We start from the raw sequence: 133,740 nt of genomic DNA, 5'->3' as shown, positions 1-133,740 counted from the left end.
TGCTGTACTTTGAGCCAAAGCAGTTGTTAAATGCTCTGTCATGAGATCAGGTTGGCGATTGGCTGCGTTTATGCAGGATGTTTCGTTCATATTCATATATACTCTGTAACTTTATCCAAGCAACTGGACTGAAAGCAGCGCACATGTTGGTAAACAGCGCCCTCTGGTGTTGAAAGAAGGCACAGCAGCTGAGTTGCATTAAACTGCATCATGGCATCATTCAGTCTGACAAAAGCAGCAGAAAATTACACCTTTTTTTCTTTAAACATGATATAATACAACCTTTGGCACTGAAATTAGAGAAACAAAAGCCAAAACATCTAAAGTGTGGTCGTTATTCTTCTTTTTTCTTCAGTTTTCAGCAGGAAACAGGAGAACTGGAGGATTTATTAGCCTATATTGTGAAACTGTGCTGTACTTTGAGCCAAAGCAGTTGTTAAATGCTCTGTAATGAGATCAGGTTGGCGATTGGCTGCGTTTATGCAGGATATTTCATTCATATTCATACATACTCTGTAACTTTATCCATATTCTGTGGGAAAATCTAAATAAAGTTGTTTTTAAAGAATCAAAATACATTAAAACCTTTTACTTTTGGGAGAAGAGGAAGAGTTAATGAACTGATTAAAGGTAATTCGAAGCCGAAGTTTATTTAAGGAATAATGAAACAGGGCTGGAAGCTCTCCTCTTCCAAAGCTCATGGTTGAAATACCAGTTGTGAAACTCATTCTTGTTACTTAACATCTTGAAGGAGTCAATACAAAATACAGAAATACAAAGAAGAATCAGAAGCTGTGAGAGAAAAGCAACTCAAAGTGCTGCAGCAACTGGACTGAAAGCGGCGCACATGTTGGTAAACAGCGCCCTCTGGTGTCGAAAGAAGGAACAGCAGCTGAGTTACATTAAACTGCATCATGGCATCATTCAGTCTGACAAAAGCAGCAGAAAATTACACCTTTTTTCCTTTAAACATGATATAATACAACATGTGGCACTTAAATTCAAGAAACAAAAGCCAAAACATCTAAAGTATGGTCGTTCTTCTTCTTTTTTCTTCAGTTTTCAGCAGGAAACAGGAGAACTGCAGGATTTATTAGCCTATATTGTGAAACTGTGCTGTACTTTGAGCCAAAGCAGTTGTTAAATGCTCTGTCATGAGATCACGTTGGCGATTGGCTGCGTTTATGCAGGATATTTCATTCATATTCATACATACTCTGTAACTTTATCCAAGCAACTGGACTGAAAGCGGCGCACATGTCGGTAAACAGCGCCCTCTGGTGTTGAAAGAAGGCACTGCAGCTGAGTTGCATTAAACTGCATCATGGCATCATTCAGTCTGACAAAAGCAGCAGAAAATTACACTTTTTTTCTTTAAACATGATATAATACAACCTTTGGCACTGAAATTAAAGAAACAAAAGCCAAAACATCTAAAGTGTGGTCGTTATTCTTGTTTTTTCTTCAGTTTTCAGCCACTCGGTGTGAAGACAAACTCTTATGAAGTGTTCGGGCCGGGTCCAGACGCAGCATCGTGTGCAGGAAATATGCACGATTCACCCTCCTCCTCCTGTCTCTGGATCTCAGCTGAACGATAGTAACCTCTCCCCTGCTCCACACTTGGTAATTGAGGGAAGGCGTGTGTTTGTGTTGCTGCCAAACGGTCTGAAAAGGAGAATTCTGCTTCTCCCAGATGTTGCTCTCTCCCACAGTTTGAGGCGTTGCTATGCATCAAACCAAATATTCCTCCTGACAACTGCCGCCTCTCCTCCCTCTCAGCTCCTCTGAGTTTTCACATCAGCTCAAACTGACAGAGGATGAGCAGCTCGGTGTGTATCGCACACTCACACGATGAGAAAGTGAATGTCTTTATCAGTTTTATTAAAGCAAACGTGTCGTAAATCTTTTTTATTTGCTTGTATTAACCGCAGTGAACTGACCTCCCCTGTATGCATCTCCACATTTACAGAATCTTAAATCTCTCATGGAGCAAAAACATTTCCAGTTATATTACGCAACCGGAGGAGCTGTATGAAAGCAGAGAATTACAGCCATCAATCTCATTTTTATACCCGCTAAATCCATTTCAGAGCTGCTGGAGCCTATTACAGGCGGGGTTCACCCTGGACGGGTCGCCAGTCCCTCCCAGAGACACATGAGACACACTCCCTGACTCCCAGGGACAGTGCAGAGGCACGAATTAACCCAAAATGCTTGTTTTTGGACGGTGGGGGGAAGCCGGATGTTGTAAAGTGAGAAATTCAGGGGCCCAAAAGCATCAAGCTGATCAGGAGGTGTACAGAGTACAAGTTGATTTTTATTAACTCAACAAACGTAGCCTTTTAACAAAGGGAAAATGGGTTGTTGCTCTTCCCATAGCACATAAAAACATGCCCCCTTCCAACCCAACAGACATATATACTCTGATTGGCCTCCTCTCCAGTTCAAATGAGCCAATCAGAGCAGATCTGGGGACATCATTAACAATAAAATCACACAGATCTTAATTTGTTTCTGCCAACAAATACAAATTAATAAAGAAAATATAGTAGATTCAGAACTAATCCACAAAATGTACAACATAAATAATCCAACTTAATTAAGTGAAAATATTTCCACCAATCACAGCAATCCCCGCCTCTTTCTGGTCTCCATAAAGCAGGGGATTCAATGAGAGCCATATAATATATTTTAAAAGTGAATTCAACTAAATGTCAGTATAATAAGCCTCTGAATTTATTAGCATATTATATTAGCATAAATTAGCCTATCATTTATTAGCATATTATATTAGCACACATTAGCATATTATTTATTAGCATACTCGCCATCTGTGAATGGTTTTCCCGTTTCTCACTATTGCTAAAGATCCAGCTAAGCTAGCAGAATTATAGCCACCTTGCCGGGTCCATACGCGGAGTTGTTGCTGGCTGCTTGTACCCTGCTCAGTAGCTTTAGCTTGTACCCTGCTCAGTAGCTCTAGCTTGTACCCTGCTCAGTAGATCTAGCTTGTACCCTGCTCAGTAGCTTTAGCTTGTACCCTGCTCTGTAGCTCTAGCTTGTACCCTGCTCAGTAGCTCTAGCTTGTACCCTGCTCAGTAGCTCTAGCTTGTACCCTGCTCAGTAGCTCTCGGCACGCTTTCTTTCTGCTGTCTCCTGCCGGGTATTTTGATGCAAAGGTAGCATGGCGCGTGTCGAAGTGCCGCTTTACATCCGACCGTTTCATCGATGTAATTTTGTCTTTGCAAATTAGACACACCGCAGAATTTGGCGAATTCTTCAGTCCATTCGAAGAGGAAGAAAGGGTCCAGTTGGCCTGATTAGACTTAAACATAAAGGGAGACCTATAGAGGCTCCCTCTTTGGGCCCAGATGCAGAAGGTCAGCACTTCCTCACACTGGAGAACCTGGACAGAACCCACAGGTCAGAGGTCAGCAGAACCAGCCGGGATTCAAACCAGGAGCCCTGCTGCTGTGAGGAGACGGTTCTGACCGCCACACCGCCCTGCAGCCCAGGAAAGGACGAGCAAAATCCAGTCATTTTCACCGAGAAAGTTTAAAACTGAAGGTTTTTCTTCCAGCCGTGAACTGAAACTTATCTTCAGCCCATGTCTGTGTTCTTTAAAGCTTTAAAGACTGGACTCTGAAAGAGCTTCATTACACAGCTGAGAGTTAAAAAAAGACTTTGCTTTCACAGCAAGAACAAACTTTGCTGCTTGAGTTGGTGCCTTATAAACCAGAACCTTTATGCTGTGAGTCAGACTGAATATGTTGCCTTTTCCATTCCATTTTCTACAGGATCAGAGGACAAACCTCCTCCTTTTTTGGGGCTAATTCACTCGAAGAAGCTGCCTGGATCAGCAGCTGGGTTAAAAACACTGCTCTGGTTCCTTTTTACCAGCTGATCCGAGTCTCCTCGGACACATATTCAGTCAGACTGCAGCCAGGAAATACATCTGAATTCATTATTGCATCAGTGAGAGAGCATCATCCATCTAAATGTCGACTAATCCGATAAAAATCAAACAAAAACCTGATGATTGGTCATTTCTTTAAGGAGCAGACCTCCAAAGTTGCCATATTGGCAGAGAAAACAGCTTTTCTGAAGGATTCTCCAATCAGCTGATTAACTGGTGCCCGGTGGGGGTGTCAGGGTTGGGTGTAACAGGAGCCTCCACCAAAGGCTTTGTCTACCAAACCAAAGATGGATCATGGCTCTCCACTTTGTGTCAAACGCCTCCAGAGAACCTTCAGAGAACAAATCTCACATTTCTCAGTGCAAAATTGTAAAGAACTTTGGTCTTTCAGCATCTACAGAGCAGAATCTGGGGAAAAAGTCTGGGGAAATCTCAGCTTCTAAAACCCAAGGACAGAAACCTTCGAGCCTTCAGTTATCAGGCCCCTAAAAGCAGAATGGGAGGCAGAGCCTTCAGTTATCAGGCCCCTAAAAGCAGAATGGGAGGCAGAGCCTTCAGTTATCAGGCCCCTAAAAGCAGAATGGGAGGCAGAGCCTTCAGTTATCAGGCCCCTAAAAGCAGAATGGGAGGCAGAGCCTTCAGTTATCAGGCCCCTAAAAGCAGAATGGGAGGCAGAGCCTTCGGTTATCAGGCCCCTAAAAGCAGAATGGGAGGCAGAGCCTTCAGTTATCAGGCCCCTAAAAGCAGAATGGGAGGCAGAGCCTTCAGTTATCAGGCCCCTAAAAGCAGAATGGGAGGCAGAGCCTTCAGTTATCAGGCCCCTAAAAGCAGAATGGGAGGCAGAGCCTTCAGTTATCAGGCCCCTAAAAGCAGAATGGGAGGCAGAGCCTTCAGTTATCAGGCCCCTAAAAGCAGAATGGGAGGCAGAGCCTTCAGTTATCAGGCCCCTAAAAGCAGAATGGGAGGCAGAGCCTTCAGTTATCAGGCCCCTAAAAGCAGAATGGGAGGCAGAGCCTTCAGTTATCAGGCCCCTAAAAGCAGAATGGGAGGCAGAGCCTTCAGTTATCAGGCCCCTAAAAGCAGAATGGGAGGCAGAGCCTTCAGTTATCAGGCCCCTAAAAGCAGAATGGGAGGCAGAGCCTTCAGTTATCAGGCCCCTAAAAGCAGAATGGGAGGCAGAGCCTTCAGTTATCAGGCCCCTAAAAGCAGAATGGGAGGCAGAGCCTTCAGTTATCAGGCCCCTAAAAGCAGAATGGGAGGCAGAGCCTTCAGTTATCAGGCCCCTAAAAGCAGAATGGGAGGAGAGCCTTCAGTTATCAGGCCCCTAAAAGCAGAATGGGAGGCAGAGCCTTCAGTTATCAGGCCCCTAAAAGCAGAATGGGAGGCAGAGCCTTCAGTTATCAGGCCCCTAAAAGCAGAATGGGAGGCAGAGCCTTCAGTTATCAGGCCCCTAAAAGCAGAATGGGAGGCAGAGCCTTCAGTTATCAGGCCCCTAAAAGCAGAATGGGAGGCAGAGCCTTCAGTTATCAGGCCCCTAAAAGCAGAATGGGAGGAGAGCCTTCAGTTATCAGGCCCCTAAAAGCAGAATGGGAGGAGAGCCTTCAGTTATCAGGCCCCTAAAAGCAGAATGGGAGGCAGAGCCTTCAGTTATCAGGCCCCTAAAAGCAGAATGGGAGGCAGAGCCTTCAGTTATCAGGCCCCTAAAAGCAGAATGGGAGGCAGAGCCTTCAGTTATCAGGCCCCTAAAAGCAGAATGGGAGGCAGAGCCTTCAGTTATCAGGCCCCTAAAAGCAGAATGGGAGGCAGAGCCTTCAGTTATCAGGCCCCTCTCTGTGGAACCAGCTGCCAGTAAATGTCTGGGAACCCTTTCCACTTTTAAGATTAGGCTTTAGAGGTTTCTTCCTGGTTCTGGTTCTGCCAGAGGTTTCTTCCTGGTTCTGGTTCTGCCAGAGGTTTCTTCCTGGTTCTGGTTCTGCCAGAGGTTTCTTCCTGAGTCTGGTTCTGCCAGAGGTTTCTTCCTGTTAAAGGGAGTCGTTCCTTTCCACAGTCCCTCAGGCTCAGGACGGGAGATTGGACTGAAGACAAGTTTCGGTCCAATCTGTTGGTTTCCTTAGCTCGGATATTATTTTTGAATTGGCTCCATATGAATTAATTGGATTATAATTACAATGAATTGAATTCCAATTGGCTTGAATTGGACTTTATTATTTAAGTGCCTTGAGATGATAATTGTTGTAATCTGGCGCTTTATAAATAAAGTTGAATTGAAACCACTGCAGGAGGAACCTTCTGATGAGAAAGAGCATCCAGCTGTTCTCAGAGGAAGGTTTAAAGCCAGCGTCTGTGATGGTCTGGGGCTGCAGCAGAGTCCATGGCATGGAGGGCTTCATCTGGGTGAAGGTACCACTGATGCACAGCTGGATGTTGGAGTTCTGGAGAGACAGATGCTGCCATCAAGGTGCCGTCTTTTCCCGGGAGGTCCGTGGTTATTTCAGCAGGACGATGCCAGACCTCATTCTGCAGGACTTCCAGCAGCTTCAGACACACAGAGTGTGTGAGCTCGGCTGCCTGCCTGCAGTCCACATCTGTCTGCTGCTGCAGATGTTGGAGCATCATGAAGAGGAGGACCAGACAACCAGGGATGAACTGGACCCTGGGAAAGGCAGGAACTGGAACTGCTTGACCCTGAATTGGCTCAATCAGGTCCAGGAAATGGAACGATGGGTTAATGGATAAAGATAAAAGTTTAGAAACTGCAGATAATCTTCTCTGGGTTGTTTTTTTTTTTTTTGCAGAATATCTGCCTCTGACACATTAATGTTCAGCCAGAGGTCAGAGGTCAGCCGCTTTGCTCCAGAGCATCTGGATGAGATAAGTCTGAAGAATGAAAATAAACTTATTTATTCACGTATTTATTTACCCGCCTCCTCCCTGATGGGCTCGTGTTGCTGCTCGCCGTGAGGCGGATCCAGGATGTTATTCCAGAAGAAGTCCACAGCCCATAAATCCAGCCACAAATCATCTGCTCTTATATAATGCTTCAGTTGATGTGAAAGTACCTTCATTCTGCAGATGGAAACGATGAACTTGCAGGTTTGAAATGAAACCAGTGGCTCCTTTGCACCAGAATTTTCCAGCGTGGTTTCGTTCGCCACAAATCACAAACGAAGGCGCCTGGCAGGTTGTGTGTTGCTGTATCAGGTGGATGAAGCTGCAGTGAGCATGGAGTGAATATCTGAAGCCCACAAGCCGTAAAAGCTCGGGACAGATGTCAAACACATCTGGAGTTACAGCAGCAGTGTGTGTCTGCAGCTGAGTGGAGCTCCAAAAACAAACAGCTCAATCTGACCGCACCGAACCGTCCAGGAGCTGCACAACTGGACCAAAGCAAGAAAAGAGCCACCGTAGAATGCCAGTTCGGAGTGAGTGTGAGCGTGCACGTGAGCGTGCACGTGATGGACCGGCGATCTGTCCAGAAGGTCCGCGGCCAGCCAGTGGGCTCCACCCGCCGCAGGTCCCATGCCGTGACCAGCCTCCACCCCCCAGCTCCTTTCGCTCTTTGGTCCGAAGCGCGCGGCGCCATTAAAGCGGCGGCCGTTAAAGCGGCGGCCGTTAAAGCGGCGGCCGTTAAAGCGGCGGCCGTTAAAGCGACGGCCATGGATGGAAGGGAATGTGATTGGTCCGGACAATTTACTGAAGTAGTAAAAAAAACAACCTATTGAAGTCGTTTTCGTGGTTCTTCGTAGGAAACAAAGAAATCCAGCATTATCTTTCCAAAGGGACTTCACCCCCGAGCACATCTGGTTCTTATGAAATGGGATAGAAATGTAGTTTGTAATAAAGTTGGAGTTTCTATTAAATAACCTCATATTGGCAAAAAATACTTAATTCATAAAATGTGAATAGTAAACCCACTACTTTATGTTTTCTTAGCTGTTTTTTTGTGAGTTTTATAGAAATGCTGACATGATTAGCTCAGTTTCCAAATACATTTTGTATTTTTACGAGTGGCAGATCTGGTACCTACACCGGACCAATCACATTCCCTTACGTCATCGTGCCAACGTCCAGCCAATCATAGAATCTGACGTCACCAACAGGCGCCCCGAGCAGATCTGGTACCTACGCCGTCACAGAGCCTGGCTGCTGAAAACAGGCTGGATGCTCCCTTCGCTCTTTGGTCCGAAGCGCGCGGCCATTAAAGCGGCGGCCGTTAAAGCGGCGGCCGTTAAAGCGGCGGCCGTTAAAGCGGCGGCCGTTAAAGCGGCGGCCGTTAAAGCGGCGGCCGTTAAAGCGGCGGCCGTTAAAGCGGCGGCCGTTAAAGCGGCGGCCGTTAAAGCGGCGGCCGTTAAAGCGGCGGCCGTTAAAGCGGCGGCCGTTAAAGCGGCGGCCGTTAAAGCGGCGGCCGTTAAAGCGGCGGCCGTTAAAGCGGCGGCCGTTAAAGCGGCGGCCGTTAAAGCGGCGGCCGTTAAAGCGGCGGCCATGGATGGATGAACTTGTCCACGTGCCCAAAATGTCTCACAAACAGTGTTTTGTGCCATCACATCCTGGGACTGTGGCACGGTTCGTGGCTTTTTGTGGTTTGTTATTTCTTCTTCACGGTTTCTTTGTCACACCAACGAATATGAGGCTTTTATTTTCCTAACCCTTACCAGCAGAGTTTAACTTCTAAACAGAACCATTAGTGTGTGTGAAAAGCAGGTAATCATGGAAGCAGATGAGTGAACAGTAAGGAAAAGATCTGACTCACTGACTGTGGCTCTAAGCTCAGAGACTCCAGTGGTCCCAGTAGAGTGCCTGTGTAGAAATCCCTCCGTTAGCTCTCCTATAGCTGCAAGTAGCCACATAACAGCAGCTATGAGCTAACAGAGCTATAGCACACGTTCATTCATTCATTCTTCTTAAAGTATTGGTGAAATAAAGACAGATAATGCCTTATTTAGAGGCTGCATCCTCTAAGCCCCGTTCACTCCGTTATATGGATCTCCAGTTATCTAAATATCTTCAGAAGGACGCAGACTTTCACCAAACTGTTCTCAGTGAGCAGATGAACGTATTTCATGCCAGAAATAAGGCTTAAAAATACCGGAGTTCCCCTTTAACGTGACAGGGGAAAAGAAATAAACCTGAAAACAAGACAAAACATAATCAAAACGGGACAATTTTTTGATGCCACATTGTTTATTTCATGTCGATCTCTTGTATCAATATGAAAAATCCTGCTTAGAAATAAATAAATGAGTAATTTCAAAGTCTTAAACCATGTAAAAATGTGCTATTTCTCCTCCTCCAAATGATTTCAGGTGAGGAAAGTGTGTGAATCTGTGGGTTTTTTAGCTTCACGGGTTCTTTGTCACACCAACGAATATAAGGCTTTTATTTTCCTAACCCTTACCAGCAGAGTTTAACGGAGGGATTTCTACACAGGCACTCTACTGGGACCACTTCATCCACACGCCCCCCTGCAGCACAGCTTATTCACTCCGGTAAGAACGTCCATCTTACTCAAAGTTGTCGTCCACGTTGTCAAAATCTGATAAATATCCTGCCATGTTGCACAAAACTATCAGCAGCAAACTCTGTGTGAAGTTAGCCGACTGTCACAGAGCACGGAGTGAATAAACTGTGCTGCAGGGGGGCGTGTGGATGAAGTGGTCCCAGTAGAGTGCCTGTGTAGAAATCCCTCCGTTAGCTCTCCTATAGCTGCAAGTAGCCACATAACAGCAGCTATGAGCTAACAGAGCTATAGCACACGTTCATTCATTCATTCTTCTTAAAGTGTTGGTGAAATAAAGACAGATAATGCCTTATTTAGATATTTAGAGGCTGCAGAAGGACAGTAGATGAACGTATTTCATGCCAGAAATAAGGTCTAGCTTTAAAAATACCGGAGTTCCCCTTTAACAGAGTGTATTAACTGTTAATCTGCATGTGAGGGCTGTCATTTTTACAGCAATTTGTTCCCCTGTTTGACTAAATGTGAGCGAGCCCTTCCAGTATAATTCAAAGGCCCCAAACATCCATTAAGACAGGACTAAATGCAAAGCTGTGATGCTAAACTGGTTTGAGCTACAACCTTTGAAACTGAAGGCCTCGTATAAACAGAATCAAACACACACCCTGTAATCAGCACCAGACAGACTGAAGCAACTCTTACATACATGGAAGAGTTGTTCCACTTTATATCGGCCTGGAAATATAAGTGAACAGAGAATAAATGATGTGAAAACGTGTTCCAGGCTCCAGAAACACTGGAGCTGTTTTTAGGAACCCAGACGGAGAGTCCAGATGATCCCAAAGCTGCAGAGAAACCACACACACACACATAGCTGCAACATCAGGAGCGATTCGGTTTCTTTATGTTCAGGGAGACTTGGCCCGCAGCCCAGATCCTGTTTCTCACTAATTATGGTTAGAAGTTCAATTGTAGCCGTGACGCAGAGTCTGCAGCTCCACAGTAAAGACGGGAGGAGTCACAGCGTCTCACTTCCTGCCGCAACTGTCAAAAGAAAGCTTCTTTTCAGAAGGAAATCCCTTCCTGTGGCAGAAAGTGTCATTTCAGCAGGTTTCAAATGGAGCCGAGGGATTAAAAAGAACAAAAAATAGATGTTTAAAATGAAAAATAAAGCCTGGAAAATGAAAACTGTTCATTTATCCACCTTCAGAGACACTAACCAGACAGAAGAAAGTTTCATAGATACTCTTATCTGAAGGTTTTTACATTAAATTATGTTTATGAAACATTTGTGAGTAACTCTAACATTTACAGTTCTGTGCAAATTCTTCATCCAGCCCTCATTTCTTCATATTTTCTTTCCAAGCAGCCACACTTTGTTGTAATCTGGTGGTCTTGTGTAAATGTTCTCCAGCTCTGGCTGCTTTGTCACTCATTTCCAGTCCTTGTATCTGAGCATTTTAAGAGGAATGTGGGTTTTTTCTTTGTTCAGCCACTAAACTCTGACCCATTCAGGCAGAAAAAAGGCTCCTAACTCAAGGGATGAACCAGTGTTGTGTCGACACAGAACAGACAACTTAGCAAAGAAGCCATTTTAAACTGGATCTTTAGGCTCTTTGTCACAAAGACACATCATTTGTTCCCATTTCTTTAGCTGCATCTATGAAAAACAGCAAAGAAAACACAGTTTGACAGACAGAAAATAGGATTTCTGCAGCAACAAGGTGATTCCCAAAGAGCTATTAGCTGAAAACTTGGCATATCTCAGCATGGTGTGCAGTGTGTCCTTAAAACATTTGAGGAAACTGGACAAGTGGAGGACAAAAGAAGAAGTGTCAGGCCTAAAAAACTATCTCCAGCAGATGAACAGGATCTGAAAGTGATGTCCTTAAGAAAGAGGAAAAAATCCAGCTGTGACCTGACAGGACCTGAGAGATGCATCTGGACCTTCAGCTGATCCATCTACTGTTGGCCCAAGCCTCATCAGAAATGGTCTCCATGGAAGGGTGGCTGTCAAGAAGCCGTTCTTAAGGAAGGGAAACAGGGAGAAAAGGCTGAGCTGTGCCAAATGACACAAGAAGTGGACTGAAAATCAGTGGCAACAGGTCTTATGGAGGGATGAATCCTCCCCAGAGCCCGGACCTCAACATTATTGAAGCAGTGTGGGATCATCTGACAGAGAACGGAACAAAAGGCAGCCCACATCCAAAGAAGAGCTTTGGGATGTCCTTCAAGAAGCCTGGAGAACTATTCCTGAAGACTCCTTAAAGAAATGACAGAAAGCTGGTCTCAGAGGGTTCAGGCTGTGTTGGAGAATAAAGGAGCTCAGACCAGAGATTCACTTTAAAGCTGCTGAGAACTGAGAAAAACTCTGTTTCTGCCTCAGATTCTGATTTATATCCATGTTTGAACATGTTTCAGTGAATAACTGCAGCTGCTTCCTGTTTTCCTTAAAATTTACAAAGAAATGAGTATTTTATATGATAGAAAGTAAATATTTTAAAAAAGAAATTGAAAATTACAAGACAGCAATTTAAATATCAATATCTCTAACAAGAATATAATTCTTAATAATAGATTTTTTATTAGATAGTTCTTATTTTGTTACTTATGAATAAGACATTTATCAGGCTCCATGCTGTGTTGAAGCTTCTCTTATTTTAATTCATATCTGGGTCCATGTTTACAGTTTAGTTGTTTCTCTACAGATGCTTCAACATCTAAAATTACACCCTTTTATTTTGAATCTAAAGCTCTTGTTTCCCGTTATCCCCCCCCCCTCTCTGTGCGCGTGCACGTGTGTGTGTGACGCTCCTGTGTCCAAGCTCCGCCGCTCTCCAGGCGCCTCCTTCTCCTCCTCCTCCTTCTCCAAACATGGCGCCGGCCCGCAGCTGTGCTGCCTCCGCGAAAGACGACGCAGAGCAGCAGAGAAACAGGCAAAGAAGAAGCGGGTAGAAAGTCGCCCCGAACGCGTTTTAAAACCGACACAACTCCGCGCTCTTTAACGGCTTCTGACGGAGACTTTACGCGCAGCCTTTGGAGACGTTTGCGCGTCAGGCTGTGTGCGTAACGGAGAGCCCACCTGTCCGACGAAGGTAGATTTCACTCAATTTCGAGGATGTGAATCTCCCTGATTTATGCCAAACAACGGAGCAGAGCGAGCAGAAAATCGGGTAACTGAGGGTCAGAGCTGGCGCGGGTGAAAACATGTGCAGCCCCCTGAGAAGCAGAACCACAGAGGCTGCAGAGGAGTGAGTCTTTCCGGGGAGAAAAGAACTTTTCCACGCTGAGAGGATGGATGGAGAACATTCTGCACTGTCAGGAGTTGAGAGGGAAAGAGAGAGACTTCCACCGATTTACAACAGCTCCTCTCCAGCTGTAAGCAAACCGACTTTTCTCCTGTTTCTAACCAGATGATTGACTGTTTATTTGTTTGATGTCTCATGCATGGTGTCTGTAATGCAAACTTTGAATTAGCTGCGTAAAGGAGGCAGTTTACGGCACTTTTACACCCTGGTTTCTGCCATATTGCTGTGTAATAAGAAGCCGAAGCACCAGCCACGGCTCATTTAAAAAGGAGAATAAATCTGTGCAGTCCCTGAATGATTATTGTGTCTTCTGTGAGAAAAAAGCCACGTTATCTGTTCTGTTTCTGCAGCCAAAGTCTTTCAGCAACACGGTTTTATTTATTCTTTATTCAGTTTTCAGCCGGGCATCCATGCAGAATGATCAATACTGTTAAAAACAGCATTATGCAACACAAACGTGATAATTAGAGTGAGGCTCAACCACATGATTATCTGCTTGTGCATCTAATTCCATTTAAACAGTTTTTCCAGCTTTCAAAGCTCTTGTTTCACTTAAAGCTTTTTATTTAAAGCTTCAGAAGTACGATTCTTACTCATTTGATCCAGTTTTAACCATAAAAAGTGAAAGAGCTGAACGTTTCCCTGCTGTTTGGAAAAAGCGATGCCCCTGCTTTACGTAATGTCTCCTGACATCACCTCTTCAGGAGTATCCGATGATGTAACCGTTGAGCTGCAATGTTTTTGCTTTGGTTCTCAGTGTCACTTTGGTGGAGAACAGTGTGGTTGCAGGCTGGCTGGTTGATGTCATCTCCATTGTGTCAGGAGGCAGGAATGTGCACATCGGATGGTTTTGACCAATAAATAGTCTGTCACTGCTCAGACTCACTCTGCTTGTGTCTGGAAATGCCATAAAGTGGCTGAATGCCTTCTCTTTCCGAGGGTTCAGGCAGGCAGACCTTCTGCAGAAGTCCTCTGGCTGCTGGAGAAGACGCAGATCTGTGGAAGTTCAGACTGAAAGGCTTGATGAAAACGTCTTTGAGACAGTAGGCTGTGTTACTGACTCTATAAAAATAGAAGAATTGGAGACAGCTGGGGCTCTCTGTGGAGGAACGTTCATGTTTTTTACTTCAGCAAACCACTATCGGAGCCTCCTGGGATGTTATAAATGACCTCACTCCCTCCTGAATTCTCAATGAGATTTTCTTTCGGCCTCCGAGACTTTGATGGTCTGGTAGCAGATAAATTTTACTCTATGGTTCCAGCCTTAAAAAGGACGTTCACGCAGCTTTTCTCTCTTTTATTTAGTCTCACATCGAACATATTTAACCATCTGTTTCCACCAGTTCTAGTAGTTTGTAAGAGATCCCGTCAGTTTATCTAAAAAGGACCAATTCACAGCAGCCGTCTCGCTTTTCTTCATTTGCTCACCGCACGTTTTAGGACTGATTCGTGTTTTATTACTTTGATAGGTGAAGGTCTTTGTATGTTTCTGGCCTCTTGCCTTCTGGATCGCTCACATCTACTGACCTCCTGACCGGGCCTTAGCTGCTGTGGCCCTAAAATGATGGAACTAACTGCCCCTAAACGTCCGGCAGCCTTCAACACTTCCTGCTTTTAAGTTGTTTTTATTACAGCTTATTTTATAGAAAGATAAGTCAAATCTTCAGTTTGAGGTCGTCCCTCATCCTGGGGATTTAAGGAGTGAAAGGCAACAGTGGAGCGGGAGAACAGCCTCGACTTAGCCTAAGCTAAGCTATCGAAAGATGCATGCATGGAGAGAAAGGTTCTCAGTCTTATCGAGATCTTACAGGTGACCAGCTGATCTGTCCTGGTCGTTCCCATCAGAACTCCTGCTGCAGCATTTGGGCGTCTGAATAATAAGCAATGAGAGCAATCCAGTTGTTCCAGATTTCAACACCATGCAGGTGAAAAAGTGGTCAGAGAAACTTGTTTTATGTGTGAATCCTGGTCACAGATAACTCAAAGGTTCCCCACAGGAGGCCAAGCTCGTGCCATCCAGACTAACCACATGATTAGACTCAGGAGCTTTCCGAGGAGTTTCGTGTCCAAACACAATATCTCCAGTTTCCTCTGATTTTAGAACCTTTAATGTCAACGTGATCCTTCACAAACTCGGTAAGTTTGGCTCAGAAACCTGCCAGCCTGTTTCACGGCATCAAAATGTAATCTTATCAGTCTTTGTCTCGACCTCAGACTCCTCTCTCTGGTTGCTTCCTGTCTTTTCTTACATTTTCACATGCAGCCAGATGAAAGAACCAACCTTGGCCTGAATCTGTCACAACCGGTACCGGGCTCATTTCAGACTTTGTGGTGAATGAGTCAGGAGAATGAGCTCAGACCCACTTAGACTGATTCGATGAGCCATTTCTGACCAAAACCTGTCCAATTTTCCTCAAACTAGAACTGATTTGACAGCCTAACACAACCCAAATCTGGAGAGCCAAACCCTGTTCTCTTAAGGCATGAGCCAGAGTCGACTCACATCTGCTCCTCTGGTGCCAGAACTCAACAAGACGTGGCAACGCTCAGCTGTACCGACTTAAACCTGATGAGCAACAGTGGCTCCAGATTTGACACAGTTTTCAGCTATTTTCTCTGTTCATACAAAGCTGCACATCAGCTGCAGGTGTGTCTGCTGCAGCTTGTAGGATTCCATCACCAGGCAATGTTTAGGTATGAAACAGCAACACTTAGAGGCCATAACATGCAGAAAACTGGCCAGAGAAGATTAAAATCGCTTCTCTGACAAAGTAAATGTGTCTTTCAGTGAAATCAGATGTCACTACAGATCAAAAGCTGACAGAGGAGTCGAGGCTGAGCGAAATGTGTGCATAAGAGAGAGAGTGAAACAATCGGATGTCTGGCTTTTCTCTGTGTGGTTTATGTCTGGATGGCTGCTCAGAGCTGGACAGTTCTGATCTTAATGACAGAAAAACACCCACTAAAACAGTTAATTGTTGTCAGATGTGAAGCAGGACAAATAAAGTGCAGCCAGAGATGTGTGTCGATAACCTGCCTGTCTGATTCTGATAGATTTTTGCTGTTTTTTGCTGTTTTTGTTGCATTTTAAGCTCCGCATTTCAGTCATCACACCTAAACAAGAGGTGTGATGGTTTGTGATGGTACAGCACCTTCCTATGTAGCGCTAAATGCTAAATGCTAAATGTAAGAATGGCAGCTAGCTGACGTTTAGCATCCCAGTTTAGCATGTTAGCATGCTAGCTTGTCTCCAGTTGTTGTAATTAAGACTCACTGTTACACAGTTTTACACAAATCACCTAAACAAGAGGTGTGATGGTTTGTGAAGGTACAGCACCTTCCTATGTAGCGCTAAATGCTAAATGTAAGAATGGCAGCTAGCTGACGTTTAGCATGCTAGCTTGTCTCCAGCCGTTATAATTCCCCTAAGAACGTATCTGTGGTCCTTAAAATTGTATATTTCAGTTTTTGTCTTGTGAAAAAAACCCAAACACACTGTTAACAGGAGCTTAAACCATGCTAATCTAGCTAATCACTTCGCCTGTCAGCAGATGACACTAGCTGCCCTGTTGACTGTGTTTAGCCCTTCAAATACTGGGCTAATTCAGACAGAGATGTTCAAACCGCAGCATGAGTCACTTTCTACCACTTTCTACTATATTAATTATTATTAGATTAGCCAGTTTCCCGCTTGTTCAGCCCAGCTGTGGCTCTCGTGGTTTTCTCAGCTTGCAGGCTGTGCTAACTTCTTTTCTAGCTTGCACTAGATTTTTGCTGTTTTTGTTGCATTTTAAGCTCCACATTTCAGTCGTCTGCTGTGGTGGTGGGGGGTGTTGATAATGACAGAGTGAAGAGAGTGATATGGCTTCACAGAGAAAGGATGTTACACAGTTTTACACAAATCACCTAAACAAGAGGTGTGATGCTTTGTGATGGTACAGCACCTTCCTATGTAGCGCTAAATGCTAAATGTAAGAATGGCAGCTAGCTGACGTTTAGCATACCAGTTTAGCATGTTAGCATGCTAGCTTGTCTCCAGCCGTTATAATTCCCCTAAGAACGTATCTGTGTTCCTTTAAAATTGTATATTTCAGTTTTTGTCTTGTGAAAAAAACCCAAACACACTGTTAACAGGAGCTTAAAACATGCTAATCTAGCTAATCACTTCGCCTGTCAGCAGATGACACTAGCTGCCCTGTTTACTGTGTTTAGCCCTTCAAATACTGGGCTAATTCAGACAGAGATGTTCAAACCGCAGCATGAGTCACTTTCTACCACTTTATACTATATTAATTATTATTAGATTAACCAGCTTCCCGCTTGTTCAGCCCAGCTGTGGCTCTCGTGGTTTTCTCAGCTTGCAGGCTGTGCTAACTTCTTTTCTAGCTTGCGCTAGCTTCTCATTTCATCAGTTCCTCAGAGTGAGTTAGAAGCCTCACCCAGCAAGTTGTCCTAATATTTAGTTGAATATTTCACTTTAAACATACAGGCCATCTGGCCTAACCTTTCTTGGACTGCAGGTGGTTCTCTGCAGATTCATGGTGGGCAACCTCAGCCACAGCATTGATGACTGATTTTAAAGTGTTAACAAAAAGTAAAACTTTATCAGCACTTTGCAAGCTCACGCTTCAGAAGAGCCAAACTAAACCGCCTTGGGAGTTCACGAGTTTAGGTTTTAAACTAAATGAACCGTCAAATAAAGGTCACGTTGATTTCTCCTGTTATTTCAAATGAGCTGTGAACTGTTCCTGCCATCTTATAACGAACGACTCTCATGGGTATGATTTTAACACAGGAAACAAAACTTGGAGAGATAAATCACTGAAAATGGATTTGAAATAATTAGTTAAACAAATGTCCATCATTATTACATCACCAAACTTTTTAGATGAAGTCAAGAAACAGCTAGAATCAGTAGAGTTACCATTAAAACCGAAAATGCTGCAAGAACAGTGAATATTTGATTCATTTTATGCAGAAAATTATAAGTACTGTTGAAGAAAGACTATTTAATTATTATTTTATAAAGACATCATGTAATATTTTAGGTTGCAGCGACAAAATAACAAATTATTCTATCATTTGAGTTACTAAACCTTTTGAAACAGATGATTTGGAACACTTATTCACATTATGTGCTGTTGGACCTGCTGATTCTGGGGTTTGTTCTTACAGGTTCTGCACATTGGACTGTAAATACACAGATTTTTTTCAAACAATCGTGATCAAGAAACACATTACCGTACAAGCAGTTAAAAGCCAAGGAAAATAATGTATGTTTTCCAGCTCATAAAACAGAAGAATACAAAAGGGATCAGTTTAGAAATGTCATTCAGCTCCGTTGGCCCTTGAGTTCTGTTGGATTTTCCAATCCTGAGAGAAACATTGACATTCAACTGTCATGGCAGCCCATCTAATAGCTGTTTAAACATTTTACTTTAGATTAAAAACGTGTCAAAAATAGGTGTGCGATTAGGACAAGAAATAATATCTTGCTAATTAGACCATATTCTTTTAAATGTGTGTTTCTAACAGCCTGATTTACATTTCTTTAATGGACACAAAGTTTAAATCCTGTTTGAATGGTTTTATATGTCAGGTCCGAGCTGTTTAAAGCCTTCTCTCCACCACCTCCATCGGAACCATTTCTTTTGCTGTATAATTGATAATTGAGCATTTGTGACGTCTCGGTTGCTTTTTTGAGAGACACGCAGCAGAGGCCAACACTTCGCCACCTGTCCGGCTGCTTTTTACGGCTTTTTTCCACAAACTTTGCAGCTTTAATCTTTCAGGTAACATCAGTCTTTTCAACGCTTCCATGCAGCTGAAGTCGATCCACGTCTTGGATCCGCGGGTGCGTCCGTGTTGCCTTTCATTTGTTTATGTTTGGAGGCACGCGCACCTGCCGGGAACGTGCCCGTGAGAGACCACGTGACCACATGTGCACGCTGCGGCGTGCTGCTGCACAAGTTGTCTGTCTCTGGTCCAGTGAAAGTGTGGAGTTTCAACCTGGTTTCAGTTGTTTTAGTGAAGTATTTTGATTAATCGATGACGTAAATTGCGTAAAAACAACGATGACGTCATTATTTCAAACGATATATATCGCTCAGTCCCGGTCAAAAACAATTACCAGCCAACCCGACCACATTGCATTGTGTTCCTGATGAGAACTTATCACTTATTCCAAGTCCTTTTAAGCTGTGCAGCACAGATGATGCTCATCTTATTACAGCTTATGAGTTACAGCAGTAATAAGAGCTTATTACCGCTAATATGAGTTGTTGTTTGTGTTTATTTCAACTTGACTCTCAGTTTGGGCTTAATAAACCTACCCGGAGCAGTGGCTGTAATGTCTGCACAGAGTGCTAATAATCTTCTGTGATTTCTGTTGAAATGAGCGGCTCTTTGGGTTTGAGCTTCTGCTGAATGATGGCGTCCAGATGAGCCGTTGGTGCTGATTTCATGGAAGTGATTTACTGCGTTTACATTCACGTGTCTGCGCTGCATGCACATCTTTCACCGCCACCGCAGCTTGTTTGATGTGATCTGAATGAAGTCACGTCTCATTAACACCTCCGTGCAAACGGGACCAGGTGAAAGTGCACGTGTGCCGCAGCGGAGTCTTTCTTTGCTGTGTCAGGGTTCATGTCTCTGTGCTGCAGTGCAAAGACGAGGAAGTGATTTAATGGGGTTTGAAAATGAGATGGAATTAGATTTCTTTTGAGTCTGATCCATTTTAAACAGCAGATTAGTCGTGGTGTCACTCCTGTTTCCGTGCACACGGGAGCCGCCGTGCATCTTTTGGCCTCTTTTTCCTTTTTGTTCTCACGATTCACTTTAATTTCCACTTCTTCTGCCTCTCCCCGGCTTCTCTTTCATATCCTTTTGCCCTCTTTTTCCCATCTTATCTGTATTACTCTCCTTTGTCTCATATCCCTCTCTTCCTGGACTTCTCCCTTCTTTCATCCTTACTGCCTTCATCTTATCCTCCTGCCATTTTTCTTTCATTTTCCCCTCCTCTCGTCTTCCTCCGGCTGGATTTGTGGCTCCTCTGTTGCTTACTGAGACCTGAACTCATCTGAAATAAAGAAGCGGTGGGTGATTAATCACAGCAGATTTACTAAACGTTGTGCTCGACTGCTTAGATTCGGTTATGTTGTCATTGTCTGTTCATGCAGCAGAGTCTGGATTTGTTTAAGAAGTTCCCATTCTGGTGAAAAACCTCAATATCCGAGAATGCGGACAGTCAGTTTGGAGACTTAGAAGAGGATCAGTTCGTTCAGGAACTGGGAGATGGTAGCTTTTCACTCATCTTCTCACAGCTTTAAGTTTGCTTTGGTTAGATTTGAGTCAGATGTGAATAATACTGATCAGATAGAGTGAAAAAATGGGAAAGATGTGCAGTTTAAAAGGTTTAAAAGCTGCATTTTCAGATTTCTTTATTCAGTTTTCGTCTTGTTTGTTGTTTTCTGTATTGAAAGATATTTCTGTGGCAGGTTTTGGGGCGAGGAGCCAAGCAGCCATTTCCATCTCTGGGCACCTTCATCTCCACGCTGAGCCAGAGGCGGGAAGCAGGGGGGCGGGGCTTCGCTGGCGGCATCACGGGCACGTTGACCAGCACCGTGGGGCTCAGGCACGGTGAGTTTACATCCAGTTCTGCTGTTCTGTGGCCACGCAGGTGACATCATTATGACATCATCATCAGGGGACAAATGTCTGCATCATTCACCAGAGATTTTCTCTTATTTTATAGTTAAGACATTTTACATCTTTTCCACACATTGGAAACATTACATCTTTGTGGTTATCGGCTTTAACTTTAATCAATGAAGCACTTGTTTCTTCACCAAAATGTGTGGTTCAGTGTTGGTCTGATGTGAAGCTCGAGTCTTTTTGCCTCCATCTTTGCGCTTCTGTTTCACTTTTGCTGGAAGCGTCCAGGTCAAAGGTCAAAATACAAGTTCCTGTCCTTTATAGAATTGATTTTAAACTTTTAAAGTTTGGTTTTAAAGCTCTTAACGGCCTCACCCCATCGTATTTATCTGAGCTTTTAACTGTAACCCTGGCAGAGCTCTGAGGTCAACAAATCAACTTTTGCTGGAAGTGTTCAGGTTAAAATACAAGCCCTGGGGTGCCCCCAGGCTCTGGAATAAGCTCCCCACCTGGGCCTCTTTAAATCAGGTCTAAAAACCTACTTATTTCAGATGGCTTTTAATACATAGTAGAATGGTGACACTTTTATATTATCTTATTCAATTTTACTGTTATTTTATTGTTTTTTTACTGTTATCTTATTGTTTTTTACTGTTATTTTATTGTTTTTTACTGTTATCTTATTGTTTTTTACTGTTATTTTATTGTTTTTTACTGTTATTTTATTGTTTTTTACTGTTATTTTATTGTTTTTTACTGTTATCCTATTGTTTTTTACTGTTATCCTATTGTTTTTTACTGTTATTTTATTGTTTTTTACTGTTATTTTATTGTTTTTTACTGTTATTTTATTGTTTTTTACTGTTATCCTATTGTTTTTTACTGTTATTTTATTGTTTTTTACTGTTATTTTATTGTTTTTTACTGTTATTTTATTGTTTTTTACTTATTCTTTTCCTTATTTATCTGCTGTAAAGCAGATAAATGGACTGTTATAAAGGGCTGTAGAAATAAATCACATTTCTGCTGTAACGGAAACAGAAAGGATCATTTTCAGCAAACAGCTGATTGGATGATGAAGAAAACGGACTATGGACAGATTCTAAATGTGTGGCTTTTATTCCTGACTCTTAATGGAGGCACAAATGGTCACCTGAGCTCATCCTACCCCTGTTACTTCATGGCAGCAGCCAGCTTTCTGTCCAGATGTCAGCAGGAAAGCAGCCTGCCTTTGTTCCCCTTGAATCCCCGAGGTCTCTGTCTGGTCTGGGCTGTGATGGCGTGTTACTTCCTCTGTTTACAGAAGGCTGGACGTATGTAGGACTGCGTTTACGCTGAGCTGCGGGTGACAGCGATGCAGCCTGCTGCTGCCGCAGTGAAGGAGAAGCTTTTTAAGGAAGAAAATCAGCAATTAAACAGTTAAACGCATTTTTATTTAGGTCTCAGCTGACTTGCAGCTTTAAGCCATCTGTTGCTTTGATTCGAGAGCAAACATTGTTTCTGAAGCGTTGATGTCTGTGTTGGACGCCGTTTTTTCCCCCCTCCCTTCATCAATCTGTAACACAAGGCTCTTGTTGATGCTGATTGTTCACTTTCGGTGTTTTGACCTTAAGGGAAATGCTGTTTCTTGTAAAAGGCGAGGTTATTTCTGCCATGAGAACAGAAATAAGCGCTCACCAGCCCGCTTTGTCACCACTGCTACTGATGCCAGAATAATTATGCAAACCTCCACTCCAAATGAAAACCATATGAAAGGGAAAAAGACACTGCAGCCTCCCTCCAGCCTGTCGCAGTCTCCCAGCCTGCTGGATAATCACCACAATTTGCTTTTTCATCTGTAAAGCATTACAGGAGGTTTGCGTTTCCTTTTTAATTTAGTCAAATATGGTTTTGAGTTGTGAGGCTGAGCTGTGCACAGATCTGCCTTGAGTTGCACTTCTGGGTTTTATTTAGAGGAAGTGCCATTAAAGAGCAGCTTGTCATGGAAAAAGATGGAAAACTTTATCGATTTCAGCAGTAAAACGCTTTTTTTTTACATTTGAAAGTCATTCATCATCACTTTGGTTTGTTTTCCCAACAACATCCTGATATTTTAAATGAATATGACAGGATGTACTGAGAGTTTTACGTCTATCTTTTGGGTTAAAAGATGCAAACCTGTGTTTTATTTAGAGGAAGTGCCGTTAAAGAGCGGCTTGTCATGGAAAAAGATGGAAAACTTTATCGATTTCAGCAGTAAAACGCTTTTTTTTTACATTTGAAAGTCATTCATCATCACTTTGGTTTGTTTTCCCAACAACATCCTGATATTTTAAATGAATATGATAGGATGTACTGAGAGTTTTACGTCTATCTTTTGGGTTAAAAGATGCAAACCTGTGTTTTATTTAGAGGAAGTGCCATTAAAGAGCAGCTTGTCATGGAAAAAGAGAGAAAACTTTATCGATTTCAGCAGTAAAACGCTTTTTTTTTACATTTGAAAGTCAGTTTGTTTTCCCAACAACATCCTGATATTTTAAATGAATCTGACAGGATGTACTGAGAGTTTTACGTCTATCTTTTGGGTTAAAAGATGCAAACCTCAGTTTTATTTAGAGGAAGTGCCGTTAAAGAGCGGCTTGTCATGGAAAAAGAGAGAAATCTTTATCGATTTTAGCAGTAAAACGCTTTTTTTTTACATTTGAAAGTCATTCATCATCACTTTGGTTTGTTTTCCCAACAACATCCTGATATTTTAAATGAATATGACAGGATGTACTGAGAGTTTTACGTCTATCTTTTGGGTTAAAAGATGCAAACCTGTGTTTTATTTAGAGGAAGTGCCGTTAAAGAGCGGCTTGTCATGGAAAAAGATGAAAATCTTTATTGATTTCAGCAGTAAAACGCTTTTTTTTTTACATTTGAAAGTCAGTTTGTTTTCCCAACAACATCCTGATATTTTAAATGAATCTGATAGGATGTACTGAGAGTTTTACGTCTATCTTTTGGGTTAAAAGATGCAAACCTGTGTTTTATTTAGAGGAAGTGCCGTTAAAGAGCAGCTTGTCATGGAAAAAGATGGAAATCTTTATCGATTTCAGCAGTAAAACGCTTTTTTTTTACATTTGAAAGTCATTCATCATCACTTTGGTTTGTTTTCCCAACAACATCCTGATATTTTAATGAATATTATAGGATGTACTGAGAGTTTTACGTCTATCTTTTGGGTTAAAAGATGCAAACCTCTGTTTTATTTAGAGGAAGTGCCATTAAAGAGCGGCTTGTCATGGAAAAAGAGAGAAATCTTTATCGATTTCAGCAGTAAAACGCTTTTTTTTTACATTTGAAAGTCATTCATCATCACTTTGGTTTGTTTTCCCAACAACATCCTGATATTTTAAATGAATCTGACAGGATGTACTGAGAGTTTTACGTCTATCTTTTGGGTTAAAAGATGCAAACCTGTGTTTTATTTAGAGGAAGTGCCGTTAAAGAGCGGCTTGTCATGGAAAAAGATGGAAATCTTTATCGATTTCAGCAGTAAAACGCTTTTTTTTTACATTTTAAAGTCAATTATCATCACTTTGGTTTGTTTTCCCAACAACATCCTGATATTTTAAATGAATATGACAGGATGTACTGAGAGTTTTACGTCTATCTTTTGGGTTAAAAGATGCAAACCTCTGTTTTATTTAGAGGAAGTGCCATTAAAGAGCGGCTTGTCATGGAAAAAGATGGAAAACTTTATCGATTTCAGCAGTAAAACGCTTTTTTTTTACATTTGAAAGTCAGTTTGTTTTCCCAACAACATCCTGATATTTTAAATGAATCTGATAGGATGTACTGAGAGTTTTACGTCTATCTTTTGGGTTAAAAGATGCAAACCTCTGTTTTATTTAGAGGAAGTGCCATTAAAGAGCGGCTTGTCATGGAAAAAGATGGAAAACTTTATCGATTTCAGCAGTAAAACGCTTTTTTTTTACATTTGAAAGTCAGTTTGTTTTCCCAACAACATCCTGATATTTTAAATGAATCTGACAGGATGTACTGAGAGTTTTACGTCTATCTTTTGGGTTAAAAGATGCAAACCTCTGTTTTATTTAGAGGAAGTGCCATTAAAGAGCGGCTTGTCATGGAAAAAGATGGAAATCTTTATCGATTTCAGCAGTAAAACGCTTTTTTTTACATTTGAAAGTCAGTTTGTTTTCCCAACAACATCCTGATATTTTAAATGAATCTGATAGGATGTACTGAGAGTTTTACGTCTATCTTTTGGGTTAAAAGATGCAAACCTGTGTTTTATTTAGAGGAAGTGCCGTTAAAGAGCAGCTTGTCCTGGAAAAAGATGGAAATCTTTATCGATTTCAGCAGTAAAACGCTTTTTTTTACATTTGAAAGTCATTCATCATCACTTTGGTTTGTTTTCCCAACAACATCCTGATATTTTAATGAATCTGATAGGATGTACTGAGAGTTTTACGTCTATCTTTTGGGTTAAAAGATGCAAACCTCTGCAGGTCCTCTGAGAAAAGCTAAAACAAACAGCCAGATTTTTGCTAAAAACATCCAATCCAGTGCATGTGAGATAAAGAAATCATGCAGCAGCTAATGATCGGCAGCCAAGAGACGAATGATTGTGGCTTGGGATGGAAGCTCAGCTTCCTGTGGCCACGTCGGGCTGCTCATGTCTGGCAGGACGAGCCTCTCCCCGTCATCTGGAGCGCTTCCTCCTTAAAGTGGCCGACTGCAGACGCCTAAAATAGTGGCGAGCTTGAAGTTTGGTACTAAGTGCTCCTGTTTTAAAAAGATCTAACTGTTGGTGATGATAACCAAGAAGAACAGACTCAGGAGCAGCAAATTATATTAAGAAGGACTGATGACGTCCAGCAGAATGTGTGAAAAAGAAGCTGCTGGATCAGGGGTTCACTTACTTTTAGACTCACTGCTGCTGAAGCTGCTGGATCAGGGGTTCACTTAGTTTTACACTCACTGCTGCTGGATCAGGGGTTCACTTAGTTTTACACTCACTGCTGCTGAAGCTGCTGGATCAGGGGTTCACTTAGTTTTACACACTGCTGCTGAAGCTGCTGGATCAGGGGTTCACTTAGTTTTACACACTGCTGCTGAAGCTGCTGGATCAGGGGTTCACTTAGTTTTACACTCACTGCTGCTGAAGCTGCTGGATCAGGGGTTCACTTAGTTTTACACACACTGCTGCTGAAGCTGCTGGATCAGGGGTTCACTTAGTTTTACACTCACTGCTGTTGAAGCTGCTGGATCAGGGGTTCACTTAGTTTTACACTCACTGCTGTTGAAGCTGCTGGATCAGGGGTTCACTTAGTTTTCACTCACTGCTGCTGAAGCTGCTGGATCAGGGGTTCACTTAGTTTTCACTCACTGCTGCTGAAGCTGCTGGATCAGGGGTTCACTTAGTTTTACTCACTGCTGCTGAAGCTGCTGGATCAGGGGTTCACTTAGTTTTACACTCACTGCTGCTGAAGCTGCTGGATCAGGGTTCACTTAGTTTTACTCACTGCTGCTGAAGCTGCTGCTGAAGCTGCTGGATCAGGGGTTCACTTAGTTTCCCACCCACTGCTGCTGTGTCTCAGTTTATGCCACAGTTTGATATATCCTGTGCTGTTGTTCATCTGAGGTTGGATTCACCTGCTTATTAGCAGACTTTAGCTGCTTTTCCACCACTGAGAGGATCATTTTCTCCACATGAACGGTGCACTTTTATCACAAATTCATTAAAAAAAAGCAGTTATTCAGCCTCTGATGTGAGTAAAGCTGGTGAAAGATGATTTGAAAGATAATTCCTGCCTCGGCTGAACGGGGATCCCTGTTTACATCAGAGTTACTCAGTGACTAGTTGTGCGTTTCAGCGTCTGCTGTTTGCTCCGTTCATTAAACTCAGGAATTAATGAGGAGGAAGCAAAGTCGTCCTCTTCATCTCCATCAGAAAGCATCAAAGCCTCTGCTGAAATAAACTGTGGTGGAAAAAAGAGACGTGCCCTTCAGGATCTGGAGGACAACTTTTTGATTAAAAGGCGTCATGGCAACCAGGGACTGTTGCTGTCAGGACTCAAGTGGATGATGCATAACCGACCCAAGGCCGACTCCACCCTGCTGCATCATCACTGAAGGGAAGGGAAGGAAAGGAAGGAAGGAAAGGGAAGGAAAGGAAAGGAAAGCAAAGGAAAGGAAAGGAAAGGAAAGGAAAGGAAAGGAAAGGAGGAAAGGAAGGGAAAGGAAGGAAAGGAAAGGAAAGGAAAGGAAAGGGAGGAAAAGGAAAGAAGGGAAGGGAAGGGAAGGGAAGGGAAGGGAAGGGAAGGGAAGGGAAGGGAAGGGAAGGGAAGGGAAGGGAAGGAAAGGAAGGGAGGAAAGGAAAGAAAAGGAAAGGAAAGGAAAGGAAAAGAAGGGAAGGAAAGGAAGGGAAGGGAAGGAAAGGAAAGGAAGGAAGGAAAGGAAAGGAAAGGAAGTTAAAGGAAAAGAAGGGAAGGGAAGGAAAGGAAAGGAAAGGAAGGGAAGGAAAGGAAAGGAAAGGAAAGGAAAAGAAGGGAAGGGAAGGAAAGGAAAGGAAGGAAAGGGAAGGAAAGGAAAGGAAAGCAAAGGAAAGGAAAGGAGGAAAGGAAGGGAAAGGAAGGAAAGGAAAGGAAAGGAAAGGAAAGGGAGGAAAAGGAAAGAAGGGAAGGGAAGGGAAGGGAAGGGAAGGGAAGGGAAGGAAAGGAAGGGAGGAAAGGAAAGAAAAGGAAAGGAAAGGAAAGGAAAAGAAGGGAAGGAAAGGAAGGGAAGGGAAGGAAAGGAAGGAAGGAAAGGAAAGGAAAGGAAGGGAAGGAAAGGAAAGGAAAGGAAAGGAAAAGAAGGGAAGGGAAGGAAAGGAAAGGAAGGGAAGGGAAGGAAAGGAAGGAAGGAAAGGAAAGGAAAGGAAGTTAAAGGAAAAGAAGGGAAGGGAAGGAAAGGAAAGGAAGGGAAGGAGGAAAGGAAAGGAAGGAAAGGAAGGGAAGGAAAGAAAAGGAAAGCAAAGGAAAGGAAAGGAAGGGAAAGGAAAGAAGGGAAGGGAAGGGAAGGAAGGGAGGAAAGGAAGGAAAGAAAAGGAAAGGAAAGGAAAGGAAAGGAAGTTAAAGGAAAGGAAAAGAAGGGAAGGGAAGGAAAGGAAAGGAAGGGAAGGAAAGGAAGGAAGGAAAGGGAAGGGAAGGAAGGAAAGGAAAGGAAAGGAAGTTAAAGGAAAAGAAGGGAAGGGAAGGAAAGGAAGGAAAGGAAAGGAAGGAAGGAAAGGAAAGGAAAGGAAAAGAAGGGAAGGGAAGGAAAGGAAAGGAAGGGAAGGGAAGGAAAGGAAGGAAGGAAAGGAAAGGAAAGGAAGTTAAAGGAAAAGAAGGGAAGGGAAGGAAAGGAAAGGAAGGGAAGGAGGAAAGGAAAGGAAGGAAAGGAAGGGAAGGGAAAGGAAAAGAAAGGAAGGAAAGGAAGGAAAGGAAAGGAAGGAAAGGAAAGGAAAGGAAGGGAAAGGAAAAGAAAGGAAGGAAAGGAAGGAAAGGAAAGGAAGGAAAGGAAAGGAAATTAAAGGAAGAAAGGAAAGGAAAGGAAGGGAAAGGAAGAAAGGAAAGGAAAGGAAGAAAGGAAAGGAAAGGAAGGGAAAGGAAGAAAGGAAAGGAAAGGAAAGGAAAAGAAGGGAAGGAAAGGAAAAGAAGGGAAGGAAAGAAAAGGAAAGCAAAGCAAAGGAAAGGAAAGGAAGGGAAAGGAAAAGAAAGGAAGGAAAGGAAAGGAAGAAAAGGAAGAAAGGAAAGGAAATTAAAGGAAGAAAGGAAAGGAAAGGAAATTAAAGGAAGAAAGGAAAGGAAATTAAAGGAAAGGAAAGGAAGGGAAGAAAGGAAAGGAAATTAAAGGGAAGGGAAGGGAAGGGAAGGAAATTAAAGGAAGAAAGGAAAGGAAATTAAAGGAAAGGAAGAAAGGAAAGGAAAGGAAGGGAAGAAAGGAAAGGAAGGGAAAGGAAGAAAGGAAAGGAAAGGAAATTAAAGGAAGAAAGGAAAGGAAAGGAAAGGAAAAGAAGGGAAGGGAAGGAAAGAAAAGGAAAGCAAAGCAAAGGAAAGGAAAGGAAGGGAAAGGAAAAGAAAAGAAAGGAAGGAAAGGAAAGGAAGAAAGGAAAGGAAATTAAAGGAAGGGAAAGGAAGAAAGGAAAGGAAAGGAAATTAAAGGAAGAAAGGAAAGGAAATTAAAGGAAAGGAAAGGAAGGGAAGAAAGGAAAGGAAATTAAAGGGAAGGGAAGGGAAGGGAAGGAAATTAAAGGAAGAAAGGAAAGGAAATTAAAGGGAAGGGAAGGGAAGGGAAAGGAGGAAAGGAAAGAAAAGAAAAGGAAAGGAAAGGAAAGGAAGAAAGGAAAGGAAAGGAAGGGAAAGGAAAGGAAAGGAAAGGAAGAAAGGAAAGGAAAGGAGGAAAGGAAAAGAAAAGAAAAGGAAAGGAAAGGAAAGGAAAGGAAAGGAAAATCAGCTGACAAACATGAAGAAAATTAGCAGGGTGTCGTGGAAATCCTCAGAGATGAATGCATGGACGTGTTGTTTTTGTTGCTTGGCAACAGATGAACTGATGAGGACAGACAGCATCAGCAGGATTTCACCTTCTGTCCTCCTCTACCTTCACTTTTACCTGTTTCTGTCCAAATAACCTTAAAACTGAGCACTTTTACCTGTTTCTGTCCAAATGACCTTAAAACTGAGCACTTTTACCTGTTTCTGTCCAAATGACCTTAAAACTGAGCACTTTTACCTGTTTCTGTCCAAATAACCTTAAAACTGAGCACTTTTACCTGTTTCTGTCCAAATGACCTTAAAACTGAGCACTTTTACCTGTTTCTGTCCAAATAACCTTAAAACTGAGCACTTTTACCTGTTTCTGTCCAAATAACCTTAAAACTGAGCACTTTTACCTGTTTCTGTCCAAATAACCTTAAAACTGAGCACTTTTACCTGTTTCTGTCCAAATAACCTTAAAACTGAGCACTTTTACCTTTAAGGTTATTTGGACAGAAACAGGTAAAAGTGCTCAGTTTTAAGGTCATTTGAAATTACTTGGGCTTTGAAAGGCTCCCATGGCTGTTCCCACATGCAAATAAGGAGCTGAAAGATAAGAAAGATTCAGAAACAAGGTGATTAACAAGTGTTTTACGTAGAAAACAAAGGCATTAAACCAAAATGAACAAAAGTTAAACAGAGAGAGTTACAATGAGTCCTTTGATTTGATTAAATCAATCAGTTATGGACACAGGATAGAAAGCAAACCTGCTCCTGAGGATCTGAGAGGTCCTGAAGGTTCTTAACGTACCAGAAGATCTGAGAAGCATTTAGCCCCAAATCATCTGAGGCTTTATAAAACAACAGCTGGGTTTAAAATCACTTCTGGAGCAGCAGCTGCAGCTGTCCGGTCCATCTTTTAAGCAGACCAGGAAATACACTGTTACAGCAATCAGGTTTTAGACGTATCCCTGCAGGTTTTAGACGTTTCCCTGCAAGTTTTAGACGTTTCCCTGCAGGTTTTAGACGTTTCCCTGCAGGTTTTAGACGTTTCTCTGCAGGTTTTAGACGTTTCCCTGCAGGTTTTAGACGTTTCCCTGCAGGTTTTAGACGTTTCCCTGCAGGTTTTAGACGTTTCCCTGCAGGTTTTAGACGTTTCTCTGCAGGTTTTAGACGTTTCCCTGCAAGTTTTAGACGTTTCCCTGCAGGTTTTAGACGTTTCCCTGCAGGTTTTAGACGTTTCCCTGCAGGTTTTAGACGTTTCCCTGCAGGTTTTAGACGTTTCCCTGCAGGTTTTAGACGTTTCCCTGCAGGTTTTAAACGTTTCCCTGCTGGTTTTAGACGTTTCCCTGCAGGTTTTAGACGTTTCCCTCCAGGTTTTAAACGTTTCTCTGCAGGTTTTAGACATTTCCCTGCAGGTTTTAGACGTATCCCTGCAGGTTTTAGACGTTTCCCTGCAGGTTTTAGACGTTTCCCTGCAGGTTTTAGACGTTTCCCTGCAGGTTTTAGACGTTTCCCTGCAGGTTTTAGACGTTTCCCTGCAGGTTTTAGACGTTTCCCTGCAGGTTTTAAACGTTTCCCTGCTGGTTTTAGACGTTTCCCTGCAGGTTTTAGACGTTTCCCTCCAGGTTTTAAACGTTTCTCTGCAGGTTTTAGACGTTTCCCTGCAGGTTTTAGACGTATCCCTGCAGGTTTTAGACGTTTCCCTCCAGGTTTTAGACGTTTCCCTGCAGGTTTTAGACGTTTCTCTGCAGGTTTTAAACGTTTCTCTGCAGGTTTTAGACATTTCCCTGCAGGTTTTAGACGTCTCCCAGCAGGTTTTAGACGTTTCCCTGCAGGTTTTAGACGTTTCTCTGCAGGTTTTAGACGTTTCCCTGCAGGTTTTAGACGTTTCCCTGCAGGTTTTAGACGTTTCCTGCAGGTTTCAGACGTTTCCCTGCAGGTTTTAGACGTTTCCCTGCAGGTTTTAGACGTTTCCCTGCAGGTTTTAGACGTTTCCCTGCAGGTTTTAGACGTTTCCCCGCAGGTTTTAGATGTTTCTCTGCAGGTTTTAGACATTTCCCTGCAGGTTTTAGACGTCTCCCAGCAGGTTTTAGACGTTTCCCTGCAGGTTTTAGACGTTTCTCTGCAGGTTTTAGACGTTTCCCTGCAGGTTTTAGACGTTTCCCTGCAGGTTTTAGACGTTTCCTGCAGGTTTCAGACGTTTCCCTGCAGGTTTTAGACGTTTCCCTGCAGGTTTTAGACGTTTCCCTGCAGGTTTTAGACGTTTCCCTGCAGGTTTTAGACGTTTCCCCGCAGGTTTTAGATGTTTCTCTGCAGATTTTAGACGATTCCCTGCAGGTTTTAGATGTTTCCCTGCAGGTTTTAGACGTTTTCCTGCAAGTTTTAGACGTTTCCCTGCAGGTTTTAGACGTTTCTCTGCAGGTTTTAAACGTTTCCCTGCTGGTTTTAGACGTTTCCCTGCAGGTTTTAGACGTTTCCCTGCAGGTTTTAAACGTTTCCCTGCAGGTTTTAGACGTTTCCCTGCAGGTTTTAGACGTTTCCCTGCAGGTGTTAAACGTTTCCCTGCAGGTTTTAGACGTTTCCCTGCAGGTTTTAGACGTTTCCCTCCAGGTTTTAGACGTTTCCCTGCAGGTTTTAGACGTCTCCCTGCAGGTTTTAGACGTTTCCCTGCAGGTTTTAGACGTTTCTCTGCAGGTTTTAGACATTTCCCTGCAGGTTTTAGACGTTTCCCTGCAAGTTTTAGACGTTTCCCCGCAGGTTTTAGACGTGTCCCTGCAGGTTTTAGATGTTTCTCTGCAGATTTTAGACGATTCCCTGCAGGTTTTAGATGTTTCCCTGCAGGTTTTAGACGTTTTCCTGCAGGTTTTAGACGTTTCCCTGCAGGTTTTAGACGTCTCCCTGCAGGTTTTAGACGTTTCTCTGCAGGTTTTAGACATTTCCCTGCAGGTTTTAGACGTTTCCCTGCAAGTTTTAGACGTTTCCCCGCAGGTTTTAGATGTTTCTCTGCAGATTTTAGACGATTCCCTGCAGGTTTTAGATGTTTCCCTGCAGGTTTTAGACGTTTTCCTGCAAGTTTTAGACGTTTCCCTGCAGGTTTTAGACGTTTCTCTGCAGGTTTTAAACGTTTCCCTGCTGGTTTTAGACGTTTCCCTGCAGGTTTTAGACGTTTCCCTGCAGGTTTTAAACGTTTCCCTGCAGGTTTTAGACGTTTCCCTGCAGGTTTTAGACGTTTCCCTGCAGGTGTTAAACGTTTCCCTGCAGGTTTTAGACGTTTCCCTGCAGGTTTTAGACGTTTCCCTCCAGGTTTTAAACGTTTCTCTGCAGGTTTTAGACATTTCCCTGCAGGTTTTAGACGTTTCCCTCCAGGTTTTAGACGTTTCCCTGCAGGTTTTAGACGTCTCCCTGCAGGTTTTAGACGTTTCCCTGCAGGTTATAGACGTTTCTCTGCAGGTTTTAGACGTTTCCCTGCAGGTTTTAGACGTTTCCCTGCAAGTTTTAGACGTTTCCCCGCAGGTTTTAGACGTGTCCCTGCAGGTTTTAGACGTTTCCCCGCAGGTTTTAGACGTTTCCCTGCAGGTGTTAAACGTTTCCCTGCAGGTTTTAGACGTTTCCCTGCAGGTTTTAGACGTTTCCCTCCAGGTTTTAAACGTTTCTCTGCAGGTTTTAGACATTTCCCTGCAGGTTTTAGACGTTTCCCTCCAGGTTTTAGACGTTTCCCTGCAGGTTTTAGACGTCTCCCTGCAGGTTTTAGACGTTTCCCTGCAGGTTTTAGACGTTTCTCTGCAGGTTTTAGACGTTTCCCTGCAGGTTTTAGACGTTTCCCTGCAAGTTTTAGACGTTTCCCCGCAGGTTTTAGACGTGTCCCTGCAGGTTTTAGATGTTTCTCTGCAGATTTTAGACGATTCCCTGCAGGTTTTAGATGTTTCCCTGCAGGTTTTAGACGTTTTCCTGCAAATTTTAGACGTTTCCCTGCAGGTTTTAGACGTTTCCCTGCAGGTTTTAGACGATTCCCTGCAGGTTTTAGATGTTTCCCTGCAGGTTTTAGACGTTTCCCTGCAGGTTTTAGACGTTTCCCTGCAGGTTTTAGACGTTTCTCTGCAGGTTTTAGACGTTTCCCTGCAGGTTTTAGACGTTTCCCTGCTTCAACACACCTGCTTCAGATCGATGCATCATCAGCAGGCTGCTGCAGAGCTCAACAATCTTTTGAAGAGATCCATTTCATCTGAATCAGGTGTGTTGAAGCAGGGAAACACCTGAAACCTGCAGGTCAGCGGCCCTCTAGGACCGGCTTCGGACATCCTGCCATAGATACAAACATACGAACTCAGTCAGGAAATTCAACTTCTTCTGACCCGTTTAAACCTTTTTAAAGAGGTTTTTTCTCACTTGCTTTGCCAGGTTTTGTTTCGCTGTAGGACGAGTTATACGCCAACATATTTAAGCATAATTATTACCCACAATGAGACCGATATTTGACCTTTAAAGAAACAAATCTGAAAAATGCTCTCCCCAACAGCACCTGCTCATGGCACCATTTATCCACCCGTGTGCTTCTTTTTTTATCTTCTGCTCGTACAACCTGTCCAGGCCTGCAGAATCTGTACCCACAATGCACCTGGGCAGACCTGCTCGTGTCTACTGTTGCTGTGGAGACGGAGACAATAGGAGGCCAATTATAAAGACAAAGGATGAAAGGCCAGAAGTGTGGGAGGACAGATGAATGGTTATGTGTGTGCAGCCTGGTCACCGATTGGAGTTACTCGCCTGATATTTCAGCAGTAATTGCAGCGATATTTCTCTTTATTTGTGCCTTCCTGCTTTATCTTGCTGATTTCTTGTCTCCGGACAGAAGCAGTAAAGCTTTTTTTCCTTAGAAGCGGCTGCATGTTTTCATCATTTTTCTCTCCACACAGTTTTTAAAGCTCTTTAGAGATGGAGATCGACAACTTTATTTGATTGTTTGATTTATTAGTGAATCCATCTGTGGCCAACTTAAAAAACATGTCTGCTGCAAATAAGAAAACATTATCAAATTGACAACACATGCGCTGCAAACACACAGGCAAACAGCGACTGAACACATCACAGCAAACACAATACGAGTCTGATCCAGTCCTCATTTCTTATATCTCCCTTCCAAGCAGCCGGACTGTCTTCAGCAACAGTTCTGCAGCTTTCTGAAGCTCTTTCAGAGCTATTCTTTGGACATTTTCTGCTTTTTCACTCATTTTCAGCCCAGTTTTTCTTTGTTAAGCCACTTAACTCTGAGCTATGAAGCATTCAGGCAGAAAAAAGGCTCCTAACTCAAGGGATGAACCAGTGTTGTGTCGACACAGAACAGACAACTTAGCAAAGAAGCCATTTTAAACTGGATCTTTAGGCACTTTGTCACAAAGACACATCATTTGTTCCCATTTCTTTAGCTGCATCTATGAAAAACAGCAAAGAAAACACAGTTTGACAGACACAAAATAGGATTTCTGCAGCAACAAGGTGATTCCCAAAGAGCTATTAGCTGAAAACTTGGCATATCTCAGCATGGTGTGCAGTGTGTCCTTAAAACATTTGAGGAAACTGGACAAGTGGAGGACAAAAGAAGAAGTGTCAGGCCTAAAAAACTATCTCCAGCAGATGAACAGGATCTGAAAGTGATGTCCTTAAGAAAGAGGAAAAAATCCAGCTGTGACCTGACAGGACCTGAGAGATGCATCTGGACCTTCAGCTGATCCATCTACTGTTGGCCCAAGCCTCATCAGAAATGGGCTCCATGGAAGGGTGGCTGTCAAGAAGCCGTTCTTAAGGAAGGGAAACAGGGAGAAAAGGCTGAGCTGTGCCAAATGACACAAGAAGTGGACTGAAAATCAGTGGCAACAGGTCTTATGGAGGGATGAATCCTCCCCAGAGCCCGGACCTCAACATTATTGAAGCAGTGTGGGATCATCTGACAGAGAACGGAACAAAAGGCAGCCCACATCCAAAGAAGAGCTTTGGGATGTCCTTCAAGAAGCCTGGAGAACTATTCCTGAAGACTCCTTAAAGAAATGACAGAAAGCTTGTCTCAGAGGGTTCAGGCTGTGTTGGAGAATAAAGGAGCTCAGACCAGAGATTCACTTTAAAGCTGCTGAGAACTGATAAAAAACTCTGTTTCTGCCTCAGATTCTGGGTTTATATCCATGTTTGAACATATTTCAGTGAATAACTGCAGCTGCTTCCTGTTTTCCTTGAAATTTACAAAGAAATGAGGCTCAAGACTTTTGCAGATTACTTTATATAATAGAAAGTAAATATTTAAAAAAGTAATTAAAAATCAATTTAAATATCAATATCTCTAACAAGAATATAATCCTTAATAATAGATTTATTACAATCATTATTTACATAATACCTGTCATAACTTCTTATTTTAAGCAGCTGCCATAACAAAAAAGTTGACTTTCAAGCTCGTTAGAATTTATTATAGAACTTATTTTGCTCGTTATTTAATAAATTGTTGTATCCTTCTCCTGTTTCCCTGACAATAAAGAAAGAAATTAGGGGGGGGGGGGTCAAGAATTTAGCTCAATACTGTTCAGAAACCTGTTTGAAATAACTCACGAGGACACAAACATTTCAGATCCTCTTTGGAACCTGAAGCTTCCTGCTGGAAGCAGGTTTTTCTGTGGTTTCTTTGCTGCACACATGGCTGCAGTTGCTCTGTAAATCTGTCACATGGGGAGCTGACGGAGGCTGATTTCTTTTGTGTCGCACCAGGGCGAGGGCTGCCTCCCATCTGCAGCAATGTCCGTCAGAAGCAGCGGCTTTCCATCGACACCCTGCCGCCGGAAGTCAAAGCGCCGTTCCCCTGTGACCCCGTCATCCCCCTCCGGACTAAGACCAGCAAGGAGTTTCAGTGAGTCCTCCAGTTAGCTAGAGATGCTAACAGCCTGCACCGTGACTGCTGCAAGCAGCTGGAAAACAGTGTTTTTGTTGCTTTGACTGTGTGTTTTTGTGTTAGGGAGGACATGGAACACGCCGTCCAATCGGGTGACTGGAGGGAGGTCAGAGAGTTTTACCTGACCACCTTCGACTCTTTCATAGAGATCAACGCAGCCTTCAAGGTAAAATAAAACCGTCAGAATCTGGCTCCTGGGTGCGGTAGAGTTTCACCAACTGTTTTACGATGGGAAACACTTTCCCCTCGTTGTCTCTCATGCTCTCTTCTTGCCTTTCTTTCACTTTTCCATCCAGCGAGAGGCGAATGGTTTGTTCAACACGATAGAGGACTCAGGAGTTAACGCCAAGTTTGTCAACGCTGTTTACGACGCTCTGCTCAGCACAGTAAGAGAGACCAAGAACACACTCCCCTTAGGGTTTATTCACGAAGTCCCACCTTAACAAGGGCGTAACCATGGTTTAGACATTGGGGGGGTCCAAGAAAAACTAAATTGTTGAGTGCATTATCTACAATTCTTTATTTATATATGAAAACTTGGACATTTAGAACATAGTTTAGAGGACTACATTGACCATGTAAGTTCACATCTAAAGGAATAGTGTAATTTCTCCGAGACAGTGACTGCCCCCCCACTTTGTTTTGGTTAGTTTCTTACTGTTTACTGACCTTAAACACACCTACCAATTACAATTATGCTCTTCCAGTAGTTCTGTAGCAAATAGGACAGCTTCCAGTGGAAAACGACCAAATACCCAAAGCATGTTTATGGAAATATTTTAATAAGGACAACTAATGATGTAACAAATTACAGACTTTTCCTTTAACAAAACATGTGCCGAGGACTTTTAAGTCCAGGTTCATTTCTATTGTGTCAATGTCTCAAAATGTGCATTAACAACGAAAAGTCTAATAGTCTAATGTTATTTTTGTTTTTAAGTTGTTTTATTTTGAAAGGGGGCGGAAGTTTATTTTGTTGATTCTGTGTTGGATTTCCTGTTCTGGTACAATCTGCTCTGTTGAGCAGCGCCCGGTGGGTCACTCTCATTGGCTAGAGTGTTAGCGATCAACAACGGCGACCGCGGCACAGCCGTTACTACGGTAACACACGGAAATAAAGTGAAAATAAATAAGACATAACTAGAGACCGATCCCTTGACATATTTTACATATTTTCTTCTGTATATTGGGGGGGACAGGTTGGTATTTTCTCAATATTGGGGGGGACACGACCCCCCCAAAGAATGCGTGGTTACGCCATAGCACCTTAAACAGAAAGAACCTCACAAGAGATCAATATAAAGTTCAGCTTTTGCAAAAGGGGACAGGTTTATGTGTCTAAGTAACATCCAGCAATCTCCCTTCCTGCAGCAGCCTGGTTTTATTCAAGGATAAGAAAAGGGGAGGAGCTTTAGAAAACAAAAGGTTGCATAGAAATTTCAGAGCGTGTGACTCTGTCTAATGTTTAGAGACACATCCGCAACTTCAGAGTGTGAGACCTTGACAATAATCATTCAAAGAGATACATCTACAAACTAGTTTGAATCAGGCATTGTGCTTGTAGTTTGAACTCATGATTGGATCTAATGCAGTTTATGATCCATATATGATCCCACATGATTTTTATGGTATATGAGTGCAAGGAAAGCACAGGAATATAGTTGTAAAACAGGGTATATCATGAGATAACAACTAAAAACTCTAGCAAAGGCGCTGGAATCCCATCCTGAAACTGTTGCTGTGAACTGTTTTCTGATTGGCTGAGCTGCCGCGGTCCTTAAAGGGACGCATCACGGAAAGAAAAGGGAAAAATCTCCTTTTATTGTGCTGGAGAGTCTCATTCAGTCAGCTTCTGATGTGCAGACTAATGTTACGTCACAGTAGATTACCCCCCCCACACATGTCGTTATCTCTACCATTAATTCACATCGTGCTGCGTTCACTGAACCTCAGAATCGGGAATCTGGAACTTTTGCTTTGCCATTAACAGCAAACGCTCCTCAGCAGTCAAACAGTTAATTTATGGAAGAAGCGAGCTTTCGATGCTCTTCCAGAACCTTCTCCAGTGTCTGATTAAATAAAAGCTATTATCTTTTTCTTCTTTTTTTTAATTCTCCTTCTGTTTTTAGCCTCAGGACATCCAAAAGTCAGTGTTGAAAGGGATCATCAACAGCCTGCTGCGGGAGTGGAAAGGGTGAGACGACCTCTGTGACCTCTTTATCAAAGCCTATTTGAATTATTTATTCATTTATTTTACCATAAATCCAATTTAATGTTGCATGTCTGTTAATTCTCTGCAGCTTGATGGATTTGTTTTAGCTTTCCACACAGACAGAGATCTGCTTTCTCGGTGACACTGTGTCTGTTGGCAGTATTTCACCAAGTTGTTTAACTTTTGATTTGTATTCATTGACTTGTTTGTGTGTGTTTTGTGATCAGGCCTCGGACAAAAGACGACCTGCGGGCATATTTCATCCTTATTCAGGTGAGACTGAAGCCCTGAGACAGTCAGCCTTTCCTCAGGGATGGAGCTGCTACAGCAACAAACTGTTTGCCTCTTAACTGCATGATCAGGACTGCAGCTGCTGGTTTCTTTTTGCCAACATTAAGGGTTGGTTTGATAGGACTCACGGGACTGAGAACATCAGATTTCTGAAAGTGGAGAATGTTCCTTAGAGCCATTTCTGAACTGCTCTAGATTTCAAAACAACCATTTCAAGCATTTGCATGCGAGCACGAGTTACTGGGAGGTGCAGCTGGAAGGAAAATGCTTTACTGATCTGTCACCGGACCGAGAGGCTGCTGTCCAACGCCTTCAACTAAAGTTTGCAGCTGACCATATAAACCAGGAGACCGTCTTCTGGAAGAAAGTTTGATCTTTAGATAAGAAACAGATTGAGCTGTTTAGCTAAAAATGACCTCAAGTACGGCTGCAAGAGTAAAGATGAAGAAAGAGCTGCACCAGCTGTTGAGCACGGCGGCGGCATCTTCCTCTGAGGCTGTTTTGCTGCCAGTGGAAATGTGGATGGAGCAATAAACTGTTCAACATGTTAACCGACCAACAAGTCATCAAACATGTAACCAAGCTAGTTCTGGAACAATCAGAACAAGCTGTCATTAAACCTTTAAGCTTGCTGATGGCTACCAAAAAGCTTCTGGTCAAAGTGCCAAAGATGTAGGTGTATTTAATCCTTTTATGTTATTCATGCCCACAGTGATTGTCTGTAAACTAGGGCTGAGCGATTTTATCGATACCGCGATATATACATATATATATATCGATATTTTTGCTTCCCGATAAATATCGATTTTTAAAAAACATTTTTTTTAGCAACCTTTATTGAAAAGTCAGCTGCTACAATTAGTGAAAACACAGAACATTAACAGAATACAAAACAATGCTATATAAAGTGCATATCTCAGTGGTTTTGATGACTTTTCTGTTTATAGAATCTCGGATTGTTGTAATTTATTGTTTGAGCTCCTTCTCAAAAATGAAAGAAGATTGTTTGTGATTAGAGAATCTGGATTTGTGTTTATGGTATTTAGCAAGTAAAACTACCAGGATGATGATGTAATATTCACAACATAAACTTGAGTCTGCGTACGCTGAAGACACGTTTGTTTGTTTCCATTTGTGTGGCGGTGTTGTCCTTCCTGTTCAAAGGATGGACCGCCAGTCAAATTCATGTCAAATCACACTGTCCCTTTAAAATCTTTCAGAAAATTATGTGTATTAAATCGTATTGAATCGAATAAAGTCGTATGGAATCGAATAAAATCGGATCGAATGAATAAAATAGTATCGAATCAAATAAAATCGTATAGAATCGAATAAAATCGTATTGAATCTAATAAAATCGTATTGAATCTAATAAAATTGTATCGAATCAAATAAAATCGCATCGAATCAAATAAAATCGCATCGTATCGAATAAAATCGTATTAAATCGAATAAAATCGTATCGAATCGAATAAATTCGAATCGTATCGAATAAAATCGTATCAAATCGAATAAAATCGTATCGAATCAAATAAAATCGCATCAAATCGAATAAAATCGTATTAAATCGAATAAAATCGTATTGAATCGAATAAATTCGAATCGTATCGAATAAAATCGTATCAAATCGAATAAAATTGTATCGAATCGAATAAAATTGTATCGAATCGAATAAAATCGTATCGAATCGTTGGCTGAATGCCGTGTATCATATCGTGAGATTAGTGTATCGCTACAGCCTGAATGTAAACCCTTGAACCTGTAGAACAAAACGATGCAAACAGGCTGGACTCTCTTTAGTTGGACTAATAATCCAAGCAGTTCTGCTGTTTTCTGTGTGTTGTCTCTCTTTACCTTTATCTGGGCTTTAGTTCTGTCACAGAGTGTAAGCTCAGCTCTTTCCGTAAAGCAGTGTTTGTAATGGAAGCATGTGCTGTGGCTCCAAGGTCTTGGGTTCTTGACAGGTTTGGAGATTCCTTCGTCTAAGAGTTGGAGGGAAAGTTGACAGCACCCTGAAGGCTAATTAATCTGGCTGTCTGTGTTCCTTGAGGTTGCAGATGTTTGTTCAGCATAAAAACTGCAGACACAGTTCCTTATCTTACCAAAGTGCTCTGTAGTTACAAAGGGCTTTACTCATTGAGTTTGTTCTTTCTAGTAAGATCATAAACTCAGATCCGTTTTTTTTCTTTTAAATCACTGGCTGCTGATTTAACCTCCAGCGCCACGGTAACGTCGCTTCACATGCACACCTATGAGCTCACCAGGCTCAACGTGGGGTTCAGCATCTTAACTGAGAATCTATGGACTGAGCAAACTGGGCCCAGAACCACTGACCGTCTCATTGGCAGCTCGAGCCACAGCTGGGCTCAGGACACATTCAGGAGGAAGGATATGTCCTGTGTAAGCAGAGCACTTGAAAGTAAAATGACACTGTTTGGGTTGCTTGTTGCTATATTCTGTCAGTAATTCATTCAGTGAATTAAAACCTCTGTTCCCTCCAGCTGTGCTTCACTGGTGAAGCCTCACTCTACAGATCTGCTCATACTTTCTTTGTTTTTGCTGTCTTTTTCCATCTTCTCCTTCTTTCCCGTCTAATCCGTACTTTCTCTTCTCCGTCTTTTTCCTTCTACCCTTCATTTAAGCCTTTCTGTTGCTGTGTTTTTTGTCTCAGATCCAGTTTGATCCTTTATTATTTCTCCCTCCATCACTACGGTCAGACTGCCATATATGGTTTTGGGCACAGAATCGGATAAAGACAGGAATCTGCAGTCCTTCCACTGTGGTTCTGCGCTTCATCACCGTAACACACACACTAACTGGCAAGCCAAATTTCTAATTTTTGTTCCTTTTAACTTTGAGGACTTGCTTCATCTGCCTGCACACACACACATAGCCTCACCCACAGCCACACATGCACAGATTGGGTGAAGTCATGTTAGCTGAAGACTGCTGGTTTCCTGTCTGATGACGGCTCTCCCTCTTTTATAGGCTCTGTAAGCTACATTTTCTTTCCCTTTCTCCCTCTCTCTCTGTTAAGTCCGTGCACAGACTTTGTGGAGCTTTTTGGGATTATCTCACTTTTGAAAATGACTTTTACTGCAGCCAAACATGTGTTTTCAGAGGTAAATGAGTTTTGCCTGATGATAAATGAAGCAATAACACTCATTTGAAACCAGCTTCAACCTTTAGCCAGACTTTGCATGCTCTCCCCGTTCCAGTATGGGTTTCCTTCCAGTCCAAAAACATACATGTTAGGGTAATTGGTGATGGACTGGCAGTTTGTCCAGGCCTCCCCCCCAGTGCTGGAATGGGTTTCAGGTGTAGAAAATGGATGTTTTCTTGTTTTAGCTTCTTTCACATTGGTGTTCCAAACATTGGAAAGTTTTAATGTTTTTTTTTTTGGTTTTTTGATGGGAGCCAATGCAGTTAGCCACGATAAGCGTATATATCTGCCATAGATGGACGCTGTGGAGGAACCGAATGCATTTGCCCCGTACAAGATGTTGGAAATGTGACCGAATGATTCTGTTTGTGTGTGCAGAACCCGCAGTATTCCAGCACCAGCACCTATGTGATCTACGCTCACCTGCTGAGGCAGATAGCAGCTTTGTCTGAGGCTGAAAAATGCAGCGAGGTGTTAGAGGAACTTTACAGAGTCAGCTTAATCAGCGTTGTCTCGTCTCCTCTTGCAGTAGCTTGAGTGAAACGGATATTTATAGGAATAGTAAAAGCACCGTAGCTTATGGTGATGGTGGAAATTCCAGCTTTATTTTACAGAGTCCAGTTAAATGTGCTTCAGTTAAAGTCTTTTCACTTCCCAAGTATCATTTCCAGATCATTAACTGAGTTGGGAAATCCAGAAAAGTGTCAAATGGGAGTGATGCAGTGGAATAAATTCAGTTTAATCCACCAAGAGCAGCACAAACCGGAAAGTTTTAATGTTTTTTTTTGGTTTTTTGATGGGAGCCAATGCAGTTAGCCACGATAAGCGTATATATCTGCCATAGATGAACGCTGTGGAGGAACTGAATGCATTTGCCCCGTACAATATGTTGGAAATGTGACTGAATGATTCTGTTTGTGTCTGCAGAACCCGCAGTATTCCAGCACCAGCACCTATGTGATCTACGCTCACCTGCTGAGGCAGATAGCAGCTTTGTCTGAGGCTGACCACCACTTCCTGGTTCACTGGCTCAAGAGGTGAGTTAGAAACTGTCTTTATGTTGTTTAGCTGCAAAGCAACGAGCTAACTTTCCTTTTCTTTGCTTGTTTTCTGAGTCTGGAGGGTTTCTAAGGGGATATTTACTGTAAAGCTTTCAGTGGAAAAACTGTGATATGGAGCTCTTTAGGAAACTGGAATGTGTGGGTGGATTGTATCTTGTCATCTTGTCCTTGCAACAGGACTCGCAGGTGATTGATTGTGAGGTAGGAGAATACATTTAAAGTATTTCCACGGTTTCCTGGTTGACTTTTTTCCTTGCAAACTTTACAGAGTTCAGTTTGATTCATCTCTCTTGTCATTAGGTAAAACCCTAATGACTGATAAAAATGAAGCAACTGCATTCTTATTTTATATCTTTTTCCCCCGTGACATTTAACTTTTATTGATCTTTTTTGTTCTATTTCCCCCGCAAAACTTCCCAGTAAGACAATTTTTTTAGCATCTAAAGTAAAACAGGCATCGGATTAGCATAACAGACTCCAGCTGTTATGCAGCTCTGCGGTTCAAAGGCTGACCTGCTGAGGATTCAGCCCAGATACTGGTGCTGTATGACATCAACTAGGGAGGAAGAGAGTTCGAAGAACTGTCCACCTTGAATTTAGTTCTAAGAACTGTCCTTCCCCAGGGGAACCGTTTCATTTTGCATTTGCACATGAGTCGGGGACCTCGACAGGGACTGATGTGACCCAGTTTAGCGCCACTCAACAACAAAACAGAACCCGGGAAAAGTAAGGAGAGAAGAAAACAACAGCACCAAGGAGCTAACATGGAGAGCGAGGAGGCCACCGTGTTCATGGTCTGCATGGCGGTGATATTAATCATGGACGATCACATCAGGCGTCTAAGATGGAGGCTGGAAGAGCTCACAGCGAGAGTCAGGAGACGGAGAATCCAGCAGCGGGCGATACTTCTTCGTTTCATGGAGGAAAGAAGGAGAGCAGAGCGCCGCAGACAAAGGAGACGAAGTTTAACTTATTAAACAGGCGCCGGTTGTGTCCGTGTCGTATGAGGAAACATTTCAGACAAGGGGCGGAGCTACAGCCACCAAACACCTACGTCATGTTCCTGTGGAACCCAGAAAAGACCCTGAAGGAGCTGAAATGGTTCTAGGAACTGAGGGCCGTGGTCCCTAGTTCCTGAGGGCCGTGGTCCCTAGTTCCTGTGGGTCGTGGTCCCTAGTTCCTGAGGGCCGTGGTCCCTAGTTCCTGAGGGCCGTGGTCCCTAGTTCCTGTGGGTCGTGGTCCCTAGTTCCTGAGGGCCGTGGTCCCTAGTTCCTGTGAGCCGTGGTCCCTAGTTCCTGAGGGCCGTGGTCCCTAGTTCCTGAGGGCCGTGGTCCCTAGTTCCTGAGGGCCGTGGTCCCTAGTTCCTGAGGGCCGTGGTCCCTAGTTCCTGAGGGCCGTGGTCCCTAGTTCCTGAGGGCCGTGGTCCCTAGTTTCTGAGGGCCGTGGTCCCTAGTTCCTGAGGGCCGTGGTCCCTAGTTCCTGAGGGCCGTGGTCCCTAGTTCCTGAGGGCCGTGGTCCCTAATTCCTGAGGGCCGTGGTCCCTAGTTCCTGAGGGCCGTGGTCCCTAGTTCCTGTCTGTCCGAATGTGCAAAAAAAAAAACGGCCCGATCCTGAGAAGGTTCCAGGAACTGCAGAAGGTTCCTACAGTGGGAATGCGCCTAGTGATGCATAAGTTCTTCTTCTTCTACATCCTTTAGGCCACTCCCTTTCTCAGGGGTCGCTACAGCGAGTCAATCTCGCATCATTGATTTGGCACGTTTTACGCCGGATGCCCTTCCCGATGCCACCCTCATGCCCCCCAGTGGCTGCGCTCACACTCACACCGAGGGACAAGTTACAGTCACCAGTTACCCTAACACCATGTTTTTGGATGGTGGGAGGAAGCCGGAGAACCCGGAGAGAAGAACATGCAGACTCCACACAGGAAGAACCAGCCAGGAGTTGAACCTGGAACCCTCTGCTAGAACCCAGAAAAGACCCTGAAGGAGCTAAAATGGTTCTAGGAACTGAGGGCCGTGGTCCCCAGTTCCTGAGGGCCGTGGTCCCCAGTTCCTGAGGGCCGTGGTCCCCAGTTCCTGTATGTCCGAATGCACGAAAAATCGTCCCTATTCCTGAAAAGGTTAGCCAGTTTCTAATCAGTTCACTGAACATCCTCTGGCCATCGCTGCTCTTCTCACTTTGGTTTTCAGAGTAGGTAAACCTCCCCGGTGCACTGCTGCCGTCTCTCAAAATGAATCCACTCCAGTACTGTAACAACTGCGGTACCCGGTGGTTAACTTGGCCCCTCAATCCACCAAGAATACATCTGATTATCTGAGCTGGTGTGTTGCCAGATCTGTTGCTGTGCCACATTTAAGCTTCAGTTTAAGTAAACAGCCTAAGTTTTGCACATTTCTGTTGAGATACACAACCAGATTGCATGCTTGGCTAATTTGAGGCTAATTTGAGGCTAATTTGAGGCTAATTCATTCCTTTAGGCCTCTTTATAGCATTAAAGTGTTCGAGGTGGAGCCGGGTTTGTGCTCGCTGTCTCTCATTTTAGACCTGCCCTAAATATCCTGAACAGAACAGTCCAAATGCACACTTCAGCTATTATTCAACACATGTAGCATGTTTCAATACAAATCTCTTTACTCGCTTTAATTAATGAACAAATGCTTCCCAGATCAACAGTCTGTAGCATCCAGGGAGACATTTCTGAGTCATTTCTGCCTCTCTACAGTCTGCAGCCTGCATGGCTATGACTCCTCTATCATCCAGCTTTAGGCGGATGCTCCTTTTTACCATCACCTGCCACCAGTTCATCTGCTGGTTGTAAAATCTTTCAGAATACTGTTACTTTATACTCTGGAAACTTTCCAGAAGAAGAATTTTAGTGTGTTGCTTCATTAAATTAGAGATTTCTCATCATTTTTGCACTTGGGTCTGTTAAATAATGACTCAAATAGATAAACAAATGACAGAATTAAGTTGTTTCTAATGAATTTGGGTTTGTATAAGTAAAAAAAAGGCTTCTCTTCAAACATCTCTTTGTTGACTTATGGCATTATTTCTCAGGTTTCTTAAACAATCGCCATCCAGCCAGTTTAAACAAAGCTTTTCAGCTGGAAGCACAGGCTGTGAGTACAAATGCAAGCCAGCTTCTGTATGTGTCCCTCTCTGCATGAGTAAGGAGAATTTGCAAACATGCTCTTTGTGGTGGTGATTTACTAGCAAGCTGCTCTAAATTAGAGGTTCTGTTCAGCTCTTCTCAGATCCAGAAAGCCAATTTTCCAGCCGATGCTCCTTTTTTTCCCCTCATTCACTTAAATGTGACTATTTCTGTCCATATATATATATTTTAGGGTATGTTCACTTTGTTCAGGTTTGACTCCGCCAGTTTTAATGTTGTGTGTCCGTCAGGCTGTCGGCGAGGCGCTTCCGGCAGCTTGTAGAGCGCCTCCTGCAGTTCATTTCAACGCGCCTGTTTCCTGCAGAACCAGACGAACTTCCTCCTTTAGCCAAGTGCTCGTGGTGGATTCCCTCTGCTACTAAAGTGCTCAGCTTGTTCAGTGAGTCTCAGGCACACAAACGCACCCATTTCAGCTGAATAACTTGATATTTTGCAGAGAATTTGATCACAATCGACTCTCTCGCTCTGTCTTCCTTTCAGATGCCGCCAACAGTGTCTCCTCTCCTCCCATCATGCCTTTCACCGACTTCTACAACATCACTCTGGAGCACATAGACTTCATGGAGGAGTACAGGACCTGGCAGAACTACGGCAACTCCAATAGGTCAAATATTTGTCATCACATTGTTTGATTTTTAGCAGATTAGCATTCCTGCATGTCACAAACTCCCCAGGCAGGAGAAATATTTTCATTCTGCTTGTTTTTTATCAAGCAACGGCCCCTAATCCTAATAATATCCAGTCTTACCAACTGCTACCCATAACTGATGGTCATGTTAGCTCCTCGTGAGCATTCCAGGAAGTCAGATTGAGTATCTCCTCCTGAGCAGAGATGAAGAAACATTCCCACAGCTGTAGTTTATCCAGAACCGTGAAAACACTTGCGGAAGCAGGCCATGTAGTCTGTTTCTCACTGTGTCACGGCTCGTTAACGTCCGATAAAGGAAATGGATCCAGAGTCTGCAGATTTCTCAGTTGAAACTCTGAAAGCCCCTGGCTGGTGTGATGGGGGATTTATTCAGTTCAGAATCTGACACCTTGGAGATGGTCGGGAACTAAATATGTTTCCTCTGTTGGCTTTGAAAAACCAGAACTCCAATTCTGAACAGTGGGAAGCTGCGTAACATGTAAAAAAAACACAAAAAAACAGCATTTAATTCAAATGAGAAGCAAGAAAACGGATCACAAGTTAAAAGAATTTCATGAAAAATGTTGGTTTATCTCGGGTTTAATGGCAAAATGTGGGACAGGTCCATGTTTCCCACTGTGCAGCATCCCCTTTTCTTTTAACAACATCTGTAAACATCTGGAACCGAGGAGACCAGCTGCAGGCAGGTCAGTCCAGCAGCTGGACTCTTCTGCTACGAATAGATGCAGGATGTGGTTTAACTTTGTCCTGCTGAAACATGCAAGGCCTTCCCTGAAGAAGGGTGTTGCTCTAAAACCTCTTTATACCCTTCATGCATTGATGGAGCCTTTCCAGATGTGCAGGTTTACCCATTTAATCAGAGACGCAGAGCTGATGATGAGCTGGATGTTTCCTCTTTATGTGACAGAGCTTTAACCTGCATCTGTGGATGTTTTACGGTGATGTTAGACGATGGTTCCTGGAAGTGTTCCTGAGCCCAGGCAGTGGTTTCCAGGACAGAATCAGGACTGTTTTTAATGCAGAGCTGATCTCCAGGACTGATGTCCACAGAGATGTCTCCAGAGTCTCTGAATCTTTTGAGGATGTTATGTTCTGCAGATGATGGAATATTCAAAGTCTTCACAGTTTTACACTGAGGAACATCATTGTGAAACCCTAACCGGGGGCTGACACCAAAAGCGTCGTGAGTGGCCAGCTGCCGTTCATTTTCAATGTAAGCTGGCGTTGTGAGCTTCAAGAGTTGAGAAAGGCTCAACTTTATGCAAATGAGCAGTGACGCTACGCGACGACAGCCAATTAGGGCCGATCTGGATTCTGAAGGCGGAAAAAAGGCGGAAAAAAGGTGGAAAACGGCGGAAAAGGGCAGATCACAAACACAAAGAAGGCCAAGAGTACGATCCATGGTGAAAGAGGGAACCACTGTATGGATGGATTATTATATATATATGCTAGTTGCTATACATATAAGCCCCGCCCCTTTGGCCGCTTCTAGCGGCAGAAGAAGTACAAGCGGCGTGTTGTGAGCGTCGTGAGCTTCATGAGTTGAGAAAGGCGGAAAAAAGCGGAAAACGGCAGAAAAACACACACCAAAAGCGTCGTGAGCGGCCAGCTGCCATTCATTTTCAATGTAAGCTGGCGTCGATGAGCATCATTGTTGTGAGCTTCAAGAGTTGAGAAAGGCTCAACTTTATGCAGCCAATTAGGGCCGATCTGGATTCCGAAGGCTGAAAAAAAGGCGGAAAAAAGGTGGAAAAAAAAGGCGAAAAAACGGTGGAAAACGGTGGAAAACGGCGGAAAACGGCAGAGCACAAACACAAACAAGGCTGCCAAGAGTACGATCCATGGTGAAAGAGGGAACCGATGTATGGATGGATTATTATATATATATATATATATGCTAGTTGCTATACATATAAGCCCCGCCCCTTTGGCCGCTTCCGGCTTCTCTGGCCGCTTCTAGCTGCAGAAGAAGTACAAGCGGCGGGTTGTGAGCGTTGTGAGCTTCAAGAGTTGAGAAAGGCTCAACTTTGTGCAAATGAGCAGTGACGCTACGCGACGACAGCCAATTAGGGCCGATCTGGATTCCGAAGGCTGAAAAAAGGCGGGAAAAAAAAGGCGAAAAAAAGGTGGAAAACGGCGGAAAACGGCAGAGCGCAAACACAAAGAAACACAAAGAAGGCTGCCAAGAGTACGATCCATGGTGAAAGAGGGAACCGATGTATGGATGGATTATTTATATATATGCTAGTTGCTATACATATAAGCCCCGCCCCTTTGGCCGCTTCCGGCCCCCGGTGTGAGCCCCCGGTAAGGTCCTCTTCTTATACCCAGTCTGTTACTGGCCCTGTTAGACTTGTTGATTCCATCAAATTCAAGCTGAGCTTTTAACATTTGATGTTTTCTCAGTTCTATTATGAATAAAACATTGTTTTATGGGATTCTCAAATCATTGCCTTTTATTCCTTGTTTGGGATTGAGCTTGTAAGTGTTTGTCAAAGCAAATGATAAAACAGCCTTTTGGGACTGTAACTCGTGTTTCTTCTTCCCTCTCAGGTTTTCTTTCTGTCAGTTTCCCTTCATCCTGTCGACGATGGTGAAGAAAGCCATCATTCAGAAAGACTCGGAGCAGCAGATGATCAGTCAGGCCAGGGTGAGACCCACATAAACTCAAAAAGAATCCAATTTCAGCTTTTAAGGACTTTTTCTAACAAATGTGTGTGTTCACAGCTAAGCCTGGTCAGTAAAGTTTCTCGCAGGCAGAGAGTGGACATGAACCTTCTGTTTCTCAACATTAAAGTACGACGAGCACAACTCCTCAGCGACTCACTGGATGAGGTCAGCACTCAAACACAGAACAGATGCTCTCTGGTACAAATGCACAACAATATCTACTGCTGGGCAGTAGATATAAAGTGATGGGATGCCTAATGTTGTATGAAATCGGGGTTTTCTTCTGTAAATGTTTATATCGCTCTAATAATCCCCAAAATGAAACTGTTTGTGTTGGTCTGCTCTCACACGAAGTCCCAGCTCTGAAATCAGTGGCACTAATGGGCCGTATTTCTCTTGCCGAGTGTCCATCAAGGTTTCGTTTGTGCATTTCGAAGCTGAGCTTTTGGAATGGTTGATGGAAAAAGGAAAATTTGGAGGAAAAAAAAGGAGGCAGGTTTTCCTTTTTCCACAATGAAAAAGAGTGGATGCACAGAAAGGATGAAGGCAACGGCTTTTAAAATGTCACATGACTGATTACAAGCTTGGCTTCATGAGAGAAAAATATTTCCTGAAGGCCTTTTTTCTCTCATGTATGACCAAAGCCTCTGTTTATTTCAGCCGTGCAGAGCCTCAACAATGCTGCCATGAAACAATGATTAGTTTATTCACTGCAGAACAGGTGAAGTGCATTTTCACACTGGCACACTCATTAGGTTGAGAGAATGCCTCAAATCATTTACTGTGATTATGTTTTGCTTTAACTGTGAAGGCATCTATGTGCACATCATTAAATTTCCCTATGAGGACAATAAACAATATCATATCGTATTTTGTTGTTTCATATCATATCGTATCGTATCGTTTCATATCGTATCGTATCGTATCGTATCCTTTCATATCGTATCGTTTCATATCGTATCGTATCGTTTCATATCGTATCGTATCGTATCCTTTCATATCGTATCGCATCGTATCGTATCCTTTCATATCGTATCGTATTGTTTCATATCATATCGTATTTTATCGTGTTGTTTCATATCATATCGTATTTTATCGTGTTGTTTCATATCATATCGTATTTTATCGTGTTGTTTCATATCATATCGTATTTTATCGTGTTGTTTCATATCATATCGTATTTTATCGTATTGTTTCATATCATATCGTATCGTATCGTTTCATATCGTATCGTATCCTTTCATATCGTATCGTTTCATATCGTATCGTATCCTTTCATATCGTATCGTATTGTATCGTATTTTATCATGTTGTTTCATATCATATCGTATTTTATCGTATTGTTTCATATCATATCGTTTCATATCGTATCGTATTGTTTCATATCGTATCGTATCCTTTCATATCGTATCGTATTGTTTCATATCGTATCGTATCGTATCGTATCGTATTGTATCGTATTTTATCGTGTTGTTTCATATCATATCGTATTTTATCGTATTGTTTCATATCATATCGTTTCATATCGTATCGTATCCTTTCATATCGTATCGTATTGTTTCATATCGTATCGTATTGTTTCATATTTTATCGTGTTGTTTCATATCATATCGTATCGTTTCGTATCGTATTGTATCGTATTTTATCGTGTTGTTTCATATCATATCGTATTTTATCGTATTGTTTCATATCATATCGTTTCATATCGTATCGTATCCTTTCATATCGTATCGTATTGTTTCATATCGTATCGTATTGTTTCATATCGTATCGTGTTGTTTCATATCATATCGTATTTTATCGTATCGTTTCATATCATATCGTATCATATCGTTTCATATCGTATCATATTGTTTCATAACGTATCATATTGTTTAATATCGTATCAAACACACTCACAGTTTTCAGACTCATTCTCCTGTCTCATAAGAGAAATTGAACATTAAACTGAGAGCAGCTTTATTAGTAATTCACATGCATTAAAATGCATAAAACTGAATATTAAAACCACTGACAGGTAGGGCTGGGTACCGAACTTCGGTTCTTTTAAGGCACCGACCGAAATGCTTCGGTCAAAATATGCCTCGTCTTTCGGTGCCAAGATATTTCAGGTCTGGGACGCTCAGTCTGACTCCTGCGCTAAAGCTGCACCACAGAAGAATCAAAGTGTAAACTGTATTATTTCAAATGCATGACATTTTTCCTGGATTACTGTCAATATTTACTATTAATCCTTTTTCCTTTAGTACTGAGATTCTGAAGATTTGCATACATTTTATTGGCATCATTGTCTTTCATTCCTGTGAACATTTTCTTCATAAACCAAGATGTTTTACATATGCCAACATGCTCAAACTTATGGAGACAAAGGAAGAACTTGATCTCACACATGCAGATGATTGTCCTGGGTGTAAACTGGAATTCAAGGCTGCTGGAGGGTGTGATGACAAGCCCAGAAAAATGGGCTTTTAATGACATTTAAGTGAGGGAAAAAAGGCTAATTTGTGGTTCTGGAACACTGGGTCGGTGTCTATAGAGACTCTCTCATGAGGCTTAGCAGGAATGTCTTTAATCTTGTGCATTCATGTGTCAACCTTCATGTGTCCACCCATAACCTAATCATAAATCTGATGTAAACCCGAAAATCTACGGCCGAATTATGTGAAGTGTTTAATCCTTCGTGCTGTGAGGCTCAGAATAAGTCCCACTAAATGCATTCAGTTCTTGAAGTTTTCCACAACTATTCTTGCGGCGATATTTGTTTTGAAAGCATCTCAGTAAATTATATGATAACGTTCTAAGATCCCACAAGACAAATCGGTTTATTCTGTCCTGTTCGTAGTAAAAACAACTGCTGCTTTTCTTCTTCTTCAGTTGACGAGGAAGCGGTGTGACCTGAAGAAGAAGCTGCGGGTGACTTTTGTCGGGGAGGCGGGTCTGGACATGGGTGGCCTGACGAAGGAGTGGTTCCTGCTGCTGGTCCGACAGATCTTCCACACGGACTACGGTGAGACTGTGACTCCCTCAGAGGTCAGAGGTCAGCGGCCGGCACGTCTCTGTGAGCCATCAGCAGAGCAGCGCACAAGGCCTTTGGCAGAAATTGATTTAATCGTTATTACCTGTGAGCTTTTTCCGTGAAATAACTGTTCTTTCAAATTGGTCTTCAGAGAAAAACACAGTGTTGGGAGTCTGGATGGTAAATCCCACTTGATGCAAAGTCAACGGAAAGTGAAGCCGTTCTTTATTGAAAACGAGCGAAAAGAAAGTCGTATTTTTATTGGATGAAAATGGAAAGTACATTTTTTATGAGATGGAAGTGCACTGCGAGTTTTCAGGTCAGGGAAACTGCAGCAGGAGTAAGATGGAAGAGAAAAGTGGACCGTGAACTCTGCAATTTGCTCTCATTTCAGGCCTTTTCACTTCTTATTGTGACTTCCTTGCTGCCTAACTGTGGCTCTCTCTACATTATTGTTCCTGTCACTTTTACTACACTCTTGTCTTGTTATCTTTGTTTGTTTCCCACACTTAAAGAGGACATTTTACCAGAAAATAATCACTTTCTCTGTGCTTGAGAGCATATATAAAGGTGTCAAAATGTGCTGAATTACTGAAAAAACTCAGACATCAAACCCTATCACTGTGTTTGAGAATATATCAATCAGTGAGCTGTTAGATCTGCATTAATGTTACTTCTAATAACAGCTCAGAGCCTGTCATCGTGTTGCATTCACTGCATTGCAAACGTGGGAAATCTAAGCTATTATAGCACTTTGCTATTAAAAACAAATCATCAGCAGTTATATTGTTTAGTTATTGGGTGAAAAGTGAGCTAATATAGATCTACCAATACTTCATCCAGTGTTTCGTTGGATAAAGAATCACAAATTAAAGGTTTTTACTTTCTGAGTGGTGAATTATTAAATCTGGAAGCTTGGGTTAATGAAACTTATTATATCGGTGAAGTGTGGCCTACATAAAAAGCAATAAACAGCACTTCTTGACATTTACCTTCAAAAACTGAGACAAAGAGGAGTAAAGTGACATATAATGAGGTTGTTTGCTGTATTTTTGGATCAGTTTGAGCTCAGTTCACTGCTGTTTCGAGTCTTTAAACCCTGATGATGTTTAGAAATGTAGCTTAATAAATTCTGCCTTGGAGTAAAGAGTTTTCCTTGGCTGGGGTTTGTCTCTGTCTCCAAACCAGCACTGGAAGCTTTATTGGTGATGGAGGCTCCAGTGTGTGCTGGTGTGAGCTCTCAGGCTGCAGAATAATAATGTGCTCAAGTCATCAAATGTAATTTGGGTCCAAATTTCCGTTGTTTGCACCTGATTGGACAGAATAGTAGGAAAGCATGTGATGTCATCATGTAATCCTGATGTCCTGGGTCACAAATCGAATGTTTTCCAGATGTAATAAATCAAGGTGGTAACAGGAAAAAGCTCATAAGACACACAGAACCTGTCCATGTGCAACCAGAACCTTGATTGAGTCCTTCGCCACCTTAATTTAGCTGAAAAATCCCTCTTTGGAGCACGACCAGACGTCTTTGTGTTGTGAATATCAACATGATGCACATATAAACATCAGGGAAACAGATTTCTGCACAGATGTTAATGTCTGTGCTCCACAGGTTCTTTGGAAGGTCATAAAGATCCCAATTGAGACCAGCAGACTTTAATTTAAGAGGATATTCATTTGTTATTCCCACATTTGTTTTGCCACTCAGGAGCTATCAGTTTAACAGGTCTTGGCTCGATAGGACAGAGATGTAATTGCATGGATCTCTTTAAGGAACAGGCTGCTGATGACTAGCTGCTGTGAGCAAAGCTGCAGAGACATGTTTGAGAAGGGGATGTTGACCAAAGCGTCTCAGGAAATCCAAATTTACCACAAACATAACGGTCCTTGTTCAAAGTGCACCAGGAGAGGCCTCAGTCTGAAAGGAGAAGACTTTATCTGCATCCACCAGGGTTCTGCATGAGGAAAATACACAAATAACCTTAAAATACTCCATTTTTGGGAGTGTGGTGGTGAAAAGTGCCTCAGTCTTAAAGGAGAAGACTTTATCTGCATCCAGCAGGGTTCTGCATGAGGAAAATACACAAATAACCTTAAAATACTCCATTTTTGGGAGTGTGGTGGTGAAAAGTGCCTCAGTCTTAAAGGAGAAGACTTTATCTGCATCCAGCAGGGTTCTGCATGAAGAAAAGATGAAGAAAATACACAAATAACCTTAAAATGCTCCATTTTTGGGAGTGTGGTGGTGAAAAGTGCCTCAGTCTTAAAGGAGAAGACTTTATCTGCATCCAGCAGGGTTCTGCATGAGGAAAATACACAAATAACCTTAAAATACTCCATTTTTGGGAGTGTGGTGGTGAAAAGTGCCTCAGTCTTAAAGGAGAAGACTTTATCTGCATCCAGCAGGGTTCTGCATGAAGAAAAGATGAAGAAAATACACAAATAACCTTAAAATGCTCCATTTTTGGGAGTGTGGTGGTGAAAAGTGCCTCAGTCTTAAAGGAGAAGACTTTATCTGCATCCAGCAGGGTTCTGCATGAGGAAAATACACAAATAACCTTAAAATACTCCATTTTTGGGAGTGTGGTGGTGAAAAGTGCCTCAGTCTTAAAGGAGAAGACTTTATCTGCATCCAGCAGGGTTCTGCATGAGGAAAATACACAAATAACCTTAAAATACTCCATTTTTGGGAGTGTGGTGGTGAAAAGTGCCTCAGTCTTAAAGGAGAAGACTTTATCTGCATCCAGCAGGGTTCTGCATGAGGAAAATACACAAATAACCTTAAAATACTCCATTTTTGGGAGTGTGGTGGTGAAAAGTGCCTCAGTCTTTAAGGAGAAGACTTTATCTGCATCCAGCAGGGTTCTGCATGAGGAAAATACACAAATAACCTTAAAATGCTCCATTTTTGGGAGTGTGGTGGTGAAAAGTGCCTCAGTCTTAAAGGAGAAGACTTTATCTGCATCCACCAGGGTTCTGCATGAGGAAAATACACAAATAACCTTAAAATACTCCATTTTTGGGAGTGTGGTGGTGAAAAGTGCCTCAGTCTGAAAGGAGAAGACTTTATCTGCATCCAGCAGGGTTCTGCATGAAGAAAAGATGAAGAAAATACACAAATAACCTTAAAATACTCCATTTTTGGGAGTGTGGTGGTGAAAAGTGCCTCAGTCTGAAAGGAGAAGACTTTATCTGCATCCAGCAGGGTTCTGCATGAGGAAAATACACAAATAACCTTAAAATACTCCATTTTTGGGAGTGTGGTGGTGAAAAGTGCCTCAGTCTTAAAGGAGAAGACTTTATCTGCATCCAGCAGGGTTCTGCATGAGGAAAATACACAAATAACCTTAAAATACTCCATTTTTGGGAGTGTGGTGGTGAAAAGTGCCTCAGTCTGAAAGGAGAAGACTTTATCTGCATCCAGCAGGGTTCTGCATGAAGAAAATACACAAATAACCTTAAAATGCTCCATTTTTGGGAGTGTGGTGGTGAAAAGTGCCTCAGTCTTAAAGGAGAAGACTTTATCTGCATCCAGCAGGGTTCTGCATGAAGAAAATACACAAATAACCTTAAAATACTCCATTTTTGGGAGTGTGGTGGTGAAAAGTGCCTCAGTCTTAAAGGAGAAGACTTTATCTGCATCCAGCAGGGTTCTGCATGAAGAAAATACACAAATAACCTTAAAATGCTCCATTTTTGGGAGTGTGGTGGTGAAAAGTGCCTCAGTCTGAAATGAGAAGACTTTATCTGCATCCAGCAGGGTTCTGCATGAAGAAAATACACAAATAACCTTAAAATGCTCCATTTTTGGGAGTGTGGTGGTGAAAAGTGCCTCAGTCTTAAAGGAGAAGACTTTATCTGCATCCAGCAGGGTTCTGCATGAGGAAAAGATGAAGAAAATACACAAATAACCTTAAAATACTCCATTTTTGGGAGTGTGGTGGTGAAAAGTGCCTCAGTCTGAAATGAGAAGACTTTATCTGCATCCAGCAGGGTTCTGCATGAAGAAAAGATGAAGAAAATACACAAATAACCTTAAAATACTCCATTTTTGGGAGTGTGGTGGTGAAAAGTGCCTCAGTCTTAAAGGAGAAGACTTTATCTGCATCCAGCAGGGTTCTGCATGAGGAAAAGATGAAGAAAATACACAAATAACCTTAAAATACTCCATTTTTGGGAGTGTGGTGGTGAAAAGTGTCTCAGTCTTAAAGGAGAAGACTTTATCTGCATCCAGCAGGGTTCTGCATGAGGAAAATACACAAATAACCTTAAAATACTCCATTTTTGGGAGTGTGGTGGTGAAAAGTGCCTCAGTCTTTAAGGAGAAGACTTTATCTGCATCCAGCAGGGTTCTGCATGAGGAAAATACACAAATAACCTTAAAATGCTCCATTTTTGGGAGTGTGGTGGTGAAAAGTGCCTCAGTCTTAAAGGAGAAGACTTTATCTGCATCCAGCAGGGTTCTGCATGAGGAAAATACACAAATAACCTTAAAATGCTCCATTTTTGGGAGTGTGGTGGTGAAAAGTGCCTCAGTCTGAAAGGAGAAGACTTTATCTGCATCCAGCAGGGTTCTGCATGAAGAAAAGATGAAGAAAATACACAAATAACCTTAAAATACTCCATTTTTGGGAGTGTGGTGGTGAAAAGTGCCTCAGTCTTAAAGGAGAAGACTTTATCTGCATCCAGCAGGGTTCTGCATGAGGAAAATACACAAATAACCTTAAAATGCTCCATTTTTGGGAGTGTGGTGGTGAAAAGTGCCTCAGTCTGAAAGGAGAAGACTTTATCTGCATCCAGCAGGGTTCTGCATGAGGAAAATACACAAATAACCTTAAAATGCTCCATTTTTGGGAGTGTGGTGGTGAAAAGTGCCTCAGTCTTAAAGGAGAAGACTTTATCTGCATCCAGCAGGGTTCTGCATGAAGAAAATACACAAATAACCTTAAAATGCTCCATTTTTGGGAGTGTGGTGGTGAAAAGTGCCTCAGTCTGAAAGGAGAAGACTTTATCTGCATCCAGCAGGGTTCTGCATGAGGAAAATACACAAATAACCTTAAAATGCTCCATTTTTGGGAGTGTGGTGGTGAAAAGTGCCTCAGTCTTAAAGGAGAAGACTTTATCTGCATCCAGCAGGGTTCTGCATGAGGAAAATACACAAATAACCTTAAAATACTCCATTTGTGGGAGTGTGGTGGTGAAAAGTGCCTCAGTCTGAAAGGAGAAGACTTTATCTGAATCCAGCAGGGTTCTGCATGAAGAAAATACACAAATAACCTTAAAATACTCCATTTTTGGGAGTGTGGTGGTGAAAAGTGCCTCAGTCTTAAAGGAGAAGACTTTATCTGCATCCAGCAGGGTTCTGCATGGGGAAAATACACAAATAACCTTAAAATACTCCATTTTTGGGAGTGTGGTGGTGAAAAGTGCCTCAGTCTGAAAGGAGAAGACTTTATCTGCATCCAGCAGGGTTCTGCATGGGGAAAATACACAAATAACCTTAAAATACTCCATTTTTGGGAGTGTGGTGGTGAAAAGTGCCTCAGTCTGAAAGGAGAAGACTTTATCTGCATCCAGCAGGGTTCTGCATGAGGAAAATACACAAATAACCTTAAAATGCTCCATTTTTGGGAGTGTGGTGGTGAAAAGTGCCTCAGTCTTAAAGGAGAAGACTTTATCTGCATCCAGCAGGGTTCTGCATGAAGAAAAGATGAAGAAAATACACAAATAACCTTAAAATACTCCATTTTTGGGAGTGTGGTGGTGAAAAGTGCCTCAGTCTGAAAGGAGAAGACTTTATCTGCATCCAGCAGGGTTCTGCATGAAGAAAAGATGAAGAAAATACACAAATAACCTTAAAATACTCCATTTTTGGGAGTGTGGTGGTGAAAAGTGCCTCAGTCTGAAAGGAGAAGACTTTATCTGCATCCAGCAGGGTTCTGCATGAGGAAAATACACAAATAACCTTAAAATACTCCATTTTTGGGAGTGTGGTGGTGAAAAGTGCCTCAGTCTTAAAGGAGAAGACTTTATCTGCATCCAGCAGGGTTCTGCATGAAGAAAATACACAAATAACCTTAAAATACTCCATTTTTGGGAGTGTGGTGGTGGAAAGTGCCTCAGTCTTAAAGGAGAAGACTTTATCTGCATCCAGCAGGGTTCTGCATGAGGAAAAGATGAAGAAAATACACAAATAACCTTAAAATACTCCATTTTTGGGAGTGTGGTGGTGAAAAGTGCCTCAGTCTGAAAGGAGAAGACTTTATCTGCATCCAGCAGGGTTCTGCATGAGGAAAATACACAAATAACCTTAAAATGCTCCATTTTTGGGAGTGTGGTGGTGAAAAGTGCCTCAGTCTGAAAGGAGAAGACTTTATCTGCATCCAGCAGGGTTCTGCATGAGGAAAATACACAAATAACCTTAAAATACTCCATTTTTGGGAGTGTGGTGGTGAAAAGTGCCTCAGTCTGAAAGGAGAAGACTTTATCTGCATCCAGCAGGGTTCTGCATGAAGAAAATACACAAATAACCTTAAAATGCTCCATTTTTGGGAGTGTGGTGGTGAAAAGTGCCTCAGTCTGAAAGGAGAAGACTTTATCTGCATCCAGCAGGGTTCTGCATGAGGAAAATACACAAATAACCTTAAAATACTCCATTTTTGGGAGTGTGGTGGTGAAAAGTGCCTCAGTCTGAAAGGAGAAGACTTTATCTGCATCCAGCAGGGTTCTGCATGAGGAAAATACACAAATAACCTTAAAATGCTCCATTTTTGGGAGTGTGGTGGTGAAAAGTGCCTCAGTCTTAAAGGAGAAGACTTTATCTGCATCCAGCAGGGTTCTGCATGAGGAAAATACACAAATAACCTTAAAATGCTCCATTTTTGGGAGTGTGGTGGTGAAAAGTGCCTCAGTCTGAAAGGAGAAGACTTTATCTGCATCCAGCAGGGTTCTGCATGAGGAAAATACACAAATAACCTTAAAATGCTCCATTTTTGGGAGTGTGGTGGTGAAAAGTGCCTCAGTCTTAAAGGAGAAGACTTTATCTGCATCCAGCAGGGTTCTGCATGAAGAAAATACACAAATAACCTTAAAATACTCCATTTTTGGGAGTGTGGTGGTGGAAAGTGCCTCAGTCTTAAAGGAGAAGACTTTATCTGCATCCAGCAGGGTTCTGCATGAGGAAAATACACAAATAACCTTAAAATACTCCATTTTTGGGAGTGTGGTGGTGAAAAATGCACCAAATCTTGTCACTTTTCGGATGGAGCTTCTGTTCAGCCTTTCTGGATCTCTCTGGAATTCCAAGCAAGCGATCGTCTGTCTGTGCATCTTTGTCCTCGACTCCCTGCCTCCATTTATGTCTTTTTCTCTTCCCTCTGGTCAAGTTGTTCTTTCCACCGTCGTTCCATCTTTCCGCGGTCGTCTGTGTTTCTGGGGCCAAGGGCCCGAAGCAACACACTGAATGAAGGCTGTGTTCCCCTCATTAGCAGGGAAAGCCCCGGCTCTGCCTCACACTCAGCTGCACATAAGCAGGTGCTGTGCAGATGTGAGCCGTCCAGATGTGCGTCTCCACTCAGAACAGACTGCTGCTGTTCCTCTCAGCTGGAGCTGGAAAAGCTTCTCCGTTCAACAATCTGATTATTGTGCAAATGTCAACAAGTTAACACGGTTTTGATGCTAAATCAGGCTGATAGAGGATGGTTCTTCCTGCTTTGTGATTCATTTTTATCCCATTTATCACTTTATCTGCTTTCTTTTACCCATTGTAAAGAACTGTTTCCATTTCATTACCTGGCAGAAGAAATGCTGAAAAGGTTCAAATGATTCAGTTTGGTTGGAAATAAATTAGGAGACAAGTGCAGAAATCTAATTTAAACGTGTGCAAACATGTTTTAAAGATAAAAACATGTTCTCAGCAGCTTTAAAGTGAATCTCTTTTTTGTTATGGCTGCTTCTTAAAATAAGAACAGTTATGACAGGTATTATGTAAATAATGATTGTAATAAATCTATTATTAAGAATTATATTCTTGTTAGAGATATTGATATTTAAATAGCTGTCTTGTAATTTCTTTTTTAAATATTTACTTTCTATCATATAAAATACTCATTTCTTTGTAAATTTCAAGGAAAACAGGAAGCAGCTGCAGTTATTCACTGAAACATGTTCAAACATGGATATAAATCAGAATCTGAGGCAGAAACAGAGTTTTTTTATCAGTTCTCAGCAGCTTTAAAGTGAATCTCTGGTCTGAGCTCCTTTATTCTCCAACACAGCCTGAACCCTCCGAGACCAGCTTTCTGTCATTTCTTTAAGGAGTCTTCAGGAATAGTTCTCCAGGCTTCTTGAAGGACATCCCAAAGCTCTTCTTTGGATGTGGGCTGCCTTTTGTTCCGTTCTCTGTCAGATGATCCCACACTGCTTCAATAATGTTGAGGTCCGGGCTCTGGGGAGGATTCATCCCTCCATAAGACCTGTTGCCACTGATTTTCAGTCCACTTCTTGTGTCATTTGGCACAGCTCAGCCTTTTCTCCCTGTTTCCCTTCCTTAAGAACGGCTTCTTGACAGCCACCCTTCCATGGAGACCATTTCTGATGAGGCTTGGGCCAACAGTAGATGGATCAGCTGAAGGTCCAGATGCATCTCTCAGGTCCTGTCAGGTCACAGCTGGATTTTTTCCTCTTTCTTAAGGACATCACTTTCAGATCCTGTTCATCTGCTGGAGATAGTTTTTTAGGCCTGACACTTCTTCTTTTGTCCTCCACTTGTCCAGTTTCCTCAAATGTTTTAAGGACACACTGCACACCATGCTGAGATATGCCAAGTTTTCAGCTAATAGCTCTTTGGGAATCACCTTGTTGCTGCAGAAATCCTATTTTCTGTCTGTCAAACTGTGTTTTCTTTGCTGTTTTTCATAGATGCAGCTAAAGAAATGGGAACAAATGATGTGTTTGTGACAAAGTGCCTAAAGATCCAGTTTAAAACGGCTTCTTTGCTAAGTTGTCTGTTCTGTGTCGACACAACACTGGTTCATCCCTTGAGTTAGGAGCCTTTTTTCTGCCTGAATGGGTCATAGCTCAGAGTTAAGTGGCTGAACAAAGAAAAACTGGGCTGAAAATGAGTGAAAAAGCAGAAAATGTCCAAAGAAAAGCTCTGAAAAAGCTGCAGAACTGTTGCTCAACACCACTTTAAAAGATTACAGGAGTCTGGCTGCTTTGGAAGGAAACAGGAAGAAATGAGGACTGAATCATGAATTTTGCACAGTGCTTTACTTGTGTGCTAAAATAATCTAATAATCTTTATTTTACAGGAATGTTCACCTACATGAAGGACTCTCGCTGCCATTGGTTCAGCAGCTGGAAGTGCGACAACTATTCTGAGTTCCAGTTGGTTGGGACCGTATCCTTTCTTTATAAAAACGAAGCTTTGTTTGTTTGTTCTGTTGTTCTTCTGCACAGAAAGCAGACTTTCTCTGCCCTTTAACTGGTGAAACCTGCTGAAAAAACCCTCGTATTTAAACTGCAGAGCAGACAGAGACACCATAAAGTGTGTTTTTAGTTCAGGTGGAAGGAGGTTTGGATGTCAGGTGGACGCTTCTTTCTATCCTGACATCCTCAGTCTGCATGAATCTGAAGCAATATTTTAAAAAGCCACAAAATCAAACGTGAATCATGGGTTTTGGATCCATGTTTCCGTGGATGATGTGAAGGGAAAGAACTCGTTACACTCTTCATTTATATTTCTATTAATGTAAATACTTTAGTGCCCTTATGGCTTCTCTTCTTCTCTGCTCTGCTGCATTTTGCTGCTGTTTCCATGGGAATTTCCCCGCGGTGGAACTGATAAAGATGTTTCTTATCTTATTCTTGTGGTTGTAATTCAGTAGAAGAAGTAGTTGTTTAAATGATTGATGACCAACTTACCTTCAAAGATCCCGTTACCTCGGTTACTCGTTCTTTGCATTACTAAACATAAGAAAGATCAGACCATACCTGACCCAACATGCCCCCCAGCTCCTGACCATGGTCTCCTAACTGGTTTCCTAACTGGTTTCCTAACTGGTTTCCTAACTGGTCTCCTAACTGGTTTCCTAACTGGTCTCCTAACTGGTTTCCTAATTGGTTTCCTAACTGGTCTCCTAACTGGTTTCCTAACTGGTCTCCTAACTGGTTTCCTAATTGGTTTCCTAACTGGTTTCCTAACTGGTCTCCTAACTGGTCTCCTAACTGGTCTCCTAACTGGTTTCCTAACTGGACTCCTAACTGGTTTCCTAACTGGTCTCCTAACTGGTTTCCTAACTGGTTTCCTAACTGGTCTCCTAACTGGTTTCCTAACTGGTCTCCTAACTGGTTTCCTAATTGGTTTCCTAACTGGTCTCCTAACTGGTTTCCTAACTGGTCTCCTAACTGGTTTCCTAATTGGTTTCCTAACTGGTTTCCTAACTGGTCTCCTAACTGGTCTCCTAACTGGTCTCCTAACTGGTTTCCTAACTGGACTCCTAACTGGTTTCCTAACTGGTCTCCTAACTGGTTTCCTAACTGGTCTCCTAACTGGTTTCCTAACTGGACTCCTAACTGGACTCCTAACTGGTCTCCTAACTGGTTTCCTAACTGGTCTCCTAACTGGTTTCCTAACTGCTCTCCTAACTGGTTTCCTAACTGGTTTCCTAACTGGTCTCCTAACTGGTTTCCTAACTGGTCTCCTAACTGGTCTCCTAACTGCTCTCCTAACCGGTCTCCTAACCGGTCTCCTAACTGGTTTCCTAACTGGTTTCCTAACTGGTTTCCTAACTGCTCTCCTAACTGCTCTCCTAACTGGTTTCCTAACTGGTCTCCTAACTGGTCTCCTAACTGGTTTCCTAACTGGTCTCCTAACTGGTTTCCTAATTGGTTTCCTAACTGCTCTCCTAACTGGTCTCCTAACTGGTCTCCTAACTGGTTTCCTAACTGGTCTCCTAACTGGTTTCCTAACTGGTCTCCTAACTGGTCTCCTAACTGCTCTCCTAACTGGTCTCCTAACTGGTCTCCTAACTGCTCTCCTAACCGGTCTCCTAACCGGTCTCCTAACTGGTTTCCTAACTGCTCTCCTAACTGCTCTCCTAACTGGTTTCCTAACTGGTTTCCTAACTGGTTTCCTAACTGGTTTCCTAACTGGTCTCCTAACTGGTCTCCTAACTGGTTTCCTAACTGGTTTCCTAACTGGTCTCCTAACTGGTCTCCTAACTGGTTTCCTAACTGGTTTCCTAACTGGTCTCCTAACTGGTTTCCTAACTGGACTCCTAACTGGTCTCCTAACTGGTTTCCTAACTGCTCTCCTAACTGGTTTCCTAACTGGTTTCCTAACTGGTCTCCTAACTGGTTTCCTAACTGGTCTCCTAACTGGTCTCCTAACTTGTCTTCTAACTGGTCTCCTAACTGCTCTCCTAACTGGTCTCCTAACTGCTCTCCTTACTGGTTTCCTAACTGGTTTCCTAACTGGTCTCCTAACTGGTCTCCTAACCGGTCTCCTAACCGGTCTCCTAACTGGTCTCCTAACTGGTTTCCTAACTGGTCTCCTAACTGGTCTCCTAACTTGTCTCCTAACTTGTCTCCTAACTTGTCTCCTAACTGGTCTCCTAACTGGTCTCCTAACTGGTCTCCTAACTTGTCTTCTAACTGGTCTCCTAACTGGTCTCCTAACTGGTCTCCTAACTGGTCTCCTAACTGGTCTCCTAACTTGTCTCCTAACTGGTTTCCTAACTGGTCTCCTAACTGGTCTCCTAACTGGTCTCCTAACTGGTTTCCTAACTGGTCTCCTAACTGGTCTCCTAACTGGTTTCCTAACTGGTCTCCTAACTGGTCTCCTAACTGGTCTCCTAACTGGTTTCCTAACTGGTTTCCTAGCTGGTCTCCTAACTGGACTCCTAACTGGACTCCTAACTGGTTTCCTAACTGGTCTCCTAACTTGTCTCCTAACTGGTCTCCTAACTTGTCTCCTAACTTGTCTTCTAACTGGTCTCCTAACTGCTCTCCTTACTGGTTTCCTAACTGCTCTCCTTACTGGTTTCCTAACTGGTCTCCTAACTGGTTTCCTAACTGGTCTCCTAACTGGTCTCCTAACTGCTCTCCTAACTGGACTCCTAACTGGTCTCCTAACTGGTCTCCTAACTGGTTTCCTAACTGCTCTCCTAACTGGTCTCCTAACTGGTTTCCTAACTGGTCTCCTAACTGGTCTCCTAACTGGTCTCCTAACTGGTCTCCTAACTGGTTTCCTAACTGCTCTCCTAACTGGTCTCCTAACTGGTTTCCTAACTGGTTTCCTAACTGGTCTCCTAACTGGTTTCCTAACTGGTCTCCTAACTGGTTTCCTAACTGGTCTCCAGCCTGTGAAACCTCTGCAGATGGTCCAGAACGCGGCGGTGCGTCTGGTCTTGGATCAGCCTAAAAGAACACGTCCCCCCTCTGTTCATTGAGCTCCTCTGGCTGCCCTTAGCATCAGATCCAAGTCCCTGATGTTAGCTACAAAGAGCTTAATGGAACGGCTCCATCTACTTGAATGCTCTTGCAAAGGCTTCTGTCCCAACTGGGTCCCTCCGTTGGTCCCAGGATTGTCGTCTAGCAGCTCCTACACCACGCCTAAGACAATCCAAACTCTGTTCATGTGTCGTCCCACGATGGTGGAATGACCTACCGAGCGCTACCAGAACAGGGGCGTCCCTGTCTATCTTCAAGAAGCTCCTGAAAACCCAGCTCTTCAGAGAGCATCTCCTATCCCAGCACTTACCTTGTACTTCCCTCCCCCCTCTATCTCTGCACTTTATCTTTCTGCACTTCCTTCTATGCCTGCACCCTATCTCTACTCTGTCCCCTCTGACAGAGTCGGACTCCTGGGTTCCTTCTATGGAGCTTATTGTTAGCTTTTTATAAAGCTGTTATATCTTCATCTTTGGATAAAAGCAGCTGCTAAAAACAGAAACAGGAAACTAACCCTGAGGAGGAAACAACAACTGTGGTGGACACCCACAAGAGGAGAAAGCTCTCCTTTAGGAACTACTTTAGCCCGAGTTTGTCTTCCAGCTCAGACCAGAACCAGCTGGTGAGAAACGTTGTTTTAATTTGAGTTTCATTCCCTCGAATGCAGCCTTCTTCTAAGCTAATGTGCAGGAAAGTTTATTAAAAGGTTTCACACCAACAGCTCTTTGTGAATTACCTCCAGCAAACTTACACATCAGTGAAGGTTTTTCTACATTTTTCTGCCTCCGTTCAGCTTTTCTTATTCTCACCGAATCAAAAATGGTGAAACCTCAAAAAGGGTCGATTTTATTGTTTATGATGTCCTACAAATGTCCCCAGATTTAAAAAGCAATTACACTAAAGTAAATTATATGTGATGAAGTAAAGTGTTCAGTCAGTTTATATGATGGAATAGTGCTGAAAACTGGATAAATCTTCAGTTAAATGAGTTATTTAACAACCTCAGACAAGCTTCTGCATCTAATTATGTTGGATCACAGTATCTGATGCGTTTATATCTGATGAGACGTGTGAAAAAGAGTAAAAAACGAAGGACCAATGATCCTCTCTGCTTCGTGCAGTGACTTAAAACTTCTTCTTTTTCACTTTAAGATTTGGAGAAGACTTTAAACTTGTTTTGGAGACGTTTAAAAGTTGGTTTTAAAAGGTTTTTGAGATGAACACACAGCTCAATATTGAACTAATATCAGAAGAAAAGCTGCTGTCGTGTCAGAAAAATCACAAATCTGTTGGCGAATTTCAGTTTTCAGCAGCTCTGCTGTTGTTTCTGCTGTCCGTGCGTGCGTACGTGCACACGTACGTGCACATGCATGCACGCATGTGTGTATGTAAATACAGAATGATCCAGAACTTCAGGCTTATTTACTAGCCAGCTGGGAACTGTCAGAGGTTATATAACCTAATAGCTGCCTGTTCCTGGCCAGGTTGGTGTGTGTGTGTGTGTGTGTGCACGTGTGTGTGCACGTGTAGATCTGTTTACGTAGTTACAGTGAGGGATTAAACTCCGTTGCATGAAGCTTTCAGTTTTAAGATGAAGACTTGGACTCAGGTTTAGGTTCTGGTTTGTGGTGAAGAACAAATGAATATAAGTCGGTGTAATGTCCTCTGAAGTGATGGAAACAGTAAAGTGTGTGTGCATGTGTGTGTGTGTGCATGTGTGTGTGTGTGTGTTTAGGGCCGAACCAGTGAGTGTGCACGGAAAAAAAAAGGAGGAGGAGAAGAAGAAGAAGAGCGGGAAGTGTGTGTTTGCTCCTGGGTGTTCCCTATATGTTCCACATGTGCTCTGAGAGCTAATTCATCAGTCTGTGTTGCTACGCGGTCGTCACGGCAACGCTGCATCGCCGGCGGAGAGGGCAGAGAGAAAATATGGCCGTGTGAAAAAGAAAGTGCGCCCTCTTTCAGTTGTTTCATAGAGAGGGCTGTAAAAGGAAAATAACCAGGTGTTAAAATGAGGTGAACGCAGGTTTTAGACGTTTCCCTGCAGGTTTTAGACGTTTCCCTCCAGGTTTTAGACGTTTCCCTGCAGGTTTTAGACGTTTCCCTGCAGGTTTTAGACGTTTCCCTCCAGGTTTTAGACGTTTCCCTGCAGGTTTTAGACGTATCCCTGCAGGTTTTAGACGTTTCCTTGCAGGTTTTAGACGTATCCCTGCAGGTTTTAGACGTTTCCTTGCAGGTTTTAGACGTTTCTCTGCAGGTTTTAGACGTTTCCCTGCAGGTTTTAGACGTTTCCCTGCAGGTTTTAGACGTTTCCCTGCAGGTTTTAGACGTTTCCCTGTAGGTTTTAGACGTATCCCTGCAGGTTTTAGACGTTTCCTTGCAGGTTTTAGACGTATCCCTGCAGGTTTTAGACGTTTCCTTGCAGGTTTTAGACGTTTCTCTGCAGGTTTTAGACGTTTCCCTGCAGGTTTTAGACGTTTCCCTGCAGGTTTTAGACGTTTCCCTGTAGCTTTTAGACGTTTCTCTGCAGGTTTTAGACGTTTCCCTGCAGGTTTTAGACGTTTCACTGCAGGTTTTAGACGTTTCCCTGCAGGTTTTAGACGTTTCTCTGCAGGTTTTAGACGTTTCACTGCAGGTTTTAGACGTTTCTCTGCAAGTTTTAGACGTTTCTCTGCAGGTTTTAGACGTTTCCCTGCAGGTTTTAGATGTTTCCCTGCAGGTTTTAGACGTTTCTCTGCAAGTTTTAGACGTTTCCCTGCAGGTTTTAGACGTTTCTCTGCAGGTTTTAGACGTTTCCCTGCAGGTTTTAGACGTTTCCCTGCAGGTTTTAAACGTTTCCCTGCAGGATTTAAACGTTTCCCTGCAGGTTTTAGACGTTTCCCTGCAGGTTTTAGACGTTTCCCTGCAGGTTTTAGACGTTTCCCTGCAGGTTTTAGATGTTTCCCTGCTTCAACACACCTGCTTCAGATCAATGCATCATCAGCAGGCTGCTGCAGATCCATTCCATCTGAATCAGGTGTGTTGAAGCAGGGAAACATCTAAAACCTGCAGGACGGCAGCCCTCGAGGACCAGATGTGGGTATCCCTGCCTCACATTTCCAAGGCCTCCAGAGTCCCTGTTCTTTTGGGATAGCTTGGAGACCTTTAAGCGGCACATTTCAAATGGATTAAGACCTGTTAAGACTTAACCATGTGCATTATTTCTACAATTTTTCTTTTGTGGGTGAGATTGTTATGGAAAGAAATGTGGGAGGGGAAGTAGAGTGGAAAAGTTGTGGTGGACAAGCTTCAAACAAGCGATCTTCTCAGGAAATGGGTGCAGAAATCACACAGGAAACAGTTTAAAGCCAAAGTTATTGGATATAACTCCTGTGAGTCCATGCCAGGAGGTTAAGCACATTACTGTTTGGCATTGGGGAAAGGCTTTAATCATCTTGTATTAGCAGGTGCAACTGCGTTTAAAAAGACGTACACCTGCTCCTTTGGTAATAAAGTACATGTGAGGCTGATGGAATGAGAGTCGGCAGTTTGGAACATTAAAATATGTTTAAGTCTGGATGAAAATGTTGGAATAACTGACTAACATGCACATGTTTTAATTCACATCAGCTGTGTTGGTAGAATAACTGAAAACTGTCGACAAAATGAGAGGAAATACGGAAGGATATAAGTGCCATGAAAAAGAAATTGTGAATGAATAACAAAACAACAGAGAAAATAAAATAAAATAAAATAAAAAAATGTAGATTTAAGCAAAAAGAAAAATAAGTATGGAAGAATGAAGTCTGAAGAGTAAATAATTTCATTCAAAATTATCAAAAATACACAAAATTATTAAAAAAAAACAAAACAAACAGTGATGCACAAATGAGTTGACGCAAAAGTTAAAAGCAATATGGAAAAATAAAGAAATTTAAAGCAAATTACCTAAAAACTAAATGTAATATGAACTTAAAAAGTCATTGATATGCATAAAATAGATACATTTAATAAATCAAGATGTAGATATGTTATTAAATAGATAAACAAATAGAAGTTAAATCAATTCGAGTGATAAAAAATGTTCCTTCATTTTCTTACTCTTTTACATGTGTTTTTTTTCGTGGCACTTTTGATATTCCATACTCAGGATCTAATTTCTGTTCCATAATAAAATAGATAAATCAAGATGTAGATATGTTATTAAATAGATAAAGAAATAGAAGTTAAATCAATTCGAGTGATAAAAAATGTTCCTTCATTTTCTTACTCTTTTACATGTTTTTTTCGTGGCACTTTTGATATTCCATACTCAGGATCTAATTTCTGTTCCATAATAAAATAGATAAATCAAGATGTAGATATGTTATTAAATAGATAAAGAAATAGAAGTTAAATCAATTCGAGTGATAAAAAATGTTCCTTCATTTTCTTAATCTTTTACGTGTTTGTTTGTTTTTCGTGGCACTTTTGATATTCCATACTCAGGATCTAATTTCTGTTCCATAATAAAATAGATAAATCAAGATGTAGATATGTTATTCAATAGATAAACAAATAGAAGTTAAATCAATTCAAGTGATAAAAAATGTTCCTTCATTTTCTTACTCTTTTACATGTTTGTTTTTTTCGTGACACTTTTGATATTCCATACTCAGGATCTAATTTCTGTTCCATAATAAGATAGATAAATCAAGATGTAGATATATTATTAAATAGATAAACAAATAAAAGTTAAATCAATTCGAGTGATAAAAAATGTTCCTTCATATTCTTACTCTTTTACGTGTTTTTTTTTTTCGTGGCACTTTTGATATTCCATACTCAGGATCTAATTTCTGTTCCATATCAGGTTAATGTGACTAAGACTGTGACTAATGCCACTTCCTTTAATTGTACCTGTCTTGTAAGCATTTCTTCTGCTTTTTTGTGTCGTTGTGCCTCATCCCACCGTTGCCGCGGTGAAGAAAGCCGAAGAAAACACGGAAATAATGCGAAACAGAGTGGGCACTGGTAGAGAGACGGAGATTAAGAGATAAAAAGAAGGAGAGAGAGACAGCTTTATTCATGCCTGTCCCATAAAGTGAAGATATATGAACAAGGGCCTCTGAAGGCTTTCAGCCACACACTCTTTGATCTATACGTGTCTATGGCTTCTAAATTACCTTAAAGGTTGTGGTAATCGTATGTTTTTTATGTTTCTGCCTGTAGATTTATTTATTTTCTGTGTGTTTGTCACCTTTCTGTAATCAGTAGCGTTCAAACACAACCGACACACACACATATGGGCACCACATGGGGCAGCTGTGAAGCTCAGTGTGTGTTTTTGGGCCCCATAAATGTAAAAATAAAGGCAAAAAACTGCAGGTGGATCGAGCTCCTCCTCTGACCCACACTCACACCCAGCCACGCTGACCTCATTTAGTCAGCCTGTGGCTACCTGCTAAACAAGAACGTGCATTAGCCTTTAGCATTAGCCTTTAGCATTAGCATTAGCCTTTAGCATTAGCATTAGACCGTGGAATTACAGGGTTTTTTTGGGGTGTGCACATATGGGTTTTGTCCTTAACCTGTTGTGTCACCAGCTGATGGGCTTAGCAGTTTACAACAGCATCGCTCTGGACATCCACTTCCCTCTCTACTGTTACAGGTAGGAGTGTTTTAATCTACTTTTACAGGTAGGAGTGTTTTAACGTCTCCCATTTGTTGCTCTGCATGAGTAACACATCGAACTTCTCCCTGCTGCCTCAGATGTGCTGATCCACACACAGCTTTTCAGTTTTATTCTCTGTTCTGTCCTTACAGGAAGCTCCTGACTCCACCCACTGTTCCATGTGACCAAAACGCCCTTGTTGGCATGACGACTGCCAGCTTGGACGACCTGCAGCAGGTCATGCCAGTAAGTGTCTCTGCAGCGCTCAGATTGAAGAAGACGAGTTTTCTGGAGAGCAGAATCTGAGTTTTTTCTCAGTTCTCAGCAGCTTTAAAGTGAATATCTGGTCTGAGCTCCTTTATTCTCCAACACAGCCTGAACCCTCTGAGACAAGCTTTCTGTCATTTCTTTAAGGAGTCTTCAGGAATAGTTCTCCAGGCTTCTTGAAGGACATCCCAAAGCTCTTCTTTGGATGTGGGCTGCCTTTTGTTCCGTTCTCTGTCAGATGATCCCACACTGCTTCAATAATGTTGAGGTCCGGGCTCTGGGGAGGATTCATCCCTCCATAAGACCTGTTGCCACTGATTTTCAGTCCACTTCTTGTGTCATTTGGCACAGCTCAGCCTTTTCTCCCTGTTTCCCTTCCTTAAGAACGGCTTCTTGACAGCCACCCTTCCATGGAGCCCATTTCTGATGAGGCTTGGGCCAACAGTAGATGGATCAGCTGAAGGTCCAGATGCATCTCTCAGGTCCTGTCAGGTCACAGCTGGATTTTTTCCTCTTTCTTAAGGACATCACTTTCAGATCCTGTTCATCTGCTGGAGATAGTTTTTTAGGCCTGACACTTCTTCTTTTGTCCTCCACTTGTCCAGTTTCCTCAAATGTTTTAAGGACACACTGCACACCATGCTGAGATATGCCAAGTTTTCAGCTAATAGCTCTTTGGGAATCACCTTGTTGCTGCAGAAATCCTATTTTCTGTCTGTCAAACTGTGTTTTCTTTGCTGTTTTTCATAGATGCAGCTAAAGAAATGGGAACAAATGATGTGTCTTTGTGACAAAGTGCCTAAAGATCCAGTTTAAAATGGCTTCTTTGCTAAGTTGTCTGTTCTGTGTCGACACAACACTGGTTCATCCCTTGAGTTAGGAGCCTTTTTTCTGCCTGAATGCTTCAAAGGTCAGAGTTAAGTGGCTGAACAAAGAAAAACTGGACTGAAAATGAGCGAAAAAGCAGAAAATGTCCAAAGAAAAACTCTGAAAGACCTTCAGAAAGCTGGAGAACTGTTGATCAGGACCACTGTAAGAAAGTCTTGCTGCTTTGGAAGGAAACAGGAAGAAATGAGACTTTTGCATCGTACCGTACAACTTAAAACAAAGTTATTTTAAATGTCTGCCTTTCTTAAAGCTGCAGGTCTTCTTTCTGCCACTTGAGTGTGCCAAAGGTAAACTTTTGACCTCCATCCAAGTGTTGAAACTTAATATTCCAGCCAATAAAAATGGAACCACAGCTTCTGCAGCGTATCACTACAGTTCTGATAGTTTTGAATTACATTTTAAACGAGTTTTGAATTACATTTTATGGCAGAGTTTTGAATTACATTTTAAACAGAGTTTTGAATTACATTTTAAACAGTTTTGAATTACATTTTATGGCAGAAATACATTAAATGCTGTTTCTGAGTCGAAAATAAAGCACTCGATCAGCTTCAGCCGTGACATCTTAGGTTGTTTCTTTACTGTTTAACAGAGACAAGAACCTATAAACATCTATAAATAGATTTAAAAACCATTAAAAAGCATCCCAGACCCAAGAAGACACACCTTTAGTTTGTTTAATTAGATTCGTAACTGTTAACATGGTCATAAAGCTCTGGATCTGAGTCCCATCACAGTTCAGAATGTGAAGCTTTGCACTTTCACTGCAGTTTTAGCTTTTTAGTTTTGAACTAAAAGCACATTTAACACAATGATGTGCCATTAAATGCCAGTAAATCATTAGACGAATACCTTCTGCATGCAAAGGATTCCCAGCCTCCTCCCTTCCTCATGCAGCTGGCTGCAGAACGCTGGGGTGACTTTGAGCCACGCACTGATGTAACAGTTCCCTGATCCAAGAACTGTGTCGCATCCAAAATATTTGTGTCTGTGAAGGTCAAAAACTCCTACTGCACACACCCCCCCCCCCCCACCCCACCACACACAGGGGTGCTATAACTGGCCCTGTAGTTGTGTAACAGGAGGAATTCTTACATGAGGCCTGCAACTGGTGTGCAGGGACTCTGCAGACCTTTAGGATTTGACTGTTTTATTCAGGAAACTCTTAAATCTGTACAATAAATTGGTTGGAACACGTTCAGATGTGCAGCATAAAACCCCCGAGGGTACACTTTTAAAACGGTGACATAACATGCTGCAGCACCTGAGACGCTGTCACCTGTTCTGCAAAAGGCTTAAAGAAAAAAGAAGCTTCCTTATACCTGAAACATGAAGTGGGGGCAAGAGATTGTGCTGAAATGAACCGTGTCTGTGTGCAGGATCTGGCTCATGGTTTAGGAGAGCTGCTGAGCTACGAGGGAAACGTGGAGGAGGACTTCTACCTCACCTTCCAGGTAAAAGGCCTCGCTTGCACTGCGCATGAGGGGTGCATTCAAAGGGAATTGGCTTAATAAATGTGTTGAATCACATCGTATCAATCCAAAGACTTCAGGATGGACGTGTGCAGCGGCGCTCTCAGACATATGTGACTGTTTTCACCGCTGTGTGATTTCAATGAAGTTAATATCGGACCTCGGGGCCATCTGGATCATCTCCACTGATGTCATCCAGCAGATTAGTCAAATGTCATCAGATACAAATGAGCATTTATTCAATCTGAGGGGTATGCAGCTGATATATTAGACATGGCACATGTGTTAAAGTTAAAGTTGTGCATCAGCTGAGACTGATTAAAACTACAAAGGTGTGCGTTTCCTTGTAGTTTCACTTCAGAGCAGACGGGAACACCTGATGCTTCAGGATCATGTTCCTCACATGATTTGGCTTCAGGATGGCGACTGCTTGGCTGTTAGTTCCAGCCAAATCCAGCCTGATGCACATTTACTTCGAGGCGACATTTAAAAAGTTAAAGACGGATGTGAGATATTATATGATTTCTCACAACCTCAGATGCTGCAGTTGTTTGCCACAGTTCTCCTGATCTCCTGCAGGAAGAACAGATTTGTTCAGGAGTCATTTTCATCACTTCCTCTGGTATTAATGCTCTGCTTTTGTGTCATTCTTTCTGTGATTGGCTTGGAAAAGAAAGTTTTGCTCCACTCCACTGGTAAACTGTATTTTTATGCTCCTGGCAGTGGATGCCGACCATTAAGTCAGCTGCAGGCAACAAAATGATGCAACTAGTAATTATTCAGGCCCGGAGACGGACTTTTCCTGCCTGAAAATACCAACCTCTCCTGCTGCAGATGTTCAGGTTGCAGAGTTAGAACCGTGAACGTCTTTCATCCTCCTCAAACAGGCCATAGAACGAGTGCTTTTTCTGCAAAGATGCACTGCAGACTGAATGAAAAAGTACTGAACTTCCTGGTTAGATGTCTGCATTTATCATCTGATTCCAACACAGGAATGTGCACCGGCCGCCTGACAAATGTAAAAGTTTCCTTCCTGTATTTGCTTCTCTGCTTCACTTTTAGAACATTAACTGAATGTTAATGATGACATAAGCATGTTTTAGCAACCAAACCTGCCACGAAAGCAGCTATAATGCATTCATTCATGCTGCAGTGGGGGTTATATATGGAGCATGTGTGGGAAAAGTCTGAGGTGTTATTTTTAACCCACGGTGTGAGCTACAGTCACACCACTGTGGCACAGATTCCACGACCTGCACGTACGCGACTGGCTCTGTGTGGGGAGCTTTCAGCTTTTTATACGTCGCTACAGTCAAGAAAAAGGAATTAACTGCAGCCTTTTATTGAAAGCTACAGCCGCCTAAACCAAAGAGAAAATCAAACTAGTTTCAATGTTAATGTCCCTGCATCAAAGTACCAGCTTGTGTCACAGTTTCATTAACTTTCTTGTGCAAAATGCTGCTTTTAACCAACACTAACAGACATGTGCACATCACTCCTGTTCTTAACTCCCTTCATTGGCTTCCTGTCCTTTATAGAACTGATTTTAAACTTTTAATGTTTGGTTTTAAAGCTCTTAACGGCCTCACCCCATCGTATTTATCTGAGCTTTTAACTGTAACCCTGGCAGAGCTCTGAGGTCAACAAATCAACTTTTGCTGGAAGTGTTCAGGTTAAAATAAAAGCCCTGGGGTGACCGAGCCTTTTCTGCTGCTGCCCCCAGGCTCTGGAATAAACCCCCCCCCCCCGAGATGCATCTTATTTCTGACCTGGGCCTCTTTAAATCAGGGCTAAAAACATATTTATTTCAGATGGCTTTTAATACCCAGTAGAATGGTGACACTTTTATATTATCTTATTAAATTTTGCTGTATTTTATTGCGTTTACTGTTATTTTATTGTTTTTTTACTTATTTATTATCTGCTGTAAAGCACTTTGGTACCGAAATGGATTGTTGTAAAGGGCTGTAGGAATAAATTACATTTACATTCTATGAGAGGGGAGAGTGTGATAGATTTCATCCATCAGCATGACAGACATTTATTTTATTTTTTTATTTATTTTTATTTATTATATTTTATTTTATATTTATTATTTTATTATTATATTTTATTTTATATTTATTATTTTATTTTTATTATTTTATATATTATATTTTTATTATTTTTATTTATTTATTTATTTATTTATTTATTTATTTATTTATTTATTTATTTATTTATTTATTTATTTATTTATTTATTTATTTTTATTATTTTATTTATTTATCTGTTGCTTCATGTGTGATTGACACTCCGGTTGTTTATATCGTCTCATACTCTCTAACTAATCCATTGCTCATATTAGCTTTCCCACAAGTAGCGCTGAAGGTTTTCTCTCCCCAGCTGCAGCCTTAATAATGCACTGGCCAAAGCTGCTTGGACGGCAAGGAGCAGAATAATCGATCAAAGAGCAGCCAGAACAGTAGCTAATGAGTAAAATACACTTGCCCCTCATTGGGAAACTTCAACCGCTGGTATATGTGTGGTTATTAGCTGCATTTGTGTAAATTACAAACACTTCATGCTAAATATGTGTAATGTTGTCATTTATTAACATAATTGAGGGCTTTCAGATGTTTCCTTAAGCTAAAAGTTGATCACAGGTTGCAGATAATCCTTCAAAATGACAAACAAAGGACAAACCTTTCTGTTAGGAACTCACCAGATGAGTTAGAAAAGCAGGTATCTGTGACATAAATAGCTCAGAGAACTCGACGGGTGAGTTGGATGCAATTAGCTCATTTCATCGTGTAGCCTATTAATGATTTGAGAAATTCTTGCACTTATCTGGGGCCGTGTTTCCAGACTTCTGCATGGTTTGGTCATTGCTCACCGGGTTAATTAGCATTAGCATCAGATGCACGCTCTGACTTTGGACTTCGTGTTGCAGGTGTTCCAGGAGGAGCTGGGCGTTGTCAAGTCCTACAACCTGAAGCCTGGAGGAGACAAAATTCCCGTCACCAAGCAAAACAGGAAGGGTGAGTCCACACTTAAAGGCACAGCAGGAGAGTCTAAGGCCACTTTACACTTAAACAGTGTGCACAGATCACCTTTTTACTGCGTTAATAACCAAATAATTATAGTTAATAACTGTAATAATCCCCTTGGATTTAAGATCAAAGGAACTACAATAACTGTTAATAACTGTAATAATCCCCTTGGATTTAAGCTCAAATTAACTACAATAACTGTTAATAACTGTAATAATCCCCTTGGATTTAAGATCAAATGAACTACAATAACTGTTAATAACTGTAATAATCCCCTTGGATTTAAGCTCAAACGAACTACAATAACTGTTAATAACTGTAATAATCCCCTTGGATTTAAGCTCAAATGAACTACAATAACTGTTAATAACTGTAATAATCCCCTTGGATTTAAGATCAAATGAACTACAATAACTGTTAATAACTGTAATAATCCCCTTGGATTTAAGCTCAAATTAACTACAATAACTGTTAATAACTGTAATTAATCCCCTTGGATTTAAGCTCAAATTAACTACAATAACTGTTAATAACTGTAATAATCCCCTTGGATTTAAGCTCAAATGAACTACAATAACTGTTAATAACTGTAATAATCCCCTTGGATTTAAACTCAAATTAACTACAATAACTGTTAATAACTGTAATAATCCCCTTGGATTTAAGCTCAAATGAACTACAATAACTGTTAATAACTGTAATAATCCCCTTGGATTTAAGCTCAAATGAACTACAATATATATAAGGATAAGGATATTCCTTATATTTGAAAAATGCTCATCCTCATAGAGACGCCGTAGTTTTTGTGTCTTGTTTACCGCCATCATAAATGCTGTTTAAGTTTCTCCAGGATCACTTTTCACAATCGTTTCGGCGTGTCTGTTCGCTGCTGTCGACAGGAACCGATTATCTCTGCCATCATTTTCCTCGTGGTTGCCACGGTGACGCATGTAAAAACTGTTAGAGTTGGTAGAAACACCTTTACGCCTCCGCAGCCAGTAATGTGAAGAATTCAAGGAAACCAAACTTCTTTTTGCCAAGTTTAAGAAAGAAAGGAGGAGGAAAAATGCTACCGAGGCTCCCTTTAATGGGTCTTATATAACCCACTATGTAGTGAGTCTGTTATTTTCTTCTTGTCAGTCATATTTGATTCACTGTTAAGACGATAAAGATACCTGAGTTTTATACCAGAGTTATGGAGGAAGATGTTAAATCCAACATGTTCTCAACAGGAAACAGCAAACATGCACCGTCCATCATGTCAGGCTTGGAGTGTCGCTATCCTGCCGGTTACTGTTCACACAACAGTGAATACACCTCTACTGAGTCATTTATACAGCAAACACTCATAATGACTGAGTGACAGTCTGCAAACTAACAGCCAGTACATGCAAATATTTATTTTAACTCTGTAATGGTGAAATATTTCAGGCAGGACACACCAGATCTTTTTTTCTCTCCTAGCCTGCATGACGGTAGTAAAGGAGCCAAAATAAAGCCTGCTGAGGCTAAATACTCAAAGCAAGAGGTTATATCCCTCCTGCTATAACCAGCACTGATGTTTGAGCACGTGGCGATAGCAAATAAGAAGGTGACTGATGCTAACTGGTGCATCTAATGCAGCTACTGATTTCACCATCTATTTTCTTGGCTGGACGTTAACCATCTATTTTCTTGGCTGTACGTTAGCATAGAGGCTAATAACTAGCAGGTCTAAACTGGTCACCCACTAGATTAGAAACTCCTTAGAAACTCCATCTATTTTCTTGGCTGGACGTTAGCATAGAGGCTAATAACTAGCAGGTCTAAACTGGTCACCCACTAGATTAGAAACTCCTGAGAAACTCCATCTATTTTCTTGGCTGGACGTTAGCATAGAGGCTATTTTCTTGGCTGGAGGTTAGCATAGAGGCTAATAACTAGCAGGTCTAAACTGGTCACCCACTAGATTAGAAACTCCTGAGAAACTCCATCTATTTTCTTGGCTGGACGTTAGCATAGAGGCTATTTTCTTGGCTGGACGTTAGCATAGAGGCTAATAACTAGCAGGTCTAAACTGGTCACCCACTAGATTAGAAACTCCTGAGAAACTCCATCTATTTTCTTGGCTGGACGTTAGCATAGAGGCTATTTTCTTGGCTGGACGTTAACCATCTATTTTCTTGGCTGGACGTTAGCATAGAGGCTAATAACTAGCCGGTCTAAACTGGTCACCCACTAGATTAGAAACTCCTGAGTCTGGCATCAGGTGAGGCTGACGGATTACTGAACTGGTTACTAAGAACGTGGAGCTAACTGGATTAGCTGCTGATATAGCTCATCCTCAGTCTGTGGCTTCTACCATAAATCAGAAATCCTTTGCAAAAGACATATTAGATCTCCTGGTAACAAAATGAACAGTGCTGACTTTTCAATGGTTGGATCAGCTCGATAGCCTCCTGCTACAAGTATATCTAATTATTATTATTGCATAAGATGTTTAGCTTGAACATTCGGCCCGTCAGCAGCTCTAACTGCTGTGAAAGAAAGGCAGTTTATGACTTTCAGACAGCTTGTTCCTCATGTTTTAGCATCAAACTCGGCTCTGTTTTAGTTTAAAGTTCGACTAAAGCCTATCCACCACATTCCTGGTCTTTCTGTGTACAGCTGGACTAAATTTGACTGGATATTGTTGGTTTCCAGCTCTCTGCCAGCATCCCTGTGTGTCGTCACCCATCACCTTCTGCCAAGACCCGAAGGTAACGGCTGAAGGTTTGTAATGGAATAAGGAGAGTCACTCTGCTTTCTTTCTTTCTTTCTTTCCACAGAGTACGTCCAGCTCTATGTCGACTTCCTGCTGAATAAATCCATTTATAAGCAGTTTGCTGCCTTCTACCACGGCTTCCACAGCGTTTGTGCCTCCGACGCCCTCATGGTGAGTCTTAGGTGTTTATGTGTGTGCTCCCAGCTGAGTTCTCAGCGAAACTGTTCCATGAAGCAGTCTTTCCATCGTGTCATTTCTTCTGGGAAAACAGACACGCAGGGATTTCTAAAACACATTTAACGTGGGTATAAGAACTTAATCAAGGCTGCGAAGGCTAAATATTTTATGTTTTTAATTAACAATTGGGGCCAACTATTGTTGGGTATTTCAGTCTGGCTGAAAAGGCTCTTTAACAATCTTTTTTGCCAGATCTCTCCTTCTGGTTCATTCTTAAAGAAACATCTTTCAAAGCCTTTCAAATGACTTTCAGGTGAACTATAATGGAAGAGATACCAATCAAGTCCAATGTTGCCAAGTTGTAAAGTAGGCATTCAACACAAACATACCATAATATAGCTGGAAATATTCAAGAGAATGTGATTTAATTACAGGTCGATGACCCTTTTCTGTACATAGATGCTGACCTCCTGACCTCCTGTTATTTCCAACATAGGAATGTGTGATGTTGAAACAGAATCTAAATGTAAATAAATCTAAATATATGTTTTTAATTAATAATTGGGGAAAACAATTTTTGGGTATTTCAGTCTGGTTGAAAAGGCTCTTTAACAATCTTTTTTGCCAGATTTCTGCTCATGATCCGAACTTTTCTTACTTCCTTGCGGCTCTGTTCTCAGCCCACTGATATTCTCCTTCTGGTTCATTCTTAAAGAAACATCTTTCAAAGCCTTTCAAATGACTTTCAGGTGAACTATAACGGAAAAGATACCAATAAAGTCCAATGTTTGACTGTTTCAAGGACATCAGATTGTGTTGCTTTGAATTTTTCTCATGAGGCACCGAAAGGCGTCTTCATGTCACAAATGGACAGAGTTCTGAGGAAGAGTCTCTCAAAGCATGTTTGGGGGGTTCCCTCGACAACCATCACCTCAAATACTGCAAACACACAGTCACTCAGTGCGTTTAATGAGCGCCATCGGATCGGATTAATGGCTAAATTACAATAAAATTGAGTTATTCAGCTAATGAAACAAGCTTAATCCGACTTAATCCGAGTCGGATTACTTGCGATTGAATTAAGTGAATGGCTGGGATCCGCCTGGATTCACACCGAACGCAAAGTGAGCGACGGAAGTGGCCAGTTGTCGTTCTTTTCCAATGTACAGAGCGAAGAGGCGTGGCTAAACTGAACGTGGCGGTGAGTGATGCAGAGGGATTAATGCTCCGATGAATGGTCGGCGCTCCCTGCAGTAAATTCAAAATGGCGGTATTATGTGTGCACCGGATTCCTAAACCTTTTATATATATAATTATAAGGCGCACGGTCGTTTTTTGTGAAAATATAAGGCTTTTAGGTGCGGAAAATACGTTACTTTAATGTTGAACTATATTCCTGAAACCTCACATAAAGCTTTTCAACACATGGTAATGATATTAAAAACATACCATAATATAGTTGGAAATATTCAAGAGGATGTGATTTAATTACAGGTCGATGACCCTTTTCTGTACATAGATGCTGACCTCCTGACCTCCTGTTATTTCCAACATAGGAATGTGTGATGTTGAAACAGAATCTAAATGTAAATAAATCTAAATATATGTTTTTAATTAATAATTGGGGAAAACTATTTTTGGGTATTTCAGTCTGGTTGAAAAGGCTCTTTAACAACCTTTTTTGCCAGATTTCTGCTTATGATCCGAACTTTTCTTACTTCCTTGCGGCTCTGTTCTCAGCCCACTGATATTCTCCTTCTGGTTCATTCTTAAAGAAACATCTTTCAAAGCCTTTCAAATGACTTTCAGGTGAACTATAACGGAAAAGATACCAATCAAGTCCAATGTTTGACTGTTTCAAGGACATCAGATTGTGTTGCTTTGAATTTTTCTCATGAGGCACCGAAAGGCGTCTTCATGTCACAAATGGACAGAGTTCTGAGGAAGAGTCTCTCAAAGCATGTTTGGGGGTTTCCCTCGACAACCATCACCTCAAATACTGCAAACACACAGTCACTCAGTGCGTTTAATGAGCGCCATCGGATCGGATTAATGGCTAAATTACAATATAATTGAGTTATTCAGCTAATGAAACAAGCTTAATCCGACTTAATCCGAGTCGGATTACTTGCGATCGAATTAAGTGAATGGCTGGGATCCGCCTGGATTCACACCGAACGCAAAGTGAGCGACGGAAGTGGCCAGTTGCCATTAATTTCCAATGTACAGAGCGAAGAGGCGTGGCTAAAGTGAACGTGGCGGTGAGTGATGCAGAGGGATTAATGCTCCGATGAATGGTCGGCGCTCCCTGCAGTAAATTCAAAATGGCGGTATTATGTGTGCACCGGATTCCTAAACCTTTTATATATATAATTATAAGGCGCACGGTCGTTTTTTTTGTGAAAATATAAGGCTTTTAGGTGCGGAAAATACGTTACTTTAATGTTGAACTATATTCCTGAAACCTCACATAAAGCCTTTATGCCAAGTTGTAAAGTAGGCATTCAACACATGGTAATGATATTAAAAACATACCATAATATAGCTGGAAATATTCAAGAGGATGTGATTTAATTACAGGTCGATGACCCTTTTCTGTACATAGATGCTGACCTCCTGACCTCTGATGGAGGTCTCTTCCACATCATGGCTCTGCTGTTGAAACAGAATCTAAATGTAAATAAATCTAAATATATGTTTTTAATTAATAATTGGGGAAAACTATTTTTGGGTATTTCAGTCCGGTTGAAAAGGTTCTTTAACAATCTTTTTTGCCAGATTTCTGCTTATGATCCAAACTTTTCTTACTTCCTTGCAGCTCTGTTCTCAGCCCACTGATATTCTCCTTCTGGTTCATTCTTAAAGAAACATCTTTCAAAGCCTTTCAAATGACTTTCAGGTGAACTATAATGGAAAAGATACCAATAAAGTCCAATGTTTGACTGTTTCAAGGACATCAGATTGTGTTGCTTTGAATTTTTCTCATGTGGCACCGAAAGGCGTCTTCATGTCACAAATGGACAGAGTTCTGAGGAAGAGTCTCTCAAAGCATGTTTGGGGGTTTCCCTCGACAACCATCACCTCAAATACTGCAAACACACAGTCACTCAGTGCGTTTAATGAGCGCCATCGGATCGGATTAATGGCTAAATTACAATAAAATTGAGTTATTCAGCTAATGAAACAAGCTTAATCCGACTTAATCCGAGTCGGATTACTTGGGATTGAATTAAGTGAATGGCTGGGATCCGCCTGGATTCACACCGAACGCAAAGCGAGCGACGGAAGTGGCCAGTTGCCATTAATTTCCAATGTACAGAGCGAAGAGGCGTGGCTAAACTGAACGTGGCGGTGAGCGGCGCGAAGGGCGAGCGGTGAGTGATGCGGAGGGATTAATGCTCCGATGAATGGTCGGCGCTCCCTGCAGTAAATTCAAAATGGCGGTATTATGTGTGCACCGGATTCCTAAACCTTTTATATATATAATTATAAGGCGCACGGTCGTTTTTTTTGTGAAAATATAAGGCTTTTAGGTGCGGAAAATACGTTACTTTAGTGTTGAACTATATTCCTGAAACCTCACATGAAGCTTTTCAACACAAGGTAATGATATTAAAAACATACCATAATATAGCTGGAAATATTCAAGAGGATGTGATTTAATTACAGGTCGATGACCCTTTTCTGTACATAGATGCTGACCTCCTGACCTCTGATGGAGTCTCTTCCACATCATGGCGCTGCTGTTGAAACAGAATCTAAATGGTCTGTGTATTAAAGCTAAAACAGGGCTGCTGGAGGAGCTGGAGCTCTTATGGGATGGATCTGATCGGACATACTCGTTCTGGCAGCCTCTGTCGGGTGGTTTCCTGATAAACTGTGTGTACATTTCCTGTTCCAACATATCAGTCCTGTCAGTAGAGCAGAATTCATCATTTCCTGTGCAGCAACAGAAAAAAACCCTGATATTCGGAGTGACCGTTTGTTTCAGGAGGACAAAACGTCTATTTTTTTAATTCAACCTTCATCTTCAGCTTGATCGAAAAGGATTAAATTCTCTGCGTCTTCCTCCTCAGTCAAAGCTTAAACTTTGGGGTCCACGAAGCCCCAAAGGCTCCTGAAGAACTCCTATTTATCAAATTTTTCTTTTTAATCCATGTTTGTTTAATAAAATCTTGTCTTATTAGTATAGTGTAATAATAAATTAGGTGTATATATGATTTTGAAGTAGCGGTTAGCTTTAGCTCGCGGTTAGCATTAGCTCGCGGTTAGCTTTAGCTCGCGGTTAGCATTAGCTCGCGGTTAGCTTTAGCTCGCGGTTAGCTTTAGCTCGCGGTTAGCTTTAGCTCGCGGTTAGCATTAGCTCGTGGTTAGCATTAACTTGTGGTAATCGGACAAAAGAAACACAAAGCACACCTCGTCTGTCCTTTCCCCACGGATGGTCTGTATAATAATATATGAGGTATATATACAAGGGCGTAACCATGGTTTAGACATTGGGGGGTCCAAGAAAAACAAAATTGTTGAGTGCATTATCTACAATTCTTTATTTATATATGAAAAATTGGACATTTAGAACATAGTTTAGAGGACTACATTGACCATGTAAGTTCACATCTAAAGGAATAGTGTAATTTCTCCGAGACAGTGACTGCCCCCCCACTTTGTTTTGGTTAGTTGCTTACTGTTTACTGACCTTAAACACACCTACCAATTACAATTATGCTCTTCCAGTAGTTCTGTAGCAAATAGGACAGCTTCCAATGGAAAACGACCAAATACCCAAAGCATGTTGATGGAAATATTTTAATAAGGACAACTAATGATGTAACAAATTACAGACTTTTCCTTTAACAAAACATGTGCTGAGGACGTTTAAGTCCAGGTTCATTTCTATTGTGTCAATGTCTCAAAATGTGCATTAACAACGAAAAGTCTAATAGTCTAATGTTATTTTTGTTTTAAGTTGTTTTATTTTGAAAGGGGGCGGAAGTTTATTTTGTTGATTCTGTGTTGGATTTCCTGTTCTGGTACAATCTGCTCTGTTGAGCAGCGGCTCCGTCAAAAGTAGAAGTCCAACGTAAAGATAAGGAGAGCCGCTGCTGAGACGGCGGCGCAGCCGTTACGTTCCCATGGTAACACACGGAAATAAACTGAAAATAAATAAGACATAACAAGAGACCGATCCCCTGACAGGGTTCATAAAAGGAGAACATGCATTTTACATATTTTCTTCTGTATATTGGGGGGGACAGGTTGGTATTTTCTCAATATTGGGGAGGACACGACCCCCCCAAAGAATGCGTGGTTACGCCATAGTATATATATGATTTTGAAGTCTCTGAAAGGGATTATTTCAAGAGAAGTTTATGTTTGCCCACAGACCTTTCTGATATCTGACCCCGCTTGTCTGAATGTTGGAGGTCATGTTTATGTGAGGCTACGTGCTGCTGTTGAAGCATATATTTAGGAGTTGCACCTCTGCTCTGCTTAGCAGCACAATGAACCCACCGAGTCTGCCTGGTGATAAGCTCCACGGTTTGACTCCAGCTGTATCAGCGGAGCGGCTGAATGTGGGTCAGACAGGAGACGGGTCGATGCTATGCTAATAAAACCAACTCGTTTGGCTCGCTTCGTCTGTCTTGCTGTTTTCTGGCAGATTTTGATTTCATAGCTTAAAAAATCTTGGTAATCTGACCCTGAACTTGATGTCTGGCAACCACTGACGACGGCAACATAATAAAGTGTTAAACAGACAGACTCCAGTTGTTATAACTGACTTATGACATTATGTAAGGACGCCTACAAAGATGGACCTACATATTTCTCCTCTTGTAGTCTCAGCAGTCTTATCCCCTTCAGTGATGGTGTTTTTTTGTGAAGGTGAGGCCTTTTCTGTGAGGTTTTCCAAAGAATAAGTCGATTGTAATCAGACTTTTTTCTTTCTATAAATAGGAACTGTTGGCTTGGATTTATTTCCATTCGATTGAGTATCTCTGTATGGTATTCAAGGTTCCCAGAATCCCTCCTCCTTCTGGAAAATTCAGCCACTGATCTTTGTATTGATTGGTCCTGTGTTTCTAATTCTGAAAGTAGGCCAAAAGTCTGAGGACCCTGCTGTCAGGGCTATTGAAAGAATAAAAAGAAAAACAGGAAACAGATCAGGTACCAAACTGTTTGGCTTACAACATTATGTAATGACGCCTACAAAGGTGGACAAAGTGTTTTTTTGTGAAGGTGAGGCCTTTTCTGTGAGGTTTTCCAAAGAATAAGTCGATTGTAATCAGACTTTTTTCTTTCTATAAATAGGAACTGTTGGCTTGAATTTATTTCCATTCGATTGAGTATCTCTGTATGGTATCAGAATCAGCACCTCCAAATCCGAGACTATGGTTCTCAGCCGGAAAAGGGTGGAACGCTCTCTCCGGGTCGGGAATGAGATCCTTCCCCAAGTGGAGGAGTTCAAGTATCTCGGGGTCTTGTTCACGAGTGAGGGACGAATGGAGCGTGAGATTGACGGTGGATCGGTGCAGCGTCTGCAGTGTTGCTCTGCACCGACCCGTCGTTAAGAAGGAGCTGAGCCAGAAGGTGAAGCTCTCTATTTACTGGTCAGTCTACGTTCCCATCCTCACCTATGGTCACGAGTTGTGGGTAGAGACCAAAGAACGAGATCGCGAATACAAGCGGCCGAAATGGGTTTCCTCCGCAGGGTGTCTGGGCCTCCCTCAGAGATAGGGTGAGAAGCTCAGTCATCCAGGAGGGGCTCGGAGTAGAACCGCTGCTCCTCTGCATCGAGAGGAGTCAGATGAGGTGGCATCTGGTTAGGATGCCCCCTGGACGCCTCCCTGGGGAGGTGTTCTGGGCCCGTCCCACTGGGAGGAGACCCGGGGAAGACCCAGGACATGTTGGAGAGACTATGGCCTGGGAACGCCTGGGGGTCCCCCCGGAAGAGTTGGAGGAAGTGGCCGGGGACGTCTGGGTTTCTCTGCTCAAGCTGCTGCCCGACCCCCGGATAAGCAGCAGATAAAGGATGGATGGATGGATGGTGTCCACAACACATTCAAGGTTCCCAGAATCCCTCCTTCGTTCTGATCTTTGTATTGATTGGTCCTGTATTTCTAATTCTGAAAGTAGGCCAAAAGTCTGAGGACCCTGCTGTCAGAGGTAAAGAATAAAAAGAAAAACAGGAAACAGATCAGGTACCAAACTGTTTGGCATACCGGCTGAAACCAGATGTGGGTGGAGCTGAACAAACTATCTGAGGAACCAGTTCTGTTCGCTCTGCATGGTTCTGTCTGCAGTCGATCCCTCAGTCACGTCCTCATCGTCTGTTGTCACAGGATATTACGAGACTTCTGATGAAGCTGGCTTGCGGTTAGTTTGTGTGTTTTTCAGTTTTACTGTATGTGTTTTCTGTGTCTGACACCAACATCGAGTTCATTTCCGTCATTCTCCGCGTTTGATCGACAGGAACAACCAAAAATAATCGATACATTTTAGTCATTTTCAGGTCAGCATGACTTTGCATGACAAAAAGAAACTCCCTAAATTCATGGGAAGTTGACTTTGTGGTTGACAAATCTTCTCCTGTCAGCTGGTGAGCTGTGACGTAGCATCACTTCCTGTTTCTCCTCCTCGTTTACGCATCACTTGCACCATCAGATCGGCAGGATTTCCGATTTTTTTTTTGTCTTTTAGTGGAAAGGAGAGGCTGATGTTGTGGCCAGCTGTTGGATGAAATGCTTCCTCATCATCACTTTAGCTTCATGGCTTGAATAAAGTCTGGGGCAGGATCACAGTTGCAAAACCAGCTGATTAAACAACACATGCATGCAGGCTTAAGGGGGTATTTCTTTCTTTCTTTTTTTTAAATGAGGTTGTGTGTAGTTCTTTTGAGTAGCCAGTATCATCCCTGTGGTGACAGCATTCAGAGCGCTCTCAGTTTGGAGAAGCAGACGGTTTCCCGAGGGGTGAGCTACAGCTAAAAGCTACTCAGAGGAGCATATTTCACCATCTAAAACAACTCAAACCTCAAACATTTCAGGTTTGAATGAGAGCTATATTGTGGATTTTAACTCTTTTGTTAGCCTGAGTAGCTTTTAGCTTTAGCTCATCTGTCAACAAACTGAAAATCTACTGCAGGTAAGACACTCACTGCTCATTTGTAACTCACACAAACCCACTTCAAAGACTCCAAAATATCCCTTTAAGTGATATCGCTTTAAAATCCCATGATAAACTGAATTCTTAACTGACAGTGCCAACGAAAAACCATTGAGCACAGCTTCAAAACTGATGGTACAACAAAACTCTCCATACTTCCATAAAAAGGCGGGAATCTCCATAGCAACCAGTGTTTTATGTGGCGGCCCTGTATCATATCATGTCTAATCATTGTCATCATCTTATCAAACAGGATCATTAAAGGAGAACTCCTTTTCCACCAGTTCACACAGGTCCCAGGCACCTTAATGACATGTCTGTGAAATCATTTGGTCAAATTCGTAAACTGTCTGTCGCACTCGAGCGCTGAGGCGGTCGATTTTCCTGCCGCTGCAGCATCATTTGTAACTGCATGAACTAGCGGTTAGCTTTAGCTCGCGGTTAGCATTAGCTCGCGGTTAGCTTTAGCTCGCGGTTAGCATTAGCGCGCAGTTAGCATTAGCGCGCAGTTAGCATTAACTTGTGGTAATCAGACAAAAGAAACACAAAGCACACTAACATCGTCTGTCCTTTCCCCACGGATGGTCTTTATCGATCCCTCTTTTAGGGTAGTTTTTATGTAGTTTTGCTGTCAGTCCTGCTTTGTACTGACCCAAATTGTGGAAGCATTCTTTGTCAAAATGTTTGGCGCACACAGATAGGTTTATGCCGACTGTGGCCGGAACTTCGCTGTCAAAAACAAACTTTATCCACTCCCGTCGTAGGTCCTCTGAGACTCGGGTCTTATTCAGGGTTTTGTGCTGGCCAACAACAGAGCAACTTACATGCTTAGTTCTCAAATTCGCCATCTTGCCAATTGTTTTTCTTCGCTGCGATGAATGACATATGGGAGCCTCACCTGAGCTTTGCTGTTTTATAACCTGTATAAAGGGGGGTGGGAGTGATTTTTGCATAATATTTTGTGGAATTCAGCTTTCAATGTCCCAAATCACCAACAGGATTCATTCATAAATCAATGTTTTGGGGCACCAAAAAGAAAGATTTCCATGATTATGCATAAATGTTTGAGTTTTTGTTCACTGCCTGCATGCCACACACACATATTAAGTATCTTTTGCTCATCTTTGCAGTTGCTGCGGCCCGAGGAGGTGGAGATGTTGGTGTGCGGGAGTCCAGAGCTGGACATGAGCGTGCTGCAGAAAGCGGCGCAGTATGAAGGATACAGCAAGATGGACGCCACCGTGCGGTGAGCCACCACCACATCCTGTGCACCAAACTGCTCAGATCTCCTGTGGGCAGGCTCATATTTAAGAAGCGTTTACCCTGGTGGGGTCTGTTAAAAGCTTAGTTATTGATGAGTACTGTTTACTGATTAAAATGGCAGTGATGCTCGGCTCCTTTTACTGGAGCTGCTGCTTTAGACCAGAAGCTGAATCATTGCCAAACTGCCTGCTTCTAAACAAAGAGTTTGTTCAGTAAGTAAGAGAGGAAATATTCCCATGGAATTTATTTTATAACACCCCTCTCTGTCTCCCACATGAGGAGGAAAACGAGCCGAAGCTTGTCAGCCACAGATAATGTTACTCAGCATGTTGCTGACTGCTGACAACAAACAGCTGCTGGCCTGTTACACAACTTCAGTGGAGCTTTGATCAGTCCAGCCCTCTCAGATTCATCCTTTCTCCACAATGTTCTCTCATGTTTTAAAGCCAGAAGAAAAGACATATATAAGGGTATATTGTATTCTATATGTGCTCAGGTCCTTTCTTTCTGTTGTAGATTTGCAAAAGGAGATGAGAAGTACTTTGATAAATAGTCCTGACAGAATACTTTGCAGGCAGCAAAGAAAAGTGAGAAGACAACAGTCAAACTAGCTTGGATTTGTGATATTTAAGCCCTTAAAACCTTGTGGCTCACCGGCTGTGAGTTGTTTTCCACACAGCTTAGCTGTGTGCACAGGTGGTTGCTGATTTAAAGGTGGAAAGCTAAGATTATTTAGAAGCAGCTCACATGAAAAGCCGCCTGTTAATCCACCGACAAAACAATATTTTTTTCATGGACAAAAGTCCATTTGAGTAAAGCTCTAAAACCAAAAACATTGATTATTCAGCATATTCCACTGTTGCATCATTTCCACTGAAACAAGGCTGTCCCTGATCTTTCAAACGTCCTCACTTGAATCCAGTTTGTTTGTCAGCTTTCTTTAATGTCAGGCTTTGGATTGACACTAGGAGCTTCCATGTTGTGTCGACAGTAGTTTCTGAGGGCCTGGACTGTGCAGAGCATTCGTTTTCTGTCGTTCTCAGAGCTGAGAAGGTAAAACAACAGGCTCTTCCCTGCTTGTGTTGTAACTAATCAGTCACAGCTGCAGGCATCTGTTTGCAAAAAGACTTCAGATGCTTCTAATCATGTGTTTTATGAGGACAGGCATTTGTATTGTGAAGGATAAAAGTCACTACGAGCAGAACCTCTCTTTAATCTCCACACATTAACTTTAAGAGCTGATTCCGAGCCCACGGCACCCACTCCTGAACCCCAGGATGTGCATGTGACTGGCATCTCTGTGCTGTTCCAGGTGTTTCTGGGATGTGGTGCTGGCCTTCCCTCTGGAGCTGCAGAAGAAGCTCCTCCACTTTGCCACCGGAAGCGACCGCGTTCCTGTGGGAGGAATGGCCGACCTCAACTTTAAAATATCCAAGATCGATGTTCCCACTGACTGGTAGGCAAGGGCGTAACCATGGTTACATTGGGGGGGGGGTCCAAAAAGTGCATTATCTACAATTCTTTATTTATATATGAAAAATTGGACATTTAGAACATAGTTTAGAGGACTACATTGACCATGTAAGTTCACATCTAAAGGAATAGTGTAATTTCTCCGAGACAGTGACTGCCCCCCCACTTTGTTTTGGTTAGTTGCTTCCTGTTTACTGACCTTAAACACACCTACCAATTACAGTTATGCTCTTCCAGTAGTTCTGTAGCAAATAGGACAGCTTCCAATGGAAAACGACCAAATACCCAAAGCATTTTTATGGAAATATTTTAATAAGGACAACTAATGATGTAACAAAGTACAGACTTTTCCTTTAACAAAAAATATGTGACTTTTAAGTCCAGGTTAATGCTCAAAATGTGCATTAACAATGACATTTTATCATTTAATATTCTTCTTTTACTCGTTTTATTTACTTAGACATTAAGTTACTTACTGTCTGAAAAAAAGTGCGTATGCTAGGCTGCTGGTCCAGTTTTTTCTGCTTTTTAGGTATCAAATCCTCCATTACTCTACCTTACTTTCTTTTCTTACAACTGACTTTTCTACCAGGTGTAGGTTCTGAAAAGTGAGCAAAGTGCGACCAAACCTCAGGGTGGTCACCGACAGAGCCTTAAAATATCTGTTTCTGAAGCCTCTGGCTGCCTTCCTGTTCTGTGGTTGATAACTTTTGACGTCTTAAACACAATCGACTGAAGGTGGGGAACAACAAGTGCTCCCCCCGACTTCTCTGTGGGTTTCACTGGTGTGGAATCAGAGTTTGGTGGGAACAGAGCTGCACACAGTTGAACTTTAACAAACCCTGAAACTGGGTCGGGGGATAAACAAACTGCCCCGTGCTGCTCTGTTCCACCCAGGAAGGTTTCTGTTTTAGCCCCATTCAGCTCATTTTGCTTATTTTTATTCCCTTTTCTTCAGTTTTAGCTCAGATTCTGAAATAATAAATGGAATACAGAGCAGAAAATATGAGGGAAACCCCCCCAAAACAGTCAAAACTGTCAGACAAGACAACCTACAGATCTCAGACCTCAGTCAGCTTGTTTCAGTTCGTCGGGAGGAAGGAAACGTGAAAATGTCATTTCCGGACTAAAAGATTAAAGAACTGCTGCAATACTTTAAAAGTGATGACCTGCCTCTGTTCAGTTATATTCCTTTTATTTCCCTCAGCCCTTTAGCGTTGGGTCTGTCGGTGAACCCTAACTCTTACTGCTAATGCTAATGCTAATGCTACTCCTGCAACAAAGTTCTGACTTACCACCCTGCTTTGCTTTTATTTTCCAGCTTTTAAATGAACAATGCAAACAGACGACTACGCTGCAGAGGTGTGTCAGTTAAGATGGAGGCTTATGGTGTATTTTAAGCCTCCGTTTGTGCCCAGATTGATTTGACGTTAGTTTGTTTCCTTTTACACGCTGAAATTCCTCCACATTTCTTTAAGGGTTTAATGGTATTCTGCATTGTAAAGGTTGCTTTAGCACCATTTGTCCATAAAGCCAAACTGAACTGAATAGATGTGAATATTTGGGCCCGATATTCAAGTTATAGCCTCAGCTGTGTGTTGGTTTCTGATATGAGCAGTGAATTCAATGGGGGGGCTAATGTATTATAAAAGCCAAGTAGTTGTATTTCAACATAAAAGGTGTCCTGTTAGAATTTAAACTATCACAACAGCACGGGCCTTTTCAACAAACCACCAAAACGCTATTTAGAAGAATGCACTGATGGAAAATATACCATCTACCATCTCTCTGGAAATACAAATACTTTCACACCATAAAAGGTTTTAAAAAAGGTCAACCCAGACTTATAGCCTGTTGCAATTAGCTTTGGAACACAATAATCCAAACATCGGCACAAAAGTAAAATAGTAACTCCAGAAAAACACTCCAGAAAGACGTTAAGAAAAGAAATACTCCACAAAATGTGCCATCTGTGTGACATGAATGGGGGGGGGGTCTACCTTATTTGAAGAGAAGCTTCAAGAGGCCGTTAGCCATTAGCCGTTAGCCTTTCTAACGTTAGCTGTTAGCCTTTCTAACGTTAGCCGTTAGTCGTTAGCCTTTCTAACGTTAGCCGTTAGCCTTTCTAACGTTAGCCGTTAGCCTTTCTAACGTTAGCCGTTAGCCAGTCCTTTCTCTTAAACCAAGTTACACAAAAGCTACGATTCTGGCGCTTTTCTTTCTGTGTAATTTGGATATCCTTTGGATGATGTGCCCCTACTTTTTTCACCTGAGGACATTGAAGAAAAGTAAATAATCCACTTCCTTAACGCCGATGCCTGCCATTGTCAAAGTTTCGCCCGACACACGCAATCAAGTAGAGTCGTCTGTGATTGGCCCAAATCTGCTGGCTTTGGGCTGTACAGATTTAGCCCAAATGGAGGGGGCGGGACTTGCAACCTGTCACTCAAATGTTGAAGAAAAGTCAAGTGTAACTGAGCTGCTTCGCTTGGGCTGTAGATAATTAGCCCGTTTTCACAGATTTCATGGGTTTCAGTTCAGATTTTGCTCCGCCTCTGATCAAAAATTAAAAAACAATTTGTTTAAAGTTTTTATTGAGATATTTATGTATTATATTCTAATTTTTATTGAATAATGTAGGGAGGGCTGAGCCCTGTTAGCCCAATTATACCAGCCGTCCCTGGATATGAGTAAAGCAGAGAGCAGAGACGAATAAATACAAGCATGACGGGAGTGTTGCTGTGGGAGAAATTAGCTTGCATGGTCCAGCATGCTCTCACAGAGACAGCGCTCCTGTTTTTGTGCTCTTAGTGGTTCATAAACAGTCCCATGTGTAGTTTATTAAGGTAAAAAAGCCTCCCAGTGAAGGGTAAAAGCAATCCTCTTACTGTCACGACTCCAACACATGAATGAGCTTAGCTCTCATTGGTTTACACTGCTTGAACCCAGGCTGTGGGTTCATGTTATGTAGGGGCGGTAGAGAGGGGCTGGGCCTGGGAGATTGTGGAAAATCTATAGGTGCACAATGGCCTGTATATGCAGCCTCAAACTCATAGACCCTCGTGCTGCCATACCGCCCCCCTCCTATGTTGCTCTTCCAGAGTTTCAGCTCTGGTTCCTTCCTGCTCTTCACTTTCACAGCCCCTGGTTTGTGATTACAGGCCCTGTTAGGTTAAAGTGAAGTAAGTAACAGCAGGTTTGGGGCTGAACAAATGAAAGCAAAGCGGGTGAAACCTCACTGCTCATTAGTTTTCTCTCTAATTGCATCACTGTGCAGCAGCACTGAGCACACAAACCGGGCGCTTAATGGTCCTCAAAGCCCAGAATGACTGCGTAAACATCTGAAACCGAGCGTCACGTATAGCAGCCGAGCTCTGCTTTGTTTATTCATCTATAGATGGTTGAAGCTCTAAACAGAACGGGCCAAAAACAACCTCATTTCCGAGGGAAGAGTAAAAACAACCTCCACCCATGTATGAGCTCAGCTCTGATTGGCTGCCATGTGGCTTAAACCAAGGCGCTGAAGGGCAGTGGGGTATGTTGTGACAGCGGACAGGGGGGGGGGATGGGCAGGGGCCATTGTGTTGGATGTAAAGGGAAATGGATTCAGGTCATTGGCCGCGAGAAGCAGCCTTGAACTCATTCAGCAGCGCTGCCGTGTGCCCCCGCCCCCTCATGTTGTTCAGCTGGAGTTTCAGCTCTGGTTCCTGGCTGAAACACTTTAATTTCAAAGTTTTACGGTTTAAAAACTTATTTCCTGACACTAATTATATGTAAATGTTAGCCCGATGCTTTCACTGGAAGCCCAAGAACAAGCCGGAGGAATCTTTTATTAGTAGAGACATTTCATATTAATATTCAGCTTTATCTCACAGAGGTTTTACTCTCACTTCAGAGTGTAATTGACCAGTTTTCAGTGGCCTGAACAGGCCAATAAACAGGTGTGTGTGTGAGTGTTATTTTAGGAATGCATCAGTCTGTCTGACAAGTCAGAGAAGCTTCATCTGACCCAGTTATTGAGTCTAGTTTTGCTATCTTAAGGTCATCTAAGGTCATTTATTGTGCAGTATGAGCAGAGTGGAAAAGTACCAGCTTGGAACATTGATTATTTAGTAAAATACAGAATATGAATACATAATGTGTAAGAACAAAGCCAGTTATAGCATAAATATATATGTGTATTATGTCCACTTCCTTCAAACTCGTCCTTTTTGATGTCGCGGTCACTTGGAGGTCCTTCATCCATCCTCACTGCCTTCTCCTGCCGTTGGTTGGCCATCACCAGCTCATTGGTCTGGATCTGGACCTCCCACAGGGTTTAAGCTCAGGTTTCAGGTGGGCCTCACCTGCCTGCACCTTCCACCCTGCTGCTGCGTGTCTCAGAGGCCTCTTTGCACAGCCTAACTAACCCCAACCCACCTGGGGTCCTGTCTGTGTTGGAGCTGCCAGGATTTAGACCTCTTCCACTTCTCGATATGAGCCACTTCTTCATCCTGTTGGTGGTGAATGTCGTGCAGACGCTTGTCCTGCCGTGATGAATCTTCCTCTTTCACTGTGTTTCAGCTGTCTGAGACAGCAGTTTATCACCGGGGGCCATCTTCCTGATGCACTCCTGGATCTTTCTTGCTGGATAGTGGCTCTGACAGCCTCCTTGTGTTTTGTTTTAGTCTCTTCCTGATGGCTCTGACTTGGTTCTTCAGGACCTGCAGGTACTTGCAGCTGTCTGCTTTGTTGCTTTCTGTTAGCTAACCTCTTCAGCCTCTCTTTGATAGTATTCAGTCCGGTTTATTTAGACCAACGTCCTTTCTGTATTTCCCACCGAGGTGGACCAGTGAGTTGATATCTTGCCCAGTTCTGGGATGCAGCTCGGTATCTTCCACCTGGAGGAGGTGGCTGATGATTGCTCCACTTCTGAACCAGCATCCTTTAGCACTCTACTAGAGTCCACTCCAGTGGACTGGATAGTGTAGTTGTATGATTGCCACCTTTCGTGTGGGAGCTCTGGGTTCAAATCCCCTGCATGAAAGGTATTGTCTCCAGTAGGGGTCTTTAGGCAAGACCCCCTTCTATCCTATCTGTAAGCCACTTTGGATAAAAGCATCTGGCCCAAAAGCGGCGTGAGCGGCCAGCTGCCGTTCATTTTCAATGTAAGCTGGCGTCGATGAGTGGCCGGCGTTGTGAGCTTCATGAGCTTCAAGAGGTGAGAAAGGCTCAACTTTATGCAAATGAGCAGTGACGCTACGCGACGACAGCCAATTAGAGCCAATCTGGATTCTGAAGGCGGAAAAAAGGCGAAAAAAAGGTGGAAAAAAGCGGAAAACGGCAGAGCGCGAACACAAAAAAACACAAAGAGCCAAGAGTACAATCCATGATGAAAGAGGGAACCGATGTATGGATGGATTATTATATATATATATGCTAGTTGCTATACATATAAGCCCCGCCCCTTTGGCCGCTTCTGGCGGCAGAAGAAGGAGAAGCGGCGGGTTGTGAGCTTCAAGAGTTGAGAAAGGCTCAACTTTATGCAAATGAGCTGTGACGCGACGCGACGACAGCCAATTAGGGCCGATCTGGATTCCGAAGGCGGAAAAAAGGCGGAAAAAAGGTGGAAAAAAGCGGAAAACGGCAGAGCGCAAACACAAAGAAACACAAAGAGCCAAGAGTACGATCCATGGTGAAAGAGGGAACCGATGTATGGATGGATTATTATATATATATATATGCTAGTTGCTATACATATAAGCCCCGCCCCTTTGGCCGCTTCCGGCGGCAGAAGAAGTAGAAGCGGCGGGTTGTGAGTCACAACGCTTTTGGTGTGAGCCCCTGGTTAGGCAAGACCCCCTTCTATCCTATCTGTAAGCCACTTTGGATAAAAGCATCTGCTAAATGCATAAACATCTCTTTGTGACCATGTGGCTGAAGCATCGCCTCAGTAGATGATGGTAACCTGTGCAGTTTACTTGGAATTGACCTTCCCCGGTGCCAGTTCCCAGCAATGTTTGGGCTTTCATGTAGTTTAATGCAGGGAGGTTGGTCCAAATTTAGAAAATATCATTGAACTTACCCTGTTATTGTCAAAATAATAATTATCTGTCATTCTTAACTCCATACCAGATGCCAGTTTCCATCTATCTTTTTGTCTTTGCCTTTATTTTCTTGTTTTTGTGGAATTTAAATGCACATAACTGAGTTAATTCTGCCTGTAACTCAGCTTTCCTCTCTTTGTGTCCTCTCTCATCTCCGCAGGCTGCCGATCTCTCACACCTGCTTTAATCAGATCTGTTTGCCTCCGTATCGAACCAGGAAGGAGCTCAAGCACAAGCTCACCATCGCCATCTCCAACGCTGAAGGCTTTGGCCTCGAGTAACCGGTCTGCTAAAGACTAACACAGACTCAGCAGTGCAACCGACATGGATCTCTGTGGTTTTCAGTCTGACTGTTGCTCTGAAGGCAGAGCTCATGGGTTTTAACCTTTTAAATCTGGAGCGTTGGCCTGGCAACGGCTGCAGAGGAACTCCAGAAATCATCTTATTTGCACATGGACGTATGATTCTGCTTTAGCACAACTACGACTGAAGGACACTAAATGAATATGTTTCCATTTGCAGTGCTGTGCAAAGGCTTTAAGCAGTTGTTTGCTGCTGTTTCAAAGGCAAATACTGTGTAAAAGTCTTGAGCCATCCCCTCATTTCTTTAAGTATGGCCAGGAAAATAAAAAATGCTGCAGCAACTAACTTAAAAATGTGCAAAAACACAGATATAAACCCAGAATCTGAGGCAGAACCAGAGTTTTTTATCAGTTCTCAGCAGCTTTAAAGTGAATCTCTGGTCTGAGCTCCTTTATTCTCCAACACAGCCTGAACCCTCTGAGACGAGCTTTCTGTCATTTCTTTAAGGAGTCTTCAGGAATAGTTCTCCAGGCTTCTTGAAGGACATCCCAAAGCTCTTCTTTGGATGTGGGCTGCCTTTTGTTCCGTTCTCTGTCAGATGATCCCACACTGCTTCAATAATGTTGAGGTCCGGGCTCTGGGGAGGATTCATCCCTCCATAAGACCTGTTGCCACTGATTTTCAGTCCACTTCTTGTGTCATTTGGCACAGCTCAGCCTTTTCTCCCTGTTCCCCTTCCTTAAGAACGGCTTCTTGACAGCCACCCTTCCATGGAGCCCATTTCTGATGAGGCTTGGGCCAACAGTAGATGGATCAGCTGAAGGTCCAGATGCATCTCTCAGGTCCTGTCAGGTCACAGCTGGATTTTTTCCTCTTTCTTAAGGACATCACTTTCAGATCCTGTTCATCTGCTGTAGATAGTTTTTTAGGCCTGACACTTCTTCTTTTGTCCTCCACTTGTCCAGTTTCCTCAAATGTTTTAAGGACACACTGCACACCATGCTGAGATATGCCAAGTTTTCAGCTAATAGCTCTTTGGGAATCACCTTGTTGCTGCAGAAATCCTATTTTCTGTCTGTCAAACTGTGTTTTCTTTGCTGTTTTTCATAGATGCAGCTAAAGAAATGGGAACAAATGATGTGTCTTTGTGACAAAGTGCCTAAAGATCCAGTTTAAAATGGCTTCTTTGCTAAGTTGTCTGTTCTGTGTCGACACAACACTGGTTCATCCCTTGAGTTAGGAGCCTTTTTTCTGCCTGAATGCTTCATAGCTCAGAGTTAAGTGGCTTAACAAAGAAAAACTGGACTGAAAATGAGCGAAAAAGCAGAAAATGTCCAAAGAAAAACTCTGAAAGACCTTCAGAAAGCTGGAGAACTGTTGATCAACATCACTTTAAGATATTTCATGAAAATCTGGCTGCTTGGAAGGAAACAGAAAGAAATGAGGACTGAATCAAGATTATTTGCATAGTACCATAAATTTCATCTTTCTCATAGTGCAGATCAGTATCAAAGTATCCTCACTTTGCTTTAAATGCTTACTCCCTTTGCACAGTATTGTTTGTGTTTGCTTTCTCAAGTATTCACAGCTCAAATTCACAGTTTTATACGTTCAATTTCAAATATTTCTGGTCACATTTATTGAAAACAAACCAGAAACCTCAAGATCTCCTCAAGTTACATTAGAAAGAAAAGCCCAACTCTCCTAAACTATGTTTTTCTCAGGTAATTACTCCAATCAACACGAAACAAACGATCTTTGCCTTGTTTTCATCCACGATGAGCTTCCTCATGCAGTCAGAACCAGCAGCTTTACGTCCTTTGAGTGGAAAAGAAACCTAAAGGAGTCATTTAAGCTAATGTTGTGGGTTTAAAACCTAACTTCAGTCACTTTCTGAAAACGTCTTTTATTTCTTTTGGCCTTGTTTGCAGCACACTGTCGTAATATTACGCTTTGCTGGGAGAAGAATGCTATCGATGCCTAATGTTTGCTGACATTGCAGCCGTCTGTTAACGGGGCTGCAGCACGAAATCCTCTGTTTTGGGAGCCGTCTTCTGGTTTTAACGCTGGGTTTTAAGTTATTACGGCCTGTTCGCAGCTCCACGTTCTGGAGTTTTTTCTCGGGGTCCTGAGACAACATGAGTCACTGCAGAGAGAGAGGCAGAAGTTCAAGGTTTAACTGTATTCCTGCAGATTTATTCAACAGTTTCAGACCAAACGTCACCGAGCGACTGGCTGCTCATGGAGAAGCTGGATGCTTGTTCATCAGTGATCATTTAAGGCTGCTGCGGACCTGTTTGCTGCTTGTTCATCATCACAGTGGCCAGTTGGTTCTGGTACTAACGCCACAGGACCTGTTATTACATAAGCTTTTACTAAACTGCAGCATAGATGCTGTCATCAGGACCTGTGTCTTGATTATTGAGCTTTTTTGTGTTTTGGACCAGTCTTCAGACCTCTAGAATATCACATTTCCTCTTCTTCTTCTTTGAAGCCCCCTTTCATTTCTGCAAAAGTGGTTAGAAATTATGTTGCAACAACATTTCTCAATGAATCATTTGAAATTTCAGCAATTTGTAGAATTATTCACACATTTACAAACTGTGGCTTTCAGGCCTAGTTTTCATTAAAGGGGAACTCCGGTATTTTTAAACCTGGACCTTATTTCTGGCCTGAAATACGTTCATCTGCTCACAGAGAACAGTTTGGTGAAAGTCGGCGACCTTCAGAAGATATTTAGATAACTGGAGATCCATATAACGGAGTGAACGGGGCTTAGAGGATGCAGCCTCTAAATAAGGCATTATCTGTCTTTATTTCACCAATACTTTAAGAAGAATGAATGAATGAACGTGTGCTATAGCTCTGTTAGCTCATAGCTGCTGTTATGTGGCTACTTGCAGCTATAGGAGAGCTAACGGAGGGATTTCTACACAGGCACTCTACTGGGACCACTGGAGTCCCTGACCTTAGAGCCACAGTCAGTGAGTAGCTGCTGTGTTGTTGTTATTGGCGGCTATCGGGGGGCTTATAGAGGGCTTTCTACACACTCGTCTACTGGGATGAGCAGCATAGCTCATTCACTCCGGTAAGAACGTCCATCTTACTCAAAGCCGTCGTTCACGTCGTCTAAATCTGATAAATATCCTGCCATGTTGCACAAAACTATCAGCAGCAAACTCTGTGTGAAGTTAGCCGACTGTCACAGAGCACGGAGTGAATAAACTGTGCTGCAGGGGGGCGTGTGGATGACATCATCCCAGTAGATTAGTGTGTATAAAGCCCTCTATGAGCCCCCCGATAGCCTCCAATAACAACAACACAGCAGCTCTGAGCTAACAGAGCAAGGTCTGGGTTTAAAAATACCGGAGTTCCCCTTTAAGGTGTGTGTTTGTGTGCACTTTTTCCTGCACCACGTGCACATCACATAGTGACCAGCCTCAAACTGATGAAAACTTTACCCAGTTTGGGTATTCGGACGGGACTCTGCACAACGCACCATTGCTGTGAAGTGATTCATAAATCTGTTAAATCTGACCACACCAGATTCTGTTCGGCCTTGTTTTGGTATTTTTGTCCTGTTGCATGTGCATATGTCATGAAATTGGATGGGGACGGGGGGGTTAGGGTTAGGGTTAGACATCAGTGGCATCAGCAACGACTTCACACAGCTTTTGGTTTTCTTTCTTTCTTTAATAGCGGCTGTTTGCAGGAAAAAGACTCTTTTCTGCATGATTTGTAGATTTTTTACTTCAGATTTCTTAAAGTTTATCCTCCTTTTGGCTTAGAAATCTCTAATTTTGTACAGATTGGCTTTTATCTGATCAGACATATAAGTAATCAACTTAAGCCATCATTCCACATCAATTTTTATCACGAGTTTAGCCCGTCAGACCAGGCCTTCTTGCTCTTCTTAAACTTCCCTTTGCGCTACACTTTGCTATCACTGCTGACTGTTGCATCCAAGCGTTATCGTATGAAATAAAGTTGCTTTTTCCCGCAGCCTTGACACTCTGGGACAGAGAAAAGTCCTCTGTTGTGGTGTTGCGTAACTTTTCTGGCTTTGGAGCCAGAGCCTTGCAGGCAGAAAACCAAACCAAGTAACCAAGCAACGGTCGAGCAACGTCTTTGGCAGCAGCGTCCAAATTTACTTCAGTCTAATCTGGGGCACTCTTTCTCTCATTCAGTGACCGTCTATATGGTCTGGGACCGCTTTTTGCCCAACAATGGCTCCTTTCTGGCATTTTACGAGCGGCCCAGCAGTGCAGCAGCAGCAGGAACCAGAACCAGCTCTGTTCTGCACATCTTTTCACGGGAGTCATCTCATTATGAAAGTTGCAGCATGATCAGTCAGCTGATTTCAAACTGGCACCCAAGCTTTCATACCTTCCTATCTCTGCCATCTCTTCCCATCACAAGGGGTTGCCATGGCAAAACGCCTCAAGTCCTAAAGCACAAATTCAAGTAACCAAGCAACGTCTTTGGCAGCACTGTCCAAATTTACATCAGTCTAATCTGGGGCACTCATTCACTCAACCCCAGCGGTATAGATGGTGGAAAAGCTCCTTGCTCAATAATGGAGCCTTTATACCATGCAGTGAGTGGTCAGCGGGAGGCAGACCGGAGTTGGAGTAAAACTGAGCTGCTGATGGGGAAAGAAAAATCATTTCGCCATGAAATGGTGAGACAGAAACTCTGGGAAACTGTAACGTCGGGTGTGTGAGTTTAGCACCTGACTGGGATCTGTTGTATGTGAAGAAGACCAAACTGTGTCGGGTTATACAGTGGAAGAGCGACGACCTTGTTGAAAATCTGTTTGAAAATAGTTCAGATGGATTCAGAGGATTTGTAAGATGTAATTATTTGTCTAACTGAAAAGTCCGGTCGGCTTAGAAAGAGCAGACGTAAACCTTCAGGTTCACCAGCATACGTGGTGCACATTTAATGTCTGTTTAAATGGAAGCTGACCCACCTTCTAAAAACCCTGCCATGCTTTTCTTTTGCCCAAATACTATATGATGATGTACTGTGTGAACTGGTGTGACTCCACAAGTATTTGCAGTAAAAGCTGGTGAGGGTTTATGCCTTACCAGGGGGAAAAAAAGCAGGTTTCTTGTGTTTATTTCTTCACTTATTAACAGAAAGCTTCATTTGAAATGCACAGAAAAAGCTTCCCTGCTGTTTGGAGGCTGGATTGAATCGTATCAGCTGAACTGGGACCAAGTTGTTCACGGATGAAGCCTGCAAACATGTGAAATCAGCACATAAACCCAGATTACACATATTATGCTTGTTCAATACCATCCTGGAGATGTTTCTATGAAAATATCCATATTTTTGTGCATGAAACACTCAAAGAACCTCATGAAATGACCTCAAAAGGAGTGATTTTCCTGCTCAGCAGGCTGAAAAGTCTGCATATGACAGTCAGTGTCACGGAACGGTGGGAAGGTAGGACCCAGATGCAGCTCTTTTAGTTCCAAAAAACCAGGTTTATTCCACAAACAAAGACAGGGAGCATGAACAAAAGGCGCGGCAGAGCCGGATCAAAAGTATTTAACTGTGGAACAAAATCAGAACTATGGTAACAAACTGTGGCTATGATTATATAAACAAGGCAGGAAAACCAGCCTTATCTTGGTGCAAAGCATGGAGGGATAGTGAGGATTCTGCAGTGACTGAAAGGAAACCAGGAAGCTAAATACTGTGAAGGGAGTGATTAGTGAAATGAGATGCAGCTGTGAACAATTAACCAGGTGGACTTGAGTGAACTGAATGTGACGGGGAACCTGAAAACATGATTAAACATAAACTGGGACGTGAAATAGACTGATAGGGGCAGACTGAAGCCTGCAAACATGTGAAATCAGCACATAAACCCAGATTACACATATTATGCTTGTCCAATACCATCCTGGAGATATTCCTATGAAAATATCCATATTTTTGTGCATGAAACACTCAAAGAACCTCGTGAAATGACCACAAAAGGAATGATTTTCATGCTCAGCAGGCTGAAAAGTCTGAACTGGAACCAAGTTGTCCACAAATGAAGCCTGAAAACATGTAAAATCAGCACATAAACCCAGATTACACATATTATGCTTGTTCAATACCATCCTGGAGATGTTTCTATGAAAATATCCATATTTTTGTGCATGAAACACTCAAAGAACCTCATGAAATGACCACAAAAGGAGTGATTTTCCTGCTCTTGGAGATGGTAAAACTTGAAATAACACTGAGGAAAAATGAATGGTGGCTGTCACCACTAATAAAGTTATGTGAATAGTATCAGCTGAACTGGGACCAAGTTGTTCACGAATGAAGCCTGAAAACATGTGAAATCAGCACATAAACCCAGATTACACATATTATGCTTGTCCAATACCATCCTGGGGATGTTTCTATGAAAATATCCATATTTTTGTGCATGAAACACTCAAAGAATCTCATGAAACGACCTCAAAAGGAGTGATTTTCCTGCTCTTGGAGATGGTAAAACTTGAAATAACACGGAGGAAAAATGAATGGTGGCTGTCACCACTAATAAAGTTATGTGAATAGTATAAACTATAAAATAGTATAAACCCAGATTACACATATTATGCTTGTTCAATACCATCCTGGAGATGTTCCTATGAAAATATCCATATTTTTGAGCATGAAACACTCAAAGAATCTCATGAAATGACCTCAAAAGCAGTGATTTTCCTGCTCAGCAGGCTGAAAAGTCTGCATATGACAGTCAGTGTCGCGGAACGGTGGGAAGGTAGGACCCAGATGCAGCTCTTTTAGTTCCAAAAAACCAGGTTTATTCCACAAACAAAGACAGGGAGCATGAACAAAAGGCGCGGCAGAGCCGGATCAAAAGTATTTAACTGTGGAACAAAATCAGAACTATGGTAACAAACTTTGGCTATGATTATATAAACAAGGCAGGAAAACCAGCCTTATCTTGGTGCAAAGCATGGAGGGATAGTGAGGATTCTGCAGTGACTGAAAGGAAACCAGGAAGCTAAATACTGTGAAGGGAGTGATCAGTGAAATGAGATGCAGCTGGGAACAATTAACCAGGTGGACTTGAGTGAACTGAACGTGACGGGGAACCTGAAAACATGATTAAACATAAACTGGGACATGACATAGACTGATAGGGGCAGACTGAAGCCTGCAAACATGTGAAATCAGCACATAAACCCAGATTACACATATTATGCTTGTTCAATACCATCCTGGGGATGTTTCTATGAAAATATCCATATTTTTGTGCACGAAACACTCAAAGAATCTCATGAAATGACCTCAAAAGGAGTGATTTTCCTGCTCATGGAGATGGTAAAACTTGAAAAAACACTGAGGAAAAATGAATGGTGGCTGTCACCACTAATAAAGTTATGTGAATAGTATAAACTATAAAATAGTATAAACCCAGATTACACATATTATGCTTGTTCAATACCATCCTGGAGATGTTTCTATGAAAATATCCATATTTTTGTGCATGAAACACTCAAAGAACCTCATGAAATGACCACAAAAGGAGTGATTTTCCTGCTCAGCAGGCTGAAAAGTCTGCATATGACAGTCAGTGTCGCGGAACGGTGGGAAGGTAGGACCCAGATGCAGCTCTTTTAGTTCCAAAAAACCAGGTTTATTCCACAAACAAAGACAGGGAGCATGAACAAAAGGCGCGGCAGAGCCGGATCAAAAGTATTTAACTGTGGAACAAAATCAGAACTATGGAACACAAAGACTATGGTAACAAACTGTGGCTATGATTATATAAACAAGGCATGAAAACCAGCCTTATCTTGGTGCAAAGCATGGAGGGATAGTGAGGATTCTGCAGTGACTGAAAGGAAACCAGGAAGCTAAATACTGTGAAGGGAGTGATCAGTGAAATGAGATGCAGCTGGGAACAATTAACCAGGTGGACTTGAGTGAACTGAATGTGACGGGGAACCTGAAAACATGATTAAACATAAACTGGGATGTGACATAGACTGATAGGGGCAGAATGAAGCCTGCAAACATGTGAAAGCAGCACATAAACCCAGATTACACATATTATGCTTGTCCAATACCATCCTGGAGATGTTTCTATGAAAATATCCATATTTTTGTGCATGAAACACTCAAAGAACCTCATGAAATGACCTCAAAAGGAGTGATTTTCCTGCTCAGCAGGCATTTCCTGCTCTTGGAGATGGTAAAACTTGAAATAACACTGAGGAAAAATGAATGGTGGCTGTCACCACTAATAAAGTTATGTGAATAGTATAAACTATAAAATAGTATAAACCCAGATTACACATATTATGCTTGTCCAATACCATCCTGGAGATGTTTCTATGAAAATATCCATATTTTTGTGCATGAAACACTCAAAGAACCTCATGAAATGACCTCAAAAGGAGTGATTTTCATGCTCAGCAGGCATTTCCTGCTCATGGAGATGGTAAAACTTGAAATAACACTGAGGAAAAATGAATGGTGGCTGTCACCACTAATAAAGTTATGTGAATCGTATCAGCTGAACTGGGACCAAGTTGTTCACGAATGAAGCCTGCAAACATGTGAAATCAGCACATAAACCCAGATTACACATATTATGCTTGTTCAATACCATCCTGGAGATGTTTCTATGAAAATATCCATATTTTTGTGCATGAAACACTCAAAGAACCTCATGAAATGACCTCAAAAGGAGTGATTTTCATGCTCAGCAGGCATTTCCTGCTCTTGGAGATGGTAAAACTTGAAATAACACTGACAGCTGTGTTGACTGTCATAAGGAAAAATGAATGGTTCCTGTCATAAACCCAGATTACACATATTATGCTTGTCCAATACCATCCTGGAGATGTTTCTATGAAAATATCCATATTTTTGTGCATGAAACACTCAAAGAATCTCATGAAATGACCTCAAAAGGAGTGATTTTCCTGCTCTTGGAGATGGTAAAACTTGAAATAACACTGAGGAAAAATGAATGGTGGCTGTCACCACTAATAAAGTTATGTGAATAGGTGCACCCTGAAAAATATGGTCAATCCGAGGCTGTTTTCCTGCTATCTGTGGACTCTAATTGAAGCTCAACAATGCCTTTTCTCATTCTATCTCTCTGTGGTGGCGATGTGCCCCACATTCATGTCTGTGGATCTTATCGTTTAACAACCAGAAAAATGTAGGCCACGGCCAGCTCGGCTTTGTTAATCAATAACCACCAAACAGTCCTGCATTATCTTTCTAATAGGAGTCCAGACTGGCCGACTCTGCACATTTCAGCCCTTTCATTTTCAAAAATAATCACACAATTCTTGCCAAATGTTTGCTCGTGACCTTATGTTGGCCCGGTTGGAGTCGTTGGGTCTGTTTTTTCACTGTTGAGCACAAAGTGCTCTCATGAAATCAAAAGTTCTTCGCCTTATTGATCTGGTGTTATCACTTCAGGCGGCTCAGGGGGCGTGTGATGGGGGGGGGGTCAGTGTTTGTGTTGGGATCCACTCCCCTTTTACGTCACCTTTAACAACAACGGGACAGAAGAGACTCACACCTCCCTGTTGATTGAATTTTTGGATATTAACGGAAGGAAAAGCTTCTGATTTCACTTCAGTCTGTCTCGATGCGGTTTTATGACACAAGTACAGCTTAATATGAGTTACTTTACTTTTCAGTGGCTGATTGGTTGAGTTTAGGAATTGAAAAGTACTTGTTTAGGTTTAGTAAAACATTGTGGCTTGTTTTAAAAGCCCCTTTAACAGTAGTAGCATCTTTATTTACATGTCTCTATGGGTTTTATTTGTATGCATTACAAAATCAGCCATCAGAGCCTTGGTTGAGGATTCCATCCATCATCTGCTGCTTCTCCGGGGGTCGGGGGGGCAGCAGCTTTAACAGAGATCTACATCTCAGAGATTAACATCTTTTAATCAATCCATCCATCCATCCATCCATCGGCAGCAGCTTTAACAGAGAAACCCAGACCTCCCTGTCCCCGGCCACTTCCTCCAGCTCTTCCGGGGGGACCCCGAGGCGTTCCCAGACCATAGTCTCTCCAAAGTGTCCTGGGTCTTCCCCGGGTCTCCTCCCAGTGGGACGGGCCCAGAACACCTCCCCAGGGAGGCGCCCAGGGGGCATCCTAACCAGATGCCACCTCATCTGACTCCTCTCAATGCGGAGGAGCAGTGGTTCTACTCCGAGCCCCTCCCGGATGACTGAGCCTCTCACCCTATCTCTAAGGGAGGCCCAGAAGCCCATTTCGGCCGCTTGTATCCGCGATCTTGTTCTTTCGGTCTCTACCCACAGCTCGGGACCATAGGAGAGGATGGGAACCGGTAACTCGAGAGCTTCGCCTTCTGGCTCAGCTCCTTCTTAACGACGGGTCGCTGCAGAGCAACACTGCAGACGCTGCACCGATCCATTCGTCCCTCACTGTGAACAAGACCCCGAGATACTTGAACTCCTCCACTTGGGGAAGGACCTCATTCCCGACCCGGAGAGAGCGTTCCACCCTCTTCCGGCTGAGAACCATAGACTCGGTTGAGGATTTCTTCTCATTATCTCCAGAGCAGCACCTGAATCCTCAGAAAGGTGAGGACAGGCGGCCTGTACGATCCGCATAGATCCTCTTCAGAGACCAATCCTGACTGTTTGTGGCGGTAAAGTTTGGCTTCACTTCCACCTGCACCATCAGTTTGTTTTCTTTGTTTTCCCATCTGTCGAATCGCGGCTTGTGATAAAAAGAAACAATCAGAAATACTTCAAGGGCTGAAAAATGTAGTAAACTCCTGATCTACAGGCCCGAACACGAGCAACCATCCCAGTGGAGTCATGGCACCACTCACACTTCACCTGCCTCCCGTTTCATGACAGTACTGAGGACTATTGTGAGTATTATCCTGTAAAAACCCGCCACAATCAACAGATTTAACAAGAAATCAGCTGTAATGTGTCCACACAGACTGTAAAATATGAGAGACTTTGGCTGAGAGGAGCCTTTCTGACAGTTAAACATCTCTAACGACTGAATTAAATTAAATTCAATTCAGTTTTATTTATAAAGCGCCAGATTACAACAATTATCATCTCAAGGCACTTAAGTAATAAAGTCCAATTCAAGCCAATTGGAATTCAATTCATTGTAATTATAATCCAATTAATTCATATGGAGCCAATTCAAAAATAATATCCGAGCTAAGGAAACCAACTGATTGGACCGAAACTTGTCTTCAGTCCAATCTCCCGTCCTGAGCCTGAGGGACTGTGGAAAGGAACGACTCCCTTTAACAGGAAGAAACCTCTGGCAGAACCAGACTCAGGAAGAAACCTCTGGCAGAACCAGAACCAGGAAGAAACCTCTGGCAGAACCAGAACCAGGAAGAAACCTCTGGCAGAACCAGACTCAGGAAGAAACCTCTGGCAGAACCAGAACCAGGAAGAAACCTCTGGCAGAACCAGACTCAGGAAGAAACCTCTGGCAGAACCAGAACCAGGAGGAAACCTCTGGCAGAACCAGACTCAGGAAGAAACCTCTGGCAGAACCAGGAAGAAACCTCTGGCAGAACCAGACTCAGGAAGAAACCTCTGACAGAACCAGGAAGAAACCTCTGGCAGAACCAGACTCAGGAAGAAACCTCTGGCAGAACCAGAACCAGGAGGAAACCTCTGGCAGAACCAGGAAGAAACCTCTGGCAGAACCAGAACCAGGAAGAAACCTCTGGCAGAACCAGAACCAGGAAGAAACCTCTGGCAGAACCAGAACCAGGAAGAAACCTCTGGCAGAACCAGGAAGAAACCTCTGGCAGAACCAGAACCAGGAAGAAACCTCTGGCAGAACCAGAACCAGGAAGAAACCTCTGGCAGAACCAGGAAGAAACCTCTGGCAGAACCAGAACCAGGAAGGGTGGCCATCCTGGACCAGCTGGGGTTTGAGAAGACAGAAAAGAGGGAAAAGAGGGGGGAAAACCAGCATAACACCATTCAAAGGATACCTGAACTGTGTGCATTGATGGCACAGCAGCTTTAAATCACTGAGCTGCACAGTAGCAGCAGAGACTTCCACAGAGACTGAAATAGACTGCACAGCTCTTGCAGTGCAACGTTTAATGAGTTTTAATTGAATGCTGTAGGTGTAAACAAAGGCTAACCACCGTCCACTTTCTGTCCGAAGGGACTGAAGTTGCATGGAGTTTTGTTTGCAGTCAGAACCACTGTTGAAACTCTACTGAGAGATAAAAACTGGATGAAAGTTGACCTGAAGGTTGGCCCATTATGTAACATAAAGATTATAAATCTGCTCCATTTAGCTTGTGTTGAAGGACCCTGACCCAGATAAGTCAGAAGTACATCTTTGACTGTAAGTGCTGCAACACGGATATGTTCAGGTGGGTCAGATGAAATGACGAAATATTCCACACGTATGTGATCCCAGCCAGAGAAAAACAACTGCCATGAACTTTATTACAGTCTCTGTCTGGACCAGTGGGTCACCTCATTAAGAGGCACCGGGTCAATGTTTGTGGAAAATCACAGAGACCTAAAATGAATTTGGCAGCCTTTAACGAGCAGCTGGGTTCCTGGTTCGAATCCTGAGTTTGCATGTTCTCCCACACTACCGGAAATGGATGTTTTCCCATAATTTATTTGGACAGATTCCAGAAAATTGAGTGTAATTAAGTCGTGTCAGGCTTCTTTTTCCTTTTAAACAAAAGAAATATGGAGCAAATAAAATATGTTTGTGGTCAGTCTTTATTTTGACTGGTTGTTTCAGAGTTTCAGCGGGGGAGGGGGTTTGCTAGCAGCATTTTATAGTCCTGCCAACGGGTGAGACGCGCGATATTTCTAAATCTCGTCCCGTTAAAAATCTGTCTCGCGAGATTTGTGAGCGTTCCAAACTTCCATTTGTGACCTGTGGGGGCAGTAATGCGCCTTTGCTACGTCTGGCCTGCCAGAACCTAAAGAAGAAGAAGGAAAAGAAGAAGAAGAGGAGGAGGGGAAGCAGCAAGAAGCCAGAATGGCGTCGGAAAATACCGTTTTTACCGTTGAAGACGCTCCCGCCACTTTCAAACCGTTTTTGATACTTGAAAAAAAAAAATAAATAATTTTATTTATTTTACTTTAACTCTGAGCAATTTTAGTTTCAATTTGTGGAAGAAGAAGTTTGTTAAAAGCTCATGCTTACATCATGCACGTGCAGCTCGGCTAAATAAAAGCCTGTTGGGCCCGTCTTATATTTTGTATTATATTATTGTATTGTATTTTGTATTAGTTTTCTTAAAGTCTCGTCACACCCCAAGTCCTGCCTGATTCAGATTGAACACAACAGCTCATAATGATACAGAAAAAGGTTTTAATTTGCATTGTTTGAGCTCTCAGATGCAGATTAGCACATAACTGACACGTAAGCCAGGTGAGACCAACTTTGAATCATTTCTCAATCCAGTTTGATTCAGGCAGAGCAGGTCAACGGAGCAGAAAATGTGACTGACATCACGTAGCATTCCCATCAGAGAGGTGATTCACGTCAGCCTTCCCTACTGTGGGAACTGAATGTTCTCTCAGGACAATTCAGATGTTAAAAGTAACAAGAAAGGCAGAGAAAATGTGTGAAATAAGAAGTTGTGACAAATTGAAACAAACCAAGGCAATAACAGAGGCAGATTAAAACTCAAAAAGTAATGTAGAGAGAACACTTAATGCGCCAGTCTCAGGCTGGTCTGTAATAAAGGAAAATAGGGCTGAAGCTGTAGTTCATCTTGATTGTCTTGAAGCTCACTGATCTGAAATGTCCAAACTTCACCAGCTTTGTAGGATTTCCTCTTGTCACATGACGCTAAAACCTTACAGCAACAAGGTGTCTGCGGTCAGGGCGGATCAGGCACCAACTGGGAAACGCCTCAGTGACGAAGCAACTTGATTTAATGAAAGGCTTCACATGCAAACGAGCTGTGTGACATTTTTCACTCTCAGAACCTCAGATATGTCGATCTTGGGAATAAAAGGCATCGTTACCTCAACATTTCACTTGTTTTACACCTGAGTTAATCACCATCAGCTGCCCTCTGTTAGTCGTTAGCTCCCTGAGTAGAAATACTCCTTGGCTTCCTCTGGTAGCTCCTTGTCATGAATCTTGTCAGCCAGCCCTGTGGCTTTGTTTTACTTTGTTTAATTCCTAAGTTCCTTGGAGCTCCTGCTATGGCAGCACTTTGTGTTTGATTTAAAATAAAACTTCTGTTTGGCCCAGTCTCCTCTTCACCACCTTCACCACGTTTTATGCACTAAACTAGTTTTTTTTATATATAATCCAACAGGAATTTAGCTAAAAGAGCCCATCATCCAGTTTACAGATAGACTAGATGCTCCAGCTCATGTTAGTGTCATCAGTGCATCTCACAAACCTGCAACTTCTATGCTGATAAAACCTCAGTAATAATCTGTGACCTTCTCCACTCGGATCTTTTTCCACTCAGGATAAACAGACCAGAAACACTTCTCCTCCATTTTCCTGCTCACCAAGAGGACAATTTCTGCTCATGTGATTACTTTCCCTCAAAGCAGCAACCACCTGCAAAGTCACATGTTGTCGCTTCACTCTGCGAGTCACCGTTGTGTTTGTATGTTAGGAACAGTGAGCTTTAAAGTGAATTATGTGCTCACAGTTTAGCAATGCATGACTCTATGTGAAAATGTTTCATTTTTCCTCCACAGTAGGTCACCGATGTTGATTCAAAATGCAGTAAAAACTAAGTAAAGTATGTCAAAATGCAATAAAACTAAGTAAAGGTATGTCAAAATGCAATAAAACTAAGTAAAGGTATGTCAAAATGCAATAAAAACTAAGTAAAGGTATGTCAAAATGCAATAAAAACTAAGTATGTCAAAATGAAGTAAAAACTAAGTAAAGGTATGTCAAAATGCAGTAAAAACTAAATAGAGGTATGTCAAAATGCAGTAAAAACTAAGTAAAGGTGTGTCAAAATGCAGTAAAAACTAAGTAAAGGTATGTCAAAATGCAGTAAAAACTAAGTAAAGGTATGTCAAAATGCAGTAAAAACTAAGTAAAGGTATGTCAAAATGCAGTAAAACTAAGTAAAGGTATGTCAAAATGCAATAAAAACTAACTAAATGTATGTCAAAATGCAGTAAAAACTAAGTAAAGGTATGTCAAAATGCAGTAAAAACTAAGTAAAGGTATGTCAAAATGCAGTAAAAACTAAGTAAAGGTATGTCAAAATGCAGTAAAAACTAAGTAAAGGTATGTCAAAATGCAGTAAAAACTAAGTAAAGGTATGTCAAAATGCAGTAAAAACTAAGTAAAGGTATGTCAAAATGCAGTAAAAACTAAGTAAAGGTATGTCAAAATGCAGTAAAAACTAAGTAAATGTATGTCAAAATGCAATAAAAACTAAGTAAAGGTATGTCAAAATGCAATAAAAACTAAGTAAAGGTATGTCAAAATGCAATAAAAACTAAGTATGTCAAAATGAAGTAAAAACTAAGTAAAGGTATGTCAAAATGCAATAAAAACTAATTAAAGGTATGTCAAAATGCAGTAAAAACTAAGTAAAGGTATGTCAAAATGCAGTAAAAACTAAGTAAAGGTATGTCAAAATGCAGTAAAAACGAAGTAAAGGTATGTCAAAATGCAGTAAAAACGAAGTAAAGGTATGTCAAAATGCAATAAAAACTAAGTAAAGGTGTGTCAAAATGCAGTAAAAACTAAGTAAAGGTATGTCAAAATGCAGTAAAAACTAAGTAAAGGTATGTCAAAATGCAGTAAAAACTAAGTAAAGGTATGTCAAAATGCAGTAAAACTAAGTAAAGGTATGTCAAAATGCAATAAAAACTAACTAAATGTATGTCAAAATGCAGTAAAAACTAAGTAAAGGTATGTCAAAATGCAGTAAAAACTAAGTAAAGGTATGTCAAAATGCAGTAAAAACTAAGTAAAGGTATGTCAAAATGCAGTAAAAACTAAGTAAAGGTATGTCAAAATGCAGTAAAAACTAAGTAAAGGTATGTCAAAATGCAGTAAAAACTAAGTAAAGGTATGTCAAAATGCAGTAAAAACTAAGTAAAGGTATGTCAAAATGCAGTAAAAACTAAGTAAATGTATGTCAAAATGCAATAAAAACTAAGTAAAGGTATGTCAAAATGCAATAAAAACTAAGTAAAGGTATGTCAAAATGCAATAAAAACTAAGTATGTCAAAATGAAGTAAAAACTAAGTAAAGGTATGTCAAAATGCAATAAAAACTAATTAAAGGTATGTCAAAATGCAGTAAAAACTAAGTAAAGGTATGTCAAAATGCAGTAAAAACGAAGTAAAGGTATGTCAAAATGCAGTAAAAACTAAGTAAAGGTATGTCAAAATGCAATAAAAACTAAGTAAAGGTATGTCAAAATGCAATAAAAACTAAGTAAAGGTATGTCAAAATGCAGTAAAAACTAAGTAAAGGTATGTCAAAATGCAATAAAAACTAAGTAAAGGTATGTCAAAATGCAATAAAAACTAAGTAAGGGTATGTCAAAATTCAGTAAAAACTAAGTAAAGGTATGTCAAAATGCAGTAAAAACTAATTAAAGGTATGTCAAAATGCAGTAAAAGTAAGTAAAGGTATGTCAAAATGCAGTAAAAACTAAGTAAAGGTATGTCAAAATGCAGTAAAAACGAAGTAAAGGTATGTCAAAATGCAGTAAAAACGAAGTAAAGGTATGTCAAAATGCAGTAAAAACGAAGTAAAGGTATGTCAAAATGCAGTAAAAACTAAGTAAAGGTATGTCAAAATGCAATAAAAACTAAGTAAAGGTATGTCAAAATGCAATAAAAACTAAGTAAAGGTATGTCAAAATGCAGTAAAAACTAAGTAAAGGTATGTCAAAATGCAATAAAAACTAAGTAAAGGTATGTCAAAATGCAATAAAAACTAAGTAAGGGTATGTCAAAATTCAGTAAAAACTAAGTAAAGGTATGTCAAAATGCAGTAAAAACTAATTAAAGGTATGTCAAAATGCAGTAAAAGTAAGTAAAGGTATGTCAAAATGCAGTAAAAACTAAGTAAAGGTATGTCAAAATGCAGTAAAAACTAAGTAAAGGTATGTCAAAATGCAATAGAAACTAAGTAAAGGTATGTCAAAATGCAATAAAAAGTAAGTAAAGGTATGTCAAAATGCAGTAAAAACTAAGTAAAGGTATGTCAAAATGCAATAAAAACTAAATAAAGGTATGTCAAAATGCAATAAAAACTAAGTAAAGCTATGTCAAAATGCAGTAAAAACTAAGTAAAGGTATGTCAAAATGCAGTAAAAACTAAGTAAAGGTGTGTCAAAATGCAGTAAAAACTAAGTAAAGGTGTGTCAAAATGCAGTAAAAACTAAGTAAAGGTATGTCAAAATGCAGTAAAAACTAAGTAAAGGTATGTCAAAATGCAATAAAAACTAAGTAAAGGTATGTCAAAATGCAATAAAAACTAAGTAAGGGTATGTCAAAATTCAGTAAAAACTAAGTAAAGGTATGTCAAAATGCAGTAAAAACTAATTAAAGGTATGTCAAAATGCAGTAAAAGTAAGTAAAGGTATGTCAAAATGCAGTAAAAACTAAGTAAAGGTATGTCAAAATGCAGTAAAAACTAAGTAAAGGTATGTCAAAATGCAATAAAAAGTAAGTAAAGGTATGTCAAAATGCAATAAAAAGTAAGTAAAGGTATGTCAAAATGCAGTAAAAACTAAGTAAAGGCATGTCAAAATGCAATAAAAACTAAATAAAGGTATGTCAAAATGCAATAAAAACTAAGTAAAGCTATGTCAAAATGCAGTAAAAACTAAGTAAAGGTATGTCAAAATGCAGTAAAAACTAAGTAAAGGTGTGTCAAAATGCAGTAAAAACTAAGTAAAGGTGTGTCAAAATGCAGTAAAAACTAAGTAAAGGTATGTCAAAATGCAGTAAAAACTAAGTAAAGGTATGTCAAAAATGCAGTAAAAACTAAGTAAAGGTATGTCAAAATGTAGTAAAAACTAAGTAAAGGTATGTCAAAATGCAATAAAAACTAAATAAAGGTATGTCAAAATGCAGTAAAAACTAAGTAAATGTATGTCAAAATACAATAAAAACTAAGTAAAGGTGTGTCAAAATGCAGTAAAAACTAAGTAAAGGTATGTCAAAATGCAGTAAAAACTAAGTAAAGGTATGTCAAAATGCAGTAAAAACTAAGTAAAGGTATGTCAAAATGCAGTAAAAACTAAGTAAAGATATGTCAAAATGCAGTAAAACTAAATAAAGGTATGTCAAAATGCAGTAAAAACTAAGTAAATGTATGTCAAAATACAATAAAAAGTAAGTAAAGGTATGTCAAAATGCAGTAAAACTAAGTAAAGGTGTGTCAAAATGCAATAAAAACTAAGTAAAGGTATGTCAAAATGCAGTAAAAACTAAGTAAAGGTATGTCAAAATGCAATAAAAACTAAGTAAAGGTATGTCAAAATGCAATAAAAACTAAGTAAAGGCATGTCAAAATGCAGTAAAAACTAAGTAAAGGTATGTCAAAATGCAATAAAAACTAAGTAAAGGTATGTCAAAATGCAGTAAAAACTAAGTAAAGGTATGTCAAAATGCAGTAAAAGTAAGTAAAGGTATGTCAAAATGCTATAAAACTAAGTAAAGGTATGTAAAAATGCAGTAAAAACTAAGTAAAGGTATGTCAAAATGTAGTAAAAGTAAGTAAAGGTATGTCAAAATGCAGTAAAAACTAAGTAAAGGTAGGTCAAAATGCAGTAAAAGTAAGTAAAGGTATGTCAAAATGCAGTAAAAACTAAGTAAAGGTATGTCAAAATGCAGTAAAAACTAAGTAAAGGTATGTCAAAATGCAGTAAAAACTAAGTAAAGGTATGTCAAAATGCAGTAAAAACTAAGTAAAGGTATGTCAAAATGCAGTAAAAACTAAGTAAAGGTATGTCAAAATGCAATAAAAACTAAGTAAAGGTATGTCAAAATGCAATAAAAACTAAGTAAAGGTATGTCAAAATGCAATAAAAAGTAAGTAAAGGTATGTCAAAATGCAGTAAAAACTAAGTAAAGGTATGTCAAAATGCAATAAAAACTAAATAAAGGTATGTCAAAATGCAATAAAAACTAAGTAAAGCTATGTCAAAATGCAGTAAAAACTAAGTAAAGGTGTGTCAAAATGCAGTAAAAACTAAGTAAAGGTGTGTCAAAATGCAGTAAAAACTAAGTAAAGGTATGTCAAAATGCAGTAAAAACTAAGTAAAGGTATGTCAAAATGCAATAAAAACTAAGTAAAGGTATGTCAAAATGCAATAAAAACTAAGTAAGGGTATGTCAAAATTCAGTAAAAACTAAGTAAAGGTATGTCAAAATGCAGTAAAAACTAATTAAAGGTATGTCAAAATGCAGTAAAAGTAAGTAAAGGTATGTCAAAATGCAGTAAAAACTAAGTAAAGGTATGTCAAAATGCAGTAAAAACTAAGTAAAGGTATGTCAAAATGCAATAAAAACTAAGTAAAGGTATGTCAAAATGCAATAAAAAGTAAGTAAAGGTATGTCAAAATGCAGTAAAAACTAAGTAAAGGTATGTCAAAATGCAATAAAAACTAAATAAAGGTATGTCAAAATGCAATAAAAACTAAGTAAAGCTATGTCAAAATGCAGTAAAAACTAAGTAAAGGTATGTCAAAATGCAGTAAAAACTAAGTAAAGGTGTGTCAAAATGCAGTAAAAACTAAGTAAAGGTGTGTCAAAATGCAGTAAAAACTAAGTAAAGGTATGTCAAAATGCAGTAAAAACTAAGTAAAGGTATGTCAAAAATGCAGTAAAAACTAAGTAAAGGTATGTCAAAATGTAGTAAAAACTAAGTAAAGGTATGTCAAAATGCAATAAAAACTAAATAAAGGTATGTCAAAATGCAGTAAAAACTAAGTAAATGTATGTCAAAATACAATAAAAACTAAGTAAAGGTGTGTCAAAATGCAGTAAAAACTAAGTAAAGGTATGTCAAAATGCAGTAAAAACTAAGTAAAGGTATGTCAAAATGCAGTAAAAACTAAGTAAATGTATGTCAAAATGCAGTAAAAACTAAGTAAAGATATGTCAAAATGCAGTAAAACTAAATAAAGGTATGTCAAAATGCAGTAAAAACTAAGTAAATGTATGTCAAAATACAATAAAAACTAAGTAAAGGTATGTCAAAATGCAGTAAAACTAAGTAAAGGTATGTCAAAATGCAATAAAAACTAAGTAAAGGTATGTCAAAATGCAGTAAAAACTAAGTAAAGGTATGTCAAAATGCAATAAAAACTAAGTAAAGGTATGTCAAAATGCAATAAAAACTAAGTAAAGGCATGTCAAAATGCAGTAAAAACTAAGTAAAGGTATGTCAAAATGCAATAAAAACTAAGTAAAGGTATGTCAAAATGCAGTAAAAACTAAGTAAAGGTATGTCAAAATGCAGTAAAAGTAAGTAAAGGTATGTCAAAATGCTATAAAACTAAGTAAAGGTATGTAAAAATGCAGTAAAAACTAAGTAAAGGTATGTCAAAATGTAGTAAAAGTAAGTAAAGGTATGTCAAAATGCAGTAAAAACTAAGTAAAGGTAGGTCAAAATGCAGTAAAAGTAAGTAAAGGTATGTCAAAATGCAGTAAAAACTAAGTAAAGGTATGTCAAAATGCAGTAAAAACTAAGTAAAGGTATGTCAAAATGGAATAAAAACTAACTAAAGGTATGTCAAAATGCAATAAAACTAAGTAAAGGTATGTCAAAATGCAGTAAAAACTAAGTAAAGGTATGTCAAAATGTAGTAAAAACTAAGTAAAGGTATGTCAAAATGCAGTAAAAGTAAGTAAAGGTATGTCAAAATGCAATAAAAACTAAATAAAGGTATGTCAAAATGCAATAAAACTAAGTAAAGGTATGTCAAAATGCAGTAAAAACTAAGTAAAGGTATGTCAAAATGCAATAAAAACTAAATAAAGGTATGTCAAAATGCAGTAAAAACTAAGTAAAGGTATGTCAAAATGCAATAAAAACTAAGTATGTCAAAATGCAGTAAAAACTAAATAGAGGTATGTCAAAATGCAGTAAAAACTAAGCAAAGGTATGTCAAAATGGAATAAAAACTAAGTAAAGGTATGTCAAAATGCAGTAAAAACTAAGTAAAGGTATGTCAAAATGGAATAAAAACTAAGTAAAGGTATGTCAAAATGCGGTAAAACTAAGTAAAGGTATGTCAAAATGCAATAAAAACTAAGTATGTCAAAATGAAGTAAAAACTAAGTAAAGGTATGTCAAAATGGAATAAAAACTAACTAAAGGTATGTCAAAATGCAATAAAAACTAAGTAAAGGTATGTCAAAATGCAATAAAACTAAGTAAAGGTATGTCAAAATGCGGTAAAAACTAAGTAAAGGTATGTCAAAATGCAATAAAAACTAAGTATGTCAAAATGAAGTAAAAACTAAGTAAAGGTATGTCAAAATGCAGTAAAAACTAAATAGAGGTATGTCAAAATGGAATAAAAACTAAGTAAAGGTATGTCAAAATGCAGTAAAAACTAAGTAAAGGTATGTCAAAATGCAGTAAAAACTAAGTAAAGGTATGTCAAAATGGAATAAAAACTAAGTAAAGGTATGTCAAAATGCAGTAAAAACTAAGTAAAGGTATGTCAAAATGCAGTAAAAACTAAGTAAAGGTATGTCAAAATGCAATAAAAACTAAGTAAAGGTATGTCAAAATGCAATAAAACTAAGTAAAGGTATGTCAAAATGCAATAAAAACTAAGTAAAGGTATGTCAAAATGCAGTAAAAACTAAGTAAAGGTATGTCAAAATGCAGTAAAAGTAAGTAAAGGTATGTCAAAATGCAATAAAAACTAAATAAAGGTATGTCAAAATGCAGTAAAAACTAAGTAAAGGTATGTCAAAATGCAGTAAAAACTAAGTAAAGGTATGTCAAAATGCAATAAAACTAAGTAAAGGTATGTCAAAATGCAGTAAAAACTAAGTAAAGGTATGTCAAAATGCAGTAAAAACTAAGTAAAGGTATGTCAAAATGCAATAAAAACTAAGTAAAGGTATGTCAAAATGCAATAAAAACTAAGTAAAGGTATGTCAAAATGCAATAAAAACTAAGTAAAGGTATGTCAAAATGCAGTAAAAACTAAGTAAAGGTATGTCAAAATGCAGTAAAAGTAAGTAAAGGTATGTCAAAATGCAATAAAAACTAAATAAAGGTATGTCAAAATGCAATAAAACTAAGTAAAGGTATGTCAAAATGCAGTAAAAACTAAGTAAAGGTATGTCAAAATGCAGTAAAAACTAAGTAAAGGTATGTCAAAATGCAGTAAAACTAAGTAAAGGTATGTCAAAATGCAGTAAAAACTAAGTAAAGGTATGTCAAAATGCAGTAAAACTAAGTAAAGGTATGTCAAAATGCAGTAAAACTAAGTAAAGGTATGTCAAAATGCAGTAAAAGTAAGTAAAGGTATGTCAAAGCGAGGCAGTGATGAGCCTGACGCTGCATCGGCTGTTATGGCGTGATGACATCATGTGTTTCAGCATCATTCATGTGCAGAAACCTTCTTAAATTGTACCAGCTGAAGTCTGCGGCCTGTTTTATGATTAATCATCACAGTGCTGGCGTTAAACCGCTGAAAGCGGCTGAATTCCCTCAGTCTCAGTCATCAGGCGTGGTCCAGTTACAGATGATGCCGGTCACGTTGCGGTTCATATGATGGATGTAAGCAGGCGCTGTTCCTCACAGGTATTTGAGTTTGACGCCTTGAGTCTCAGGAGAAAGATATTAAATACAAATGATTTTGTTGTCAATAGATCACATTTATCGATGGGTTCCTTTCCCTCAGAATTAAACGATCACACATATATCTGCTGAAAGTTGCACAAAGATAAAAATAAAGCACTTTTCCAACCAGAAGCCATAAAAAACTGCCTGCAAACCCTGATGCGATCCTCTGTAGCTGCGCAGTAAATTTCCTCCTGTGGTTGAATCCTTCTGCAGGCCGCTGTCCTCAGCTGAACCCAGAGGCTGCGCTCCGTCTTCATGACATGTATGAACAGCTGTGACGTGTTGCAGTAACACACGCCGGCTTTTATGATGCATAAACACACGTGTGAACAATACAAATGTACAGAAACCAAAGCAGCACAGAAAGAAATTATATTTGCATCAGAAAACTCCTCATAATGACCAAGATTGACCTTTTTAAACAGTCAAAACATGCAAGATAACACAAGAATCAGCTTAGTTAATACCCCCCCCCGACCCCAGCTCAGGTACCATTTAAACAAGGTTTATTTTCTGACTTTATTCTGAAAACGAGAAGGTCCAAATCATCCTTAAAATAGGAATTCCTTCATATGTTGTGCTGCCATCCTTGTCTCTGAGTCACACCAAAACCTTTCCAGCTGGCACCCGGAGCCCCACAAACTCTTATTTCTGCTCCAGATGTGAATAAACAGTCTTTGTGTGCAGCGGAGGCTCTGCCCCTCTGCAGCTTGGAGCAGTTTCAGAGTTTGACTCGACAGATTTTAACAATCTGGTTTGGTGGGGAGAAAAAAATAAAAGAGACTTGGCAGCCTGAGAGAACTATTACACAAGCTGCCATTTAGCTTTGTCACTTCCTCCTGGCTGCACTGAAGGGAGAACAATGCAAATTTAACCACAACAACATGAATAAAACAGTTGAAAGTGGCACACAATGCCTCAGATGTCCCCAGTAAAGTCCTCACCGTGGTCCACCTGGCTTTTATCAGCTCTTACAGCAACACTTTAATGCCAGTTCAGACCTGTAAAGCACAAAGTGTGCTCCTGCCCCGCCTCAGTTATCGGTTTCAGCCCCTCCAGCTATCATCATTTGATTTCTCCTGCTGCTTCCAGTGCTTTGCATCGGGTGGCATGTCAGACATGGTTGTTATCAGGGAACAGAGCCGTGTAACGGCTTTAATTGTTGGAGATAAAAGTTTACGAGGTTACAAGGTTAGTGTGTCAGGAATCAAATGACTGCTCTTCATCAGCACCCTGTAGTTGTTGTGAAGAACAGAAGTTTCTGTGCAGTCTGTTGGTCTCCTTTTTAACTGGCTCTGAATTTAATTTAATGGATCCGATTTGATTGGATCATGATGGTGTTGTAACATGGTTAGAATGGGACCATCTTTATGAAATAAAACTGAAAGTTGCTCATTTTCACGTCCAGGTTGTTGCAACAGCAGTTTTATTCGGTTCAATCGATCTCATGGCTGTTAAATGGCTGATTCACAGTGGTTCACCCAGTTCTCTACACAGATTAATCAGTTAACCAGTTAACCAGTTAACCAGTGGCCTCATCGTGCTACAGATTGCTGCTTCGAGCCCACAAACACTTAGTCTGTGGACCTTTGTTAACTAGTTAACTAGTTAACCAGTGGTCTCGTTGTGCTACAGATTGCTGCTTCCAGCCCACAAACACTTAATCCGTGGACCTTTGTTAACCAGTTAACCAGTTAACCAGTGGCCTCGTCGTGCTACAGATTGCTGCTTCGAGCCCACAAACACTTAATCCGTGGACCTTTGTTAACCAGTTAACTAGTTAACCAGTTAACCAGTTAACCAGTGGTCTAGTTGTGCTACAGATTGCTGCTTCGAGCCCACAAACACTTAATCTGTGGACCTTTATTAACCAGTTAACCAGTTAACCAGTGGTCTCGTTGTGCTACAGATTGCTGCTTCCAGCCCACAAACACTTAATCTGTGGACCTTTGTTAACCAGTTAACCAGTTAACCAGTGGTCTCATCGTGCTACAGATTGCTGCTTCGAGCCCACAAACACTTAATCTGTGGACCTTTATTAATTAATCCTTGGACCTTTGTTAACCAGTTAACTAGTTAACCAGTTAACTAGTTAACCAGTGGCCTCGCCGTGCTACAGATTGCTGCTTCCAGCCCACAAACACTTAATCTGTGGACCTTTATTAACCAGTTAACTAGTTAACCAGTGGTCTCATCGTGCTACAGATTGCTGCTTCGAGCCCACAAACACTTAATCCGTGGACCTTTGTTAACCAGTTAACTAGTTAACCAGTTAACCAGTTAACCAGTGGTCTAGTTGTGCTACAGATTGCTGCTTCGAGCCCACAAACACTTAATCTGTGGACCTTTATTAACCAGTTAACCAGTTAACCAGTGGTCTCGTTGTGCTACAGATTGCTGCTTCCAGCCCACAAACACTTAATCTGTGGACCTTTGTTAACCAGTTAACCAGTTAACCAGTGGTCTCATCGTGCTACAGATTGCTGCTTCGAGCCCACAAACACTTAATCTGTGGACCTTTATTAATTAATCCTTGGACCTTTGTTAACCAGTTAACTAGTTAACCAGTTAACTAGTTAACCAGTGGCCTCGTCGTGCTACAGATTGCTGCTTCCAGCCCACAAACACTTAATCTGTGGACCTTTATTAACCAGTTAACCAGTTAACCAGTGGTCTCGTTGTGCTACAGATTGCTGCTTCCAGCCCACAAACACTTAATCTGTGGACCTTTGTTAACCAGTTAACCAGTGGTCTCATCGTGCTACAGATTGCTGCTTCGAGCCCACAAACACTTAATCTGTGGACCTTTATTAATTAATCCTTGGACCTTTGTTAACCAGTTAACTAGTTAACCAGTTAACTAGTTAACCAGTGGCCTCGTCGTGCTACAGATTGCTGCTTCCAGCCCACAAACACTTAATCTGTGGACCTTTATTAACCAGTTAACCAGTTAACCAGTGGTCTCGTTGTGCTACAGATTGCTGCTTCGAGCCCAAAAACACTTAATCTGTGGACCTTTGTTAACCAGTTAACTAGTTAACCAGTGGTCTCATCGTGCTACAGATTGCTGCTTCAAACCCACAAACAATCTGTGGACCTTTATTAACCAGTTAACCAGTTAACCAGTGGTCTCGTTGTGCTACAGATTGCTGCTTCAAACCCACAAACACTTAATCTGTGGACCTTTATTAACCAGTTAACCAGTTAACCAGTGGCCTCATCGTGCTACAGATTGCTGCTTCGAGCCCACAAACACTTAATCCGTGGACCTTTTATTAACCAGTTAACCAGTTAACCAGTGGTCTCGTTGTGCTACAGATTGCTGCTTCAAGCCCACAAACACTTAATCTGTGGACCTTTGTTAACCAGTTAACCAGTTAACCAGTGGTCTCGTTGTGCTACAGATTGCTGCTTCAAGCCCACAAACACTTAATTTGTGGACCTTTGTTAACTAGTTAACCAGTTAACCAGTGGCCTCATCGTGCTACAGATTGCTGCTTCAAGCCCACAAACACTTAATCTGTGGACCTTTGTTAACCAGTTAACCAATTAACCAGTGGTCTCATCGTGCTACAGATTGCTGCTTCGAGCCCACAAACACTTAATCTGTGGACCTTTATTAACCAGTTAACCAGTGGTCTCATCGTGCTACAGATTGCTGCTTCGAGCCCACAAACACTTAATCTGTGGACCTTTATTAACCAGTTAACTAGTTAACCAGTGGTCTCATCGTGCTACAGATTGCTGCTTCAAGCCCACAAACACTTAATCTGTGGACCTTTGTTAACCAGTTAACCAGTTAACCAGTGGTCTCATCGTGCTACAGATTGCTGCTTCAAGCCCACAAACACTTAATCCCTGGAGCTTTGTTAACCAGTTAACTAGTTAACCAGTGGCCTCATCGTGCTACAGATTGCTGCTTCAAGCCCACAAACACTTAATCTGTGGACCTTTGTTAACCAGTTAACCAGTTAACCAGTGGCCTCATCGTGCTACAGATTGCTGCTTCGAGCCCACAAACACTTAATCTGTGGAGCTTTATTAACCAGTTAACCAGTTAACCAGTGGCCTCATCGTGCTACAGATTGCTGCTTCAAGCCCACAAACACTTAATCTGTGGACCTTTATTAACCAGTTAACCAGTTAACCAGTGGTCTCATCGTGCTACAGATTGCTGCTTCGAGCCCAAAAACACTTAATCTGTGGACCTTTGTTAACCAGTTAACTAGTTAAACAGTGGCCTCATCGTGCTACAGATTGCTGCTTCAAACCCACAAACACTTAATCTGTGGACCTTTATTAACCAGTTAACCAGTTAACCAGTGGCCTCATCGTGCTACAGATTGCTGCATCCAGCCCACAAACACTTAATCTGTGGACCTTTATTAACCAGTTAACTAGTTAACCAGTGGTCTCGTTGTGCTACAGATTGCTGCTTCCAGCCCACAAACACTTAATCCCTGGAGCTTTGTTAACCAGTTAACCCGTTAACCAGTGGTCTCATCGTGCTACAGATTGCTGCTTCCAGCCCACAAACACTTAATCTGTGGACCTTTATTAACCAGTTAACCAGTTAACCAGTGGTCTCATCGTGCTACAGATTGCTGCTTCCAGCCCACAAACACTTAATCCCTGGAGCTTTGTTAACCAGTTAACCAGTGGTCTCATCGTGCTACAGATTGCTGCTTCCAGCCCACAAACACTTAATCCCTGGAGCTTTGTTAACCAGTTAACCAGTGGTCTCATCGTGCTACAGATTGCTGCTTCCAGCCCACAAACACTTAATCCCTGGAGCTTTGTTAACCAGTTAACCAGTTAACCAGTGGTCTCATCGTGCTGCAGATTGCTGCTTCCAGCCCACAAACACTTAATCCGTGGACCTTTGTTAACCAGTTAACTAGTTAACCAGTCGCCTCATCGTGCTACAGATTGCTGCTTCAAGCCCACAAACACTTACAAACACACTGGTTAACCAGTTAACTGGTTAACCAGTGGTCCCACCATGATACATGCTGGTTCTGAACTTGTTTTGCACAACCAGTCATCGTACTTTCCTGCTTCCCTCCCTCTCACAGTTTTTTTTTTACTTCTCTTCCTGTGAATTCTTAGGGTTAGGTGTTAAAATTACATGGTTAGTGTTGAAATGAATGTACATGTTGGGGCTTCATGATACAAAATACACGTTAGACAAAAACCTTCATGATTCCCGTCATTTCACGTGACGGCTGCCAGCGTAGTGATGATAAACCATCCAACTATTTCCAAGCATGGATTGAGACGCTATGTTTAGGACTACGTTAAGTGGTGAAACGCATTTCGTAATCTGATGACACAAAATTAGGTGACTGACTTACTGAAATGGCATTTTTAAAGGAAATCTGCTGAGCCATTGTGACTCTACAAACTGTAAGTGATGCATTGATAAGGCGAGCCTGGTGCCAGCCTCTTTTTAAAGCCTCTACAAATCAGGCAGTTGATATAATGTTGCATCGTCAGCTCTTCAGCGGGGTCAAGTCTGTTCAACATCTCCTCATCCAGTTATTTCTGATTCAGCTTATTTCCTGCTGTAATAGACAAGAATACACCGAATGTTGTAGGTAGCCGACCCAGTCCTACATCAAAACATAAAGAAATAACAGAACTTCACGTTCATGCTGATGGATATTCATTTTTAATCCTTTTGTGACACCCAGCACAACTTTCAGAGTTGTAGGCATGGTTCATGTGTTCTGCGGAGTGGGCGGGGCTTAACAGCCAGTGATCTTACCTTTGAAAGAAAAAAGAAAAGTGCTTTGTGAACATCTGCTCAGAGAGAAAGATGATGCTGCATGTGACACTCAGCGCTCAAAGTTCCCACCCCGTCTGAGACTTTGAAGTTTGACCCCATCTTTTTATCTTAAACTGAATAAATAGTGACAAGACAAATATAAATCAAGTGGTCCAATCAGAGGGCAGCAGGTTTTGAATCTGCAGCAGATCATGAAAGTGAATCATCCATCAATCCATCCATCCATTATCTGCTACTTCTAGTAAAACGTGGCTTGTTTTAAAAGCCCCTTTAACAGTCGTAGCATCTTTATTTACATGTCTCTATGGGTTTTATTTGTATGCATTACAAAATCAGCCATCAGAGCCTTGGTTGAGGATTCCATCCATCATCTGTCACTTCTCCGGGAGTCGGGGGGGCAGCAGCTTTAACAGAGAAACCCAGACCTCCCTGTCCCCGGCCACTTCCTCCAGCTCTTCTGGGGGGACCCCGAGGCGTTCCCAGGCCAGCCGAGAGGCATAGTTTATGTTTATGCCTTTATCAGACGCTTTTATCCAAAGCGACTTACAGGTAGGGTGAGGGGGTCTTGCCTAAGGACCCCTACTGGAGGTAATACCTTTCATGCAGGGGATTTGAACCCAGGTCACCCACATGAAAGGTGGCAATCACTACACTATCCAGTCCCTACATAGTCTCTCCACCGTGTCCTGGGTCTTCCCCGGGTCTCCTCCCAGTGGGACGGGCCCTGAACACCTCCCCAGGGAGTCCAGGGGGCATCCTAACCAGATGCCACCTCATCTGACTCCTCTCAATGCGGAGGAGCAGCGGTTCTACTCCGAGCCCCTCCCGGATGACTGAGCTTCTCACCCCATCTCTAAGGGAGGCCCAGAGGCCCATTTCGGCCGCTTGTATTCGCGATCTCGTTCTTTGGTCTCTACCCACAGCTCGGGACCATTGGTGAGGATGGGAACGTAGACTGACCAGTAAATAGAGAGCTTCGCCTTCTGGCTCAGCTCCTTCTTCACAGCGGCGGGTCGGTGCAGAGCAACACTGCACCGACCCGCCGTCAACCTCCCTCTCCATTCGACCCTCACTGTGAACAAGACCCCGAGATACTGGAACTCCTCCACTTGGGGAAGGATCTCATTCCCGACCTGGAGAGAGAAAGTGAATCAGATTGTGAAAACTGACAATGCGACTACTGCACTGATGGGAGCATTTTATCTCCCAAGTTTTTAAAAAAATAAAGATAATTAGAAAATAAATAAACCAGATAGGATACCCTTCCCCTCAGCAAGGTCCCAAGTCTGTCCCTGGAAAACTTCCCAAGAGAACCTTTTATTTCTCATCACAGAAACATGAATAAAACAAGAATTTAAGAAGAAGTTTGTGTGAAATTCTGATGCAATTCTCCCGCCATCAGAGTCAGAGTTACATCAGGTCTGAATGGGTTAATCGCAGAACTCTGATTTATTGTTGTGACGCATGAAGCAGCTTTAAAAAGCTGCATTCTACAGTAATTTGAGAACAGCTGTCACAGAAGCATCAAAGTCTGGGGCAGATCATAAGTCCTTCTAAAATTAGCAGCCCTGCCCAGACTCCTCCTGAGGCCAGAAGATTCCTTTCCTGGTCATTAGACCTCCACACTGTCCACGTATGTGAAACTAACGCCAGGTTAAAGTAAGCCAACTCCAGTCATGTGAACATCATCATTAGCATCAAACAGAAGGCAAATATTCAGCAGTAAACAGGACTCTGTGAATGTTGGGGGGGGTTTGGCTCGTTTAGTTTCCTCTTTAGTCATAGCCGTCTCTGTGTTTTTGACAGCTCCTGTCATTTTGTTCTGTTTTTGGTTGTTTTGTCACTTGATTTATTAATTAAAAGATTATTATTATTACTTCTGGAAAGTGTTTTCTTGTAGTTTCTTTAGGTTTCTCCCCCTTTTCCCCTTGTTGTAGCACATGTCCACATGGATGAAGCCACACCACCTCCCACTAAAATGTCATCAGCATAAAGTTTCTTCTCTAAAAGCCTGGAAGAACCCAAGGTGCCGGGACTGGTGACCACTTCACCTTCTCTGGCCATGTTGCATCCATCTCCAGCTCCTTTGCACTTCATAACAACAGAAAATTCAGGCTCAGTGCCCACTTCTATTTTTTATAAACACAGTCATACAGTCAGTAGTCTGGACCACTGTGTTCTGCTCGGGGTGTCACCCAGTTCTGGCATCCCCATTGCAGAACAAAGCAGCCTCAGTCCAGGCTGTTCTCATTAGGACAAGCTGCCAAATGCTGCCAGAGCAGGTGTGAATCTCTACCTTTCACTCAACTCCTCAGACTACCTTTTCTCTTCTAACATCTCCAACATTAAACCTTCTTAACCTTCGTATTTAAAGTATAGCACAGGGTGTCTTACTTTCTAGGGACTGCAGATGAAAATAAGCCATTTTGGGACACATCAGTTCCTTATTTTACTCCTGTTTAGGTACCTTGTTAGGAAGAATAACACTTTGAATTTCAAAAACAATCGGAAAATATAGGCTTGCTGTGCCAGAAGTGTGCCAGACCGTGACACCATTACCAAGCAAACACAGAACTGTGATAATGGTGGACCTTTACACCCCTGATATCAGCCAATGTCACCAAATGTTCCGAGGAGGTGAAAGCAAAGCACACATCAGAGTTCAATCTGCGGGAAACAGCGATTAAATGAGCATATCAGATGGCAGCTCACACACTGTGACTGGTGTACATGTACAGGGTCAGACACTCGGACCAAACAGACACTTTGTTCTTCCACAGGGACTCGGTGTCCACCGTTGATATGCAGCTTGTGTTTATTTTCCTTCAGCAGAAAGACAACGTGTAATAACATCATAAAATGTTAAATGCTGATCAGCAGCACTCAGTAGAGGTCTGTAAACATGGAACAGCTGTCATAAAGACACAATTAGACAATAGTTTCAGTCTAATTCTAGATCTTCTGTTAACAGCTGATTCAGGGAACTATTCCCTACTGGTGCTTTGACCTCTGTCTGACATCGTGGAACGAAGGATTCTCAAAAAGTACAGTCCTAAATGGTTTATAAAGGGCTTATGATTGGGGAAAAAACAATCTTTTGTGCTGAGAAGCATACATTTCAATTCAATTCAGTTTTATTTATAAAGCGCCAGATTACAATAATTGTCATCTCAAGGCACTTAAGTAATAAAGTCCAATTCAAGCCAATTGGAATTCAATTCATTGTAATCTTAATACAATTAATTCATATGGAGCCAATTCAAAAATAATATCCGAGCTAAAGAAACCAACAGATTGGACCGAAACTTGTCTTCAGTCCAATCTCCCGTCCTGAGCCTGAGGGACTGTGGAAAGGAACGACTCCCTTTAACAGGAAGAAACCTCTGGCAGAACCAGGAAGAAACCTCTGGCAGAACCAGAACCAGGAAGAAACCTCTGGAAGAACCAGGAAGAAACCTCTGGCAGAACCAGAACCAGGAAGAAACCTCTGGCAGAACCAGAACCAGGAAGAAGCCTCTGGCAGAACTAGAACCAGGAAGAAACCTCTGGCAGAACCAGGAAGAAACCTCTGGCAGAACCAGAACCAGGAAGACACCTCTGGCAGAACCAGAACCAGGAAGAAACCTCTGGCAGAACCAGGAAGAAACCTCTGGCAGAACCAGAACCAGGAAGAAACCTCTGGCAGAACCAGGAAGAAACCTCTGGCAGAACCAGAACCAGGAAGAAACCTCTGGCAGAACCAGAACCAGGAAGAAGCCTCTGGCAGAACCAGAACCAGGAAGAAACCTCTGGCAGAACCAGAACCAGGAAGAAACCTCTGGCAGAACCAGAACCAGGAAGAAGCCTCTGGCAGAACTAGAACCAGGAAGAAACCTCTGGCAGAACCAGGAAGAAACCTCTGGCAGAACCAGAACCAGGAAGACACCTCTGGCAGAACCAGAACCAGGAAGAAACCTCTGGCAGAACCAGGAAGAAACCTCTGGCAGAACCAGAACCAGGAAGAAACCTCTGGCAGAACCAGAACCAGGAAGAAACCTCTGGCAGAACCAGGAAGAAACCTCTGGCAGAACCAGAACCAGGAAGAAACCTCTGGCAGAACCAGAACCAGGAAGAAACCTCTGGCAGAACCAGGAAGAAACCTCTGGCAGAACCAGAACCAGGAAGAAACCTCTGGCAGAACCAGAACCAGGAAGAAACCTCTGGCAGAACCAGGAAGAAACCTCTGGCAGAACCAGAACCAGGAAGAAACCTCTGGCAGAACCAGAACCAGGAAGAAACCTCTGGCAGAACCAGAACCAGGAAGAAGCCTCTGGCAGAACTAGAACCAGGAAGAAACCTCTGGCAGAACCAGGAAGAAACCTCTGGCAGAACCAGAACCAGGAAGACACCTCTGGCAGAACCAGAACCAGGAAGAAACCTCTGGCAGAACCAGGAAGAAACCTCTGGCAGAACCAGAACCAGGAAGACACCTCTGGCAGAACCAGAACCAGGAAGAAACCTCTGGCAGAACCAGAACCAGGAAGAAACCTCTGGCAGAACCAGGAAGAAACCTCTGGCAGAACCAGAACCAGGAAGAAACCTCTGGCAGAACCAGACTCAGGAAGAAACCTCTGGCAGAACCAGAACCATACTCAGGAAGAAACCTCTGGCAGAACCAGAACCAGGAAGAAACCTCTGGCAGAACCAGGAAGAAACCTCTGGCAGAACCAGAACCAGGAAGAAACCTCTGGCAGAACCAGAACCAGGAAGAAACCTCTGGCAGAACCAGGAAGAAACCTCTGGCAGAACCAGAACCAGGAAGAAACCTCTGGCAGAACCAGAACCAGGAAGAAACCTCTGGCAGAACCAGGAAGAAACCTCTGGCAGAACCAGAACCAGGAAGAAACCTCTGGCAGAACCAGAACCAGGAAGAAACCTCTGGCAGAACCAGAACCAGGAAGAAACCTCTGGCAGAACCAGAACCAGGAAGAAGCCTCTGGCAGAACTAGAACCAGGAAGAAACCTCTGGCAGAACCAGGAAGAAACCTCTGGCAGAACCAGAACCAGGAAGACACCTCTGGCAGAACCAGAACCAGGAAGAAACCTCTGGCAGAACCAGGAAGAAACCTCTGGCAGAACCAGAACCAGGAAGACACCTCTGGCAGAACCAGAACCAGGAAGAAACCTCTGGCAGAACCAGAACCAGGAAGAAACCTCTGGCAGAACCAGGAAGAAACCTCTGGCAGAACCAGAACCAGGAAGAAACCTCTGGCAGAACCAGACTCAGGAAGAAACCTCTGGCAGAACCAGAACCATACTCAGGAAGAAACCTCTGGCAGAACCAGAACCAGGAAGAAACCTCTGGCAGAACCAGGAAGAAACCTCTGGCAGAACCAGAACCAGGAAGAAACCTCTGGCAGAACCAGAACCAGGAAGAAACCTCTGGCAGAACCAGGAAGAAACCTCTGGCAGAACCAGAACCAGGAAGAAACCTCTGGCAGAACCAGAACCAGGAAGAAACCTCTGGCAGAACCAGGAAGAAACCTCTGGCAGAACCAGAACCAGGAAGAAACCTCTGGCAGAACCAGACTCAGGAAGAAACCTCTGGCAGAACCAGAACCAGGAAGGGTCCATCCGCCTCGACCAGCTGGGGTTTGAGAAGACAGAAAAGAGGGAAAAGAGGAGGGAAACACCAAATATATTTGGGCGTCTGAAGTCACTGCCGGCTCAAAAACTGAACCTCGGCCTCTAAAAACTGCTCATAATGTGCTTCAAGGGTTATTGAGGGAACTCTTTGTCAAAATGTGTTTGCATGGAAGTAGAAAAGCTGTGCCACTAATCTAAGAAAGAGGGACACCTTGCAGAATAGAGGGGTGGGACCCCCTAAAACCATGGACTTTAAGTAGAGCTGTGAAGACATGTTTAAAGAGAGAAATCAGCAAATTATATCAACTACTGAAGGATATTCATGACTTTCTTTAGACTTATTCGCTCCCATTTAAGCCACGTTTAATTTAAAATCTGTCGCTCCGTGTCCATATAACACAGGGATGTCAAACTCCGGTCCTGGAGGGCCGCTGTCCTGCAGGTTTTAGACGTTTCCCTGCTTCAACGCACCTGATTCAGATTAAATGGATCTCTTCAAAAGATTGTTACGTTCTGCACAAACCAGCTAATGAGGCATTGATCTGAATCAGGTGCGTTGGAGCAAGAAACATCTAAAACCTGCAGGACAACGGCCTTCGAGGACCGGGTTTGACATCCCTGATATAACAGAAAGTAAAAGATATTTGGTTGTTGGATGCTGAGGCGACACGACCCATAAACAAGCAACAAGAAAGCAACACAAACTGAGACTGAGGGAAAGAAATTATAAGATTAAACGGAAAGAATACAGAAGACTGAGATGAACTAAACAAACCCAACAGACTGTGACATTAAAATTCACTTTTATAAATGTGAATCTGACATAAAACATGAAGTAAAGATAAACTGCAGCCTTTGTTTGACTGATAAACTTTCCCAGAGTAAATAAGTGACCCGCTTATACTTTGTGCTTCTTATAGCTGTTTATTTAGGGAAAAACTAAGTAATTTAGAAAGGTTTTCTCTAAATACGTTTTATTTTTGGTCTTATTACATCTTAGAAAGTCTATCTTATGTCTTTCGGACCTTTAGTCTCTTCTCTTCCCTTCTTATAGCTGTTCATTTAGGAAAAATTTAGAAAGTTCTCAGTTTTTCTCTAAATATTTTAGATTTTTGCTCATATTACATCTTAGAAAGTCTATCTTATGTATTTCGGACCTTTAGTCTCTTCTCTTCCCTTCTTATAGCTGTTCATTTAGGAAAAATTTAGGAAGTTCTCAGTTTTTCTCTAAATATTTTTGATTTTTGCTCTTATTACATCTTAGAAAGTCTATCTTATGTATTTCGGACCTTTAGTCTCTTCTCTTCCCTTCTTATAGCTGTTCATTTAGGAAAAATTTAGAAAGTTCTCAGTTTTTCTCTAAATATTTTAGATTTTTGCTCTTATTACATCTTAGAAAGTCTATCTTATGTATTTCGGACCTTTAGTCTCTTTGTTGCACATCATTAGCCTCCCTTCAGCGGCTTCCTTTCACTTTCAGATATGATATTTTTACATTTTCTTGCTTGTTTTAAATGTGGCAGCGTGTCTGCTGAAAGTTGTGAGTTATCACAGTGAGTTCAACCAGTCGGATGCTCTCGGATGTCCAGAGATCATAATCAGTGATGGAGGTGATTGAGTCAGAAAATGCGACTTCGAAGCCTCCAAGTTTGAGTCACAACCTTTTAAAGTTGCATCACTTCCCTTCAGATCTTCGTCTCGCTTCAGAGAAATAAACAATTGCACATCCTCTCAGCTTCCTGAGATATGTCGTAATAAAGAGTCTAAAACCTGTGAACTCATTATGAAACGGTTTGAAGGATTAGATTAAATTACATCGTCTTATATTTGTTATTTCCAATCAGTCTAACTGGAGTTCACAGTGAAAAAAAGGTCAAATTTATTCACATTTAAACGTTGTCCGAAGTGCTTTACGATCAAAACAACAAGGTAGCAATTTATAATATAAGTATGAAAATAAAAAAACATATATATGAATAAACAAGCCATAAATGTAAATGTAAATAATCGACTCAAATCAAAACAGGAAGAAGTATTACACAAGAATTCAAAAACTCAGTCCTCTGACTGAACCAGATGACACGTCAGGGTTCAGTGTGCATGAGGCTGAGGATTGTAGTGCTTATAGACTTATCTATGAGTCAGATGTCATCTGTCAACCTCTTGATCTCTATTCTTTTTATAGAACTGTGTAAACCTGCTGGGGGCCCACCGGCCATCACTGCACCGAATGTGTGTCATCAGACAGTAAAGAGCCCCGATCCTCACACTTTAGCTCCTCCAGAGGACCATAATTAACCATTATTAGAGGTGTGACGAGATTTTCTCGCAGAGTTCTCGACGATATTTCTCGTCCCTTTCAAATTCTTTCTCACGAGATTTGTGAGCTATCCAAACTTCCATTTCTGACCTGTGGGGGCAGTAATGCGCCTTTGCTACGTTTAGCCTGCCGGAACCTGAAGAAGAAGAAGAAGAAGAGGAGACAAGGTCGGAAAATACCGGTATTACCTTCGAAGATGTTCCCGCCACTTTCAAATCGTCTGTTTGGCGGCATTTTGGGAACCCGGCGGAAATGATAACACAATAATCTGAAAATAATCCCGTACACCGCGGCAATTTAGTTTCAATTTGTGGAAGAAGAAGTTTATTAATACTGATAAGAATCACTTAAGGAGCGCCATCGGGTCAGATTAAAGGCTAAATTATAATAAGACTGAGTTATTCAGCTCATGTAGACGCCTTAATCTGACTAAAAACAGATCGGATTGGATTAAGACTCTGAGATAACTCGATCCAAACGTGCACTGAAGGGAAAAAATCAAGGGAAGAGTCCCAGGAAAAGAGGGACATGAAATAAGTTGGATTCGGAAACACTGGCCAACTGTCATCATCTGGAAACCTGCAACACAGCAAACACACACTGGCCAACAGCATAATTCTTTCAGGAGGTTTGGTACATGATCAAAAAGACAAAAATGTATCCAATATATGGAGAAAGATGATGATATTCATGAAATATTCTGGACTACAGTTTAAGAGGCCAAGCAAAGCTGAAAATGCACAATCGGATCGGATTAAAGGCTAAATTACAATAAAACTGAGTTATTCAGCTCATGTAGACGCCTTAATCTGACTAAGAACGGATCGGATCGGGTTAAGACCTGAGATAACTCGATCCAGACGTCAGTGGAGCGGATTGAGCGTTCTGCACATGCTCCAGATTCCAGACGATATTCCTGTTGCTGCCGTCAGAAAGAAAGAAACAACGCGATGGAGAGTGCTCCGTTGTGCATCGTCTGTGCCATAACCAGCTCATCACAGATGGAGAGGGACGCAGCTTCATCTCGCTCTGCGTTCGCCATCTTTCTGAATGCCTGAGTTTGTTGTTGTTGGTGGTGAAGACGTCAACAGGAAGTGGCTCTATTAGCGATAGCTGAAATGGGGACAGCGCCACCTATGGTACCGGGGTATGACATGCTTTGTGCCAGTGATTCCATTCATTCACCGCCATATATCCAAGGATAATTACCCTCAGATAAGGAGCAGAACCCAACTGTAGCTGTAATCCAGTTCAT

General features: G+C 41.7%; 1 protein-coding gene across 1 annotated transcript; it reads left to right on the top strand.

Moving 5' to 3' along the window:
• Nucleotides 1–12,237: 12,237 nt before the first annotated feature.
• On the top strand, nt 12,238–96,736 carry hectd2 (HECT domain containing 2). The gene is made up of 22 exons (XM_072390533.1): nt 12,238–12,749; nt 20,176–20,317; nt 35,569–35,707; nt 35,813–35,915; nt 36,046–36,135; nt 37,879–37,943; nt 38,189–38,234; nt 42,343–42,452; nt 45,879–46,027; nt 46,129–46,252; nt 48,851–48,947; nt 49,025–49,132; nt 51,842–51,974; nt 61,298–61,386; nt 70,001–70,065; nt 70,221–70,314; nt 72,603–72,677; nt 75,628–75,715; nt 78,535–78,641; nt 87,941–88,056; nt 89,386–89,529; nt 95,793–96,736. The coding sequence occupies exons 1-22, from the start codon at nt 12,666–12,668 to the stop codon at nt 95,911–95,913; spliced, it is 2,289 nt and encodes a 762-aa protein (XP_072246634.1). The 5' UTR covers nt 12,238–12,665; the 3' UTR covers nt 95,914–96,736.
• Nucleotides 96,737–133,740: the final 37,004 nt, after the last annotated feature.

Source organism: Leuresthes tenuis, unplaced genomic scaffold, assembly GCF_036924035.1.
Source record: "Leuresthes tenuis unplaced genomic scaffold, fLeuTen1.0.hap1 SCAF_8, whole genome shotgun sequence".
Taxonomy (NCBI): domain Eukaryota; kingdom Metazoa; phylum Chordata; class Actinopteri; order Atheriniformes; family Atherinopsidae; genus Leuresthes; species Leuresthes tenuis.
This window is presented reverse-complemented; position numbering and strand designations above follow the sequence as displayed.

Coding starts and splice junctions, on each gene's coding strand:
- hectd2 (XM_072390533.1), top strand. CDS start 12,666: ATGGATGGAGAACATTCTGCACTGTCAGGAGTTGAGAGGGAAAGAGAG. Junction 35,708..35,812: donor AAGACCAGCAAGGAGTTTCA/GTGAGTCCTCCA, acceptor TTTTTGTGTTAG/GGAGGACATGGAACACGCCG. Junction 70,315..72,602: donor ACCTGCAGCAGGTCATGCCA/GTAAGTGTCTCT, acceptor GTCTGTGTGCAG/GATCTGGCTCATGGTTTAGG.